The sequence below is a fragment of the Leguminivora glycinivorella genome, chromosome 5 (assembly GCF_023078275.1).
Source record: "Leguminivora glycinivorella isolate SPB_JAAS2020 chromosome 5, LegGlyc_1.1, whole genome shotgun sequence".
In the NCBI taxonomy this organism is placed as follows: domain Eukaryota; kingdom Metazoa; phylum Arthropoda; class Insecta; order Lepidoptera; family Tortricidae; genus Leguminivora; species Leguminivora glycinivorella.
This window is the reverse complement of record NC_062975.1, coordinates 434,930-579,108: the sequence shown is the minus strand read 5'-3', so window position 1 is coordinate 579,108 and position 144,179 is coordinate 434,930. Positions and strand designations below refer to the sequence as shown.

The window sequence follows — 144,179 nt, the reverse complement described above, 5'->3', positions numbered from 1 at the left end:
GTTAGTCACGTAAATTGTGACTTACTAAACTGTGGGGATTCTACATGAAACTGTTCCCACAAAAAACTGGACGTCAATGGAAATCCTAATGATTCAGAGCTATGGAAGCACGTCCCGAACTCTGGAATAAAACCATCAACCCATAAACATTTTGTTTCAAGTTGCCTTTGGTAAAAAAAAAATTTAGACACAAAACTTATGAAAAAAACTGCACTTCCGTTGTTAATTATTACTTGATTGGTAATGTTGTTAAAAGTCCCTCGGGTTTTATCTATTACATCATCTTAATTAATCATAATTTTGCAAAAACATCATCTAATCCACACTGATTATTCAAACTTTCAAAGTCATGCATGATGCTTGTAAAATACGAGTAATAATTTAATGTTAATAAAAATAATAAATAGTTTTTTAATTAGTTATGACATGGGTAACGTAATATCTTATAGGAACTTATACCTACAATACGATTGATGACTGAAGATGCCTCATAGTCATAGAATTATGCAAATATGAGTAAGCATGTCCGTTCGGGTCCCAGGCACCTTGAACTTTTCGTGACGACGCCGATACTATCGCTACGATACACCAAAGATATCTACAATAGTTCTCATAAACTTGATGCGTTACAAAAGTGGTATTTCCAATGCTGTTTGAACAGCTATCAAGCTTACCAGTATAAATTGGCCTCTGAATTCAGATTGTATTATGGTTTGACTTGCTTCACTTAGCTGGCGCGATAGCTCAAAATGAGTTTTGACCTCCAACACAAGAGCACGCCAATTTGCTCGGTCTTGAACGGTATCGCGCCAGCTTTCGCCGACGCCGAGCTCACGGAGGTCTACCTCCACTCTATCCGCCCAACGATATTTTGGGTGACTTCCATAAATTTAATTATGTAAAACCAAGATCGCAAGGCAAAGTTATCAATAATTTAAGACATGCGGAAGGTAATGTGATTAAAATTAACCTTTTAGAGTTCACCGGTCTTGACCGAGACCTATAGGAGAGGTTAGCTTACGTAAGAACCCTAATACGGCGATATTACAAATGTAAGAGACGATTTGTAATAATATACTTGTCTTATGGTACTTGGTATGGTGTTCATGTAGTTACGGTCAAAGTCAACTAATCATGCATTTTCAATATCCCAGTGTTTTTAACGGGACAAAGTAACACTCCCTGACTGACTATCGCTCGTAGTTATGGTTCAGCCAGATGTAGGTCATGTATTTCGATGGTATCGTGTCTCTGTCCTCGTTAAAAATAATCTGAATCGGTTTACACTGGTGTCTCATGGACGATAGCGTGCTGTGCGGCCGCAATACACTTACAAATTGCGAATTCCAGCTGGTAACACCGCTCTCTTTAACAAGAGCGTGCTAAAGATGGCCACTATCATTTATAATCGACTGCCGAATGACATCCTACAACTAAATGCTAAACTATTTAAGAGAGAACTAATTAAATTATTGCTACAAAAATGTTATTATTCGATTAAAGACTATATAAATGACCAAATGCTATAAATAATGAACTTGTATTTTTTTGTTTCTTTATTCATTTCTTATATTAATTGCACTTAAAGTCGACATCTGTAATTGAATTAAATTTTCAATAATTATTTGACTTTTTTTTTTGCAGTGAAAATACTAAGTGTAATACTTTGTGTGTAATAGTTTATTAATTTGTATAGTTATGAAAATTATGTGATTATTTGGTTTAATAATTTTATAATTATGTTATCAGCACTGTTAACTGAGTGTGATTTATGCTGTATATAAATTGCTACTCTATAGTTAAGCTGCACGCTGCATGCAATCAAAAAGTTTGTATACCTGCACTCGCGGGTAAAACATAGAGAAACAACATGTACTGTTACCACCTAAAAAATGTACCTATGTTTTCACAAATAAAGAGATTCTGATTCTGATTCTGTGGGAATCTACCAATTCTACCATACAACCAAATACTGCACTGTGCTACCAATGTTTAGTTTTTAAATCTGTGGCCAGAAAATGTATCGAGTGTGGACATCGATTTCCGTGAGGTTTTCTGGAGACTCGTTTTTGATTAAAGCGGCATTGGGAGTGATAACTCCCGCCCAGTACCGTAGCCGAATGGCACAAACGCTCACGAAACGAAACGCTCGTAGATATCTATCTCTATCGCTCTTGCGTATTGGCGCGAGAGAGCTAGACTACATTTCGCGGCGTTTCGTTTTCGTTTCGCGTCGCAGAAATGCAATTCGGCTACGGCTCCTGGCAAATTTGAATCACCGTATTACTAATACTAGTGCGCCTGAGCATATATAGATCAAGGCGTGCAAGCGTTGGGAACTGCGATCTAGCGCGGTATCAGTGATCGGTATCATAAGCCACAAAGCATGGCATAATATTAGCATCACTAAAATGGCCGTTTTTTTCGCTTGTAAGCGACGTTTTGACGTAGAACCTTATTGATACGCTTCTTTTTATGTGAAGCTGCGGGGCAGATGACGGATGTAGTTTTATTTCATTTTTCATTCCAATGTTTAAGTCTTAATGGGATTGCTTTTTTTGTAGGAAATCCTATCTTCTGAAGTTGTCATATTCCTTAAACATAACTGATAATACATAAGTATTTATTTCTGTTAACATTTTCAAATCTACCTCTAAATAAAATTTAAATCCTATAGATAAATCTTTGATACTTCATTAGGTGTACGTTTATAGTATATCCCTAAATGGGATAAGTTTGCCTTTTAACAAATGATGTGTGTGTTTTATTTTTTCGTGTCTTATGTGTTTTTTGTACAATAAAGTGTTTTACTTTTACTACTACTTACTATAGTTGTTTTTGTAAAATCGAATCATACTTGTTGTTAAGAGCATCTCAAGATGTTTACTTATTTTTTAACCATTACGTCAAAACTAATTTTAACCAGACCCTTCACGCCATAACTAATAGTTTCCATTAGAGCACGACCTGACATGACACCGTAATACGCGTTTAAGTTGATTGATGCCTCAGAATAAACAATTAATATTGTTAGATGTTACTGTTTTATCTTCCTGATTTGTATGATTCATTCGATTTTGCCAACTAGAAGCTTCTAAGTAGTAGTAAGTCTAGTCTTGACAATGAGGCGTGTTTCAATATTTGTGAGAGCTTTTGGCAGCTCCAGTCATGCGCGGATCCAGGGGGGGGGGCAGGGGGGAGTCATGACAAAAGCTAGTAACTGATATTATAAACAAACTGAATTTATTCGGATTATCTTTCAGTGAAACAAACCTACTAATCTGTCTACTTATTTCTGTGGAAACCACGCCCAAAACATATATTATACTTCATATAAGTAAAATGTGTCATCGAGGTCAAACACGTTTGATGCAGTAAAATATTTCTATGAAATTTGCTAACCATATAAGTTACCCCATATGAATTGATTTTTCAAGGCCAGGCAAGATTGTACCTGTTGTTCTCATCCTCCAACCTGCCGGCATAATATTATTCTTTCAATTTTATCATTTATCCACGTGGATAAGACATCTGTCACTCTCACACTGACATACTTGCCAAAGCGTGACGGATACTTTATCCACGTAGATAAGTGATAAAATTGGAAGCATGATACGCCGGCTGATCGCCACACATATCGTAACGCTAAAATAAACATGGTGTAATATTCGATAAGCACACAAGTGACTCATGAAAAGACGTTTGCTTATGTGTTACACATCATGTATATGTATCTTATACATAGGTTTATGACACGAGGGGTCTCATAGTGACCTTATTTTTAGCCCCCGACATAAAACGACGGGCCCGCGGGGTGTTATAAGTGTGACGTGTCTGTCTGTCTGTGTGTGTCTGTCTGTGGCATTGTAGCTCCCGAACGGATTAACCGATTTAGTTTATTTTGTTTGAAAGCTGAATTAGTAGGGAGTGTTCTTAGCCATATTTCATGGAAATCGGACCACTATGTCGGGGTTTTTTTCAAAATTTTAATTTTGTGGTTAGGTTATTTAATATAATAAGGTCAGTGCGGGCAAGACCGGCATAGTTTATTTGAATTAAAGTTTGAGTGGATAAAACTACAGAAAGACCGTCTGTTAGGTTCCTAGTATAACTCATCTATGGTACTTGTGTCTCACTAGTAATGTATCTGTGGTACGAACTTCTTCTATGCCAAGATGGCGTCTTAAACAGAGTTGTTGATTTTGCTCTCTTAGAAATATATTATAAAATATTTATAGTGTTTTATTCCCATCATCAAACATGGTGTCAGAAGTGATGGCAGAAGTTTAACAATGAGTGACGATGAAGAAACCAGAAAAAACGACCTGGACAAACAAAAAGTCTCCCGTGAAAAACGAAAACCGCAAGCGTCAGTAATGGCGGACAACAATGAAGAACTTGGAATCAAGTCGCAAGGGCTTGGTGCGTCTTTACCAAAGCTCATGATCTCGTCGGACACCACAAATAATAATGCTGAAGAATGGAAAAGGTGGTGGCAGCGGTTAGACATATATTTATTGGCAACGGGACTTGACAAGGCGGACGACAAAAGAAAAATAGCAATCATGCTACACTCCATGGGCACGAAAGGTTTGGAAATATTTAATTCTTTCAACCTAGACTATGATAAATGTACTTTATCTGAAATTAAAACCAAATTTGACAACCATTTTGAACCACAGAAAAATCTTACCATGACAAGGTACATGTTTTTCACAAGGAAACAGATGAAATCTGAGAACATCGATGATTTCCTAACAGATTTAGAGAACAAAAGCAAGGATTGTGAATTTAAAGACCTGAGGGAATCGCTTATAAGAGATATTTTTATTGCAAACATGAGTTCGGAATTGTCACATGTTCGTCAAAGACTATTACAAGAGCCAAATCTGTCATATTCCAGGATGCGAGAGCTTGCAAAAGCTGTCATTGCGGCTCAACAAGATTCAGATAGAATAGTGCAAGAAAGCACAGGCACGCAAAATGTTATGCAGCTGAGAAGCAGAAGCAATAACAGAAGTCAACAAAGTCATTATAGGTCAAACAGTCAGTCAAAGTCAAGATATCCAACGTCAGGAAGTCAGTCAATGTCAAGAAGTCAGTCAACGACAAGAAGTCAGTCAACGTCAGGAAGTCAGTCAATGTCAGGAAGTCAAGCAATGTCGGGACAGCAGTCATCAAGTCGTCCAAACTACACTCAGTCAGCTCAGTCAAGATCATGGCAGCGAAGTCAACAATCTACATGCACACGATGTGGCCAGGTGCATCGCTTCAAGTGTCCAGCAGCCAACATACAATGCAGGTCATGTAATTCTTTTGGTCATTATGCTAGATTCTGCTTCAAAAACAAAAATATTAGACAATTAGAGTGTGACAACCTCGATGATGATAATGCTTACTGCTCTGAGAGGTACTTTGTAGGGCAAATTGAGAGTGACAACCTCAATGATGATAATGCTTACTGCTCTGAGAGGTTCTTTGTAAGACAAATTGAGAGTGACAACCTCAATGATGATAATGCTTACTGCTCTGAGAGGTTCTTTGTAGGGCAAATTGAGAAAACTAATAATAAAAAGAAATCTTGGTACTTAAAAGTCAATGTCAATGGTAGAGATATAAATTGCCTTCTAGATACTGGAGCAGAAATTAACTTAATGTCTTTAGATACTTATAAAACTTTAGGACTTAAAAATATAGTCAAAACAGGTCTGTCAGTCAATGCCTATAAAACTGAGCTTCCAATTATTGGTGAAGCTGAACTTGAATGTCATTTTTTAAACAGGATTGAAAAAATTACTTTTGTCGTGACCACAGTCAGTGGTAAAACAATTTTAGGACTAGAAACATGTGATCGTATTGGAATTGTCAAAAGAGTTTACCAAATAGATAAACAAATAATAGAAAAAGTCATTGTAACCCGGATCTTACAAATTATAATGATGTATTTCAGGGACTGGGGTGTCTGCCTCCTGTCTGTCATCTGAAACTCCAGCCCGATGCTGTACCATGCATCGATCCGCCAAGGAAGGTGCCATTCGCGTTACTCAAGGACCTTCGTGAGGAGCTGGATCGCATGGAGAGCATGAAAGTCATTGAAAAAGTCACAAAGCCAACGGCATGGGTCAACTCAGTCGTAGTCACTGTCAAGTCATCAGGTCAGCTTAGAATATGTCTAGATCCGAGGAATTTAAATAAAAATATTATGAGAGAACATTATCCATTAAAAAATATTGATGAGATTAGGTCACAATTGAAAGGTGCTACTTGTTTTTCACACCTAGATGCATTTTCAGGTTTTTGGTCTTTGAAACTCGATGAGGAGAGTTCTGAACTTTGCACGTTTCAGACTCCTTTTGGTAGATACAAATATTTAAGATTACCATTTGGCATAAATGCTTCAACAGAGATTTTTTATAGAGTCATTAATGAGCTATTTGGAGACATAGAGGGTGTACTCATTTTTGTAGATGATTTTTTAGTGTATGGAGAGACACCTGAAATTCATGATCAACGACTTAAAAAAGTGCTAGATAGGGCTAGACAAGTCAATTTAAAGTTAAACAAGTCAAAATGCAAATTTGGAGTGTCGGAAGTAGAATTCTTAGGATATATTTTTAACCGAGACGGTGTCAAAGTCAGTCAAGAAAGAGTCGAAGCAATTCGTGAAATGCCAAATCCTAAAAATCTGAAAGACTTGCAAAGATTTCTAGGAATGGTTAACTTTGTAGGTTCTTTTATTGAAAATTTATCAGAAAAGACTAAACTAATGAGAACTTTGCTGAAAAAAGATGTTCCATGGCAATGGGACAGTAACTATGAAAGAGAATATTGTCAATTAAAAGAGATAATTTGTAATACACCAGTGTTAGCACATTATGATGTCGATTTACCTTTGATTTTGTCAGTAGATTCATCGAAGTCAGCGATTGGTGCAGTAATAATGCAAAATAATAAACCTATCGCATATAGTTCAAAAACGTTAACAAAGTCACAACAGAATTTTGCACAAATTGAAAAGGAATTATTTGCAATTCAGTTTGGATGTAGTAAATTTAATCAATATGTATATGGACATAAAGTCATAGTACACACTGATCATAAACCTTTGGTTTATCTGTTCAAAAAACCTTTGCATGAAGTACCGGCAAGACTGCAGCGTATGATGTTAACTTTACAAAAGTATGATTTGGATGTAATCCATATACCTGGCAAGGAAATGTATATATCTGATACTTTGTCTAGAGCAGCTATGAAAGATCATTTTATTCCAGAAAATGAATCTGATATGTCATACCATGTAAATTTGGTAGAGTCAAATTTAGCAATCAGTCAAGAATATAAAAATAAATTAAAACAGGCAACCTTTGATGACGAAACCCTTCAATTGTTAAGAAAATATTATTATGAAGGATGGCCCAGTAGTAAAGATCAAGTCGATTCATTAGTGAAACCATATTGGAACATGCAGGCTGAAATTCATGTTATAGGAGATTTATTGTTCAAAGGGTCAAATTTAATTGTTCCTAAGTCCATGCAAAAAGAAATATTAAATAAACTGCATGATGGTCATCAAGGAATAAATAAATGTTTGAGATTAGCCAGAGATTCATTATATTGGTCTAATATGTCTGCTGATATAAAAAATGTAGTGGAGCAATGTGACATCTGTGCCAAGTTCAAGCCATGTAATCAAAAAGAGCCTTTAAAAAACTATGAAATCAGTAAATATCCTTGGCAGAGAGTTGGCATTGATCTAATGCATTTTGATAATGATACATATATTGTAGTAACTGATTATTACTCTAAGTACATAGAAACAGCCTTATTAAAAAATAATAGTACAGCTCAGAATGTCATTATAAATTTGAAATCGATATTTGCCAGACATGGGATACCAATGACATTAGTGTCAGATGGTGGTCCTCCTTTTCAGTCATCAGAATTTAAATCATTTTTACATGAATGGGACATAGAACATATAGTGACAGCCCCTTATCATTCAAATTCGAACGGGCAAGTTGAAAGTTCAGTTAAAGTTTTGAAAAACATATTAAAGAAATGTAAAGAAGATGGGTCAGATCCGTATTTAGCTTTGTTACAGCACAGAAATACACCTAAAAACCACATGTTATCTCCAGCCCAATTGTTAATGTCCAGAAAGTTAAGAAGTAAGATACCGATAAATATGAACAAACTCAGACCCAAAACTGTACGTTTTCAAGATTATAAGCAATCAGCAGTCAAAAACAATTTAGAAATGTCAAAATACTATAATAGGAATGCAAAGTCTATGTCAATTTTGTATCCAGGGGATCAAGTTTATTATAAGAAAAAACCTAATAGTGACTGGGAGAAAGCGGTCATTTTGAAGAGATTAGATAACAATAGATCTTATGTCATTAAGACACATAAAGAACAAGCTACTTATGTTAGAAATAGAATACATCTTATACATAACTACAGTATTTTAAATAGTGACTTTTCTCCCATGCGATCTTGCTCACCACAGAAGGAGAGTAGAGAGGTAGTGGTGCAGGCGAGACAGGAGACAGATACTCCAGCAACATCGACAGATCATAGTGTGACCAGATCAGGTCGTGCTGTCGTACCTCCAAGACGATATATTATGGAAATTTGATTGTATAATTTGTGTAATTACTGAGATACTAAAATGTAAACATTAGAATGTAATAAAGTAAATAATATTATATGTAACTAGATGTCAACTTATTCCATTTAACTATAACTAATAGAAATGCTGTATTATTCTGGTTAGAAATTTGTTCTGATATAGTATCTCTGTCTACTTAATTAAAATGTAATTTTAAACTTAAGGAAAGGGATGTTAGGTTCCTAGTATAACTCATCTATGGTACTTGTGTCTCACTAGTAATGTATCTGTGGTACGAACTTCCTTCTATGCCAAGATGGCGTCTTAAACAGAGTTGTTGATTTTGCTCTCTTAGAAATATATTATAAAATATTTATAGTGTTTTATTCCCATCATCAAAACATCCAGATTGATTATTAATTTTGGAATCAGCACCCCCGAGAAGCTATTTAACCACACCCATGACCACTTTTATGTCAAAGTGACAGTCAGCAATGTCAGATTCCAAAGTGGTGTTAAATTTTGAAATCAGCACCCCCGGAAATCTATTGATGACTCCCATGACAACTTTCATGTCAAAGTGACAGTCAGCAATGTCAGATTTCCAATTGGTCATTAATTTTGAAGTCAGCACCCCCAAAAACCTATTTAACGACACCCATGACGACTTTTGTGTCAAGTGACAGTCAGCAATGTCAGATTTCTAATTGGTCATTAATTTTGAAGTCAGCACCCCCACAAACCTATTTGACCACACCTATGACCACTTTTATGTCAAAGTGACAGTCAGCAATGTCAATTAACGGTCGGGTAGCCGTAAAATACTCGGTCAAAACCGTTTTATACGGTCCCTGTTGGGTAATGCTGATCATAAAAATAATGACCAACTCGAAACCCTACTCTCTTTGGAAATATTTGTCGTCGCATGTTGCACAATCTACATAATTATACTTAAACAAAAATATTAAAAAACGGGTAGAACTTACGATAATTCTGCCAACTTAAATACGATGATGAATAATGCAGTGTAGGCTTACTTCTCTTCACCTCTTATCATTTTTCACAACTATGTCACATATATTTTTTTTTACTTAATACTTTCGAATGATTTTTGTAACTTACGAATCATTATCAAAACTGTATTTCGAAGTTAAAATCAAAAATGGTACAACTATCATAAGCCAAAAACGTACTTATATATTGATATTGTTTACACTCGACTTATTTCCAAAAAGCCTAAAAAAGGTTGGCAACTCCTTGTTTATCATATGCCGGTCTTGCCTTTCTCTTTTATGCCGGACTTTCTGAGTAGGCACAATTTCTAAATTACATATTTCAGAACATAAAACTAAAAATTGAGCGCGTTTTCAGTAGATTAATAGTACTAGTCGGAAAGAACGGTTATTAAATGACTACGTTACATACACAATATACAAATATTCCGACTGCTTCTATTTTATTTTAATTTTTTGCGGAACCATGTTGAACTCGATGTTCGAGTTCGAAACACGAATCAAGTTTTATGTTAACTAGTGTTCGTCCTAGAGATAGGTATTGAAGACCAATGGATTAAGCATGAAAAACTGGTATACCTCCGGAGGTGTGAGAGGCGTAGATATATAAACACAAAAGTTATAGTCAATAGACGGTCTTTCCGGGTAGACGGTCTTCTCCACACTGACCTTAAATAATTTTTAAGAAAAAAAACCGCCTTCCTTTGGGGTTCTGGTGATAAATACTTTCAAATGTTGGATTATGTTATCAATTCGTCTGTATATTTTTTAATGTTTGTTATTCGATATCTCCGTCATTTCTGAACCAATTTTGAAATCTGGATGATTCTGAAGTACTTACAGATGAGAATGATTATCAGAACGTAACTCTAACCAGGAGCGGCTCACTCTTCATCAGTAGTTCCACTGCACCAAATGTCACTGTTCTGGACGTAAGTGCATGCTGTTCTTATAAAAATACCAAAGTCACTATAAGTGTGCCGTTCAGATTTGAGGAGTTCCATTCTGACCATCATCAGGAGTTCCACTGCACCAAATGTCACTGTTCCGTACGTAAATGCATGCTGTTCCTTTAAAAACACAAAAATCACCATATGTACGAGTATGCCTTTCAGATTTGAGGAGTTCCCTCGATTTCTCCAGGATCCCATCATCAGAACTATTCAGAACTGGGTTCTGAGAAAAATGGGACCAATCTATATGCATATACATTCAATCAAAAAAAAAATTCAAAATCGGTCCAGTAACGACGGAGATATCGAGGAACAAACATTAAAAAAAAAATACAGACGAATTGAGAACCCCTTCCTTCGAGATTTGGAAGGCGGTTAATGATGACCAATTCCTACTGATTCTTACGTTATATCAGTCAAGATGCATCCAAACATATTGGGATCGGCGCATTGTAATATTTGTAATATGCCTACTTGAAAAATAAATATTTCATTTTCATTTTCATTTTTTCATTTTTTTACACTGTCCAAGGGAAATGCAAGCCATAACCGAATAACCTACATGTGCCTCTCTGAGGCAGGACATGGCCCTTGTACAGTCAACCAATTGGAACCCTAGGCCACTCTACAACCATGTCAAAATGACAAGCAGTAAGAGATTTCTTACAATCTGATTTATAACGTCACTAAAAAATATATATATATAATATAATAACATCTCTGTAACTCATGATCAACAATAAATATTTTGGTTGATTGATTGAATGCTTCCTCTTATTCCTAACAAGTCGTCATCATGAAAACGAGATTTTTCTTTGTATTTGAAATAAAAATCTGTATGATGAAAACTAAAATAAACAGAGCCCATGAACACAGATATTTTTTCTTGACCCTGAATCATTAATGTTTTCTATGTTTAAAAAGGTGTGTGGTGAGTATCTATTTATTATAATTATGTATATCGTCAGTTAGCACCCGTAGTACGTACTTTGGGCTCTGTTTAGTTTGGGGCTAGATTGATTTGTGTAATTATTTTTTTTGACAGCAGTGGTAGGTAATTTACGTACAAGATCAGTTTCATTCGATGTCCTTGGAACACACATTGTAGAGCTACTGATTTTGGTGATTCGTTGATGTCTTATCTTAAAGCTCTCCAACGAATTGTTATACATACAAAGACTGATTGCAGATTATACTTTTTCAAACTTGCTTTGTCAAATAAGGATGCCAATTACTACAAAATACAGTGGCCAGTGTTTTTGTTACAATCATTGTCTCGTACATTCTTACAATCCACCGGGAAGCCTAAATTAGGAAGCCTAAAATTAAAAGTTAATCGGAAAAATGTTGCCTCGTTAATATCGCTGAACATGAATAATTGAATAATGAATAATGACAACTATTTCATAAATATGCAGAAATGTAAAAAGTTTAGTAAAAAGATCCCGCGCATAAGGAGAATCATTTAATTGTTAGGATGTTGATACTTTAAGGAAAATGAATGGTAATAAATATGAATGCGAACGGGTCACTATCAAGTTTATCTTATCGCTAAACGACTATTTCGGCTAGATGTCAGAAAATGTAAATATACAGTCAGCATAAAGTCAATTCAGCTGGGATGACTTGAAAGTAGAATACTCAATCAGCAAAAAGTTAATTTAACTGGATGGCTAAGACTTAGAATGAATGAGTAGCCAAACGTCTGGAAATATACATAGTCCGTATGATTAGCATATCTAAAAAGTCAAAAGTGAAGTTAGTTAATTGACGTCAACACAGAACGATACAGTAGCAAAACGTCCGGAAATATAATGTGTCATGGACGTCATGGTTTATAATAAATATGTAACAGTTCTTATTAACAGTGCGAGAAGGTTTGAATTCTCAAGGCACTTAAGCATTTTAAAACCAGACGTTTTGCTAACGGGTCGTTTGGCGTTTATACTTTTTAGCAATAAAAACATTAAACAATCCAGACTTTTTGCTCCTCGACTGTTTAGCGTTCATGTCTGTTTTGTAATACAGACATTCGAAGATGAAGATGTTTTGCAGTTAGATCATTTTAAATTGTTACGTTTTAAGATCCAGACGTTTTGCTAAAGACGCATTTAGCATTCATGTCTACGTAGCCACAAAGACATAACACAATCCAGACATGTCAGCTATATAGTCTTTTAGCGATAAGGTAAATTTGATAGTGACCCATGCGAACAAATTGCCAAAAATATGTACACGACCTCATTCCCTAGTAGTATTTTTTTAATCTCTATTATTAAGAGGATACGATACAGGTACATTTACCTCCCTGGTTTTTGAAGATAGAGCAATGATTTTTTCAACACAGATTATTATTATTTTTATCTGTCTTGGACCGTTTTGATTTTTTTGCTATTTTCATTTTAAAAGACGTTAGAGCCAATCAAAAATTTCTAAACACGGCCTTTTTCAATATGGCTCAAATAAAGGTACTCAAGATCGATAACAATTAGCCAAAAAATCTAAACGGTCCGACACAGATTATTTGATTGTTATTCAGATTCTCAAATTTCGTTCCGTTTAAATAAGTTTTGAAGGAGGAAACAGTCGAGAGCGGAACCTCGATTTTAAAGATTTTTTCGCAATATTTTTAACTGAGTTGTTCTTAATGGACATTTTTTTAGTATATTTAACTAAAATTCCCAAATTGAAAGGGGGACTCCTTTCCATTTAAGCATTTTCGCTCCCGTAGCGTCTTAAATACATTGACGGTACGAGTTTCACAGGAGAGGAATTTAAATCTTGATAGCGAAGTTTAATTGGATCTACGGTCATTTACAGCTTTAAGAAATATTACTATACTAGTTACTATCGCACAGTAAGTGCGTTTTCACATTATCCGATCCGATATCGGATGTAGGATCGATATTCCATACATTTTAGCCGCCATCTTTGATTTTTACTATTGAAATCCTTCCGACAAACGATATCGGATCTAAAGATCTAAAAATATAGGAAGGATTTTGAACTGGTTTTGACAGACTGAAATACGATACGAATGGAGTTGATATTCCATTATATGATAACTTGATAACATACTTATGGTACTAAAGTACAGTACCTACAATATATTTCGAGAGAAACCGCTGGAATGGCCGAGGGTTTCGAGGTGTTAGCCCGGATTGACAAAGGACACCGCGTTCGGTTCGAATCCGGCCTTCGCAGGACTTAAGGTAACGGCGGCTATCAACGCGGGTATCGAAATCGACGTCCATTACCGCCGCATTTGCAAATACGCATTTTACAGGCAAACCGACCAATTTCTTAAAAAAAGTTACTCACACAAAGGAAGCCTGTTTAGTTGACTAACGCACATATAGGCGATAGAGAGTGTGAATGAAAGAAGACGCTCGCTATTTGACAGTTTTTGCCACGGGGCCGCGAGAAGAGGTTGTGTCATACTGACGTGTGACGCTAAACCTAAGTGAACTCCAATCTCATTTAGTAGTTTACGTAATAATTATGGCAAACAGGTGAAAGTTATGCATTTCAAATTATTGTTTATAGTTTTCTACATGACTTCTGAGTACTTTTTACGTATTGTTTAGCCTGGAAATGTGTTTAAAGTGGAAATTAAAAGACAGCGGTGAAAGGCGCCATTTCGTGAGTAGATTCTATTACTGTGGTATACCACGGTAATAGTTAAAGTAGTGATATTAGTTCTTTTTGCTTTATTTTAAGTATATGTGATCAGTTATATAATGTCTTACAGTTGTTTCAATCTTGATCTATTCACGCTATCAAAGAACTATTTACGCGGTATGAAAATTATTCAACAAAACCTTAATTTTTAGCAAAAACTTCATGACTGATTTCGTAGTTTCTATGAAAACCGTTAATTTGTCAATTTTTTTAAACATTGACATAAAGTCTGATGCTTACTTACCAGTTATGTAAACTTGGTTTTAATATAAGGTTGCAATATTTTATTTTGATTTGTAATGAAAATACATCTGTATGACTTTGTTTTTATGGGTCGGAATTAGATTTTATAATACTCCAATTTATGCCTATTACCGATGGTACGATCAGATAACCCTCGGTAATAGAATATATAAGAATCTATTACCGATCCATGCAATATTTGTTTGGGTCGGTAATGGGTTCCTATAGAAGTATCTATTACCGAGCGACATATTAGTCTTGTATCAAAATATGACATTTAGTGTACCGTAAGTACAGATTTCTTAGGTGAAACTGAGTCTTCTGTGGTTATTCATAAAGGAGGATAGTATAGGTATATGTATTTGTCATAATTTGTATATTCAACCATCGGTATTAAGCTCCGAATTTTGAGATGGGTTTCTATTTACCGATGGCAGAAAAACACTGTCATTCATACCCTCGGTAATGAAATCTCAATTCGCGTTAATAGAACTGCAACCTGTTCATTACCACGGTAATAGAAAATTTAGGTATGTTGGCTTCAATAATCATTTTATGACATATAATAAACTAAAATGATCCTAAAACTCTTCAAAACTAATAGTTCAATAAATACTCTTCCATAAAAAAAATATTTGTGGTCGTTAATGAGCTTTGATACCCTTAATTTTTTGGTATCTTTTGAAATCTGCCTTAAGTACCACGTTAATAGGCGCCATTACCTTAGTCACTTTTTCTTTAATAAATGTCAAAGTTGATTTTGATACTAGCCAATTCGATCATAATATATTAATTTAAAGATCGTTATCAGCGTGCTGTATTGGTGGCAGAGTATGGTTGAAAAAAAAAAACAAATACACAAGTATTTAAAACATTATATACTAGTCAAAAGCGATGTCTTTCGGACAATGCACCATAAATCGTCTGAAATAGACGCTAAGGCCATATACACCGTGTTTCACTTAACACTAAAAACCTGAAAACAGTTTGTTTAGAATCGAGAGTAGAATCGATTGAGCTATATCTTGATGGGGGTAATATTTTTATTTAAATTAGTATTATTAGTTATTTTTTACGTGCCCATTCTATTGTACTCGTAATACAACATTGTGTATATCGCATTGCTAGAGGTTGTTTACCTTTTTTCAGTATTTAGGGGTATTAATACTGGCTGGTTACTTGGACGATTATTTTTTCCGCTACTAGTTTGACGTTGTTTGTCAGTTTAATCTTAATGTTTATCATAAGTCATAACAAATTGAACTCGTACCTAATTACAACCTTGTCATTTTGAATATTGAGTTTATTTGCTTACTGCGATTACCTGTCCAATTTGAAGTTTACTGTGACAAGGATTTAAAGTGTTTTACAGTGACATCTTAGCTGTCTATTGGTAAACCTTATGTCGTTGCAGTAACGTACACAAATAAATAGTCTTATGGTTTATGATGGTAGTTAGCAATTATTTTATTGAGTGTAGAGCTAAAAGTCAAGTAGAGCTGTACAGAAAATTAAAAATTCAATTAAAAAAAAAGTAACGATCAGATTAAAAGATGAATACTCTAGATGAGTTTAAAAAAATAAAAATCAGTTGGGGTGTCTGAGGTTTTGAGTGATACCGGAAACACCGTGTATATATATATATATATATATATATATATATATATATATACTAGTTTAACAAATTATGAAATATATACATATTTATAATTATCCAAATTACAAATGGAATAAATAACTAAAATTTGTTCAACAGATTTGGCTGTCAGTCGTTCCATTGTCAAATCCATCCATACTGTGAATGAAGATACTGGGATTATTCGTGCACTTTATTACACTCCTCCGTGCTAGTCTTACTTCGTGCACTATAACAATTAGTCGTATCTTCGCGTAGGTAATGTATTTTTGTGACATTTGATTTGACGTATATTATTTTAAAAATATATACCCAGTTGGTCGGAAAAAGCTTTGTACCTTAGAATTGTAATCCTAAGAAGGTAAGTATTTATTTTGTAGTTAAGAACAAAGTGAATATTTAAATGTAGTTGTTTTTTTTTGCCAACCGTACCATTTGCCACGAAAAGTGCACCTTGATAACGATGTTTATATATTATTGACGATTGGTGTTATTCGTTTATTAATCCTTTCACAATTTCAAATATTATAAACTGGCCAGTGATTGACCTTAGTCGCACCTGATGGAAAGTGACGACAAGGCAGAGGTTGTGGCTGACTGGTTCAGTAATAGCCTATTCACTCTTGACTTGAATTCACCCAGATTGTATTCGCCCGGGAATAGAGATGAGGGGAGCATGTTCCATTCCTTGGCAGTTCGCATTAGGAAAGAAGAGGCAAACCTCTTCGTGCGAATGAAAGGTAGGTCGACAACGTAAGGGTGAAACCGCTCCCCGCGCCTGGTTGTCCGGTGATGGAACGGGGAAGGAGGAACCAGGTCATGCAGTTCCTGTGCACACTCTCCAGAATGTATCCGGTAGAAGACGGACAAGGACGCAACTCGACGGCGATGCTCGAGGCTATGTAATCCTGCCTTGCCTGCCGGAACGTCGCCAATGAGTCTTCGAGCTCGAAATAAATATTATTGTCCTTTAATTGAATCCCCTGTAGATACTTAATTAAATTGGCCTAATGTACGTCACAAGGCCAAAAAAATATACGCACACATCCTAAACTGCGTAATAGCTAATAAAAATAATCCATTACCTAAAAAATAGCAGGTCAGATGTTTGTCAGAGTGCCTAGTTCTCAGAACACAAATAAAGCTTCAACTTGTTCATAGTAAATCATTATTTATTTCAAGTTCTCAAATATTTAAAAGCATTTTCAAAATAAAACCTAGATTTAAATACCCCTATTTGAAAATACCCACTGTTACCTGAGAAGTAAACTGAATACAATAATTAAGTCCTAATTAAAGTAACAAATCATGTTTACGTAAAACAGTAGCTATTTGAGAATGTCGCGTTCATTGCTGGTTCAATAAATAACAGATTAATAAACTTCAGGACAGTTGTCAATGTACTGCGAAGTAAGGTCAAGTGTAAAGATGCGCAGAACTGGTTTGAGGCGCACAGCGCATACTACAGCGGTTACACTTTTATAAATAAACGCTCGTTGATTTGTATTTGCGTTCCGCATAAGTACAAAAAATTTAGTATCATCTTGGATAGGTCCATTTGTCTTTTCTCACGGATACTTTAACAGCACCAGTTTTACATTAACGTCACATATCTTCATTCCTCACTGTCTTCAATAGTCTTCGTCATATTTTGGCATTATGTTAGGTCTTAGGTTAACTTAGCAAACGTGGAAATATTTGAGATGGGGTCAAATTCTTACGTCACCGGAGGCTGCGGTAGTGCGGTATAGGTACTACTTGAAAGTTTTAATGACGCCTTCATGCGTCCTAGAACTCCCAGAACTTCGCTCGAAAAACTGCGCGCTTTCGAAATACCAACCGTCCGCACTGTGAACCGCTGAAGTCATTGACGCTGTGTTTTTTTTAACATCAAGAGAAAACCGCGCGTTTTATCTCCAACTAAGCGCGCTGTGTACCGCTGACGTCACGGAGGCTGTAGTGAGGTATATACGAGATGCGCACAGGTGGATCCTCAATCCTTGCCGCGGCTCGAGTGCGACCAGTGAGCGACCATGCTACGATTTGTGACACTTTGCACACTTGCGGTGAGTAGACATCTTTGAAATTTTTAATTTTTGAAGACTACTTTGTAGGTTCGTTTAAGTTCGTGAAAACACATGACTAGGTGATCATGTTATCAAACTTTAAAGTCACTTCTCTATTATATACATATATATAAAGTAGTGTTCAGATATTTTCAGCGTATAAATGTTCTTATCATAGTTTAAACACATGAACGTAATTGTTATACCTACTTGTTTTTACAATTTTTTTTATAAAATTTAAATAGGCATAAATAAAAAAACGAAATTAGTTAACACAATTTTAAAATACAAGCACTTAATTTTCATCATTATTGAATCAACAAAATTAATTATGAAGACAGGTTGTTGAAAGAGAAGACATCGGTATGTATAGGTACCTATAATATTTCAATACCAAAGGTTTTATTTAATATCAACAATAAAGCTAGGAAATACCTTACCACACAATCATATTCCCATTGGTATACTGAGAATTTATATTTATTTTACTATCAATAAAATATTCAACGTGAGGTTTAATCGTGCTACAAAGAAGCTGTGTCACATTTTATGACTCCATCTCAATAGGTTTCACGTCAAAGGGACAGAATTTTGTTTTATTCTTAGTATTCCTGAACATAGGTATAATAAAGTGAAAGTGAATCATTCCAGGTTCCGTAGCCGAATGACATTTCTGCGACGCGAAACGAAAACGAAACGCCGCGAAATTAAGGTAGTCTGGCTCTGTCACGCCAATACGCAAGAGCGATAGAGATAGATATCTACGAGCGTTCCGTTTCGTAAGCGTTTGTGCCATTCGGCTACGAATACAGGCATTTAGGCCAAAAGTATAACCAGGAAACTGAATATGTACTGTTAACAAAACTTGAGGGTAAAATTATGTGGACCAACGGCATAAGCAATAGATAGGTATCAGTTTAACGATTTTCTCTTGATTTCTATAGTTAATTTTATGTTAGTAGGTATATTTTAGGCACCTAGACACAACGTCAAATTACGCTCCTAACAACAAACTAACTAATTTTAAGATTGATCTGAAGCTACTTTAATCAAACATGGAATAGTAGGCTTAGCACATGATTGCCGCGAGAGTATGTCGCCGCAAGATAGATAACACATCTTCTTCTAACTGTATTAATGACATAAGGACAGGTAGTCTATCTCGCGGCGACATACTCTCGCGGCAATCATGTGCTAACCCTGCAGGCATATTTTCCTTTATTATAGCTTGAGGTAAGTTTCCTTAAAGGAACCCTAAAAGTACTTTCTGCTCAGCCAATTTGACGAAAATGATCTTATTTATATTCATCTTAAAGCAATCATTCAAATCAAAGGACCGCTCATTATTTATTCCGCACGCGTTGTATGGTATATGGTGTCAGAAAGCTCACGCAAGGTCTTTTAGCTTTAAAGCTTGTCGTGCAAAAAGGAAATGCGTGTTTGGCTTTCGTCGATACAAACATTATGCAGAATCTTAAATCAGTCCTAAGTTTCTAAAGGATATTCCATTTTTAGGGTATTTTTCCAAATTAATAGGGAACATTACCATTACTAGTTCAGGCTACTGAAAATAATCAATAAGTAGATCTAAAACAGTGTTTTCCAAACGGTTGGTTGCGGCCCCCTGCGAAGCCGCGAAGCTTTTACTAAGACAGCAACACAAGTCTAAGGGTGTCGCACAATGAAAAAATACGTATTAAAAGGGTCGCGCCAAGAAAAAGATTGAGAATTACTGTCCGAAAATATCTAACTATATCCATTTCTTTAATCTGAAGTTGGAAAAATAATCTTCGGGTCACTGAAGAAGACCCTAAAATGAATAATGTAAAAAACACTTACCTAATATAATTTCGGAAGGAACTCTCTCCTCAAAAAGTTATCCCGACAGTATTTAGTTATAGTTATAAAGCACAATGAATTTAAACATAAATATCGCATTTTCTAACTACTTAAAAAGTACAAAAAATTTACAAATGTCACTGATGACTTTATTGACAAAGTCCGACACAAACATGACAAAATGTAAAGAAGGTTTGACAGAAGATTATATCTTCAAATAAGGTAGAGTCTGTTCGGATTGCTCGGAATTTTACCACCCCCTTTCGTACCGTGGGCACAGTATAATAAAGAGTACTATCGTACAGTATGACCACTCCCGCTCCCCTCTGAAAGTGCCGCCCACCCCCTCTCGGTTACCTGACAGTTACCGCCTGTCAAAAACGCGAACAATCGAACTGCCATATCTCACTCATACAAGCATGGTACGCGTTCACCTACACGAGCTTAGAATGTGTGCTAGGAACGCGCCTCTTTCATATAATATATTTGATCGCCAGTGTCCGAGATGTGCCGTGGGTATCGTAGAAGTCAACTATGGGATACTAGCGTTAGGCCGCGGCTTCGCTCACGTTAAATCCTAAAATGGCGGAATGCTCCGTACTAACTTCCACTCCCTATTTTAGGGAAATGGGGGGTTAGACAGAGACAAAAGTAGCCTGATATCACTCTCCATCCCTTCAACTACCTCCACTTAAAAAATCACGTCAATATGTCGCTCCGTTTTGCCGTGAAAGACGGACAAATAAACAGACACATACACTTTCCCATTTATAATATTACCAGCTTTTTCACGCGGCTGCGCTCGCGTTAGAAAGAGACAAAAAGTAGCCTATATGACTCTCCATCCCTTCAACTATCTCCACTTAAAAATTCACGTCAATTCGCCGCTCCGTTTTGCTTTGAAAGACGGATAAACAAACAGACATACACACTTTCCTATTTATAATATAATTAGTAGTATGGATATAGTAAAGTATGGATTAGGTTAAATTGTGTACTTGACTTTTAGAAAAAATGGTGATAATTTGCAAATTGTGCACAGTAACGCCATCTTTTAGTGCTTGGTCGGCAGAACAGCCCGGGACATCCACCTTAAGCGAGAGGCTGGCATCCTGTCACTGCCATGGCACAATTTTTATTTTCTTGCAACCCCTTATTTGCCAAGAGTGGCACTAAAACTTGAGTAGTTTCATGTACTCTGCCTACCTCTTTATGGGATATATTATATGGAAATAAGAATATACGGTGCCTTCCAACTTCCAACATGTGAGATGAAACATGAGTAACATAAACCCAGGCCCTACAATATGCGGCAATTGTTTCAGTAAAGAGCAAGTAATTCATACGCGCACTTGGCACAGTCACACCTCGGACACTGGCGATTAAATATATGAAAGAGGCGCATTCCTAGCACACAGTCTAAGCTCGTGTAGGTGAACGCGTACTATGCTTGTGTGAGTGACATATGACAGGTCGACTGTTCGCGTTTTTGACAGACGGTAACTGTGAGGTAACCGAGAGGGGGTGGGTGGCACTTTCAGCGGGGAGCGGGAGTGGCCATACTGTATGATAATACTCTTTATTATACTGTGGCACAGTTAAGTCCTTTCACGTTTGCAAAGTTATCAGTGCTACCTCGGCAACTTTACCCCATTCGCATAAATGCTATTGTCACTTAAACAAAATGTCTGTAACGTGGTATTTAATGTGACAATACATCTTATAAAGTCAAAGCAAGGTATTTATATATCCTGAGAGGCGAGTTTTTGCCGACAAAAGCGCAGTCGTTAAAAGTAACGACTGGGTTTGCAAAAATGTTTTTTTTTTCTTTTTTATGCCCATTGTCTGTAAATAAACATGTCATAAATAACTTTGACAAGATTTTATAGGAAATAGGATAGATTTTACAGTAACACACATTTTAGTGATATTGATAATCACAAATTTTAATTTATTTGGGATTTATATTAATTTTTAAATTAATTTATTACATTACACATTACACTTTCCATATTTTACAAGCTTTTATTCAACTTGCCTTGTTAGTATGTAAAATTGTAAAGTATGTTAGTGTGCGTCAAAACATAGAAGCTAAATTTGACCCACTTCCCGGTTTCCGATTAAGCTGAAATTTTGCACAGATATCAATTTGCATATCATCGTGACAATGCAATATTACCTATGATATCATGGAGCTGATCTGATGATGGAGCAGAAAGGTGGTCATAGGAACTCTGTCAGGAAACGTCGTATCCCATCGAGTAAGGGGTTTTTAGAAACGTCTCGGAGAGCAGTAAGTAGATGACTGTTGAAAAAAAGGTACAGTCGACGATAAAAGTTTGTGCCAAAAACATTTTTTTTGCAAAAAAACTTATTTATTTTCATACCAGTGATACAGTGAGCTGCAAAATTGCATGGAGAAATTATGAATGAATTCATTGATAAATTTGCCATGCACTTTTGCAGTTGATAGTACATACTACTACTCAGAACCCAAAAATTCCATTACGTATACCTACAGTCTGACCAACAAGAGAAGAAATTAAAAAATGGCAACATCCTAGTGCCGTCCCGTTTTCTCACACATACTGCAAGGGATGACACTACGATGTTGCCACTTTTTAAGTTCTATTATTTTTGGTCGGACTGTAGTTGAACAGACAATACGTATATAATAATGAAATAAAAACCTACAATAACGGTATATTTCTTCGTACATACATAAGTACGGCTTCCGAAAGCTGGACTGTTCAAAATTCATAGTTCAGTAAAGGTACATCAATTACTTATAAGGACAATATTATAAAACTATTGTCTATATCCTTATATTCTCCATCGATCAGCCAAGGCAAGCTGGTAGTTTTTGCATTTTCTACCGGAACACGCCTGTAGTTAAATTGCTACCCGTCGGTGTATCTTCATCTTTATCGGAATGCGGAAGTGTGCATGCAGCTTAAATACCGCTCCTTATCGTGTTCTGATTGAAATCTTAATTGTCTATGGATCTGTCTGTCTAGGGCTCATCTAGGGTTGTGCTGCAGTTTGATATGTTCCTTTATAATCATTTTATAATGCTTGTTGTAACAAGCGCCTGGCATCCGTTGGCTGGTTGCGGGTCAAGACTGGATGAGATAAGCTCAGGACCGGGATTACTGGTGTACTAGAAGGGGGGCCGATGCTCAGCAGTGGGCAAGAAAGGGCTGATATGATGATGATGATGATAATGCTCGAAAGTTGGAAGGGTAATAGGAAGGTCTCTAAATGAAGGTACTATGCGATAGTAATGACGACATACAACGCGGTTAGTATAATGTGGATACATCGAATAAATAACATACATACAGGGTGTAAATCTAATACGGGCGAACCTCTTAACGGTGGTGAGTATAGGACATAAAAAATGGAATTAGATAACTTTTACTTAAAATTGAAATATTTTTTTATCCATACAAATTAATTCGGCCCGCAACGTAATGCAAACACACTCGCGTTAAACGCTCGTTGACAGTTGTCATTGATTGTCATCGCAACCACGTTTACAGTACATTGCTGCTGGGAAATTTTTCAAAAATTAATTATAGGCTGAAAATTAAGAGTAACTCAAAAACACCTCTTAATTAATGATAACAATATTGAATTATATGCCTGGTTTCATTTATCGCCCTTATTACGTTTACGCACTGTATAATCACGAATCATCGAATATGTTATGTGGTTGTAAGTAATTAGGTAGATATATTTAAATCTGAATATTTTATTCTAACTTTATACAGAGTGTAACAAAAATGGTGGTGATCCGTTTAAGGGCGTACTCAGTATCGTATTCTTATCAGGAAAAAGGAGAAGAAAATTTTTTTTCGCTAAAAAAATTTTCACTTTTGTATGAGCCGGGCCGCGCGAATCGGTCGAATCTCCATACAAAGATAAAAAAAAATTTTGCGAAAAAAAAATTTTATCCTACTTTTTCCTGATGAGAATACGATACTGAATACGCCCTTAAACGGATCACCACCATTTTTGTTACACCCTGTATATAAAATACAGTTCTTTATACACGTGGCTTGCATTTAGGCATGTGACGTACATAACACATGGAAACATTTAATAAATATGTGCAAAAAATTATACTCTGACGTACTTCCTTCATACTCGTATTAACCCAAACAAAGCAAGTCGCAGCCAATGATTGATGCCTCATTATAAGATCATTAATGATTCCGCTGTTTCGAGAGGATCGTGCCGAAACCATAAGCCACGTTGTTTTTATCATTTTTTTATATTTCCGATATGTTAATAATAGTGATGACCTGTTGGGTGCGCAGCCGATTTTGATAATGACGATGTTTTTTAGAATTAGATGGAAATCTTTATTGTTACTATTATTTTTTGTTTTATAGTCCGTTATGCATATTATATTGAGATTACAATTTACGTGATCATTAAAAATCATGGTTCTATAAAATTAGTTTTTAAAACCAAATAAAGCGTTTTTAATGTGTCTGAGAAATAAAACTGAGTCATCGTGACTGCTGAGTTTTGGACTATCTACAATGAAAATTGTTAACATAATAGGCCTCTGAATACAACTTCTAAAAAAACGTCTACTATATTATATGACGGGTTAAAACCCGCCCATACAACCATTTCAGTCGCAAAATCTTCAAATCAGTAACTAACTGTCAAATGTGACATAACGCGTGGTAACGGCGTGCAAACAATGCGACCGTATTGATACAATAACAAAATGTAGTCGTCGTGTGCACTCGTTACGGTAACAAAATGTGTACGAATTTGTGGCTGTCAATGTCACTGTCAGAATGACTTTTAACGACACTTTATTAGTCGACGTTTGCACACATAACGGTAACAACATGTGGACGAATTTGAGGCTGTCATTGTCACTGTCAGAACGGTTTCTGACAGTGACATTGACAGAATTTGTACACACATGTGTAGGTCTGATTACCGAACTGCTCCAAACCACTGTATCCGCAAATGACAATCTGAAATACGAAGGTTTCTCAAACTGTCTTGTGAAGTTGTGGACTGGTTGCTTTGAATCATTTAAATATGAGCGAATTAAATAATAATAAACGACGACGACCATTTAAGCACTCTTCGACATTTTATAGAAATGTGGGAAAGTTAAGAAAAGTGCAGAATGATAATACAAATAGATAAGCACTTTATAGTTACTTAATGTATTAAATATATAATTTTTAATTCTTATTGATAAAAATGAAGTGTAGTGTTGCTTTACACAATAAAAGTAGGAATCAAATGAAATAGAGTATTTACTGTGATATTAATAGAATTTCTGTTGCGCAATGATAGTTTTTTCAGTACAGATGCTGCTTTTTTTAACGCAGTAGTGCGAGCAAATCAAGCAATGATTCATTTCTTGTCTGGTCGAAACTCTTAGCTTAGATTTAGGTACTGAAAATCGTCGTACGATACACGTGCGAAAAGGACATTCACAACTCGTGTCGATTTAAAACACTCCCTTCGTTCGTGTATTAATTTATTGCTACTCGTATCGATTTTCCTCTTTTCCGCACTCGTATCTACAAGTATTTTGTTTGGGTTACAAAAAATAGTTATTTGTTATACAAGGGGGCAAAGTTGTATTTTAACGCCGAGTGTAGAATTGAAAAACGAGCAAGTGAAAGGATTCTATAGTTGAACCACGAGCGAAGCGAGTGGTTCGAGAATAGAATCCTGAACTTGCGAGTTTTTTAACACACGAGAAGTAAAATACATTTGCACCCGAGTGTAACACAAAACTTTTCCCCTCACTATAGCGAGGAAACTACAACGTAAGAAATGCGTTTATCACTGCTTCCAGTAGTTCCACAGTTGGTAAATCATCTTTATTACTAGATTCACCTACTTTCATCAATTTTAAAGCAGTTAATTTGACTTTATTCAAGGTTAAATTACTTTACCCACTAGTGGATAAAATGCGTTTTTACCCGCTGGTATTAAAGGACAAAACACGTGTTTCCGAGCTAGTGAGGGGAAAAACACATTATTTACTCTACTACGTTTTATTTATGTCTCTTTAACATTACAAATTTGTAGACACTTATCTATACAAAAATCTTGACAAAAGAAGTACAGTAGGCCTAGCACATGATGGCCGCGGGAGTATGTCGCCGCGAGATAGACTACCCGTCCTTATGTCATTAATACAGTTAGAAGAAGACGTGTGATCTATCTCGCGGCGACATACTCCCGCGGCAATCATGTGCTAGGCCTACAGATCGCTGAAATGAATGTTGATAGTAATATTAATGAAGACTACTTCAACAAGTGTCAATTGTGAAATGCCGCACAATACTAGTTGCTCTATAGAAGACCATAATAATATGATCCCCGATCCTTTACAACCCAGCAGCTCGGTACGCACGTTACAATTCTTTTTTAATCTTCTTTAGTGAGGGCAACTGAGTACGACGGCATATTATTTAATTGTTTATAAAGTTTGAGGATACCTGAAAAAAATGAATACAAGAAGCCATTCTGCTTTCGGTCACGCGTGTACGCTGCGACCATTTTGCGACCGTTTGTTGACCGTTTGGTGACCGTTTGGCGACTGTTTTTACATGGAATATTACCGTCTTAATCCATATTTTAACAACTTTATTGGTTTTCTAGGCATTATTTTTATTATTTCAGTATAGTATATGCACCAGAGCACTAAAACTTCACCAATCAATATACATAACACGCAAACACCGAGTAGTCAATAATATTATTACTGGTTAAACTGAGGTAAATTGATGGCGCGTTGATAAATTTAGACTTATTTTATGAAATCACTCGAGCAATTTAATTGGCCATGGTAATTAGCCCACATTATATTACAAATGCAAACAATATTTATCTTTAACAAATTCTTACGCCATTACATTTTAATGTCAAATGATTTTATTTATTTTTTACTTTGACGTCTCTGACAGTCGCCATTTGAAAAGAATGAAATGAACGAATGATTTTGGGAAAGTAGTCGCCAAACGGTAACAATGTGTGCACGCGTAGTGCACACTTCTGTCACTTCTGTGACCATTTGTGCCTGTTACCAATCGTCCCCATTTGGGTCGCCGCGACTAAACGTCGACCGTACTGCGACTAAGCATTGAGACCCGAAGACCTGTGTGTACACAAAATAGGAGGATTTGCGTAGGAACGGCGACCGATTATGGTTATATGGGCGTATAACAATGAATCTGCAAATGTTTCAAATTCTTGTGACTATAAATTAAAACATTTGAAACATGTGACACCCCTTGAGTTGCAGGCGTCCATAGGTTACGGTGACCGCTTACCATCAGGCGGACTGTATACCTGTTTGCCACCGACGTGGTATATAAAAAAAATCCCGTATTGAACACAAATCATCCTAACCGGGTCTATAGAAAATCTCTTTAGTTAGCCGCAACCACGACGAATATCTGTGTCAAAAGATCGAAAACAAATGCCCCCGATAACAATTAAACGACTGTCTTGTACTGGGATAAATATGTGATAATTTATGTACCTCTTCGTATTAACATCTTGTTTCAAACTTCTTTATGCCGGTGACTGTAATTCGTTTCCAAGCAGACCACAGGTGCCTATGGGCAAAAGCGCCCTTGGCAAAAAAGTTGGGATGATGCAAAAAGTAGCGAATGCATCAACATTATCAAGACATGGCGTGACCCGGATCAGGCGTGGCGTGCGTTAAAATCACCAATGTTTAAGGACCGGTATCACAAAAAAGTTGCCTTAACGATGAGGCTTTACGCTAAAAATAAACTTAAGATGACAAAATCAAAGATAGTTGTACCACAGTATAATAAAGAGTACTGTCGTACAGTATGGCCACTCCCGCTCCCCGCTGAAAGTGCCTCCCGCCCCCTCTCGGTTACCTCAAAGTTACCGCCTGTCAAAAACGCGAACAGTCGACCTGTCATATTTCACTCATACAAGCATAGTACGCGTTCACCTACACGAGCTTAGGCTGTGTGCTAGGAACGCGTCTCTTTCATAAATATTTGATCGCCAGTGTCCGAGGTGTGGTTGTACTTTTGAATTAAGTGAGTCATAGATTTGTTCAGATTCCGATGATAAAACTTGTTGCAAACATGTGTCTTCATTCAAACGTAAAAAAAAAACATGTTTTGTATTACGTTCATTGAAACATCTTGTAGGTATGTCGTAGCAAAATGAAGTGTGCAAAAATACAAGTATTTTGCCTCGATCAGGAAGTATTTTTTGCACTAGCCCATCGATAAACATCAAGCCGGAACAATTGTTTGCCCATTTAATGTTAAAATACTTTGTAATAATGACTTCAATTACGCACGGTCCGTCTTCATAGTATTTGTCATACATATTCATATTGGCTGACCGGTCAGTTTGTGTGAGCCTTTGGACCTTGGCCGTTATGGGTTCCTTATCTATAGTTTTGTGAAATGTTCAAATGTGTGATTTTTTTTTAACAAGCTGTCCTGATATGTTAAATAATTTAATTTATTTAATTTTAGCACAGATATTTGTTCCTGAGTCATGGATGTTTTCTATGTATTTATATGTATTTATCTATTTAAGTATGTATACCGTCGCTCAGCACCCATAGTACAAGCTTTGCTTAGTGTGGGGCTAAGTTGATCTGTGTAAGGTGTCCCCAATATTTATTTATTTATTTATTTATTTAATTAATTATTTATATGATAAATAATTTTCTAATACTTCAAAATTTCAGACATCTGCCTATTGATGTTCAGTCCAAAATTAGAACGTTAAACTTTTTCAAAACTACTACAATTATCGACTAAGATATACCCATCTTACAGTAAGATCTACAGTAAACTTACAGTAAGGTAAGCGGCACTAGTACCCCATTAACTAGTGACATCTTCATTGTAATATTTATTTGCTAATGTAAATTAAAGTAAACCGTAATTTTTACTTATATTTCAGTAAGTATCTACTTATTAACCCACACAGTTACCTTATTTATTATGCAATTATTTATTTATTTTACTTTCCATTCTTAATTATTTATAACATACCTAGCTCAGCAACTCAATTATGTACCTATTATATTGTGCCAAATAATTAGCTATTATTGTCTAAAATCATCGTGTCTGTAATTTTATTACAGATTATACTAGTAACCGTATTTTATAACTAGTAGTAATAAAATAATAAAATCTTTGCATTTGACACACTAACTTTATTCACATGTCCATTTTCAATAGTTACATCACACTCTAGCTCAAAAGTAATGTCAATTAAGATTACATTATTACACATTACACTAGGAAATTACTAATTAGAAGTGTGTCGAAAATTAATTTATTTCGGCACATTATTACGCAATACTAGATTAAACTTTATGCACGACTTCTGGTGTAATTCAGTTGTAAGAACATCTTACTTGTTTTGTTTCATAAGAAAATTAAAGTATTGAAACTAAGACTAAATTTTTAATAATCAAGTAATTAAGTTATTTGCTTTTGCACATAGGGTCTTATAAAGTAAAATATTCATACATGAGCCCTATAAACTTAATAATCGACTAGATTATATCTAAAACAGGCCCATGAGGTATTATTCCAGGGATGCTGGCAGCATTACCTTTCTGTATCGAATTGCTGATTTTTGAATTTATAAGAAAATATATTTGAAGAATTATTGTCCATCCTTTTTTGATTATACAAATATAAATAAATAAAACCACATCATTCGCATAAAATCGTATATAAATATTACACATTTGTAGTATTATACAACTTGAGATGACCACAAAGGTCGCGGCTAAGAATTTATTATTGTATTGTAATTATGTATTTGTGTCATTTTCAATCAAAAGGGTACTTCGTCAGTAATCAATAAGGCTCTACTTCCATAATAACTTCAATTAAAATTCAATCTTGTCGACAATTGACAATAAAACGTCACTTTTATAAGTGGATAGCATAATTATATGTAATTAAAATAATGATCAATAAGTAGGTACTTTAGCAATTAAAATAAAACGATTAAAAAGAATAGGTACAGGATGCGCATACCTATCCAAAAAAGGTTGTTAATAAAAGGTAGGATGCCTGTTGCTCAGTTGGCAGGTTGGCACAAAAAATCATTAAGAGCTTTATTTTATTCATAATTATCAAGTAAAGTTTATTTTAGACTACAGCACAGCAACTCATACAATAGTTTATAGTATGTATTTAAACTTGGGTTTCATAGTTAGGACTGTATTAGCAATAAATAACTACACGTGCAAAATTAAAACCAATAAAATGAATGTAAAAAAAAACATTCACAGACAATTTTCCAATTCCAATTTATAAACACCAATGACGCCATATTGTAAATGTTATTCAATAATTTTCCAATTTCTAGTCGAAACCCAATCTGAACCAATGATTAGGTATTATTTACCTACCTACTTCTTAACATGCAATGCAACAATCGAATTTAGATGATTCTATGCAAACTTCGTTTTTAGTCCATTCAAAAATAGTCCCAATATCTTTGCAGTAATAGAAAACTTAACAACTGCAAATATTTTTGTGAAGTCATTTAGATTCTTAAGAATATACTAGAATAGAATATTTAATTTTTGAGATAGACCTTGACTTTGACTTTTTGGTGGCCAGTATAATGAGTATGCAAATAATCCGAAGACGGTCCTACTTGTAGATGTCATCTATTTAATGGCCGCCGTTTCTTAGTCGAGTAGCCATTACTGCTAGTTCAATGTACACGGGAAATGAATTGCTCAAGAAAACTGGACACGGGATAAACGCCATCTATCCCACAGCAACCTTATTATTTTTATGTGTATGTTTTTTAGCCCCCGACGCAAAAACAACGGGGTATTATAAGTTTGACGTGAGTGACGTGACATCATAGCTTCCAAATGAACGGATGAACTGATTTAGATTTTTTTTTTGTTTGAAAGCTGAATTAGTACTTTTCTACTACTATGGAAATCAGTCCACTATGTCAGGGTTATCTTTTCAAAATTTAAATTTTGTGGTTAGATTATGTTTCGAGCATATAGATTAACAGTCTGTGGCCCGTTTCTCGAAAGGTACAAGCCTTGTATTACAAGTGTGTTTCCATGACAACCCATACGATTTGACAGTTCGCGCACTTGTAATACAAGGCTTGTACCATTCGAGAAACGGGCCCCAGGCCTTGTAGTCTTGCATGGGTGTCGATGGTCCTTGATTCAAATGCTGATACCTAAGGGCATTTATTTGTGTGCTGTGCTGAGCATGGTTGTTTTCTAACTATATACCTACTCGTGTTAAGTCACCATATCACCGCCTATTATCCATAGCAGAAGCAAGGATAGTTCAGGTTGTTCATGTTGACTTTATTACCTATCCATTTATATTTGCCTGCTTGTTTGCCTCTTAACCTCTTATACATGTTTGTATAAAAGCAGCATTTGAATTATTAATCATTAATTTGCAGGTGAGTGCAATAACTACGATTATTCACGTGTAAATTAATGAATAATACTAGTTCCTATTAATAAAGTGCTAGTACTACTAATTGACCATCAGCATAAAATAATGGATATAATCAAAACAGAATTGCAAATTGATTACACTGTGTGTTCTTTTTCATTTTCATTTAAAAACAAGGGTCTTTTTCTCTTTGGTACGGAACCCTAAAATAGTAGTTTATAAAGCTTTTCTTCGTATTTTAGCCAGTTCAAGGTCTTTGATATAATACGTATTTTAAATTCATTAAATAATATCCTTAATAGCAGGATGATTCATAGGATGGCATCACAATTGATTTATTTGATTTAGAATCCGGATTCGGACGCAGTCATGTTAATGACGAAATAGTAGTGCTCCAATAAGCTTATTTTTTTTAAATTTAGGCGTAGGTGCGCTTAACATTTCTTTTTTTAATTAATTCAGAAACAAACCCGTATTGTATAACATTGATATTTTACTAAATATTAGATAAACTCATTCATGACGAAGTTAGTTTTTAATCGTGTCCTATAGTAATCGTTAAAATACCTAAACAAGTGACTTTTTTTAATTCGTACATAAGAAATGATGGACTGCGTGAGATATGATATTATGGAACGCATGCAAGTCCAACATGCATAAAAATCTTCTGAAATATATTTATAATAGATATTTGCGTATTTTTTTTAATATGATGGTCTAGGTATCATTAATTACTTCCAATCTGTTCTTCCAATTAATTATTTCCAATTTTTACATCATTAAATTAATTAAATTACCATTGTGATGAAGATGAACAAACTTATACATAAATAGGGACATAAGAATGAAACTGAGATGGAGAGTAGTTAAATGTTATGTGCTGTCGATCCTAATGTATGGGTCGGAAGCATGGACTTTAAATAAATCCACAATCAAAAAAATTAAATGCCTTTGAGATGTTGGCTCTATAGGAGAATGTTGAAAATATCTTGGGTAGATAAAGTAACAAACAAGGAGGTTCTAGTTAAAATGGAAAAGGAAATGGAAGTAGTACTAACAATAAAAAGAAGGAAAACTGCTTACTTCGGCCACATACACAGAAATAACAAATATAACATATTAAAAAACATATTAGAAGGAAAAATAGAAGGAAAAAGAGGGAGAGGAAGACCAAGGACAGCATGGAGTACAAATATTAGGGATTGGACCGGCATTAAAGACACCGCCACTCTGTCTAGAACTGTACTATTATATATTCTGTGCTAGAACGGCAAAGAGTAGAGAAAACTTTCGCATGATGATCGCCGACATCCGATAGGATATGGCACTATAAGAAGAAGAAGACCATTGTGATTTCGCGCACGTGTATAATAATATGCAGTAGCACATGTACAGTAAAATGGGCATAACTTGTCGTTTATTAGCACTTAACTGTCAACTCGTCACAACCGTATCTAAAACTGAAGGTGACAAAGTAAATTGTGAGGTTTGTGGCCAAATGTGTCGTCTAGATTTTTAAAAGGGCTAACCAGGCCAGGGTCGCATTTTCGGCCAGGCCCACAAATCTCGGGTCTAGTATATAGGGTGCCAGGAAACTTAAAAATAGTTTTAAGACGAAAATCTCTGAATTCTAAATGTATAGTACCTAGAAGCCAAAAACATGAAGTTAGAGTACAGACTAGCTTGAAAATGACATGTACAGAGAGCTGCAAAAGTGCGTGGCGAATTTATCAATGAATTCATTAATAATTTCTCCATGCAAATTTTACAAATTTTCGAGTGTTTCATTATAGCGTTATTATTTAACGTTTTTATTTTACGTGCACTCTCAAGATACTTAAATCCAATAAATATAAAAACAAGCTAGCAAAATAAAGAAATAATTAGCCCAAACAGATTTAAGTTATATAATATGCACTTATATTATGTTAATGTTTGCAAAAAAAGTGGGCTGGATAACAGGGCATTCATAATGAACGGAATTCCTAATCTGATAACCGTAGCAAATTGTCTTAGATGATCATGCGCATCATTTGATCACCGTCATTCGTCTTCGCGACGGATGCAAAAACTACAAATGAATTCTTTGGGAATTTCAAGGTCAATGACCTGATTGATTTATCATATGCTAGTATAGTTTAACTATTTTTTTAGTTTACTTACAGTATCTACCTACTTATAATACACACAGAGGTGACCACAAATAACACAGAGAGGGGTGGGTTCGGGTCGTGCATTAATTTATAGAGGGTGATTTAAAAAGGAAGCGCTGGTGGCCTAGCGGTAAGAGCGTGCGACTTTCGATCCGGAGGTCGTGAGTTCGAACCCTGGCTCGTACCAATGAGTTTTTCGGAACATACGTGCGAAATGTCATTTGATATTTGCCAGTCGCTTTTCGGTGAAGGAAAACATCGTGAGAAAACCGGACTAATTCCAATAAGGCCTAGTTACCCTTCGGGTTGGAAGGTCAGATGGCAGTCACTTTCGTAAAACTAGTGGCTACGCCAAATCTTGGAATTAGTTGTCAGAGCGGACCCCAGACTCCCATGAGCCGTGGCAAATGCCGGGATAACGCAAGGAGGATGATGATTTAAAAAGGACCGTTCAAACTTTGTATGGTAGCTTTTGAGATCATAATGAACATATTATACTATGGGACCAATGCAGAAATCGCAAAAAAAATTTTGGCTGTTCCATAGAAATGTGCGGCATTGTGACAGTCGAAAATGTTGAATTGTACGAAACAAACAATTTAATTATTTTTTGCGATTTCAGGATTGGTCCTATAACAAAAGTTGTTCATTATAACTTCAAAAGTCACTATGCAAAGTGTACATTTTATAGTAATACTTCTAGAGTTTCAGACGTTCAAAGCACCACGGAGTCACCGTTACTTTGAGACAGGCCGTATGCTTATTCTTTTTCTAAAAAAAATCTGTTTGAAGGTCTGGATCAAGGTTTGCTTCATCATTGGCCACGACATCTTAGCAGATGATTGTTGCAGTGATTTTATTGTGTGGTGTGTGGTCGTCTTAGTAGTCCGATGGCAGCCCGACACCTTTTGCCACATCTGTCACAGGTTAAGCCATTTGCTCTTATTAGGAATCTCAGACTATAGTCTCCACGTCAAAGAAGCATTCCGTCATTTCAGTCTCCCAGTTGTCAAGCGCTTACCAACAATAGCAAAGTAGAACTCGCTTCAGTTCCCACAATAGTTTGCATGTGAATGGCAGATTTGTTTTGGGTGTCTTTTGGCGGCGGTTCAGAAACCTAGTTCAGGTTAGAACGGGGTGTGAATTTAAAGAATTGCTGCCTTTTGTTGTCTGGATACGCAGATTTGAGAATTGTGAGATGCAGTAGGAGAGTTTTTGAAAAATATTAAAACTTCTTAAAGCATAATATTTACAGTTTATAGATCATCACATGTTTATAGATGAATAGATAGATAAAGCAAAATGAAATAAAATTTAACGTTGGTCATGCATTTAACTTTGTGTGCCCATCTGCAAGTGATTGATTTTATTTATTTATTTAAACTTTATTGCACAATTGGAAAAAAAAAGTACTAATGGCGGACTTAATGATTTTGCTTTTTGTTGTTATATATTTTTATAACAATCAGTTCGATTTTAATATATATCAGCTGTATTATATTATTATTGTATATTTAGTTATTTACTCATCTCCACAACCGTCTACAACTCCACAAAGTAAATATTACCTGCGATACGCAAATACTCATATGTTAATAAGCCACTTACGGCCCGATTGGAACAACGCTTCTAAGATTTGACATCGATACTCTGATCTGTCCATGTCAAAAGTTACATAAAATGACTCAAATCTGTCCGCAGATTTCAAACTTCCTTGTAAAAAGAAACCCTTAAACAATGAAATTTTTAGGGACTTTTCACATGCTATAAGTATATTAAAACAACCCTAACTGAGACTGATGATACCTAGATTCAATAAAAATTTTTGTTCATTAGAAGTTCGATTTCTTAGTACTCGTAACTCCAGAGGAATTTTGAGTAACGCCAGAGACACTAAAAATGTGGGTCAAAAAGTTGATTTGCCCAGATATCGTATCGCAGTGTAATCGCTTGATTGTTTGAATGCGGTTGTCGTATACTAATCAGACATAGTACTTCACTAAGGTCGATACGTCATGAGAGCTAGCCGGTTCTCAGAAGAATAATTTCGTATCCACCATTTATTTTATTCGTCTCTGTGACATTCTCAAATAAAACGTACAGTCAGCATGAAAGTACCTGCTGAAACAACGCATCAAAAAGTATCTGCCATCCATCCTGCATGTATTTTATTACAAAAAATTGATAAATCTTTAAATTTTGCGGCCTTAAATGTGAAAGTTTAATCATATTTTTCTTTGCATAGAAACATAAGATCTATATTTACACAAATGGCGGTTACAAAATGTCTGGAGCCTGAAGCATTGTTAGCTACTTTTGATTCTGACCATTTCATATTGTCGCTTACTATAACACGAAAATATTCTCGTAAATTACATATAACCTGTTAGAGCGTCGTCAATCGTCATGCTTAAAAGTAACAATATGGTACCTTTAGAAGAACGCCACCTAATTCATTTGATTCATCTTTATTATTACTTTTTTTCGAAGGATCATCTATCAAGCTGTTTTTATTATTGGTCATTGTTATGGGTGTTTTATGCTGATTATGCTAACGAAAATCTCGTACGAATAGGATGTGGTTTTTATTGCGTCTGTTTCTTTTTATTTACGATATTCAGTCTGCTGTTGCACCATATTTATTATATTTCGTTTATATTTGAAATACAACTAAAAAAGAAATGATTATGAATTAAATTGGTAATGTCATAATTATGTTTCGCTATATTTTTTTTTAAATCATAGTTAACCCACTCCATTGAGGATTGAACATGATTCTGTTTGCTGTAGTGATTATGATGTAATACGAAATAAACGAATGATGCTAACTGACTAAACTGACGTAATGCTTGAACAATCTTTAGCATAATATGCGAATAAAATAAATCTTATTCTTCGAAACACATCCAAGACAGCCAGCCTATAAAAAGTGACCTATGTCTCAAAATAAATGCTCGGGCTGCAATTATGAGAGGGTGCTCCAACCACAGAGATTGTCAGACGGTTGTTGTTGTCGCCATTTTTTGTTAGGTGCACGACTGCCTTCTCTTAATAGAGTTTTCTAATTTAATCTTCCATTAGATTCCAAACCAAATCTACGGGAGTCCAGTGGATTCCAATGGCCGCCACTATCATTAATTTTGGACATGCTTATAAGAACGACTACTTGTGGTTATAACAATCAGCGCCACTCCTTCACACACTGCAAATAGCCTATTTAATAGAATTTTTTTTTCAGGTGGCGCTGTCATCAGCAGCCCCCAACCCAGTCTCCAATGTGTTCGAGATCGACATCTCGCCTGAAGAAGCAGCCAAATACTTGAACAGCCCTCCGTTCACAGAACCCCAACTATCTGGACGCACTGGCGTTCTGCCTCTGGTAAGTTTGAATATTAGGCACCCTAATCAATTAAAAGAACTTCAGAAGTTTTAATTTTAGTTTGAATAAAGTTTCCCATTACAACTTAAACCACATAGTGTCAAAAAGTTATGTTTAGAATACGACTCGAGTTGGGACTGCAATTAGTATTAAACTCTCTCACTCAAATAAATCGGGGTCTGAGAATTTTACTGGAAAGAAAGGGACCTATATTAATAGACTGAATGCTTACTTTAATGTGTCTACATTAAAATTAATTTAATTTGTGTAATTTCCAGGTGAGATGGAACGATCCTCGTTTCCGCTCGGCGGAGGCGGGGCCTACTCTAGGTCACTACTGGAAGAACGGCCACGAGATTGAGAACACCGACGATTATGTTGAAGAGGTATTTTACTTGATAATTCATATAAAAAAATAGTTTTATAATTTTGGTCCCTTATATGAAGAAAAAGCTTCTAATTCATCAGCATTGCGATACAGCGAGGAAATGTCGCCAGTATCCTTGGTACAATGCCTCAAGGGCCTATTTTAGATATTAGCTAGCTTTTAAGTTTAGTCTTAGTTTCTTATATAATTATGTAAATATGTTCATGTAAATAAAGAGTTTAAATATTCATGTTATTTTTAAGAAGCGTTATCTTTACCCCAACACAACGGCTCAATTTGGAAAATCTTACTTTGGGTGGAAGTTAATCTCAGCTTTCCGACATTCGCAAAAAATGTATTTTAAATGCTTCAGGCACCAGAGTCCTCCTTGGTCACTTTTTCTTTCATAGATTAAATATAAGAAGATCACACTACACCACACATAGATGGCGCCACAAAAAAATGCCTTGTTGCCATCGATTATTTGTAGATTGGCGTTAACTGTCACTTTCGAGCCATAAATCTATGTCAAAAGTGACACTTAACGCCATCTACAAGTATAATCGAAAGCTACAAGACTTTTTTTGTGGCGCAGTGGCATTTATGTGTGGTGCAGTGTATGCGCGTTCTTAGGCGATCGGATTTTAATTAATGTATGAGATGGTATGATCTTCTTATATTTAATCTGTGGTGTCATTTATTTCGGTTTTAATTTAAATACTTCCTTATAATCGTATTTGAGACCATTACTAAAACTTAATCGTCATCAACTTTCAGGTATATGACGCGTCCCAATTCCACGGACAAGACGGTCTAGGCGGCTACGCCTATGGCTACCAGGCTCCTGAGTCCTCGAAGGTGGAGAATCGGGCCAGGTCTGGTGACGTCACCGGTTCCTACACTTACAAGGATGGCAACAATGAACTCATCAAGGTAACTAGATATACTTGATCAGATTGAACAAGTGCAGGTCACTCAATCTTCACCTCTGACCGATTGACCGGTAAACCTGCCCTTTTATCATACTAATATCCCATCATCAGCATTTTTCCATCATTTTCATTGAGTACCGAATACATCCAAGTCGTCTCGTATTGTAAGACTTGGCATACCAGTATGATCGGAATATGTCAGAGATAATAAGTACTTAAGTACTAGTTTTAGTATAGTCACCGGCAATAATAATAACGTACAAAAAGAAGATCGCAAAAATATCTGACACGATCACGATCTTATAGGTACCTAAAGCCTCAAGAGAGTGTCAGATATTTATATAGCCTTCTCTTTGTACGATGTTATTACTTATTACCGGTAACTGTACAACCTTTAAACATTTTCATGCAGGTCCGCTACTGGGCTGACAGCGAAGGCTTCCACCAAGAAGACAACCTGCCGAAGGTCGAGCTGAAGCCTGTGGAAGAAGCCGCTGATGTCAGGGAGGCTCGTCTGGCTCACGAGAAGGCCTGGCAGGAGGCTGCCGCTGCTGCGGCTCAGAACCCTGACCCTCAGTAAGTTACCATTATTCTAGTAGACAAGTGTCCCACGACACGTGTGTTCGCTCTTGGGCTGACGGCGAAGGCTTCCACCAAGACGATAACCTGCCGAAGGTCGAACTGAAGCCTGTGGAAGAAGCGGCCGATGTCAGGGAGGCTCGTTTGGTTCACGAAAAGACCTGGCAGGAGGCTGCCACTGCTGCTGCACAGAACCCTGACCCTCAGTAAGCAAAATAAATTGTAGGGACATTAATTTAACGAAGTTTTCTAATCGACCGTAAATAAAATATAACCGTGTTAATAGTTATTTGTTATACAAGGGGGCAAAGTTGTATTTTAACGCCGAGTGTGGAATTGAAAAACGAGCAAGTGAAAGGATTCTATAGTTGAACCACGAGCGAAGCGAGTGGTTCGAGAATAGAATCCTGAACTTGCGAGTTTTTTAACACACGAGAAGTAAAATACATTTGCACCCGAGTGTAACACAAAACTTTTCCCCTCACTATAGGGAGGAAACTACAACGCAAAAAATGCGTTTATCACTGATTCCAGTAGTTCCACAGGTGGTAAATCATCTTTATTACTAGATTTACCTACTTTTATCAATTTTAAAACAGTTAATTTGACTATATTCAAGGTCAAATTACTTTACCCACTAGTGGATAAAATGCGTTTTTACCCGCTGCTATTAAAGGACAAAACACGTGTTTCCGAGCTAGGGAGGGGAAAAATATTTTGACTCTGGATATCAAAACACTCGTCGCATTATCAAAGAACCACATTCGGTTTGATGAATTTTATTTTGGTTGTGATCACTAACGAAGTGGCTAGTACCTACTTTCAACAACTATTGTGCGTGTAGTCAACTTCTCAATGAGTCTATAGTAAATTTGTGCCGCTATACACAACAATTGAAACAGACAATGGAAAACCAGTTTTAGAATACTCAACAATACAATGAACAATTAAATAAATGTTATTTTTATACAACACAGAAATATTTTGCTAGGAGTGGAACAGGCCCTAGCCCCAAGACCACTTAACAACACCAGCATTTCCCAACATCATTGCTATTATCTTTTCCACAGGGGCGAATACCACAGCAACTACGACTACAACCAAGCCGCCTCCGAGCAGCAGCAGAACGTGGTCGCCCCCGCGCGCGAAGGCAAAGCCTTTGCGCAGGCACAGAGCAGCTTCCAGTCCAATCAGTATAGCCAGCAGCAGCAGTACCAACAGCAGCCGCAGAAGCAGTATCAGCAGCCGCAGAAGCAGTACCAGCAGCCGCAGAAGCAACAGTACCAGCAGCCGCAGAAACAACAACAGTACCAACAACAACAGCAACATGGTCAACAGCAAGAGGAGCCTGAGCCTACTGTGAGTTTCACTTCAGTCTGCTCGCAATTCTTTTAAGTTTAAACGCAAGCAAAACTAGGAATTAATGCGAAATCGAAAAAAATACTCGCATTGTCTCTGATGGACGGCTAGTGACACTGAGCTCTTTATAACTAGTCAATCTTTTTGATGATAGTGATACTGTTTTTTATCAATTCTGAAACTCGGTAATACAAAAATGATCGATAGAAGGTCACATCAACACATATCTAGTACGTAGTTTTTCATATCAGGTCTCATAAAAGTCTATGAGGTTATGTGTTACTTATGTATGTATTTTCATGAATGTTTATATTATCAAGAATAAGTTCCTGTTTTTTTTATTACAGGGCCCGCCACGTGGTTTCTTCTACAGCTTCAACTACCCAGTGTCCATCATTGAGCCCAAGAGCGGCCAGCAGCCCGGCGCCGTCAACCCTGGACAGACCGTGGACCATGACACCGTTGGAGTCAGCGCCCATGCCCAGTACCACCAGGGCTAAACTATAGCTTAGTCCCTTTATTCACTGTTACTAAAATATTGGTTCGAATAATGAACCCTGAGGTACACCCGAAGAATATTTAGTAAAAGGTGTACTTGCAGTGAATAAGGACGTATTTTTGTAAGCAATTACAGGAAATTTAGATGTAATGTTCAATGTAAAATCACGCATTTGACATTTGAATAACATAAGGTCTCTAATTGGTCTGTGATATTTGAATAATTGTCACATGAACAAGTTTTTTCTGCCACAAGTTATATATTGCATCTCTGTCAATGTTTGAAATACAATAAGTACATTCAGTCTTTCACTTAAAATATCCATCAACGATATATCGTTACCTACTTTTTCTGGTATTACCTCTAGAATCGTATTGGATCATGTGCCTTCCGTGAACTGATTATAATCAGTCGATTTATATGTGCGTTTGTCCACGTACGTATCTTTAATCGATATAAATCGGTTGTCGTTGCCATTTTATTATTTAGGTTAATTTAGAAATTAGTATGATAATAGTCGGCGTTTGAAAGTGTAACTATGTATGAACAATAAAAAGTTTTACATTCAAGTGCTTGTGTTTATTAGGCTTTATAACTAATAAAAACAATAGGAGTTATTAATCAGTTAATGTGTTTATCTACTTAGTGAAGTCTATAGACAGAACCTGTATAATGGCAAATAAAAAAAAGTTACACTCTTGAACCCGAGCTAGAGTAAGATTTTCTGTTACCATGTATCAGTGATTCCCATACTAAATTGTACTTTAAAATGTATCTGCAAATAACAAATAAAGTACTTACTTTACATAATTTGTGTTTTGTTATGCTAAGATGAATTTTGGCACAAAATACCTTATAACTATTTTTTTGCTGACTGTATCACGAGTATCACAAATACAAAATGGCCTATAAATGTTTCCGGAAAAGACGAGCACTTTCCAACAATAATCTGAATGTTTCACGGACAAAAACAACTACCTTTACCAAATAGTAATAAATTATATTCTTCGTCATCTCACATTATAAATAAAAGTATATATATTAAAACACATAAATTTCTTTATTCATTGTATTGGAACAGTTTGCGTCACAGGCAACATTAATATTAGCATACCTACATTCGGCCTCCTGGACATTAACTTCTGCATCAGCATACTGGCCTCCTGAGTTGGTATCATCCCCGTTTCTAGAGCCATTACTGACTCTTGATCTGGTGCCATCGATTCTTGATTTTGCTGAACTGGACTTTCAGTTGTAGGTTTTGGTCTGAATGGTAACCTTTGACCTATTCCTCCAATAATACCAGCTATGCCATTGTAAATCCAGCCAATGGTGTCTGGTACATTTACTTCGAAAGGTAAGAAAGGGATAGCAGATATGATGCTACCTATTATTAATCGTTGACCATTTGGTAACACTACAACAGCTCTTTGGGGAGTTTTGCTTGTTTCGCGAATATTGTCTTCATTTTCAGCATTAATTACAACTGAGTCAGCATCTACAATGCCAAATTTTAAATCTGGTTCATTATTTTCATTATGGTTTTCGATTCGATTCGTAGTTTTCGCAATAGTACTAGGGATTAGTAGTAATAACGGTTGCTGAGGTACATTACTGAAAAAAAAACAGTTTATTTTGTGAGAAGCTTCAAATAAAAATAAAACTTAACCAAATTAAATACGGATATTGGAAGGGGCCTATTTGACTTGAAACGGGATTATTTACAACTTTCACTTGACTATAACTTAGATCCCAATCGTAATTTGTATTGTATTATTAGTAAAAGCTGCAATAATTACATTTAGGTTTTAAGAAATACGTCACAGCTAAACTATTTATTTATAGTGCTATTAAAATATCTATATTTTTTATATCTATTATATTTGTACACTAAAGAAAGATATTTTTTATAAAAATAAAAGAAAACACACAGAGTACGTCTTAGGTACTTACTATAATGATGGTACTGGCCTATGCGAAGAAACCTCAATATGTTGAGGTTTCTTCGCATGCAAGTGCTGCATAGCCATCATCTGCTGCATTGAATAATACTGATTCTGCAGAACCCATTGCTCCAACGACTGTTGCGCTATTTGGTTCAACGTGGATTGGTCCAACTGATTCGTCTGCTTCCAAGGCTCTTGCTTTATTATAAACGGTGCTGCTTTTACACTAATAATCAACGTCACTATCAGTAAATAACACTTCATTGTTTCCTTCAGCACAATCTCTTAATAAATTTTTCACTTCACTGTCACCAGCAACTGTTAATATCTCATTGTTAGATACAGGGTGTGTGTAGTTTGAAAGTGGCCTCCTGTCTGACGGGACGCATATCCGGCGGCCATTATTATGCGTCGTGGGCTCCGTGGCCTACTGACGTCGTCCTGACCTTGCTTCGGCTTTCTTTTTTATGTCCCGAGTTGAACGCACTGACTTTATAAACATTACAACTTTAATGAGTACCTTTAATTAGGTACAATAAATAAATAAATAAATAAATATTATAGGACATTCTTACACAATGGATTAAAGGATGCTTAGAATGTTGATTGGACACAAAGAATGTGCATGAAATTTTGTACGTATTTAAGACAATTTCGAAATTAATTACACACACAATGAACTGTAGAGTTGCACGCTTGTGGGTATTAAAAATACCTACAGTCACCAGCAATAATATATTTCATAATGAAGGCCGCAAAAATTTATGGCACCATCTTATTTGTAGAGTCGTAAGACCATGTCACTTTGAAGAATGTCATTGACTTATTGCAGGTAACTGTACAAACATGCATGGTCAGTGTATTTACCTTTTAATAGACTCCATAATACAATAAAAAGGTGTACAGTCACCGGCATAAATAAGTGATGATTTCTGTACTTTGTCACATTAAAATCTTGTTTGAAATGTCGTAGAAAGTTGTCAAATGATTAAAAGCGACAAGGTACAGAAATCATGACTTATTTTTGCCGGTGACTGTACCTACATTTATTTTTAGCTGCGAACGCTTTGCTCTTTGACCGGGCGCGACGAGGAGAAACAACAGTATTAATGAATAACAAGGGAAAGTAAAACCCCTTATTGTGTTGTAACGAAAGTGATAGCGATTTTATGAATTTCGGACGTTGCTGGATACGTGAGTGGATAATCAATTTCTTGGAACTTGGAACATGAGTAGACAATGTCAATGAGAATATTCTGAATCTTTTTATTCGCCAGGCGTCAATACTGAGACACCAGTGGCCTATTTTACCACAGTGACAATTGCCACAAGACAGTGACACTATACCGTTCAATGCCTTTTCAAGAGTAACAATGTTATTTATTGACAAAGAAATAGGTACAGAATTTTCAAGGTTACTGTGGTGAAATAGGCCCGTGATGCTCGGCGTTGAGAGTTGACTAGGAAGCCGGACTGATTCCAATAAGTATTAGTTTCTCCGCTGGGTCGGAACGTACTGGTTTTCTCACAATTCCTAGGACACCGGAGAAACATAATGCCAACGGATTATAATGCAATAGGAACTAAGACCAAAAGGAGCTCAACTTCCTATTTGAGAATTTTAGTTAAATGTACACAAGGTAATGACAGGATTTAAAGAAAAAAAAATGTGTGGCTATTATATAACCAAACTTAATTGTCTCGACTGTTTCATCCAAAAGTTTTGGACCAAAACTAAAATCCTTCTTCTGAAAGTAGTGGAATATTGACGGAAAATTTTAGTTTTTTTCGGCTAAACTCTTTAAGTTTTGAGTGAGGTTGGAAGAGCTCGAGCGTCTTTCAAAACAAAATACATACATTATGTTACCTGCTGTAAAAGCCAGAAGTACAGTAAAACCGAAGTTTTAAAGATACCGATTGGCAAAAATCCAAACTGAGAAAATTTTGTTGTATTTCGGGCTTTTATCGACAATAATTTGGTAAATAAAACCTAAGTGTTGCAGGCAGAAGTTGTGGGGAAGTTCTATGAAAAACCACTACAGAGACGTGGTTATTTATCATGGCAAATACTTGGGCGCATAAAAAAGAAATCAGTTAATATAAAACAAAATTTAATAATCTTATCAATATGGCAAGAACGAAACCTTATAAATGCAAACTTGGCAATTATTTCGCGACAAAAATCGACGAACATTTCTAAATAACCATTCACTAGATTCACTACCTACATTCTTGTTATAAATAATATCCACTAAGCAATAAATTATAAAAACAAACAATAAAGATCAATTCAACTCCTAAATTACGACGCGATCAACAAATGAGTCTTCCAAGGATTTGTCACTTTATACTACTTTGTGACATTGTTATCTTTTTTTTCTGGCTGCCCGTCGTCAACCACCACATCAATTTCTACTTCGTACGTGCCAGGCTTGGTCCTGGAAGGCCTGACAACCACTCCCGGCATCCTGGCTTCCTGAATTCCGTCAACCTCGTTCTCCGCAGCATCCGCTACCGGCAATTCTCCTTTAGTTCCCACCGAATCTTCCGGGGCGTCGACTTGATCGGAGAATTCAGGTTTTGGGGGTACCCGGACAGACATGAGACCTTGGACCCTTTGTACGAGGTACTCCAAAATGGGGCCGAATCTGGAGACTCCGTCCGTGGTCATGAGGAGGCGGTCGGGAGCGTCAGGGCGCGGGCGCAGCACGAACATGTTGAAGTTTAAGGTCCGACGGACGGGTCTGGGAGAGGCTTGGTGCAGGCAGGCGACGGCGGCCAGCAGCAGGAGCGCGCGAGGAGCCATCGTGCGAGAAGGTACTAGTCCGGCGTGCGCCTGCCACCGCGGGAGCTCCCACACTGCGCCGGCTGCGTTTTTGCCCCGCATCTAAGCTAAGATAACGGGGCTCCGGCAAAAAGATCATAATTGCCTCGAGTTACGGCCCGGGATAATTGCAGCTAGCTCGACTTCTCAACACCTTTCGTTTGGAAAGCTCCCATCTTAATTTGAGTGAGTCATCATTATCCGACGGCCAATTAAGAACGATATTTTCTTTATTTATTCTGCAATTCTGTTTTGTTCTATCTTCGGTTCATTGGCGATTCGTTTGAGAGCTCAAGTTGGGTTGGATTATAGTTTCGCTATTACAGCACTAACAAAAAAATCTGTAAAGATTGTAATCTAGCAGTGTTCGTTAAAATTGCTAGCGGTATCACCTTATTTTAAAGGCGATAAGATATATTGCAGTTGTTTAGAGCTACGGTGAGTTTTTGTGTATATTATTGCACATTAGCGTTATATTTATGTCTGTAGCCATTAATCATCTGAATGGACACGCGTGGCGAAGCTGTAATGATGCGTGGCCTTGATATCGTCGGATGCAGGTCAAAGAAAATAAACAAAATGCGGTTTGTAGGATTTGCATTCTTTAGGCTTCCATTTCAAATGCAACTGTACGCAGTTTATTTTGTCTATTTGGGCCATTTTTAACCGTCGCCTCATATCTCAAGAAGGACGGTTATCAAGTCGTCTGTATGTTTTTTTTTTTTTTTTTTTATGTTTGTTCCTCGATATCTCCGTCGTTCCTGGACCGATTTTGAAAATTTTTTTTTTGATTGAATGTATATACATACAGATTGGTCCCATTTTTCTCAGAACCCAGTTCTGATGATGGGATCCTGGAGAAATCGAGGGAACTCCTCAAATCTGAAAGGCATACATATGGTGATTTTTGTGTTAATAAAGGAACAACATGCATTTAGGTACGGAACAGTGACATTTGGTGCAGTGGAACTGCTGATGATGGCCAGAACGGAACTCTTCAAATCTGAACGGCACGCTTATAGTGACTTGGGTATTTTTATACGAACAGCATGCACTTTCGTCCAGAACAGTGACATTTGGTGCAGTGGAACTGCTGATGATGGCCAGAACCAAACTCCTCAAATCTGAACGGCACGCTTATAGTGACTTTGCCATTTTTATAAGAACAGCATGCACTTTCGTCCAGAACAGTGACATTTGGTGCAGTGGAATTTCTGATGATGGTCAGAACCGAACTCCTCAAATCTGAACGGCACGCTTATAGTGACTTTGCCATTTTTATAAGAACAGCATGCACTTTCATCCAGAACAGTGACATTTGGTGCAGTGGAATTTCTGATGATGGTCAGAACCGAACTCCTCAAATCTGAACGGCATACTTATAGTGACTTTGGTATTTTTATAAGAACAGCATGCACTTTCGTCCAGAACAGTGACATTTGGTGCAGTGGAACTGCTGATGATGGCCAGAACCAAACTCCTCAAACCTGAACGGCACACTCATAGTGACTTTGGTATTTTTGTAAGAAAAGCATGCATTTAAGTTCAGAACAGTGACATTTATTTAGTTATGTTTGTTAAGCATATGTTTTGAAGTCAAAGTTTGTCAAGCTTCGATTTCTTATAATATAATCGGATTCATGAGGAATTGAGGAAACTCCTCAAACCTTAACGTTATACGTATATTCATTTGTGTTTCCATCTAATAATTAAAGCATTAAAAGCAGTTTTAAAAAATACTTACACATTTCTACATAATCCAACATTCGCAAGTAGCTTTCACCAGAACCCGAAAGGCGACGGTTTTTTTTTTCTTAAAAATTATTTTTTTCAAAGTTGTCCACCCCACTTTTTTGTAACATGGGTACCTATATTTTACGCGATTCATACTCAATCACGAGGCCTTTCGATCCTAATAGGAGAAAAAAAAATGTCCCAAGTTTTCCATACATTTTTCAAAACTTCCATTCCATTACCGCCATACAAAATGTATGAAAAAATGGTGATGGAATTGAAAAAACCTTGGGACACTTTTTTTCTCCTATTAGGATTGAAAGAGCTCGCGATTCTGAGTGGAAACCACATAAAAAATTCCAAATCCAAAAAAAGTGGGGTGGAAACTTTGAAAAAAAATGTCCCATTTTAAAGAACTGTACACTTCGTTTTAGGACATTGTTGGCATTATTTGTGACGAGTCAAAAAACTGTATTTATAAATCTATATCTTAAATATTATGCTCTTATGTAAGTAATCCATACTATTATACTATAATATTATAAATGCGAAAGTAACTCTGTCTGTCTGTCTGTCTGTTACGCTTTCCCGCTTAAACCACGCAACCGATTTTGATGAAATTTGGAACAGACAATCTTTAGACCCTGAGACAGAATATAGGCTACTTTTTATTTCGAAAAAAAGGGATGAAGGAGTTGAAAAAGAGGTTGAAAGTTTGTATGGGATTTCTTAATTTTAAAAGATAAAACCATGAAACTTTATATTTTAGCACTTGATAAGAAATCATTGAACATCTTGATAAGGGATAGGGATAGGGATAGGGATAGGGATAGGGATAGGGATAGGGATAGGGATAGGGATAGGGATAGGGATAGGGATAGGGATAGGGATAGGGATAGGGATAGGGATAGCGATAGCGATAGCGATAGCGATAGCGATAGCGATAGCGATAGCGATAGCGATAGCGATAGCGATAGCGATAGCGATAGCGATAGCGATAGCGATAGCGATAGCGATAGCGATAGCGATAGCGATAGCGATAGCGATAGCGATAGCGATAGCGATAGCGATAGCGATAGCGATAGCGATAGCGATAGCGATAGCGATACGGATACGGATAATACGGGTATCGTTAGAGGGATACGAATAATCGGTCGGCGGTCTCTTGCAATCAATGTGCTCAAAGACGATCGTTGTTTGCTTGCTTGAAGATTACGTTTGCGATAAGTATTAAGCAAAATGTAAAATTTTTTAAGGGATAATAGAAAAAAGTACTTTTTACCCACCGATCATAGTGTCGAAATACGGGCTATGTGGGATGTTTATAAAGGTTTCCCCAGCGTATATAGAATTACCTACGCTGTGGTCGATGTGTAATATTTCTACAATCATTGCAAGCAAAAGTATTTTGTGCAATTGAAATGATCGCAGATAAATATACCTACAGAGAAACCTAAGGATGCAAAAGAAAATCTTAATGAATACTTTTATGACGCGGGCGAAGCCGCGGGTAAAAGCTAGTATAATCATAATTGGTGAACTGGCATTTAAATGAACTCAGAGAAATTGAGGACGTTAAATCTGTAACAGTTTACGTAAGTTCCAGTCAATCAGCTAATTAAAATGCATGTATCTTTACATAATTAGTTTCTCCAACCATAATATCATGTCCTATATGTAGCCAGGATAATAAAGTATAAGGTTTAAGTACGTCTAGTCTGCCTTTTGCTGCACCGTTGGTTTCATCAATGACTGGCGCATCTTCGTCTTTATGTGTAAGTGTGTAGGTGTGTGTATGGTTCTGGTTGTGTGTTTGTGTATGTTGGTTGTGTTATGGTTTATCGGGTTGGGTGCAGGAAGAGGCCCGTTAGTAGCTAGGCTGTGCATGGTAACGGTAGCCGGTAAAGATGGATCAGAGAACAGCCTCGTCGAATGGAATTTTACTTGATATGTCAAAAATTCAATTAATCTGTGTCTCTAGCTCTAGGGTAAACTCGCCTCATTCGGTGACACGCCTAATTCGGTGAAATAACCAAAAATCGTCTTTCGAAATAGTGCTTCAAAGCTGGTATCACCAAATTAGGCGTGTCATCGACTGAGGCGAGTTTACCCTACCTCTCTCTGAGTAAATACCTACTTAGTGAGTTTTTGACATTTCAAAACTCCTGCTCCTTGCGTTATCTCGGCATTTGCCATGGTTCATGGGAGCCTGGGGTCCGCTTTGACAACTAATCCCAAGATTTGGCGTAGGCACTAGTTTAGCATTTCAAAACTATAGGTAGGTTTATAAAAACGAATATCGGGTAGTTTGGTGTTGTTTACATCTCCATTGACATTTCGCTGGGATGTCAGTCTTCCGCGACTACGGCTAGTGCAATGCAACCTGGCCGAAACGTTGGGTAAAAGCAAGGGTAAAAGGTAAAAATGTTTTTTCGCGTTCGACCCGTGTGTGTCTTTAAAAATGACATTCATTGTATGGTGAAAGTGAATAGTGTCACCACACCAAAACCTTTTTCTGGCAAATTTATATGCTATTGAGTAACGTAAGGTATTCTAAAACGTTAATAAATATAACTTTTTTTATACCACGTCGGTGGCTATCAGGCATGTGGTCCGATGGAAAGTCACCGTAACCTATGGACGCCTGCAACTCATATCTAATAATATTATTATTGTATCACATTACCAATAATTTATTTGGAGATGATGCCGTATAACTGACCAAATTATATAACCTTTATTATTCTATTCGATAGTCAGATGCCTTATAATTGTATTTGCTATAAATTAGATTTGGATTGGATATGGATCTTATCTGTCAGTAACATTAATGACGGCTTTGATTTACGAAATATATTTAGGTTTAATATAGGTTAACAGGAAGAGGTCCCTGTGAGGGATAAATATCTTTTGTACTTCCTTCTTCTGTTTTGTATTGTTAATACAATAAAGTATTTACTACTACTATATTACCGGAATGCGATGTGTTTGCTAGCAGATGGGCGGAATTGTGTGAAGTGTGTATGAGGTTCTGTGAGGCGATGGATAAAAGGAAGTCCACTGTTGTATATTAAGTTTGTAATGTTTATATATTGTACATTTTGTACTCTGTTACTATTATATAAGTGTATAGTTGTAATGAATTCCACAGTGCTTTAGTTTACCTGTTATGCTGTGTAATTTTTGGATATTAAATAAAAAAAAATAAAAAAATTAAATTCCTACGTTGTTTTTAACTCATTTTAATAGTAAGATGAATTTAGCTCCTTACTTTATGTACCCCAGCCGTCTTTATGATCAATAATTAAAAACAATTGACTCCACCTCTTCCAAGTCTAAGAGAATTTCCTCAGTGCCCTCCATAACGAAGTATTAAACTTAACATGCGTGCGACATAATTCGATTAAAGTTAATTAGAGTGCACTAGACATGGGTTGCCAGGTCGAATGGCCCCAAAATCGGGACAAAAGGATATTATAACGGATTTTGGGATTCTTGCTGGGAAATGCATGCGATACTTTTTTGTTACTAAAATTCGTGGAATTCCACGCATTTTCGTAACAAAAATGGTAGGTATTTTCGTCCCTTATTATGATAAATTGATAATGACCAGCAATTTTAATGAATGTATTCATCTTAAGTTTGTGACTTTGTGACACATTTGTGACTTACATCTATGGAGTCTCAGTACTTTGAAATAAAGAATTATTATTATTATAAGTGTAACTTTTCTTGTGTGTACAGTGTCTTGTCTGGCATACAAATTTTTATGAAAGGGGGTCTACCTTTCTCTGCAGCTGACTGTACCTTCCAAGCGCCGTGGGAGCAACGTTTCGATTTTGTTTCATGTTATTGAAATTTCGGGAACTTTTCATTTTGTTGGGAGTCAGGACAACATGACAAAAATCGGGAGAATCCCGTCAAACCCCGACCATCTGGCAACCCTCACTAGAAAGCTGGGCCGGTGGGACAAGTCTGACCAGTGGCTAGTCTAGTCTGGGTCTTGTAGGGCTGGGTGCACTATCGCTCCATATCGAACGGGTTCTAAGTGGGAGCCCTGGGAAAAGGGGCTTCTGAGAAACTAGAGATTTTACTAATGAAAAATGATAAAATGAGGATAGATAGATAGAATAGTTTTTATTGGCACAGCAAAGGATTTAGCGGGAACAAAATAAATCTCTCTACGAGTAGACAACCGAGTATGTAGGTAGGATAATGATAAAATAAGGAGGATTGAAAGGTACCTATAAAACAGGGTGTAACAGAAAGAGAGATCCGTTTTAGGGATATTGAGGGTAGCAAAAGTATAACAGAGGTCACTGACGATCAGTCCGACGGACCGGACGGCAAAAGTTAGAAGGGCCTAAATAGTGACAACGCTAAAGTATTGACAGACCAATCGACAGATCTTATGACAAAAATAAATTACCGCTAAAAAAATCGGTAGGTGATCCAAAGTTATCCAATCCTCCTTATGTGAGGGATAGTTTCTGATTAAAATGAAAAAACTTGATTAATTTATTACTCTTTTTTATTTCGTTCAATGCTCTACAATAAGGTCAATCAGGTACTAAGATATTATAATATCATAATCGTTGATCCTATCAAAGTATTATCTCAAATTCATAATTAAATATTTTCATGATCATGAGCATGACCCAGTGCATAGAATTTATGCACAATAAAATTATAAGTCGAAAATACAATGAAATTGAGGTTAAGCAGTCAGCAATTTTAAAAGAGTTGGCATAATATTAAAAACGAATCTAGTTTATGATAAAACTGAAATAAAAATACAAATCGAAATATTTTCCATGAAAATACTTTCAGTTGTTCTTAGGATATATGGATATATGCCTAAAATATTAATTATTTAAGCTGACCTAATCACAGAATATTCACATTATCTATTATCACATTTCTAAACTGTATCTACACCTTATGAGTAGATACCTGGATTGTATTGATATATTTAATTTTTCAAATATTAACTCTAACTTTCAAAGTTTTGACAATATTTTTCGAAAATTGTGATCGATTGCTTGTTTTGCCGCTTCACTAATTTTTTAAAATCTGTAAAATGTCAACAATTCAGAAATCTCAATTCAAAAGATCGGCTAGGGAAGTATGTACGGGTGTCGGGTATATGGAACATATAAGTAAACTCTGTTAACACTTTCAAAGGTCACCAGCTATCAGTTATAAATAACAGTTCCCAATCTCTCAATGACGCTAATGCAACTGGGACGAGAAAATTAACTAAGCCTTAATAGACAAGGTGAAATCCGCGGTTAAGTTTTTTAAGTTCTCGCGCTTTGTGCACATGTTTAAACCCAGTGACAGGTTGCTGGGACGTCGTCGGTCTTCCGCGACCACGGCCAGTGCAACCTGGCCGAAACTTTGGAAAAAAAATGTTAATTAATCGCGTTCGACCTGCGTCTGACTTTAAATATTTGTCAGATAAAAATTTGACCCTGAACATTGACATTGTTACAGATTTGACTCAAAATCCTAAGAATGTTAACACAAGATCTACTATGCAGACATTTGGCTAGGTCTAAGGTTTGCGCGGCGGCTGCGCCTGCGCCGGTATCGCATTGCGCTTCGGTTCCTCCTTCAGCTCGCTACTCTCCGCTGATTGGCCGACGCGCTTCTGCTGGGCAGGTGCTGCTGATTCTGTGAAGCATTTCCCATAGTAAATTAACAACAAAACCTTATCTTAGTTGACAGACTAATGACAAAAAATTTATAGTTTAAAAAACTCTAGAAAAACACGCTTTTATAAATGCACGTGAAAGCCAAAAATAAATTATGGATCGTTCAAGTTGTCTCTATTGCTGGGATGAAGAGTAAACTATGTGCTTTTAATTATAATATTTGATTGTAAAAGCGTGGGGCGCTGCAGTCGTGCTGCAAGTCCAGTTAGCGCGCCAATCTGTGTAAACTGCTTCTCGTAATGTAGCTTAACTTGATTTCTCAGCAAGTTATACAAAAAGTTTTTCCTGTTACAGCGCTCCACGCTTTTACAATCAAATATTATAATTAAAAGCACATAGTTTACTCTTCATCCCAGCAATAGAGACAACTTGAACGATCCATAATTTATTTTTGGCTTTCACGTGCATTTATAAAAGCGTGTTTTTCTAGAGTTTTTTAAACTATAAATTTATTTTATACTTTTTAGTCGTTAATAATGAAATATATTTAAAATTTAAACAAAAATATTATTTTAAGTAGGCGAATTTCGCAAGCCATTTGTGGCTTAACACGTATTGCTACTTAATAAGAATTAATACCACCTGATATATAGGTACCAAGTTTATCGCAATAAAGTCATTCATTTAAAAAAAATTTCATAGTGCTGCGCTAATTTGAAGATTAATGCAATACAGAACTTAAGGATTTCATCTTACAGAGTAGGAAAAAGACAAAAGGTTGAATTTTCTCAGTCGCTCTCTAGTATATTTGCGTGGGGTTGAACCTGGATATGGAACGTGGACGCGACAGTTTGCTAAGCAACTAAAAGACTGATAGTGGCTCTGGGATCTGTAGACCTTCGCGACGTGCTTAGCAGTGGCGTGGCGTGAAATTTTTTGTTGATAAAGCCCTTACTTTTGCCCCCCTTACTTTTGCTCTTAAGGGTCACAAGAAAGCCCTAACCCAACTTATTTTAAATATTACATTGATCTTTCTTTTATGGGGGGGGCTTCGCTCCCCGAGCCCCCCTTACTTTTGCACTTAAGGGTCACAAGAAAACCCTAACCCAACTTATTTTACATACTACGATGATCCTTTTTTTTTGCGGGGGGGCTTCGCCCTCCGAGCCCCCCTTTCATTGCTCTTAAGGGTTACAAGAAAACCCTAACCCAACTTATTTTAAATATTACGTTGATCTTTCTTTTATGTGGGGGGCTTCGCTCCCCGAGCCCCCCTTACTTTTGCACTTAAGGGTCACAAGAAAACCCTAACCCAACTTATTTTACATACTACGATGATCCTTTTTTTTTGCGGGGGGGCTTCGCCCTCCGAGCCCCCCTTTCATTGCTCTTAAGGGTTACAAGAAAACCCTAACCCAACTTATTTTAAATATTACGTTGATCTTTCTTTTATGCGGCGGGCGAGCCCCCTTACTTTTGCTCTTAAGGGTCACAAGAAAACCCTAACCCAACTTATTTTAAATACTACGTTGATCTTTCTTTTATGCGGGGGGCTTCGCCCCCCGAGCCCCCCTTTTGTTTATTTACTCTTGAGGGTAACAAGAAAACCCTAAACCAACTTATTTTGAATACTACGTTGATTTTTTTTTGCGGGGGGCTACGCCCCCCGAACCCCCCTTACTTTTATTCTTAAGGGTCACAAGAAAACCCTAACCCAACTTATTTTACATACTACAATGATCCTTTTTTTTTGCGGGGGGCTTCGCCCCCCGAGCCCCCCTTTCTTTGCTCTTAAGGGTTATAAGAAAACCCTAACCCAACTTATTTTAAATATTACGTTGATCTTTCTTTTATGCGGGGGGCTTCGCCCCCCGAGCCCCCCTTTTGTTTATTTACTCTTGAGGGTCACAAGAAAACCCTAAACCAACTTATTTTGAATACTTCGTTGATTTTTTTTTGCGGGGGGCTTCGCCCTCCGAACCCCCCTTAGTTTTTTTCTTCAGGGTCACAAGAAAACCCTAACCCAACTTATTTTACATACTACGTTGATATTTTTTTTTTGCGGGGGACTTCGCCCCCCGAACCCCCCTTAGTTTTATTCTTAAGGGTCACAAGAAAACCCTAACCCAACTTATTTTACATACTACGATGATCCTTTTTTTGCGGGGGGCTTCGACCCCGAGCCCCCCGAGCCCCCCTTTATTCGCTCATAAGGGTCACAAGAAAACCCTAACCCAACTTATTTTAAATATTACGTTGATCTTTCTTTTATGCGGGGGGCTTCGCCCCCCGAGCCCCCTTACTTTTGCTCTTAAGGGTCACAAGAAAACCCTAACCCAACTTATTCTAAATACTACGTTGATCTTTCTTTTATGCAGGGGGCTTCGCCCCCCGAGCCCCCCTTTTGTTTATTTACTCTTGAGGGTCACAAGAAAACCCTAACCCATCTTATTTTAAATACTACGTTGATCTTTCTTTTATGCGGGGGCTTCGCCCCCCGAGCCCCCCTTTTGTTTATTTACTCTTGAGGGTCACAAGAAAACCCTAAACCAACTTATTTTGAATACTACGTTGATTTTTTTTTTGCGGGGGGCTTCGCCCCCCCAGCCCCCCTTAGTTTTGTTCTTCAGGGTCACAAGAAAACCCTAACCCAACTTATTTTACATACTATGTTGATATTTTTTTTTGCGGGGGGCTTCGCCCCCCGAACCACCCTTACTTTTGCACTTAAGGGTCACAAGAAAACCCTAACCCAACTTATTTTACATACTACGATGATCCTTTTTTTTTGCGGGGGGCTTCGCCCCCCGAGCCCCTCTTTCTTTGCTCTTAAGGGTTACAAGAAAACCCTAACCCAACTTATTTTAAATATTACGTTGATCTTTCTTTTATGCGGGGGGCTTCGCCCCCCGAGCCCCTCTTACTTTTGCTCTTAAGGGTCACAAGAAAACCCTAACCCAACTTATTTTAAATACTACGTTGATCTTTCTTTTATGCGGGGGCTTCGCCCCCCGAGCCCCCCTTTTGTTTATTTACTCTTGAGGGTCACAAGAAAACCCTAAACCAACTTATTTTAAATATTACGTTGATCTTTCTTTTATGCAGCCCCCCTTACTTTTGCTCTTAAGGGTCACAAGAAAACCCTAGCCCAACTTATTTTAAAAATTACATTGATCTTCCTTTTATGCCGGGGGCTTCGCCCCCCGAGGCCCCCTTTCTTTCCTCTTAAGGGTCACAAGAAAACCCTAACCCAACTTATTTTAAATATTACATTGATCATTTTTTATGCGAGGGGCTTCGCCCCCGAGCCCCCCTTTCTTTGCTCTTAAGGGTCACAAGAAAACCCTAACCCAACTTATTTTAAATACTACGTTGATTTTTCTTTTATGCGGGGATCTTCGCCCCCCGAACCCCCTTTAGTTTTGCTCTTAAGGGTCACAAGAAAACCCTAACCCAACTTATTTTACATACTTTGTTGATCCTTTTTTTTTGCCATGCCATGCCATGCCATCATGGAATGCCAGTGCCAATCTTCGGGCTTCATTATCAGACCTTGAAACCTAGTCGTCGTCAAAGTTCATTATAAGACTTTTCTAAGAAACCAGAAAATAGCTATGATACGAAGTTCCATCATGTAGTTCCAGTTCATTTCTTCCGGCTCCATCATCAGACATTGAAACCTAATCGTAGTCAAAGTTCATTACAATACTTTTCTAAGAAACCCAAAAACAGCTATGATACGATGTTCCATCATGTAGTTCCAAGTCATATCTTCCAGCTTCATCATCAGACCTTGAAACCTAATCGTAGTCAAAGTTTATTACAAGACTTTTCTAAGAAACCCAAAAACAGCTATGATACGATGTTCCATCATGTAGTTCCAGGTCATATCTTCCAGCTTCATCATCAGACCTTGAAACCTAATCGTAGTCAAAGTTCATTACAAGACTTTTCTAAGAAACCCAAAAACTGCTATGATACGATGTTCCATCATGTAGTTCCAGTTCATATCTTCCGGCTCCATCATCAGACCTTGAAACCTAATCGTAGTCAAAGTTTATTACAAGACTTTTCTAAGAAACCCAAAAACAGCTATGTTACGATGTTCCATCATGTAGTTCCAGTTCATATCTTCCGGCTCCATCATCAGACCTTGAAACCTAATCGTAGTCAAAGTTCATTACAAGACTTTTCTAAGAAACCCAAAAACAGCTATGATATGATGTTCCATCATGTAGTTCCAGTTCATATCTTCCGGCTCCATCATCAGATCAGTTCAACAGTATCATATTATTGTATTGTCATCAGAACTACATACAGCTGCCAATTTTCATTACGCTACGATCCTTGGAAGATGGTTAAATTAGCCTCCGCAGATTCCATTACATAGTTAGTTACATACACGACGACCTAATAAAAGCGTGTTAAAAATAAATTAGTTGTGGCGACAGTCAAAGACGTCCAAACGTCTAACCTGATTATCAGTTTGCACAGCGGAACGGCATGTCAGTTGGAAATAAAAAGTCAGGCTGTGGCTATCCGGAGAAGTAATATTCAGTGAGCACCAGATTTTTGTTCTCGAAGCGTGGGGTAAGAAAGGGCAAGTATGGATCTTCCATTATTTTTTCACAAAAAGGACCCTGGCCATCGTGACCGAATGACCGAGTGGTTCAGGTATCCGTTGCGAAAACGGAGGACACTGATTCGAATCCAGCTTTGGACATCTAGGTCTTTTATACTTTATGTATGACATATAAGTATGACATTTATTTAAGTTTATACTTAATTTTTGTCTACTTACGGTTTGCATTTGTAGCAGTATTCGCGGCGGGAGTCTGGCGGAATGGCACGGCTAGGCGGATCTGCTGACCCTCTGGGCCCGGTCCTTGAGGGCCAACTTGTCTGAAAATTTACAGATAAGATAAAGATTTATTTATTATTTGTACGTTTTCGAAATTCTTTCTACATTAGGCAGATATTTTGACATAACATTTTCAGATATTAAATACCTATTAAGATACGAGGAAGAAATTTCGCAATAAGGGAAACAATATGTTCCATAGGTACTTACTGGAAAGCAAGGATCTTGGTATGCCAAGTCGAAAGGTCGCTGCAAGCCAATAGGAGCCCCCATTAGGAGTCCAGGGTTGCCCTGCTGAGGTCCCAAGCCTGGTGTAATGGCATACTAGCCACTTTCCATGTCTAGCAGTAACACAATGGTTTACTGCGACGTAACGCATATTGCTTGGTAAACGACAACCCAAACATGTATATATAGGCATACCTTTATACAAGAAAGGGATTCATTACTTCACGCTTTACCTAAATACTACTCGTGTTTATCATTTGACTAACGTGCCGCTGCCCATCCTCATCAGTAATAACATATCTTGTTATTACACTGGTCTGTAGCACTTCATTGGAGACACCACTGCAGCTAGCCCAAAGATGTCGAGAAAGCTTGAATTTTGGTACCTTGCAGAGAAGAATAGGAATGGCTTTTTATTGGTACTCACTGGTACGCAAGATTAGGATCTTGGTACGCCAAGTCGAAAGGTCGCTGCAAGCCAATAGGCGCTCCCAACAGGAGTCCAGGATTGCCCTGCTGAGGTCCAAGGCCGGGTCTGTAGTAGCCATTCACTGGAGACAGCACTGCTTGGCCGGAAGGATCGAGGAGAATTGCGTTTTGGTATCCTGGAAAGATGAATTTTTAACTTCTGATAAGCAGAAAGATGCACATAGGCTTAGAATAAATTTAAAAGTGGAAAATGGTGGAGTGGAGTAGTTCCAGAGGCCGTGAGTTCAAGTCTTACCCAAGGCAGACATTTTCCACTTTCATTTGATTTATTTTGTTTAACTTTAGAGACTGTCTTTGGAGGGAAACTTGAACTAATGACTTCTGGAATTCAAATCTCGTCCAATGCAATAATAATCCGTCGTTTTGAAGTCGGTTCTCGGCATTGTACGAGCCGTACACCTTAGATGATATGATTCTTGATGGTTGATTGTAGTCTTGATAGAAACACTGATTTTGATACACTTATAAATTTATTGATAACCAAGGTATTTTGAGTACTAGCTAGGAGCACGTATAAACGTAAACTAATGCATAAATCGATGTATGGCGTAATCGCAAATACAGCAATTAAAATAAAGTCATAATTATATTAATTTTTATGCTGACGCGAGAAATGTGCAATGCTTGCATTGTACATATTCCCGGCCAGGAGATGAGAGATTGATAAAAGATGCTGATACATTATTCTTATATAAATCTGATCATTACAGTGAAATGTATTCAAATATTAGAATGAAACAAATGACAGAATAGAATTTAAGTTGCAAGGAATTATTTGATTGAAGTAAATCCCCTAAACATAGAAATGTTTGTAGAGTTAAGCGCAGTCGCCGCGACGCGATGATCTTGTCTCTCAGGGGGTTGTCCATTGTGGTGGTGCTCGGTCGCTGATGGGATAGAGCTGCGCGATGTGATGGACATCGAGGTTAGTCTGCGGCCGCTCTCCCGGGGGGCGGCGGCGGCGGCGGCGGCGAACGGAGGGGTGAGGCGCGCGACGAGTTGCCGTCGACGAATGTAGCGGCGCACGTACAGCACTGCTAACACTGCGACAATGCCCATGACCACGTAGATTACTGTGTAATGATGAATGTCGTGGTAGTTGATTCTGTCTGATAGGGCTCCCTCGTTCTTCATATGTTCAATTTGATCTCTGATAACCTTGAAATATTTGTCGTTGTTTTCAAGAGCTGTTGATTCGCCTTGCAAGACTGGTACTGTTAGGTTTATAACGTTGTTGATGGAAGGCACGTCGAACTTAACAACGTTTGATTGTGTTTTGATTTCGTTCGAGAGTTTCTTCTGGGGAAATATAGTAAAGGCGTCTCCATTCAACACGCACTCTGTTCGAAGGGTTATGATTCCTGCCTTGTTCAAATGCTCAGCCTTGACCTCCTGTCCGCATATGATTCTCGCAGTACATTCGTCACAACAAAAGTATAGGTATGTATTCATAGTGCTTAGTTCCGTCCATATGTTTCGACAAGTGTCAGAGTCAGCTGAACACTCGTTCGACATTTGATCGGCGATGCAGAGGTGTGAGTCAGACTTTAGTTGATAAATTGGACCTTGTAGCGTACAAATGAGAGTATATGAATCGTAGTGCGAGCATTTATTTACAGTTTCATCCAACATAGGTATATACGATTCTTTTTTGATGTTTATAGCCACTTGTTTTGCTATGGGTCGTATTTTGATCATATTTTTTCCAACTTGACGTGGGATTGATATTAATCCTTCATATACATCTTGAAAAACTAAGGGAATCTTGATTTCGAAGATAAGGTACTGACGGGTCATTCTTGTTCGCACTTTCATTAATTGATATAGTTTGGGTAGATCTGTGTTGATGTTCTCGCAGGGTAGAGTCAAATCCTTTGGCATCTGCCCGGCTATGATGTTCAGCTCATCTTTCAACTGTTGTGGTTAGAGTTTGCATTATCCGACGGATTTTTAATATTCGAATAATTCGGATAATACAATTTTTATTATTCGAATATTCGAATAATTCGGATAATTTCGGATAATTTATTAAATGGAACAAAATTAATGTTACAGGTGCGTATAAGCGTGGAATTGATAACGGCTGAGATAGATGAGCGCCATAATGCGAAATTTACCTACATTTTTATTTATTTTTTTCGTAAATCAGCAAACTGTAGAAATTAAAACACACCTAGCTCTCTATCTTTAGTTCTATGACTAGAATCTTGCAATCAGATAGTGAGCTGTCGATATAAGACAGTTAGTAGTAGTGATTAGTTAGGTGTGAGGTATAACGAGAAGTTTTTCTGACAACACCTTTACCTTGGAAATGAATGGTAGAGAGGATGGCTTGTGTAGAGTGGAACGTGAGACAACATCATTGGATATGATGATGGTTATAGGCGATACAGCGTTGTCATATTATCCGTTCCGATATCGGATATAGGAAGGATGTCAAAGGCAAAAATCAAAGATGGCGCCTTGAATGATTTCGAGAATGTATAGGAGTCGGTCCTTCGCTCGATCGGATCGGATACTCATCTTATCTTAAATCTGCGGGGCCCTTCCGGATACACTTCGACCCATCGGGATCTTTTGTGCAATTACCCCCTTAGATCTTAAGATCCTTCAGCTATTCAGGAGCTTCTCGACCATCTCCACGTATCGGATGATGAGGCTCATGGGTAGCTCTCTGATGTCCTTTGGTACTAGGTAGCCTGCTCCAAAGTTCTTCATTCTTTGTCTGGCGAGGGCGTGACATTCAGACATTAGATGTCTGACGGTCTTTTCCTCTTCGCCGCACATGCGACAATCTGTGTAGTCAGCGTGTCCCATCTTGGCCAACATTCCTTTGATCCCGTAATGGCCTGTGAACACCCCCGTTATAATTTGGAGTTGTCTTTTGCCTAGCTTTCCTAACTTTTTGTTCCATCCAGATTCTACCCTCCGCATAAAGAGCTTTGAATGCTTCAGACCTACCAGGGCATCCCACTCTTTTTGGTGATTAGCCTTTGTATGGTCCTTCATAGCCGTTTTAATAGTTCCTTGTGACGTTGTCTTCAGACCTGGCCTTGGCAAGTTCATCAGCATTTTCATTGCCAATGAAGCCTTCGTGCCCCGGTATCCATACCAGTTGCATCTTGTTTTGCCTTCCAAGCTTGTTAAGAGCTTGGATGCCGTTTAATACCAGTCAAGAGTCACCTCTGGGCGATGTGAAGGCTTTGAGTGCCGCCTGACTGTCGCTAAGTATATAGATATTCTTTCCTTGGGTTTATCTAACTATATTTTTATGTACACAGGTAATTATTGCGTATGTCTCGGCTTAAAAGACAGTGGCATAATTGCCCATGCTGATACTACCACTGTAGTCACTAGTCATTTGCATAAATGCCTACGCCCGTACCAGATGCCATCTTGGACCGGATCGGATACTATAATATAAAAAGTTTAAAACTCTTTTCGTAGCCTCTAAACAAAAGCGTCCTGGTTAGGGTCTTAGAACAGGAATGAGCAACTGAGCATAGGTACTCGTTCAAAACAGAATAACAAAAAAAAGAGAAGACCAATTAGTCGAAGACACTTCCTATCCAGGTGTGAATCATTTTAGACCTTACTTGCACAGTGGCTGGTACCAAAGTACCAATGGAAGGGCAATGGGGGGAATGGAAGGCGATAAATAAGTATTGTACCACCAACATAAAATATAAATATAAAATATACAAGACATAAAATTTAAAAAAAATAAGAAGGAGGAGGTACAAAGGCGAACTTATTTAAATATTCAAATCCAAAACGCCTCAAATTGCTCGGCAGCAATTTGATGGGTTTTAGTTTCCAAGTTGATCAGTAGATCGACTAAGATTTCAAAGTATAAGTAGTAATTAGACCGATTTTTGTGTATGAATGTAACTAAGGACTTAAAAGGAAAATGCCTTATATTTCTTAGTGAAGTGGAGGGAATTCTGGCGTACTAAATTGCCATGGAACTGATAACAGCTAAATTCGGAGTGAGGCGCTAAATTTCAATTTCAAAAAAACAAGGGACCAGGAAATCTAGGTATAAATCTCCCTTATTAAGTACGGTTTTACAGATAACTTCACGTTAGCTATTAGCAGTAATGAAAGTAGGTTGGGGTAACGTTTTCATATTAAAAAATAATACTTGAACGTTTTTCTGTTTTTTTAAATCATCCAATTAATCGAATATTTGATAAGAACTGAGTGCGTGGGGTGAGGCATTCTGCTTACTTCTTGTCCACGAATGCTTTCTTTGTTTTGTAAATATTAGTTTGATTTTGAAGATAGAAAATAGGTGTTAACTTGTTAGCAATAACATTGTCCGTATTAAGAATTGATCGAAATTGGTTTCAGTGACGTCTATCTATTAAATATATTACTTATAAATAAAAAATAATGTTTATAGAAATTATCCGTTTATCCGGATAATTTCACTTGGATTATTCGAATATTTTCGGATAAAAATATTGGCGGATATTCGAATAATTCGGATATTCGAATATCCGGATTGCAAACCCTAGTTGTGGTGTCAAGAGATGCACGTTAAATTTGCCATAAATAACGTTAGCAATGGTGTCCAATAAAGTGTCTTGTATGCTCTTCAGGTTCACGAGTATGTTGTTAGCGATGATTGATGATACGGTGATTTCATTTATGTGGGTTGATTCTTGCATTTCAGTTGCCTGCTTGTTAAGGCTCTTCTCGATGTCGTTTATGTGTTGATTGAACGTTTTGTGCTGATTTTGCATTGATGTTTCAACTCTTTTCAGTAAGTTAGCTTCCGCCTCGATAACCGAAGTTTGATTCCTCCATAATTGTGCTAAATGTTTCTCATTAGCTCTGGTCAGGTCGATGTCCTTCTGATATTGTTCGGCAAACTGTTCATCGAGCACGCCGAACAGGCTGTGAGCGACGTTACCGACGCCGTTGAAGAAGGCCCTTCTCTGTCGTGGGGACTCGACGCGTTGACCGAGTAGCATGCTGTCGTAGTATTTTAGTTCCGAAAAGGCGTGGCGCAGTTGAGTTAGGACGATGTTGCACTGTTGTTTATTTTCGAGGGCGTGACACATATTTTCCAAGTGTCTGATGTATTTGGAAAATAGTTCTGATCCTTCCCAGTACGGATTGATGTCATAATAAACTACAAGTTTCCACTCGTCTCGGGCCAGCTTCATGTTCGTTATTTTATCAAAATAAATGCCTTGTCCCTCTTTGAAATGTGACACGCTATGATTGCATTGTGCCGGTGATATAATTAACATAAACAGCATAAGCGCCATAGTGATGTAATTGATGAGTTTTGATCTTGTTTTCCTTTGTTTTGTTTGTTTTGCTGGGGGCGCGACCGACGAGGGCAACGTGTCTTCGTTTTGTACTTCTTTGGTTGATGATGATGATTCGTTTTCTGATACTGGCAGTTTAGACAGTTTGATAATGGGCCTTTTGATTATTGAATTTTTTGTCTTCACTGAGGCGACACGGACAAGTCCATCCTTTCCTTCGTGGACTTCTGATACCCTGCCAAGGGCCCACTTGCCAGCAGGTAAGTTTGCGTCGTGGATGATTACGACGTCGCCGATCTCAATGTTTGGCTTGAGTTGTGTCCATTTACAGCGTGATTGTAGCTGACACAGGTATTCAGTTTGCCATTTCTTCCATATATCTTGGAATATTTTCTGTGTTAGGCGCCACCGAGTGCGTTCGTCCCTTTCTGTTTCAACGATGTGGAGAGTCGGCCCGCTCGATAAAAAGTGTGCCGGCGTGATGTAATCCAAATCGTCAGGGTCTTCGGTCAATGCGCTCAGGGGACGTGCGTTTAAACAACCTTCTATCTGTGCCAATAGAGTCGAAAATTCTTCGAAGGTTAGATGTTGTTCTCCCAGCACTCGGTGAAGATGATGTTTGAGACTCTTCACCGCTGATTCCCACAGGCCTCCTGCGCTGGGCCAAGAAGGAGCGTTGAAGTGCCAGCTGATGTTCATATCGCTGATGGCGTTGAAGAATGATTCATCAAGCGAAGTAGTGATCTCTTCATATTCTCTTCTGATTGCTTTGTTGGCTTTAGTAAAATTTGTGCCATTGTCACTGAAGATGTGACGTGGTGCTCCACGTCGGGCGGACATCCTCCGTAAAGCGGCCAGAAATGATTCCGAGCTTAGGTCTGAAACTAGCTCTAAGTGCACTGCCTTTGTCGCCATGCAAACAAACACAGCAATGTAGCCTTTAGTCGTTTTGATGCCGCGACCTTTGCTTGCCTTCACTGATACGTATCCCGTATAGTCAACACCGGTGTTAAAAAACGGCCTTGATGGATTTGATCTCGACTCAGGTAAGTCTCCCATGAGTTGTGATTGCTTTGGGGGTTTCTGCTTGAGGCATGTTATGCAACGACGGAGGCGATTTTTTGTAGCTCTATTACCTCCTATGATCCAGACTGATTCTCTTAGCTTCGAGTGAGTGAGTTTGGCAGTTCCGTGCAAAGTAGCTTTATGTGCTTGATCTATAAGCAAATCGGTCAAACGACCTCTATGCGAAATGATAAGAGGATGCTTCATTTCCCAGCTGATGTGTGCGTTGTGAAGGCGTCCTCGAACGCGTAGCATTCCATTTTGATCCAGGAAAGGTCTTAATTTCACAATATTGCTTTTTAAATGCACTGATTGATTTGTTTTCAAATTTATTATTTCATTTGAAAACTCTCTTTCTTGCACGTACTTGATGATTCTATTTTTAGCTGTGTTTAACTCGTCAGCTGTTAGGTAACTCGAGCTTTGCTGACGCCGCGAAGCCACTCGTAGTATCCAGGCGAGTACGCGGGTGCAATGAGTCATGTTGCTATGCTTACATATTAATTCATTGATAATATCGCCGTCTGTTTGTTGACATGTTACCGCGTGGCTTTGTTTTGATATTTTAACCTCTTGATCCGTAGTGAACGTGGGCCTTTCTTGATTTTCACTGTATGATGACAGCCAGTTTGGTCCCTTCCACCAAAGAGGGTGTTTTAATAACTGCTGGGCCGTGATTCCGCGGCTAGCGCAGTCGGCCGGGTTTTCTTCGAACTTCACGTAGTTCCAACAAGTCGGTGGTATGATTTTTGTAATTTTCGTAACTCGGTTAGCTATAAATGGCTTCCACTTGCTAGGTTCGCCGTTTAGCCAGCCCAAAACTGCTGTACTGTCAGACCAGCAGACCATTTTGATTTGGTTTTCTGACAGAGATAGCTTGACCTTCTCCATGAGGGCTGATAGAAGTAGAGCTGAACACAGTTCTAGTCTCGGCAAGGACACAGCTTTTTTCGACGGTACAAGTCTTGATTTTGCTGCTATCAGTACCGGCGGCGGCGGCGTTGCTTTTTTGTCGTCGGTGGAGATAACACGGCAGTAGATTGCGCATGCGTATGCTTTAGTTGATGAGTCACAATAACCGTGTAGTTCGATTTCTTGATTCTTGCAGGTATTTAGCCAACGCGGGATTTTGATATCTTTGATAACTGGAAGGTCTTGTGAAATTGTGAACCATTCTTTCTTGATATTTTGGGGTATTTGATCGTTCCATCCGATGTCATTTGATATGACATTTTGAAACAGTAACTTCAGTTTCGTGGTTACTGGTGACAGCCATCCCAGAGGGTCAAATACTTGTGCTATATTCGACAGCAACTCTCTCTTCGTCATTGTGATTGATGTTTGAGTTGGGAGTGGTGCAATTTTTAGTTGGAAACTGAATACATCTTCCTGAGGATGCCAGCGTAGACCCAGCGTTTTCGTTGTTTCTTGATCTTTAAATTCGAACGTTTCTTGCTGATCTTGAGTCTTACTAGCTTCTTGCAGTAGTTCGGGCGTGTTTGATGACCATTTGCGAAGATTAAATCCTCCTGATTGTAATAAATTGATCAAATCTTGTTTCATTTTCTTCGCTGATTCGAGATCGTGACAGCCGTGTAGCAGGTCATCCATGTAAAAACTCTCTTCAACGACTTTAGCCGCTTGAGGATAGTTGTGGCGTTCGTCGTTGGCCAGCTGTCTTAAAGTCATCATAGCTAACCATGGAGCAGCCTTGGTGCCATATGTTGTTGTTGTTAGAGCGTATTCACGGAACCTTTGATGTTCATTGTCTCTCCATATGATTTTCTGATATTTTTGATCTTGAATGTTCATACCAATCATTCTAAACATTTTTTCAATGTCTGCCACGTACGCCACCTTATATTGTCTCCACTTGATGATGAGTGACAATAAGTCGTGTTGTAAATTGGGTCCGCTGTACATGATGTCGTTCAGACTTGTCCCATTTGACGTTTTGGCAGACGCATTGAAGACCACCCTATGAGATGTAGTTGCTGACTCAGGTCTTTTCACGCAATGATGTGGCAAAAAGCACTCCTGTGTCGAGTTGGGTGGCCCGTCGACTTCGTCTGTACATTCGCGCATGTGGCCTAAACTAATGTATTCTTGTATAAACTTCTTGTACTCCTTTTCGATATTGTGATCCTTTCGAAACTTCATCTCGAGTTGCCTGAACTGTGCTATGGCTATGTTCTTTGAGTATCCAAGCGCGTCTTCCTTCTCTGGCTTCAACGGCAACCGAACGACATATCTTCCGTCCTCTTGTCGAAAAGTAGTTTCGCGGTAGAAGTCTACACAATGTTGATCTTCTGATGACAAATTTGATGTTTCATTGATGTCTTCAATGGTCCAAAAGCGCGAGATATCACTCCTGTTGTTGACGATGGTGCAGCATTGTTGATACGATGGCAATGGGACCTTTCCGTTAATGATATACCCGAGTTTCGTTTTCTGGGCTACGGGGAGGTCATCGTCTTTTACTATGGTTCCATTTTGAACGAATTTGGCGTAGATTTCTGTTCCTAATATGATATCAATCTTTCGGCTGATGTTGTAATCCGGATCTGCCAGTGGTAGTCCTCTTAAATATGACAAATCGGGCTTGACGAAGGTTTGATTCGGCAGTGGCAGAGTGAGTTTATTCATGATATATAACTCGGCGTCAAATTGAAAGTCACAATGCAGTGATGACAAAGTGACGTTTATAACGCCGTTACAGGAGTTTCCATTAATTCCCAGGCCGTACATAGTATCATCACAGCTTTCCCGGGGTATTTGGAGAAGTTGAGCCGCAACCTCCGTGATCAATGACATCTGTGCTCCAGGATCAATAAACGCCCTCAAAGTGTGATACTTTCCATCTACTGCCCTTACTTTGATGAGGGCGGTAGGTAATAAAACTTCTATATTTTTTCTACATTCTTGCGTAATACTTGCAACAGTTTTGCGCTTATTAAGTGGATCGGAAGTCTCTTGTTTCTGACTGTAGGCATCATGCACGAGCGTGTTATGTCGTTCATGACACGTGCGGCATCGACTCGTTGAAAAACATTCCTTATCGTAATGATTATAAAGGCAATTTTTGCATAGATTCAATCTTGCAATAGTGCTTCGTTTGCTTTCTGGTCTTGCACTTTGAAATGTTTCGCAATTAAATATGCCATGATTTTTATTACAAACCGGGCAATGTTTTCTTTGATAATAACTTGATTTAACATCATTTGATTTATTTTGTGATAATGATGAATCTTTTATGCCCATAAATGATTTGTAATAAGGTTTTCTTGGTGCTTCTGATTGCTGAGATGTTTTTGGTGTGTCCAACTTGCGGCGGCTCGCTTCATATGATGTAAATTTCATTTCTAGAAAATCTAGGAAGTCCTTTAAGGTCGGCAAGTCACGTGGGTTCTTCAATGATTCAACGTACTCCGTATGACTTTCCGGGTCCAATTTTTGTGATAGAATATGGACGATAAGGGGATCCCATGACACGATGTCCACGCCTAGGTTCCTGATGGCGTTTAGGCACTCGTTGGTGGTGTCATGTAGGCGCTTGATTTGTTGATATGATTGTTGTTGCATTGTTGATAGCGAAAGCAGGTTGTTGAGGTGTGCGGTGAAAATTAGTTTCGTGTTGTTGTACCTGTGATTTAGGATATCCCAACAGGTTTCATAGTTTTCTGAGCTGATGTTCAGATGTTGAATGAGTTTTTCAGCTTCACCTTTAACCTTATTTTTCAAAAATTGCATCTTCTGTGCATTAGACATCGAGCGGTTATGATGTATGGCTTCATTAAATAAATCCTTGAATGAAGCCCACTGTTGATAATTTCCACTAAAGGGTGGGATGTCCATGACGGGGGTTGATTTTTCACGGTGGACCATGGACCATATTTTGGAATTGATAGATTTTTTCATATCTTGGAATTTCTTCTCATATTTGCAAAACGTTTGATTATAAGTTTCGTCGTTTTCGAAAAGTTCACTGTCGATGTCCCAGTGAAGAGTGTCAATAGTTGTCCAACGAGACTGTACTGATTTAAGTAAATCTTCCAATTCCCACTTTTCATTTACTGTGGAGAGGTCGATGTAATGTAGAGTACGTGCGAAGGCCTTGAAGTTGCTCTGTTGCTTTCTCATCTTTTCTGACAACTTGGCAGCATCGACGCTTGGTTTTTCGGTGATATTGAAAATAGGTGCAATTGCGAAAGCAGAATTGATTGTAGCCTGGGTGGCCGACCTTTCTTGATCTACAGATTGATGGGTAGGGACGGCGCGGCTTTGAAGATCCGATGGCCCAGGTTGATTTTCTTCATTTTTGGTTCTTTCTTCAGCCCAGTTGGGCATCTCTGACGAAGGGAGTGGTGAACGTTCTGTTGGTTTTGGTGAGATTGGTCTCGGTCTCGGTGATAAGGCAGCCTTTTGAACTGTATCCAAATGATCAAGCAATACAGACCGAGCTGATTCGTAGAAGGATTTGGTTTTGATGTATGTTTTTTCGGCAAAAGGAGTGCAGTCCTCGTTCTGGAATTCTAATAACCTTGCATGATTGCTTTGAAACTCTTGCCAGAACCCGTCGAGGCCGGCCAACTTGTTATTGATGTTAGACATAGTCCGACGGCTTGGACTATCTTTCTTGTAGTTCTCAAATAGCCTGTTCATATTGGCCATGAGCTGATTTTGATCACTGCAAATCGCTTCCATTTCCTTGTCTAAACTCATCTTGATTTATTGATATGTAGTAGAGTAGATTGATAATTTGATAGTGAGTATTAATCAAAATATTTGACAATACTGTGGCCACTGATGTATGATATTGATATTGATTACCTTGGTTAACTGATTAAAAATTGATGATAATTTGATAATAGCTGCAGCACTATAATGATGATTTTACAAGTTCGAGATTCCTCTTACTTGAATTGATAGTAGACGTCTTCTGTTGATCTTGATATCTTCGATGATGAACTGATTTTTCTATGACAATGAATATAGTCAGGCTTTGATGATTCACTACGCCTGTTTCATCCGCACGGTGAGACCCGCTTGTGGGAGGCCGATTGGACGAAATCACTGTCACAGTCACTGATGGCTTCGAAGGACCATTAAGATGTACGAGCCGTACACCTTAGATGATATGATTCTTGATGGTTGATTGTAGTCTTGATAGAAACACTGATTTTGATACACTTATAAATTTATTGATAACCAAGGTATTTTGAGTACTAGCTAGGAGCACGTATAAACGTAAACTAATGCATAAATCGATGTATGGCGTAATCGCAAATACAGCAATTAAAATAAAGTCATAATTATATTAATTTTTATGCTGACGCGAGAAATGTGCAATGCTTGCATTGTACAGGCATCATTTGCTTACAGTTTTACTTATTTTAAATTACTTCCATTCTTTTGAGACGTCTTTTTAGGGTTCCGTACCAAAAAGGTACAAAAAGAACCATTTAAACATGTTTTGGCACTCTATACCTGAAGAGAAAAAAACATTTGCCAACAACTATATTTAGGCATGCCATCTGATAGCAGTCTTTTTCTATATTCATTTTGTAGTTGGTAAAAGCAAAGCATCCGTACCGTTGGCTGCATACCCTCCAGCAGCGTTGCCTCCTTGAGGTGCTGCAGCTACAATGTATAGAGGCTGGTACCCGCCAACTGTGCCGGGCCTGAAATAAATGAAAATTTACGATTTTTTTTATACCACGTCAATGGCAAACAGGCATCACATGCGCGTTGCCGACCCATCAGAAAATTGTACTTTCTTTTTTTGAAGAACCCCATATTGTAGTTCATCGGAAATACCTCGGCAGGGAGTTCATTCCACAGCCGGAGCGTCCGCGGGAGGTAATTCCTCTGAAACCGCACGGCGCATGGATTTTGGAACGACAGAGTGCTAAATATATAAATATGGCTGAAAATTACGACATCACCGGGCTTCATGTGAAGTTTCGCTGATTTCGTGTCAATTTACTGGTAGAATCTACGTCTAGATATGAGTTGAGGTCAACGTCATCATCCTTGCGTTGTGATTTGGCGTTGACACTTGTTTTAAGTACAGATAGTTAAAAGCGACTGTTATCTGACCTTCCAACTCGAAGGGTAACTAGGCTTAATTGGGATTCGTCCGGGAAAGCGACTGGCAAATATCAAATCACATTTCGCACATGAGTTCCGAAAAACTCATTGGTACGAGCCGGGGTTCAACCTCCGGATTGAAAGCTGAGATGAGAGAAAAAAAATTGGGGCACAGTATTCATCACAGTAAGTAAATGTTAATGACTGCTGCTGGTGTACAGAACTACCCACCCTACTGCAATGACTGGCTGCTCCTATTGACTTACCTATATCCTGCGACTGGCATATGCACGATGAACACTCGCTGTCCAGGAACCAAGCCCGGTAAGTTGGGCGATACGGGGTTCTGAAAATAATAATTGTAGCGTTATACGCTTGACTTTGCTTGCGTCTTTCAAGCAGGCGCTAGATATTTTTTTTTTACTCTTAACACTTTAAGTTCTCGCGCTTTGTACACATATTTAAAGTCGCTTACAGGTCGAATGCGATTAATTAACATTATTTTACCTTTTCTCCCAACGTGCAACCTGGCCGAAACGTTGGGAAAAAAGGTAAAATAATGTTAATTAATCGCGTTCGACCTGTATGTGACTTTAAATATTTTTTCCCCTCACTAGCTCGGAAACACGTGTTTTGTCCTTTAATACCAGCGGGTAAAAACGCATTTTATCCACTAGTGGGTAAAGTAATTTGACCTTGAATAAAGTCAAATTAACTGCTTTAAAATTGATAAAAGTAGGTGAATGTAGTAATAAAGATGATTTACCACCTGTGGAACTACTGGAAGCAGTGATAAACGCATTTTTTGCGTTGTAATTTCCTCGCTGTAGTGAGGGGAAAAGTTTTGTGTTACACTCGGGTGCAAATGTATTTTACTTCTCGTGTGTTAAAAAACTCGCAAGTTCAGGATTCTATTCTTGAACCACTCTCTTCACTCGTGGTTCAACTATAGAATCCTTTCACTTGCTCGTTTTTCAATTCCACACTCGGCGTTAAAATACAACTTTGCCCCCTTGTATAACAAATAACTATTAATTGTGCTACGATTTTTTAAACACTGGTTACACGAATTTAATACCAAACTGTATAGGCGACTGTATATTCTTTATATTATGTCTGCCGAAGTGTCCATAGATGCCATAAAAATTATGCCTAGAGTGCTTGGGAATTCATTTTTCGAAAAAATTGTCTGAAAATTAGCTTGCCAGTAAAACCTCCACATAATTATTAACTTTAAGCGGTTACATTTTTAATTTTTCCGCCTTTTTCGAGAGACAAAGTCGCTGTACCAAATAACACATAGTTGGTTTGATGTATGATAATTATATTTTGATTGATTGATAGATTGAAATGTTATTATATCATATCATTAAGGACATACGGCTCTTAGAAGAATCTTCCACTTTTCACGATCCTGGGCGACTAATTCAAGATCCCAGCCTATTCCACTTGTGCCAGCCTCCTCCACTGACCGCCTCCACGTGGTACAAGACCGTCCCGACCGTCTACTGCCAGGTGATTGCCAGATGCCAGCAGAGACCCTGCTTGGGCAGGTGGTTTGTCTGCTCTGCGCACGTGTTTAGCAGTCTGGCATACGTATTTAGTGTTATACGGACCTGCTGAGGAGGCTGCTGCGGCTGCTGCACTCCTGGCACCAGCTCCACTTCGCTGTCAGGTTCCAGGTTCTCCAGCCGAGCTGGCGCGTTCGCGTTCACTTGACCTGGAACGGTCCAAGATTTTACATGCATGAGATATTCAGCAATACTTTAGGTTAATTGAGGGACCTTTCAATACACCTAGATTTATTTGGCGTTGAATACCTTTGATTACTTGACTGTTATAATACCAAGCCGATGGATACCAAGAGACAGACAGAATGAAAACGAGATGACATTCATTTCTGTACAATAATAAAAGTATGTAAATGATGCAAGTAACTGACTTCCTAAACTTACTTTACATTTTCAGCATAGTCAAAGTCAAAGTCAAAATATTCTTTATTCCAATAGGCTTACAATAAGCACTTTGAAATTTAACATACAGAATGTGAAACATGATCAATTTGGTCATGGTTCACATGAATTCAGAAAGTACTGATTTTAAGAGCTTGCAAACCTTTGCTGACAGAAGCCTAATTTTGTGTTGTCCTTGAGATGAAAACGAATGTCCAATTACTTGACATAATTTCATTAGGCATCCGGTTGTCGCCTATTTGCCGCGATTGTTCCAAAATTGAATCTCTAAGTAAAAACTAGACAATTTGCATTGTGTTGTCGTTACCTTGCTTCTGTTGCGCTTGGCTGTAATAATTCGCCACTTCCGCGTTGTCTAAGTAATATTGCTCCAGCCTAAAAAAAACAACACATACCGTCTTGAATACAGGGTACGTAGCCGAATGGCACAAATGCTCACGAAACGAAACGCTCGTAGATATCTATCTTTATCGTTCTTGCACATTGGCGCGACAGAGCCAGTCTACCTTTCGCGGCGTTTCGTTATCGTTTCGCGTCGCAGAAATGCCATTCGGCTACATCACGAGAAAGGTACTTGGAATGAATGTGGAAGGAAGTAACGGGAGAGGAAAACTGAGGAAGAGGTGGATGGACTGTGTGAGAGATGATATGAAAAGCAAGTTAATGGTGAGATGACGGGGGATAGAGATGTATGGAAGAGTGTCTGGGATCAGGGCAAGAGAATGATGATGATTGTTTTGAATATTATAACGGCATATTTTTACAAATAAAAGAAATTAATAATATCATTAGGCTTATATTATCCCGGCTCGTACCAATGAGTTTTTCTGAAGTTATGTGAAAAATGACATTTGATATTTGTCAGTTACTTTTCGGTGAAGGAAAACATCGTGAGGAAACCGGACAGATGGCAGTCGCTTTCGTAAAACTAGTGGCTACGCCAAATCTTGTGATTAGTTGTCAGAGCGAACCTTAGGCTCCCATGAGAGGCGAATTCCCGGATAACGCAAGGAGAATGATGACCTATGTGGTAGCAAGAACGATTTAATGCTGGATTGACAAAGCCTATACAAAAAAGCGTACCACTGAAATGTATGGGCCTTTTAGGCTTAAAACTAGATGGCGCTGTTCGCAGCCTGGAGATGGCCAAAGTCATATTTTCCCCAAATATTTTTGCGTGTTTTTATGTTTTATAAGAACAAATGACATATTATTTATTTATTTCAAAATCATGATATCACGTCAATAAACATTTAAAAAAAAATTTTAGGAATTATCAGTGTAGTTATGATAGTATTTAATAGGTGGCGCTAAAAAATCGAGGTATGATTCTTAGTATGAAGTATGTAAATCCTATATAAATAATCCTTGGCGGTAGTATGTACCTAAGAGTATAATAACTTACCCTGCCCTCAAGTAAAAAAAAAAACAACTTACCCGGGCTGAAAGTTAGGGTTTCCAGGCCCCTGGTAGAACCTTGGCGGGACGGGGGGCGCTGCTGCCGAGACAGCCACCAGCAACGCTGCAGTGATGCACTGGAAAATACACCGTATAATTATAACCAGTCGGACCACTTTTAGATAATGAGTTCTAGTTTAACGGGATCTAGTTGATTTTAGAAAATAATTGTAAATAATTATACTGTGAGATTTTATAAGCCCATTTTATAGATTGTTACCTGACTACTTACATCAAAATAAGATTATTTTAGTGGTTGTCGATGGTACCCTGTTGTATTTAAGTTATATTTATTGTGGTTATATCAAAAGAGACAAAGAATAAGATATATATTTAAGTACTCGTACTTAAATATATATCTTATTCTTTGTCTCTCTTTTGGTTTTGCTACCTCCTAAGGCAATTTACCACTCATTATACTCGTATAATGAGTGGTAAATTGCCTTAGGAGGTAGCAAAACCTGATGTGATTAGATCTTGGTGCTAAGATAAGGTTCTAATAACCTAACCACAAAATTAAAATGTTGAAAAAAACCCCCGACCGCGACATAGTAGACCGATTTTTATGAAACATGACTAAGAACACTCCCGACTAACTCAGCTTTCAGACAAAAAAACGAAATCTTAATCGGTTCATCCGTTCGGGGGCTACGATGCCACAGACAGACATACACACAGACAGACAAACAGACAGACAGACACGTCAAACTTATTACACCTCGTCGTTTTTGCGTCGGATTTAAAAAAAGGGTTGAAATCAGGAAAAAACACAAGAGAAACAATGCATCAAGAAGGAAGCAAATCCATCATCGGAAGTCTTGTAATAAATGTTATAATTGCAGTTTTATATCATATCTTCTTCATCTTAAGTCATTGTAATTATAGATAAAGTATTATGGCATCTAAGAACAATGCAAATAGGTTAAGTATTTTATTTAACCTTAGGTGCTAATTTCTATGGAACCTCTCATCATGTAACATATTTTTAACGACGACGACAAAAATAATATAAGTTTGACGTGTCTGTCTATCTGTCTGTATGTGTTTCTGTTTATGGCATCGTAGCTCCCGAACGGATGAACCGATTTAGATTTAGTTTTTTTCTTTGTTTGAAAGCTGAGTTAGTCGGAAATGTTCCTAGCTATGTTTTATGAAAATCGATCCACTATGTCGGGGTTACTTTTTCAAAATTTTAATTTAGTAACATGATTCGATCTGTAATACTTATCTTAAACTTAGCTCTATAAATTAGGTTTTGTATAGGTTCATTTTGTGCTAATAAAGAGCAGGTGGCACCTACAGTTTGTCAAGTCAAAACAACAACCTAGAGCCCAATTAAAAAAATTAAAAAAATCAGTCGAAATGAGCACCTCTTTCTCTCTTTGAATTCGGTTAAAAATAACTTTACATCGACTTGAAAAAACCATTTAAATTGAATTAGTGTCATTGTAATTTTTTTGGCATAAAGTATACGACGTTACCACTTTTCAATAAATTTTATCTACTCGTATCTATAACCTTAACCGTGACATTACGATGACAAGGAATATGGGTATCACGTTCATTAAGATTACCTGATTATCATGCAGCGGCGGTATGTGGCAATTTAACTTCATCCCAGCTCATTGCCAAGATCGATTTCAACTAGGCGGCGTATTCATCGCACATAGTCAATTTTATGGTGTTCCACCAGACATATATCTTATAGAAATAGAATTAATTTATTCGTAAACACGCACACAAGAGGAAAATGTTACAAATAAAACATAATAAGGATTAGGATCGACGAAATAGTCTAGTCTCAGCATATTGCTTATCAGGCTATGTACCTAAGGACAACAGTAAAGTTGTGTAGAAATTAGACTTATATTGACCGGGTTATAGACCGTGATTACCTTTTTGATTTATGTCGAGCTCCCGATACTTCGACGCAGAAAACTCTCAAGTTGGTGTTTTCATAGTTGCAAAAAATGTGGCAAAATGTTAAGAGGCAACAGGAGGGGTCAATTCTCCATACAAACGCTCTCGACTATTTCCTCCCCGGGTTTTGAAGCTAGAGCAATGTTTATTTTCAACATAGATTTTTTTTATCTGTGTCGGACTGATTTGTTTTTTTTTTTCAACGCTCTAGGGCTACACGGATCTTATTTTCACGGATTTCAATCGGATTCGGATCGTACTTAGTGCGAAACCGCTCATACAGTGTCAATCTTATAAATAGTGTCAAAGAATTTTTAATTTGTCATTTAAAGGTATCGACCCCTTTAATTGTAGGACTTACGAGTATAGAACACCACTAACAAATGTCAGCGCGAGATGTTTATAAAAATCTTTGACAGTTGTCAACCCCATTGTCGCGCCGGTCCGAGGGATCTAGTGAGACAGTTAGTCTGTGATTTTCTATGAAGATTCGCAACTTTCGAGGCCCGTTTTCCGGTGCCCGGCCTCCGAGGAAGGTGAGACATGCGTTTGAATTATAATGGACGTCGGGGACCGATGCGGTTTTATTAGAAAGGACGAATGGTTTGCTTCGATCGTAATATTCTATGTTATTAAAACCGAAATAAATTACACATATGAAAGAAAAAGTGACCAAGTCCTCCGGTGCCTGAGGCTGGAAACGAACCAGCGTACTTTCCAATCGCGGGAAATGCCTCTTAATCCGCGCAAGTTGAAATATTTTCAATAGATTATAATTTAACTTGTGTTCATTAGAATTCTATGTTATGTTTATGATTCCAATGACAATCAATGCCATCTCGGGTTATATTAAAAACATTAACCAAAAACGTGACTGGCTGCAAAATTTGTAAAAATTGTAACGAAAATTGTGGCACATTTAAATGTACTTACCTAATTAGGAAAAGTCATCGAAGATGGCCAACATAAATTGAGATGACGAAGCCAAACATATTTCGCGTCATAATCTTGTCGTACTGCTTTTTCCTAAAATAAAAACCGAATTATCGTTGTTTTTATAATTATTTTCTTAATGTTCTTAGATTTATAGATAGGTAAGTAGACTCTTAGGTTTATCTAGTTTATGCATCTTACTATTCAAATTTTACTATTACGTTTATTGTTTACATTACACTTTTACATAAGATATTGAATGCAGCATTTCAATACTTTGCATGATTCAATGTAACTCGTAATTTATAGCTTCTAGCTATTAATTATTATTTAATTTAGTTACGGATGGATAGGATACGTAACGAATGATGATTTACCCAATCATGTTGCATGCGGTTATGCGAATGTTATCGAACATGACGTAAAGATATAATTTTAATTGTTTTTACGTTCCAACGATATTTGATGACTGTTTATTGTAGGTGTAACTTCGAGTAGGGCAATAGAACACAAAACAAGTGTGAGACGGCCAAGAAATTACTAAATAAAATTCAAACGTAGATATTAAAGTAGGAAAAAGAAACCAACGTACAAAAAATCGTTTAAATATTTAAAATTGCAAACGGGACTTAAAATATGTGTAAAAATCGTGAAAGTTTACATTGTTTAAATATTGAAAACAATTTTTAAAGATTTTAAATACAGATAAATTCGATCACACGCCCGTTAAGTTTTTGACTATATGTACTGACAGATAAACAAATAGGGGCGCCATCACGTTGGTCCCTATCTCAGTCCACATCAAAATGTGTGCACTCAACAATCGTGGCTATCTTTTTTTGCCCTTTAAAGCGTAATCTGAAGCATCCGGAAGGTATCATCGCAGCCATAAATAAAATAAATTAACATTAATCGCTATTAATGTATTCTTAAGTCGCGTTCTAGGGTAAACTATGGTAATTAAAGCTACAATAACACGTAATACCTAAGCTTGTTGAATTACTCAGTAACCTTATTTTATTTAATCGTTTTTCCCTAGCTGAGTATCGACAACTAGTGTTGCTTGAACTTGTTTTTGATAGTAACTGGTTATAATAGTAGCTCACGTATAAACCAGTTGATGGAGTCTAGTCTAGACCATACGAGAGTTTAATAGTGTTGAATAAAATGAAAAAAACTAATAGATTCGTACACTGAGAGAAAATACAACCAGTTTTCATGTTCGTTCAACAAGTTTTTTGGTTAAAATAGCGCCTACGTGCTCTTTAGTTCAAACAACAAGCTACTTGTCATTTGAATCGGCAATATATTTGAATCAACAAGTCGATTTTATAAAAACAACCTGACACATATTGTTTTAAACATACGTTTGGCTGATTCAAACGGATAAACCGCAACAAGTCGAACTTGTTAAATTCACAATGCAAATTTCTCTCAGTGTAGAAGAGGCGCCTGGGATTGATATTATTCAGCAATGTGTCAACGTTGATAGCTCAATTACATGTTCGAAGGAAGATCAGCGCTCACTTTATGGTTAGCATTATGCTGAGGCCTGAGGGATCATTTCGTGGTAAGGTACAACGGGGCAAATCTTGACTGGGGGGCCAATTGTAACTTATCCATTTTTTTCCATTATTACACTATGATGTTGAGTTCTACATGTATCTACTGAACACGTGTACCGTATATAACCGGTGGACACTCTATTTAATAATGCAATTGTAAAACATGGAAAAAATGGACCAGTTACATTTGCCCCCCAATCGAGATTTGCCCCGCTGTACCTTACACTATTATTGATAGTTATTGTATTTTTAATTATTAAATGTGTTTGTCTTGTTTCGCGATTATTTCTACTTTTATTCATTTATTTATTTAAACTTTATTACACATAAATCAAAAAAATGTACAAATGGCGAGTCTTTTGACACTGGTAAATTAATATCCTATACAATGACCAGCGCGTGGCTACCTTGAGTTTTAAGAGGATACGGTAGCGAAAATGCTAAAATGGAAAGGAGCCCCCCTTTCAACTTGGGAATTTTAGTTAAATGTACAAGTGTTATTAACTATATTTATCGAAAAAAAAATTGTCCATTAAGAATAACTCAATCAAAAGATATTTCAAAAAAATCTTTAAAATCGAGGTTCCGCTCTCGACTCTTTCCTCCTTCAAAACTTAATCAATCGAAACGAAATTTGAGAATCTGAATAACAATGAAATAATCTATGTCGGACTGTTTAGCTTTTTTGGTTAATTGTTGACAATCTTGAGTATCACACCTTTTTTTGCGCAACAATGAAAAAGGCCGTTTTTGGAAATTTTTGATTGGCTCTAGAGTCTTTAAAAAGCAGAATATCAAAAAAATCAAAACGGTCCGACACAGATAAAAATAATAACAATCTGTGTTGAAAAAATCATTGCTCTATCTTCAAAAACGAGGGAGGAAACAGTCGAGAGCGTTTGTATGGAGAATTGACCCCTACCGTATCGTCTTAACACATTACTCGATAGCGTAGGTCAAACGTTATGGAAGATAGATAACATTGTAACATGGAGAAAGTGCTCAGTGCACTTCGAACCAAAATGTACACTCATTTTCCGCGACATGGACATGGTAACACTGCCAAAAAGTGCCACCAAATGGCTACTTCGAGACAAAAAATTATCTACGATCATGTCCCATGTCGTTTACGCCAAAGAGCATTGAATCACTACGTTTACGATATAGAGCAACGTAGCCATCGAACCGAATAGCTAGAATTGTAATAAGTGTCCCGTTGGGCAGTGATGTCACGCAACCTTTAACGATGGTGTGGCGATGTGGGTGAAGGCCCTACGAGAGGCACATACTAATACGAGAACAATCCCGCGGCTTCCTTCCGTCGTTATCAAATTACATTCATTACGTGAGCGTCCTAAGGATACGCTTGCTTGCCTACGAAGTGGGTGCCTACTATAAAATTTTAGTGATGGTAGAGATTATTCATTAAAAGTTTACTTTATTTACCCAGGGGACAAAAACGTCTTTATTACGCTAAGAACTGCAGAAACTAAAAAGGTGCAGCATTTTGTTGCACATTTACATTTCGAATCCATATTATAGTGTCATGCTAGCTTAAATTTAACTCTGTGAATTATATTCGGGGCTGTAAGCATGCTAAGTATTTGTGATATAAAATAAAATTAGTATCAAACTGAACGTTTTTACACGGCAGTGCGGCAAAGACAGAAGAATAAAGGAAATTCACAGTGACAGCACCCGCGTTAATGCTGCTGTATTAAGTCCGCCATTTGTACATAGTTGTGTACATATATTTTGTGTAATAAAGTTTTATCCTCTTATTCATAAACGTACACTATAGTTAGTTATAAGTTAATTGGTGTGATAGAAAGAACAAATGAACTTTATCCTATAACTATAGTGAACGTTTAAGAAATGAATAAGGGGGTAAATAATTAAACCTTTGGTATCATCTCTTCTAAGCTTTAAAGTGTGTCTCAGCCTCTCATAAATCACAATAGATCGGGGATAGTCGCAGTGCTACATACTAGAGGTATAGGCGCTAAGATAGCCTTACCTTACTATTAAGTCTTTAAATAAAACACAATTTAGTTAATTTTATGATTGCTTTTACTCCAGGCAATACAATGACAGTTCTTGGTAATGCGCTAGCACTGTGACAACCAGAGGGTTGCCAGTAGATATTAAATCCGATACATTACATTCGTCCCCCTTTTCAAAAGTTTAACTTAAAATCTAATAGTTACAAATTTAACCTATCCGGCGCTCTTCGCGGTCTAACAGACCTCCTTAATGTTGGGCTGGCCGGTGTTTCGATACTAACGTCCTTTTCCCTTTCCCCTTCTCCAGCAGCTGGATGCTCTGGCATTCCACTGCTAACGTTTTCACCCATGGAAACATTTCGATCTACTTCTAAAGGTGCCCCATTATTTTCAAAACCCACTTCGCTAAAAGGCTGAACTGGTGGCTCCTCAGACAACGTTTCAGGCCTAGTTTCTTGTTCTACAGATATGTCCGCTTGGTGTTCTAAGTCAGAGCTAAAACAAGGCCTTAGAGAGGATGCATGGTAATACTTATGAATACCCTCCACATTAACTACATACCTAACCACACTCAATTTTTTCACAATAGTTCCTTTGACCCAGCCCTTTCCTTTGCTCAACTCCTTGCACCAAACTCTATCCCTCTCCTTAAAATTTATTAATACTGTCTGTCTATTTGCTTTCTGATTTTTTCTCGAAATTACATTATATGGCTTCATTAAATCAAATCTGGTTCTAGGTTTTTGTTTGAACAGAAGTTCATTTGGTGACATTCCCGTTGCATTAGGTGAGTTCCGGTAAGTAAAAAGGAAATTCTGTAAACTTATTTCTCTAGATAATTTAGGGTGAAGATTTTCTAATCTAGATAAGAACTTTTTAACAGTAAATACGGTCCGTTCCGCTAATCCATTGGATTGAGGATGGTACGGAGGAGTCTTGAGTGCTTCACATCCATTAGCTTTCAAAAAAGTTACAAATTCACTAGAGTTAAAAGGTGGGCCATTATCACTAACTAACTGGGCTGGTATCCCTATAAAGGCAAAAGTCTTACATAATTTTTCAATAACTTGTGGGGCTGTAGTGCTCTGCATAATATGTACATCTAACCATTTAGATCTAGAATCCACAATTAATAGGTAGTTAGTAGAGTTTACATAAAAAAAATCAATGTGAACTCTTTCAAAATTACTCTCTGCGGTCTTCCAGGAATACAGTGAACATGTATTAGTAAAACTTCTAGAAGATTGGCAGATGTCGCAACCCAAAATTAAACTTTCAATATCCTGACCCATGTTTGGCCACCAGCAAAATTCTCTCATAAACATTTTAGATTGTACCACCCCTTGGTGTGATTCATGAAAATTGCTAAGTACTTTAGACCTTAATTTTAATGGAATTACTACTCTACTACCCCATAGTAAACATTTTTGTTCTACACATAACTCAGCTCTCTTTACAAAATAGGGCTTTAGCGAATCCTCATTTACACTTTTAGGCCATCCTGTAGTCACAAATTCACAAACTTTACTGAGTACTGGATCAGTCTTAGTACACAATGCAATCTCTTTATAATTCAATGGTGAATCTTCAGAAAAGTTTAAGTAGCTTATTTCTTCAGACTCCACTGTTACTTCAGGCAAGGGCAAGCGAGATAAGGCATCAGCATTCGCCAGTAATGTGCCTTTTCGATACCTAATCTCATAACTATAACCAGACAGTAAAAGAGCCCATCTCTGAAGCCTGGCATTAGCAGTTACTGGTATTCTCTTTAGAGGATCAAAAATGAATTTCAAAGGTTGATGATCAGTTACCAAAACAAACTTACGGCCATACAAAAACTTGTGAAATTTTTTAACAGCAAAAATGATGGCCAATGCCTCTTTCTCTACTTGTGAATAATTTTGTTGTGCACTATTCAAGGTACCAGATGCAAAACTAATTGGCTCACCATCAATTTTATGACTAAGTACCGCTCCTACTCCATATTTACTAGCATCTGATGTCAAAAATAACTCTTTACTACCATCATAATGTACTATTAACTGATTTTCTAATAATAATTTCTTACTATTTTCAAAAGCTCTTTTGCAACTCTCTGTCCAGTTAAAAGGAGTATCCTGTTTCAGTAAATTATAAATGGGTGTCAAGCATTCTGATAATCTAGGTAAAAATTTCCCATAATAGTTTAGTAGACCAAGATAAGCTTGCACCTGAGTAACTGTTTTGGGTTCCGGTGCTTTTAAAATAGCTTCCACTTTCTCCGGTAATGGTTTCACCCCATCTTTGCTAATAATATGGCCAAGAAATTTAATTTCCGTTGAGAAAAACTGACACTTTTCTAAATTTATTCTTACATTGTAGCAAAGTAAACGTTTCAAGACTTTTTCTAAATTCTGGTAACAATCCCAAATACTCTTGCCCTTTATTACTATATCATCAATAAAACACTTGACATTTCCTAATCCTTCTAAAATTTGGTCCATAACACACTGGAATACTGCCGGTCCACTTGAAACCCCAAATTGCAACCGGGTTGGTTGGAATAAGCCTAAATGGGTGTTAATTGTCATATACTCACGAGACGTCTCTTCTAATAATAACTGTTGATATGCACCCGATAAATCCAAAACACAGAAAACACTACCCCCTGACAATTCAGTAAAAATGTCCTCAGGTAATGGGAGAGGATAATGTTCACTATCCAGTACTTGATTTAGTGTTACTTTATAGTCCACACAAACACGTATTTTTTTATCAGCTCGTTGCGCCACCACAATTGGACTAGCCCATTTACTATGCCTCACTTTTTCTATGATTCCGGCCTTTTCTAAACTTAGTAATTCTTTTTCCACTTCCATTTTCTTTGAATAGGGTATAGTATAAGCTTTGTGAAAGATAGGTTCTGCTCCATGCTTCAGTTTTAGACTTGCTTTTAATTTCAAAATATGGGAGGACCTATCCTTCTCAAAAACCTTTGCATATTTCTTTTTAATGTCTTGAATTAATTTTTTCTTATCTATACCTTCAGATTCCAGCAGTTTAATCTGAAAATACCTCTGCCATTTAGGAAAAATAATTCTTAACCAGTTTCTACCAACTAATGGCTCAAAATATTTGTCACATTCAATCACTATTAAATATAATTCTTTTTTTATATTCTTTACCCATAATTTAACAGCTCCTAAAATTTTCAATGGCTCCCCTGACACAGATTTTAATTTAGTACTACATTTCCTTAAATCACTTTCACTAAAATACTTCTTAAAGTCCTTACTATGTATCACTGATTTACATGCTCCCGTGTCCACTTGCATCTTCAGAGAAATTCGATTTCCTAGTCACAAGGGTAACCATGCTGCTTCTTCCTCGTCCCTGTTGATATTTTGAATACTTCCTAGAATTACTTCTTCACCATCCTGTTCATCCTGGCCCTGATCTTCTTTGTCCTGCTCCACAAGCTGTTGCAGTAGCTTCCTTTCCCCTGCCGGCCGAAAGTGACACTTTGTGGCAATGTGCCCTTGTCTTTGGCAATTGTAACAGGTCCAAGACTTCTTAAAGCATCTGTCCGCAGTATGACTGCCTCCACAACGGCTACATTCTCTGGTATGCTGAGCATTATCTTCTTTTGAGTGTTGTTTCATTTGTTTTCTCTGGCCTGTGGATAGCTTCATTATTTCCGACTGACAGACAGACCCGACAGGTTGGATATTTTTAGTCTCCTTTTCTGCACTTTCCTAAGCCAAAGCAATTTTTACAGCCTCCTCGAAAGACAAACTGTCACCCACCGTTAACAGCTTTTTGACAAGATGCTCCCTCATGAGTCCACACACCAACCTGTCCCGCAGTGCCTCCTTCAAAAATGTACCAAACTTGCATAAAGCCGCTTTCCCTTTAATTTCCACCACAAAATCATTCACACTCTGTCCCTCCTTTTGTTTGCACATATAAAACTCGTATCTGCCCGCTACAGCAGACTTACTCGCCACATAATGATTAGTTAGGGCTTCTACCAGCTCCTTATAACTCTTCTCAGCCGGTTTATCTGGTGAAACAAGGTTTTTCAAGACGTTGTACGTTTCTGGTCCTATTAGGGTTATAAGCATCGGAACTTTCATTTTCTCTTCAATGGAATTTACTATAAAAAACTGCTCCATCCTTTCATTATAATCCGCGAAATCTTTTTGGGAATTATAATGCTCAATGTTTCCAACTAAAGCCATCTCGTCGCCAATATTAAGTCTTTAAATAAAACACAATTTAGTTAATTTTATGATTGCTTTTACTCCAGGCAATACAATGACAGTTCTTGGTAATGCGCTAGCACTGTGACAACCAGAGGGTTGCCAGTAGATATTAAATCCGATACATTACACTTACCTTACCTTACATAGCCCCCAACAAAGAAGAAGCATTTATGTGTCTTTTAGTTCTCTCAATTTAGGTGTTTAACGTTCCACTTACAATTGCTCGTTTACTTTGTGGATACCACGAATTTTTAAAGTCATTCAATAACGTCACAAAAAATACCTTCTTTGTATGGATAAACTGAACACAACCTTCAAACGGTTTCTTACTATCTACTAGCAAAGATATCATACATTATATTCCGTTACATTTCATTTTATTCTATCAAGTTTCATATTTTTAGAACGTAAAAAACTCACGGTAGTCTATAAACTAGCTCTATAAAGTAAATGCGAGACAGTATTTTTTTTACCATCCCGATTTAACTTGAAACCGCATAACTCACGCGATAGTCATCTAAATACATAATAAGTTCTCAAAGAACGGTAAGCACGTGGTCCGAAAACGGCCGTTTGCATGCGAATGGCTGCGCGGGCGTCGACCCGCGGGGACAGACGGACAAAAAGACTGGCTCACAAAAGCCTTGACAGTTTGTCAAGAGGACTCAACATTAGCGTAATGAATCATTATAGGGATATGACAATATAGGTATGTTTTTTATGATAAGAATATGGAAAGCAGTCATCGCCGTCCATAGATATAAGTAACATCAGTGTGCGTAGCCGAATTCACAAACGCTCACGATAATATCTCTGTCATAACTATCTATCTCTATCGCTCTTGCGTATTGGCGCGGCAGAGCTAGACTGCATTTCTCTCGGCGTCTGGCGTTGCAGAAATGCCATTCGGCTAGCAGGCCTGGGGAGCCACTTATGCGTTGCCGACCTTTGAGAACCCTAAATACTTGCTTCTTGAAGAACCCTGTCATAGCGCAAGGGAAACACCTCAGAAGGTAGCTCATGCCACAATTTGCAGGATCTGGGCAAAAACAGCGAGAGGCCACGTATGTACGTTAAAAAATCAAAAAGGTAATGACGGTTTACATATATCCCGGTCAATATAAGTCTAATATAGGTTACGTCGTTAACGCACCGGCGCAATAGGCCATTTCACGCGACCGACACGACGTATTCTATAATCAGCCATCCACGATCCTAAAATTAACAAATAACCTACTTACAACCAACAAAATTAAAATTTTGAAAAGACCCCCGACACTATGTGGACCGATTTTCATCAAACATGGTTAGATACACTCCCGACTAATTCTGCTGTCAAACAAAAAAAACGTAATCCAAATCGGTTCATCCGTTCGAAAGCTACGATGCCAGCAGACAGATAGACAAACAGACTCGTCAAACTTATTTGCGTCGGGGGTTAAAAACAGGTAGGTCTTCTCTAGGTACTTTTAGATTTCAAATTCACATTAGGTTGGATGTCCGCGAATCTTGAATTGGCCAAACTTGGATTTATTGTACTACTTACGTATTGATGGGTGCATAAACCTTTGAGGTTGATGTTTTCGGAGAGCCATGACACTCATGACTTACGCTGGACTTATTTGGAATGTGAGTATTTATTTAATGTATTTTATATGGGCATGTTTTAAACATTCAGTAGGTGTTTAGTACCGGAGCAAAAAATTTAATAAGTAACATGATATTTGCAGCAATTGCACAAAGATGCTGTAAGTGAGATTGATAACTAGCCTCACCTCAGTAGTTACCTACATCAGTAAATGCGGGTTATTTGTATAGGCATAATTAAGTGACATCTAGCGACAATCACGCGTCAAATAGCGTGAATTATCAGTACCACTACTCGATACTAGGTGGCCACAGTGTCTCGTCTGCCAAAAAATTAATATTATAACAGTTTACAACTTAAATTACAAGCAGAAGGAATTGAAAACAGAATACTGATTAATACTATTTTAATATTAGCTAAAAATTGGTAAGCATTAGACTCTTCGTTCGTCGTGATATCTATTGACAAGTAACAGTACTGACGAGTGACAGTGATTGTCGCTAGATGTCACTTAACTATGCCTATACAAATAACCCGCATTTACTGATGTATGGAGTTAAAACTCTTCCCTTACTTATTCCTCTATAAATAAACAATAAATAAATAAATAAATATTATAGGACATTGTTACACAGATTGACTGAGTCCCTCTATGCTCTCATGGAGTTTACCTAGGCGTGATCAAGAAATCGACATCAATGTGCATCGCGGGAGCGTGAATATTTATCACTTTGAGTTAGATTTTTAGTGTGATTCCATCATCAAATCATCATGCATGCATGCATGGTCGGCGCAACATGTCTTTTTCTGCCATATCTCTCTATAGTACGATTCATACGTAATTTCCCCATTCACTTGTAAGTAATAATTTCATATTATCTCTCACACAATCCATCAACTTTTTCTTCCGTTTTTTGTATTTTTAATAACCTCTTTATCGATCTGTCTCTGCCACGACTACACTACACTTTTAGGTTGATCCAAGTTGATCGGATAATGTGAAAACGCGCTTAGGTGTGAAATTGTTTTCTTGCACGTCCGCTGTCGCGAAGTCCATCCAGCGCTTTTTAATTTTTTTACCACGTTGATGGCAAACAGGTATACGGTCCGCCTGATGGAAAGCGATCACCGTAACCTATGGACGCCTGCAACTCAAGAGGTGTCACATGCGCGCTGCCGACCCATTAGAAACTTGTACACTCATTTTTGAAGAACCCGATACTGTAGTTCATCGGGAATCATTGATTCATCATTTATAACCTGATTCATCAATCATTCATAGAAAAATATCCACGCAAAATAGCCACAAATGTCCAGCGTTGTCTTAGACCGTTGCAGTCACATTGCACAAGCTGTCACGCGCATTTTAACATGCGGCATCGAAATCCCATCGTTTCCAAACCGCCTGTATTTGCAATCTGTCCCATAATTGCGGTGCGTAGGACCGAGGGATGCGCGTGGCTGCGTACGCGCTGCGACCTGGATTTGAATGTATATTTGTCATTACACAAGTGACTAAATATGCCTGAGAAGTTCTGAAATATAGTTAAAACTTCTCTTAGACCCTTCTTCTTCTTTTCGGCCCTTGACACCGTGACCGAATGGCGGAGTGGTTCAGACATTCGAGTCAAGTTTTGGACACTTGAAGGCATTGGACATTTTTTCTTTGTATATGACATTTATTTCAGTTTAAAGTTAAAACTTGTACTGAACTGACTTAACTTATAACTCGTAGTTTGTCAAAAACTAAATAAACATATTAAATAGTTATAAGGTCGCTGCGTTCGCGCACACGACTTATGGTTGTCATTACACACAAGTGACAAAATTTAATATACGTCTACTTGAGAACTAGTTACTGAAATATAACTGAGAACTCACGGCGCATTTGACGAGTACCTAATAGGAGGGGTCACTCTTTGAAAAACTTAAGAGGCCTTATTCCTAAAGACGAGCGTTTTTTGCAAAATAGAACCTTTTTCATTCAAAATTATAAAGAAACTATAAATGATTATTAAAAAAATGATAATGTTCCTAAAAGTACATATCTTAAGCTAGAAAGTCAATTGGTACTACTTTAAAATATGTCTTTTTATACTTCCGAAAAATCAGTTTTTTCGGAAGACGTTTTCAATTTTCATAGTGGGATAGCTCGTTTAGAATCGTGATTGTGCTGTTAAAAATGTTATTTGGGGTAATAAATGATCACAATCCTATTTGTTATATCCTGTACGAGTTAGCTAATACTTTGACATTTTAAGATTTACTTGAAATGGTGGATAAATAACCTTCCGTATCCTCCCCATTTTTTCGATAAAAAGAGGTTTACATTATGTATTTTTCCTGCGATTCCTGCATTTTTTGTAACTCTTAAATAATATTATCCTAAACTAGAACTTCTTATTGACCTATAAGAAAAAAATCATACATATAAGACATACCTTTCTGTCGATAGATATGTTTTTAAAACACCTAAAATTCGAATAAAAGACACTGTGCTAACGCGAGCCCGCTCAGTCTGCGCCGAGCGCTCGAAGACAACGGACCTGCGTTTGATCGTCCGGCGCACCTAGCTTTCGTAAGCAGCTCGATAGTTCCGAGAAGTGCCGTAAACTGCGACTAAACAAATCTTGATCCTTTTTACACCTTATGCAATTTTAGCATTCGACATGCTTTTCATATGATTTTGGATTTTAAGTTATACGTGAAGTTTGTTGAGAGTTTGAATTATTATTATATTTTGGGACCAGGATGAGGTTCTGGTTCTCATGATGATGGAGTCAGGCAGGAGATGTTCAACAGAACTGCTATTCTACTTATCATAACTCCACCATGTTTGGGCTCATTAGATTTGGGCTGATGAGCACCATCGATCTAGATGAGGTCCAAGGTCTCATGATGGAGTCAGGAGGTGGTCAACAGAACTGCTATTCTCCTCATCATAACCCCATCATGTTTGGGCTCATTAGATTTGGGCTGACGAGCACCATCGAACTAGATGAGGTCCAAGGTCTCATGACGGGGTCAGGAGGTGGCCAACAGAACTGCTATTCTCCTCATCATAACCCCATCATGTTCGGGCTCATTAGATTTGGGCTGACGAGCACCATCGAACTAGATGAGGTCCAAGGTCTCATGATGGAGTCAGGAGGTGGTCAACAGAACTGCTATTCTCCTCATCATAACCCCATCATGTTTGGGCTCATTAGATTTGGGCTGACGAGCACCATCGAACTAGATGAGGTCCAGGGTCTCATGATGGAGTCAGGAGGTGGTCAACAGAACTGCTATTCTCCTCATCATAACCCCATCATGTTTGGGCTCATTAGATTTGGGCTGACGAGCACCACCGAACTAGATGAGGTCCAAGGTCTTATGACGGGGTCAGGAGGTGGCCAACAGAACTGCTATTCTCCTCATCATAACCCCATCATGTTCGGGCTCATTAGATTTGGGCTGACGAGCACCATCGAACTAGATGAGGTCCAAGGTCTCATGATGGAGTCAGGAGGTGGTCAACAGAACTGCTATTCTCCTCATCATAACCCCATCATGTTTGGGCTCATTAGATTTGGGCTGACGAGCACCATCGAACTAGATGAGGTCCAGGGTCTCATGATGGAGTCAGGAGGTGGTCAACAGAACTGCTATTCTCCTCATCATAACCCCATCATGTTTGGGCTCATTAGATTTGGGCTGACGAGCACCACCGAACTAGATGAGGTCCAAGGTCTTATGACGGGGTCAGGAGGTGGCCAACAGAACTGCTATTCTCCTCATCATAACCCCATCATGTTCGGGCTCATTAGATTTGGGCTGACGAGCACCATCGAACTAGATGAGGTCCAAGGTCTCATGATGGAGTCAGGAGGTGGTCAACAGAACTGCTATTCTCCTCATCATAACCCCATCATGTTTGGGCTCATTAGATTTGGGCTGACGAGCACCATCGAACTAGATTAGGTCCAGGGTCTCATGATGGAGTCAGGAGGTGGCCAACAGAACTGCTATTCTCCTCATCATAATCCCATCATGTTCGGGCTCATTAGATTTGGGCTGACGAGCACCATCGAACTAGACGAGGTCCAAGTTCTCATGATGGAGTCAGGAGGTGGTCAACAGAACTGCTATTCTCCTCATCATAACCCCATCATGTTTGGGCTCATTATAAATATGTGGAAGGTCGTTAATAATAATAAATGTTTTATTAGGGTACCCCTACATGTAAAGAGGGGGCAGATATTTTTTTTCATTTCAACCCCAACGTGTGATATATTGTTAGATAGGTATTTAAAAATGAATTAGGTTTTACTAAGATCGATTTTTGATAATTTTCATATTTTCGGAAATAATCGCTATAACTTTTGAACCATATGTTTAAAAATATGAAAAAAATCACAAAAGTAGAACTTTACAAAGACTTTCTTTGAAAATTTGTTTTGAACTTTATAGGTTAGTTTTTGAGAAAAATACGGAAAACTACGGAACCCTACACTGAGCGTGGCCCGACACGCTTTTGGCCGGTTTTTATTTTATTTTAATACTTTTCTGTGCTATTCATACATAGCCACCCTAGGGGATTCAGTATTGACAGCTTCTTTTTTTTCTTTCTGCATATATTTGTTTCCGCTTTTAAGTTTATTGTAAATAAGACTGCTTGCACTTACATTGAGATTATAATTACATAATGCTATTAAATTAAATCTAATGAAGCGTTGTTTTATTTCCTAAATCTCAAAACCCTTTAAATCGAATATGTATAGTAATGAGCAAAAATTTTACCGCAGGCTTTCCAAACCGACGATGCTTGATCAGCTACTTTTAGAACGAACATGTACACCGTGTCCAATAAGTCCGAATACTCACATTTTACCTCAGTTCTAAAGATATAGGGATCACAGGCCATCAAATTCTTATTTAAACTGAAGAGTATATTCCTTTTAATAAAATACAAGCACAAAGTTCATGAAATTTCCGAAGTGTCTAAGAAAAACAAAGAGGTAAAGTGCCAACAAAATACTTGCTCGGCACGCAGGTGACGAGTTATTTTTTATAAGCAGAATCTGTATGTGATAAAACAGACGCCACGTGTCCAAAATAAACTATTATGGGTACCGAGGATAGATAACGTTCCGGGCAACTAGAAAAATGTGCCTAGGTTCCAGAGCTCACCATCGGCCCAGGTGTGGGATGCAGTATGTAAGCGAGGTAAACTACCTTCAGTACTTACAGATAAAAGCGTTAAAATCAACGTTTTTTTCTTTAAAACCAAGGTTTTGGAGAAAAAAATGCCTTAAAGTTAAAAAGGATGCTTGGGAATGAGTATCATGTGTCCCAACAAGACGCACCTCCAGCACATTCGGCAAATGGTATTCTAGCGTAGTTTCAGACTAATTTGGCAGTTTTTTATCCGAAACATGAGTGGCCACCCAGGCCTCCAGGTTTAGGCGTATTAGACTACTTTGTATGGTCATACATGCTTTGAAGACTAAATTTTTATAAAATCATAAACCTAGATCATTTCAAAAAGATTATTGAGAGTATTTGGGATGAAATGTGAAGAAAACGGTGCGTGCCGCGTGTGATCCGTTTGAGAAGCGTTTGAGGCTGGTAAACAAGTTAATGCTGGAGTTATTCCAAAACATTTGTTGTGAATGTAGTAAATAAGAGTGCCATTCATAAAATATAATAATAATGTAGTAACTATTTGTTCATTTTGTTTTATTGGCTATTTGTGCTGTATTCAAACTTATTGGACACGGTGTACATATTTTGATTTTCACCCTTTAAAATGTTTCTAAGACGCAACGTTTTGCAAATTTGGTCACGTCATGCACAGTTAAACTGTGGAATGAATTGTCGCCAGCGGTATTTCCGGACCAATGCGACCATCAAACCTTCAAGAAAAGAGCGTACATCCATCTTAAAGGCCGGCAACGCACCTCCAACACTTCTGGTGCTTCTGGTGTCCATGGGCGGCAGTGATCGCTTACCATCAGGCAGCCTATCTGCTCGTTTGCCTCCTATCCCATAAAAAAACGTTTAATATTTTTTAAGAAAAAAAAAACCGCCGCCTTTCGGGTTGTGGTGAAAGCTACTTGCGAATGTTGGATTATGTAGAAATGTGTAGGTATTTTTTAAAACTGCTTTTAATGCTTTAATTATTTGATGGCAACACAAATCAATATACGTATAACGCTAAGGTTTGAGGAGTTTCTCAATTCCTCATGAATCCGATTATAAGAAATCGAAGCTTGACAAACTTTGACTTGAAAACTCAATAATTATGCTTAACAAACATAACTAAATAAATGTCACTGTTCTGAACTTAAATGCATGCTTTTCTTACAAAAATACCAAAGTCACTATGAGTGTGCCGTTCAGATTTGAGGAGTTCGGTTCTGACCATCATCAGCAGTTCCACTGCACCAAATGTCACTGTTCCGGACGTAAGTGCATGCTGTTCTTATAAAAATACCAAAGTCACTATAAGCGTGCCGTTCAGATTTGAAGAGTTTGGTTCTGAGTGTTCTGACCATCATCAGCAGTTCCACTGCACCAAATATCACTGTTCTGGACTGGACGTAAGTGCATGATGTTCTTATAAGAATACCAAAGTCACTATAAGTGTTCCGTTCAGATTTGAGAAGATCGGTTCTGATCTGACCATCATCAGCAGTTCCACTGCACCAAATGTCACTGTTCTGGACGAAAGTGCATGCTGTTCTTATAAAAATACCAAAGTCACTATAAGCGTGCCGTTCAGATTTGAGAAGTTCCGTTCTGGCCATCATCAGCAGTTCCACTGCACCAAATGTCACTGTTCCGTACCTAAATGCATGCTGTTCCTTTAAAAACACAAAAATCACCATACGTATGCCTTGCTCCAGGATCCCATCATCAGAACTGGGTTCTGAGAAAAATGGGACCAATCTGTATTCATATACATTCAATATTTTTTTTTTAATCGGTCCAGTAACAACGGAGATATCGAGGAACAAACATAAAAAAATGAAAAAAATAAATAAACATACAGACGAATTGAGAACCTCGCCTCAAATCTCTCAGATTTGAGGCGACGGTTAAAAAGTGACACATCATGAGCAGTTCCAATGCACCAAATGTCACTGTTCTGGACGTAAGTGCATGCTGTTCTTATAAAAATATGAAAGTCAGTATAACTGTGATAATTTCCGAAAATATTAATATTATCAAAAAACGATCTTAGTAAACCCTTATTCATTTTTAAATACCTATCCAAAAATATATCACACGTTGGGGTTGGAATGAAAAAAAAATCAGCCCCCACTTTACACTTTACACTAATAAAACATTTTTTTCCATTTTTCATTTTTGCACTTTGTTGACGTGATTGATATACATATTGTTACTAAATTTCAGCTTTCTAGTGCTTACGGTTACTGAGATTATCCGGACGGACGGACGGACGGACGGACGGACGGACGGATGGACAGACAGACATGGCGAAACTATAAGAGTTCCTAGTTGACTACGGAACCCTAAAAAACAGAAATCACTATTAAACTATTCTCTAATTTCAAGTTCCTAACTAAAATTTTCCTAATAAAAAAAAAACAAATTGATCCCGCTACAAACTTTCACCCCCTTTTTCCCTCTACTAGGGGTGTAAATTTTCATAATCGATTCTTATCTCTTCGAAATTTTGTTAATGCAATCTATACAAATTTCGACTTTCTAGCTTTCGTAGTTTCGGCTCAGCGGTGTTGGTTGTTGAATCAATCAATTAGGAAACCTGAATTTATATATGTACATGTAGACTAATACTATACTTTTACTACATTCATATACCTTATTTACTACTACCATACCATGAATATGAAATTAAATAAAGAGTCCCCATATAAAATTGAAAATTATGTTATTAGCAATTTAATTCAAAACTATCAAGATTATTCGTGTCTGCGTTGAAACGCGCGTTGAGTTGCCGGTGCTCGCGTACCGAGCGCCAACGCCATCTATCGATGGCCGTTTCGTGAAATTGATGAGCGCTCTAAGGAGTAAGGGGTCTTAATTTGCCAGCGGCTTTGCTCGCGTTAGAAAGAGACAAAAAGTAGCCTATGTCACTCTCCATCTCTTCAACTATCTCCATTTATAAAATCTCGTCAATTCGTCGCTCCGTTTTGCCGTGAAAGACTGACAATCAAACAGACACACACACTTTCCCATTTATAATATTAGTATAATATCTATAGATGCATTGCTTGCTCATTTAAATTAAGAGTAGAATATGTAAATTATTTTAGTGGATATTAAGCATTTGTTGTATTACACTCTCAATTAATATTTCATGTATGTATGTATACAATGTGTCTAATATTTTATACATTATTGTTTTAAAAAAAAACACCATAACGCTAATGTAAATGTTCCTGAATTTATGATAAAGTTTGTATTTACCCTTCCTATAATTAACACAATACATATAATTTAAACCTATATTAAAACTTAGTAGGACCTTTATTGTTATACAGTAAACGCCTAGCTATTAATGTTGGTCACTTAGTCATAAATAGTACATTACGATACTAGTGCGAAAAAAAAGGAAGTTCGAAACGAGTGGCGATAAATTAAAACACGACCGAAGGGAGTGTTTGAAATCGACACGAGTTACAAATTTCCTTTTCGCGCGTGTATCGTACGAGGCTTTTCAGTACACATGGCCCTCCGAAGTTTCGACCTGACATATTATAATGAACCACTTCTCGCACTAGTACGTAAAAAAACACCATCTGTACTGAAAATTAAGGTTTTCTTGTAGGTGTCCATTTTAATTTGAGTCATCAAATATATTAAAAGTTATAAAATTAAGACTTTTGTTTACTTTAACAATAGTCTTGCTTAAATAATATTTGGTTTATATTAATTATAAGTAATATAAAAATACAACACACAAATTAATAAAAAAATATATTGTGTCGTGAAAATAAAAATAAATAGGTATTAGATAACTATCAATTAAACTTTTTTCCTGATTTACTGTAAATTTCAATTGCCAAATTACGTAACTTTCAACAACGATTGTTAACCTAAATAAAAAATAAACAAAATGCAACTCACAATAAAAACAGCCATGTTGTCTCCTTGCGCACGCGTGAAGAAATGCGCGCGAGTCCTGTGCGCGTCGCTTATATCGACTCCATACGATTGTTTACGTCGAGGCAACACGCATCGCAGGAATTTTAGCGTAAACTGTCTGAGTCATAGTTCATTGATATGTACCTAAATAAGTTTTTCGCAAAAATTTCATTTTTGCCACAAGCTTTTATCGCCGACTGTACTTTCCTTTCAACAATCATGTACTGCTCTCTGAGACGTTTCTTAAAACCCCTTACTCGATGGGGATACGATATTTCGTTACAGAGTTCCTATGGCCACCTTTCTGCTCCATCATCAAACCAGCTCCACGATACCATAATATTGCATTGTCGCGTGATTTACATATGTGTAATTTCAGTTCAATTGGAGACCGGGAAGTGGGTCAAATTTAACTTGAAAGATTTGATTACAGACAGACAAAGGGACAGGTGAAAATGTCACCTTTATCATGACTGCGGGAAACCTCTGGATGAGACTAGCCCACCGGGATAAGGGGCGTACCTACACGAAGGGAGGTTTGCTCAGCAGTGGGCGATTAACGGCTGAAATGATGATGATGTCACTTTGGTTGGTGCATCTTGCTAAAATTACGCTTTTGCCTTAAGCAGCAGTCCGAAAAAATATGCCCAGGGGCAAGGGCACTTTATTAAAAAAAAACTTAGAGACGTTACTTACTAAGAAGCAAAAGGGACGAAGATTCGATCCTTCATCAACATAATCATCCTCCTTGCGTTATCCCGGCATTTGCCACGGCTCATGGGAGCCTGGGGTTCGCTTTGACAACTAATCCCAAGATTGGCGTAGGCCCTAGTTTTTACGAAAGCGACTGCCATCGACCTTCCAACCCGAAGGATAAACTAGACCTTATTTCCTCACGATGTTTTCCTTCACCGAAAAGCGACTGGCAAATATCAAATGTCATTTCGCATATAAATTCCGAAAAATCATTGGTGTGAGGCGGGGTTCGAACCCGCGACCTCCGGAACGAAAGTCGCACGTACTTACCGCTAGGCTACCAGCGCTTCTACGAAGATTCTATCCTTACTTAATCGAAAGGGGCCCCTCTTTCGATTTGGGAAGTAAAGTCAAAGGCAATAAGGACAACTGTTTTACTAAGTAGACAAGTTCTTTAGAGGACTTCCTTGATACATAACTAGAACTCATTTGACTTTTCTTACCAAGCCCCAACCTCAAAGCTATGAAAAATGGCATCAGCGCAGCTGCCAACGTTACGTGGAGCAGTCCTAGAGTTGACTAGACGCCAACGCTCGGGACACGTCTGTGTGGGGTAGCCCTAAAGCTGGGTCCACACTTGTGACATGGCGACGGACCGGACTACGTGGCATCGAACAGGACATACGCTAAGTTGTGCTGACACGGTCACAATCCATGAGTACGACGAAATGTTATAAGTGTAGACGCATGGTGGCGAACTAGACTGCTGCGTGGCGTGGCACGCACCGACAGGACACGTCTTGACGTGATCCACTTCTATCCCGTGTCTGCCCCATGTCGTACATGGCGTACTTCGACACGTGTCAAAAATGCAAGTGTGGACGTGTCCTCGTCACGCCGACAATAGCGAACATCCTTTGAAAAAAACCGACTTTCGATGGATCGGCTCGAAACACGTAACTTTGATGCGTGACAGTACACAGATCAGCGTCCACATTGGGACTGGTTAGTAGGTCGTAACCTCATACATTGTCCGGACAGTTATCCTGTGTCCGTGAGTTTCTTCCAGTGTTCGGAATGGATTGTGCCGTACTGCAGCTTGTAACAAATTGTTCGCGAAACAAAAGACGTCCACATTAGCGGTACTGACACGTGTTCGTGATACGGTCACGAGATAATATTCGGTAAATTGTCACAAGTGTGGAGCCAGCTTTAAGTTAACTTTATTGTTCTACCACTAACTGCTTTAGAATAGTCGATTCCGGTAGTTTCAAGGTATTTATTGTTTATCGTTATGCTTTGGCGCAGATCCAATAGATAGTCACAGTCAAGGCTTAATCGTAGTAGATACATTTTCTAGACAAACAAAATTATGGATGGAGCAATTCACAGAAAGTGCGAGAGAGTGCGAGTGTGGTGGCGAGGTGGCCTAGGGGTCCATGGCGTTAGCTCGGATTGCTAAAGACGCCGGTTCGAATCCGGCCTTCACCACTGGTGGTGCTCGTAATTTTTTCTTTAATATATGACATCTTATTTCGATTTTCACAGAAAGTGACTAAACAATGCTAAATCTAAACTTTAGACAAACTAAACTTACTTTATAGTTAATATTGTCTTCGGTTACCCCGATAGTTAGGTACTCATGAAATAAAACTATGGAAACGGATGATATCGCGTATAATGATTTACAATTCATCCCGACGTTTCGAACACTTTACAGCATTCGGATCAACGGGTGACTGAGGAAAAATTACAATGTTCAAAAGCTACCCACATACAAGGAATATTAATGAACCATGAAAATAAATAATGCAGATTTTTAAGGCAGGTTCACACACTGTCAATAAATAAATATACAATATTCAAAAAAATACTTTTACTTTATGTTTGATAATTAAAACGAACCTCGGAAAACAAATCAGTGCAGTTCTAAAAATCTATTAAGTCACAGTTTATTTAGCGCCATCTATCGACACTGTATTATAACTTTAGAATTGCCACTTTACATACAGTAATATTACGAAAGTGTACCGTAGGTGTGCAAACGCCTGAGCCGATTATATACCTATGGCGACTTACGTATATCACAAAGGTAATTTCTTATATCTTGAAGGCGCTAGCCAACAACGGTAGTAGGGCCTAGGGTACAGAGTTTTATAAGTATAACAGTAGCATTGCCTGATTCAGGATCTTTCTGTATCTGATTTTCTTCAGTTTTAAGACCATTTCTTAAGATTTTTTATGCCTACTGGAATATAATAAATAACGATTTAAAACATACCGCTACATCATTGAAGATCAAGCGGGATAATAAGGCACGTATCGTTACTTGGTCCATCATCGTCCTTGCGTTATCCCGGCAGTTGCCGCGGCTCATGGGAGCCTGGGGTCCGCTGTGACAACTAATCCCAGGATTTGGCGTAGGCACTAGTTTTACGAAAGCGACTGCCATCCTTCCAACCCAAAGGGTAACTAGGCCTTATTGGAATTAGTCCGGTTTCCTCACGATGATTTCTTTCACCGAAAAGCGACTGGCAAATATCAAATGACATTCGAACCCGACCGAATTGAAAGTCGCACGCTCTTACCGTTAGGCCACCAGCGCTTCTTATCGTTACTTGGTAAACTTTTAAATGCGGCTTTAAATTTTAGAAACTCTGTCAGTATATGTACCGTATTTTTACACTTCCATAGACAATTATGCTTCATTTTAATAGATATTAAGCTAGATTAAGATAACACACAACTGGTAGTTCCCGTGACAAACACAATTGCAAGAATCCAACGCTTCCACGATATTTTTCTCGGAATGGCACCGCGGTTTCTTTCTTTCCTTGAACCTGTTTGGACATTACTCACTGTACCTATACCTATTTTACGGTTACAGTACACTGGTTTAGATTATTGTCTGAATGTATTTCGACATATAAATAATAGCCATCTAATGATATGCTCTAGTTAATCTTAAGCAGAAATATATCTATCCTCTTCGGTGCTTAAACTTTGGGGTGAAGATGAAGAATTCAAGCACTTTTCTGCCCCCTGCTGGAAAGCGTCAAATTTCAGGCCGCTGCGCTAAACGAAGTTACCGCTTTCCGACTAGAGGTGTGCGCCGACCGGCGTGGCGTACGCCGCCGGTCATTTTTGCCACGCCGACGCCGCCGATGATTTCACCGGCGTGAAATCGGCGTGAGATCGACGTGAAAATAATTCCTAATTTTTGGCTTGTTCTGTGTCATTAGACGTGTGTGCCGATTAAAAATTGATCAGCAACGGCGTTTGCCAAAAATCGGCGGTGGCGGCGTGTTTCCGGCGCGAATTTGGCGTGACCTTGAATTGAACCTCGTAAGTCCCAGGCCATTTTTTTCGATTTTGAATTTGGAACTTTCTTTCATATAAGAGTTCAAACTCGAATTTAATTTGTACCTACTTGTACAAGTACGCGGGGACTTAGGAGGTGTTTCTTATATAAAAATAGTATGCTTTGATATAAACAGTGAGTTAAATAACACACGTAAATGAACACGGGATAGGAAATAACACTGATTACCCTAATAATTATCCTTTGATAGCTCAAAATATTTTTTTATCATTGTTGGCTTCCATTAAATAATTTATTTTCTAAATTACCATGAATCTGCAAGGAGGATTCTTTATGAGGACCTTTGGAAATTGGTAAAGAGGCCTTAGAGAGACAAGACCTTACAGTCCAAAAAATCTGGAACTTCCTGGATTCAACGGGCATGAGTAAGGTTATTTAATCACAAACAGCAGTCACAATAGATCACTGCTGGTCGGCGTGACGCGGAAAGGCCCACCATACCCCCCAATAATAATCGGAGGAACACACATCATCAGCACAACCACAGGGATTCCATTGTGCGCACTCAATTGACGAGTGTCGAGAAAAAAAAAGAGGTTTACACACAACTATGGTGGAAACGAATGTCCGGCATATAGCTCTCGGAATACAAATTTGAGTTGGATCAGATAGTTAATCCAGAAAACTGATTTAGTTTTTTGCGTCGTGCAGCAATGTCAGCACTGATTAATTTTCCATCTGTTAATGCGATAAATACCCGGATCGGTAGTCCAAAGTAGCAACGAATGGTTACCGCGCTACCGCAGCCAGGCAGGGAAAGACCAAAAAAGAGATAAAAGACAAAAGGACGACCTCGATGCCTTTTCATAATGACTGGCGGGAGCGGGCAGCTGTAATGAGTGGGGATGAAAAGGACAGGCCTTTGCCCAGCAGTGGGCCACATATAAACAAGCTACATAAAAAACAAGATACCTACGATTAAATGAAGGTTGGCACTTGCCGATGGTTGTAACCACACAGAATTATAATGAAAAGCTTCAATTTCTGCAAAACCAGATCAGCAACGAAATCAAGATTACGCAAAGTGAAGCCAACCTGGGTAGTATACCTCTATGAGTAACTAGGACGAAAAAAACCATTGCGTCCCCTTCCAAACTATAGTTCTACACACAGATGGGCACATAGGTATTTTTCGAGGAGCCCTGAAATCTTGAATAATACGTGGTAGTCAATGTAGTTTTGGCTCTCCAGATCTGGTATTTTCGTAGGCGCTGTAACCATTTGGTTATAGTCAAGACGTAAGCCAAAGCAAAATCGCACACAGATCTCCCCGCATGCCCAGTTTTTTGCATGCCATTAAGAACTGAAGTCCCTCATCTGTCTTACTGCTGAATAACAGATATTTTATTCATAGTAAAGTTTATTGGGAAATTGTAACAAATATTGCATAAAAAAGTCCAAAAATATATCCAAATAGTGCAAATACAAATACCAAGTTTGAGCAGTTTAGTAACCATCAAGGTCACGCCGTTTAATAATCGGCGGCGGCGGCGTGGCAAAAATGTCCGGATGCGGTTCATATCATTATCAAGTTAGTGACAAATTTCGAGTCAAAAACGAAATAATTTGCTATTAATATTGCTAAAATCTTCATTAGAACATGAAATTGTGTCACAGGACTCATGATAAAAAGTTTATTACATGTACTTCGTAACGCCGGTTATAGAAGTGCCGTTTTTTTTTTAAATATTACATGTTTTTAATTATTACGCCGATCACGCCGATTACGCCGACGCCGCCGGTCATTTTAGGCCCGGACGCCGCCGCCGACGATTTAGCCACCGGCGCACACCTCTATTTCCGACTAAGACGAATTCGCACGAAGCGCTTTGCTTCTTCTTTTCTTTTGTGCACTGCCAAGGAGTGGAATTCCTTGCCGGCGGCTATATTTCCGAGCTCATATAACCTTCAAATCAAGAGTGAACAGGCATCTTCTGGGCGAGCTCACTCCATCGTAGGCCACGTCTTTGCCTTTGGCTAGTCTGTGGCCAAGAGTAAGCCAATTAAAAAAAAAACGAACAAAAGTAAACAATAATATATCTAGACACCTTGGCCAGTAAATAAGAAAGCCTCAAATCAGATCACATGCTTCTTAACCTAGGCTCAGTCGCTGCCGACAAACTAGAGGTAAGTACACATGATGATACATTGAGACGCTATATTAATGACAGACGAAATATCATATCCTACGACACGTCTCCTGTTTCTGTCATGAGCTCCTTCCGACTGCGCTTCCGACTTTTTAGCCATGTTGGAGCTCCCGGTGGCTATCCGTCCGATAATATTTGTAGGGCTAATATTTGTGTGCCTGACCACTAAACATGGCGCCCTCACGGATTACCTACACAAATGTTGCATTGCATCCTACATCGGATCAGACAATGTAAAAACCCTCTTACTCGTAAAACTGTTGGATTGTAATTGCTTGATAATATTATAATACCTACACAGTACTCTCATATTAGTGACTAGCTTTTGCCCGCGGCTTCGCTCGCGTTAAATTCGAAAATGGCGGAACGTTCCATACAAATGTCCACCCCCCATTGTAAGGAAAGGAGAGGTAGAAAGATATTTAAAAAAAAACCTCTACTTAAAAAATCACGTCAATTCGTCACGTGCTCCGTTTTGCCGTGAAAGACAAGCAAATAGACACACACACTCTCCCATTCATAATATTAAGTAGGTATGGATTAGCATAAAACTTATAGGTAAAAGTGAGTCATGATTTGCGCTTCATAGATGTTAATTTAGTAAGCACGTGGTATAAGTAAGTGATACAAATAAACTAGTTAATTTAATGTAAACAATTAAGATCTAGATCGCAATATTTATGTAAGTAATACGCATTTAGTCTAAGTACTTGTAGACACCTACGCGTTTCTGATAATAAACAAAATTAAGACGTAACAGGAGAGGTCAATTTTCCATACAAACGCTCTCCTGGTTTTTGAAGCTAGATCAATGATTTTCGTTCACTTAAATAACTTTTTTCGCTAATTTTATTTTTGAGCGCTAGAGCAATTAAATAAGTTCCAAAAAGTCCAAAATCTACCTAACTGATTATTATGCTGCAAAAAAGGTGTGATATCCAAAATTGATAACATTTCGTCAAAAAAGGGGGCTAATTTGCATTTTAGTTTCCCTCCTGTTGCCTCTTAAACGTTATTTTTCTAGTTCTAATTTACGTAAGCTTTTAAGTAAATAAATATACTTACCACAATAATTCATCTCCGTAAGGATGAGTTGACTATTAGTCACAGAGACAATAACTTCCTTGTGGTTTTAATAAGAGTGCATCAAGGTGGTTAGAATACTTTAAGCTAGTTCTTGCCAAGTCGATGCCAACAAAAAACTGACAGACAGACAGACGGACAAAGTCGCACTATAAGCACACCTCGGACACTGGCGATCAAATAATATTTGATTCATATATTATGTGAAAGAGGCGCGTTCCTAGTACAGACTCTAAGTACACCTACATACACGAGGTGAACGCGTACTATGCTGGTATGAGTGAAATATGACAGATCGACTGTTCGTGTTTTTGACAGGCGGTAACTGTGAGGTAACCGAGAGAGGGTGGGCGGCACTTTCAGCGGGGAGCGGGAGTGGCCATACTGTACGATAGTACTATTTATTATACTGTGCCATAAGGGTTCCTTTTGTGCCTTTTTGTTACGGAACCCTAAAAAGAAAGACAAAATGATTTGCAAGTAAAGTAATAATTTATTATAAATTATAAATGCACATTTGAAAGACTAAAAATAATCACATGACACGTTAAAATCATCACAAGTTTCTTAAATTAAATACTATCCTAACATTATGTGGCCACAGGCTACCTTGTAAGTATGAAGGGTAGAGGAAAGAAAAAATCTCTTGTTTGGTAAAGCAGTTGCTAAAGTGTCTAGCTGTTAGCTATGACAACAGTTCCATATCTCTCCTGAGCGCTAGACTACCTTCTAGGACTTGAAACAAACGTGGCCGCTCTTTACGAACTGACGTGCATTGTCGGAAATTTGAAAATTTTAGGAAGTATTGAGGGCTTCTGTCGCTATCTAATTTAATGTTTTGACGTGCACATTTTCATACAAAGAGAGTATTCTCCTTACGCCTGCCATCCGACCTTCTAAGGTCTAAAAATATATCAAAAGAATCTATGACTTGTTATCCTTATTATTGACTTGGAAGTCGATGCCGAGTTGCGCCGGGTTGACACCGGCGATGGCGGTGGCGACGGGGCGGGCGAGGGCAATGCCGGAAACAGCCACGGCGGTGGCTTGGGGCCGAGATGCTGCTAGACCGTTCTCGCCGATCACTGCTAAACCTGTAACACACGATCATCATCATTAGAAGTCATCACGTCATTAGAAACATCACGAACGCACGATCATACTACATAAAGAAAGATATAATAGTTTTCTGACTGATTGTCTGTTTGTGCATTGCGGTAGCTACCATTGAGTAGCTAACCTTACTTAAACTCGGATGAACCAAACTGTCAAACTTTAGGAAAAGTTATCAAGGTAGATATTTAGATTGAGTCGATTGATCCGAGAACTTGTTAAACGCTCATAAATTTATTCATGAAAAGGATCAAGCCCATTTAAAAGACATTTTGTACATTTTGCTTTGGCCTTCTTAATGGCTTTTAATAAGGCCTGATGCTTAAATCTCTCATGTGACTATATGCGTACCAACAGGTTTAGCTTCGGCAATAGTGATGCCAGATATGGGAAGCCCGATGTTGTCTTCACCATCATCGGGCGACTCGATGCCAACGCCCTCTTCGCCAACCTGAAAGAAACTCAGCTTTACTCGGAATCTTGCTGTCTTTGTCTCTTAAAATTAACTGCTAATGTTCAATTCAGATTTGAAATGCTTTCTAATTATGTCACTAAATTAAATCGATAAAACTTTACAAGAGTTGTTATACTTACATCTTCCTCATCATTCTCATACTGCCTCTTCGATCCACTCTTAAATAATACATCGACATTATCCCCAACTTCATCAATAAGCTTAATAGTGTTCGACGCGGCGTCTCCCAGGGAAGCCAACTGGGTCCGGAACCTTTCCTTGTCACTATTAGTCAAAGCACCAGTTTTCCTTCCAAGATTATGAAGTTTTATCAGACCACTAGAAAGCGACTGCAGATTTTCTAGATTCTTCGCTAATACTTTAGATAGAAGACTCTCGTCGACATTTTTGACGACGTTCTCGTTGCTTATCTTCTCTTCTGAAACTATGACTTCGCTGATGACGACTCCTCGGTTGTTGGTCTTTACTTCTAGGTATTGGCCCTTGCCGCCGCCGTAAAATGGTAGGTATTGGACTGTTGCCCTAAAAATAAAGGGATTTTTTGTTATTATACTCTGTTTAAAAGGTTTTGAAGTTAATATGATTTACACCTAAACAATAATATTTAAACACTTGATATGTACGTGAGTGATGAAATATTATTAGGGTTAATATTTATAAATAAATTGTACATTCCTGTTATATTGATTGAGTGACAGTAGTTTTTTTTTTCACCATCAATTGTCAAATTCCATTATATCGATTTATCCTTTATTTGGACACAAGGAATAAATATCCCATCCTATTTTGAATTTTATCGTTCTTTGACTGGTTTCAGTATTAACTAAATTTTGAAATCCTCATGTCAGAGAGTTAAACAAATTGCTCTGAATAACTGCTCTATTCGAAAGTCAAGTTTGATCTAGATATGATATGGATTGGATATGTCAGTGTCAAATATTCCGAATAATATAAAGATAAGCTAAAGCGCCTGCGTAATGTTTCAAGATGTTTCGTTTGAAGGCTGACTTTGCGTCGTCAAAAAACAACTCAGCCAGAGGCTGATGGCAACAACCGGAACAACAAGCGGCCCGGTTCTAATTTTAATAAACATGAAAAACTAGATCTGGATACGATATGGACTGAATATATTATAGTCAAACGTGATGTTGTTGCTTATAAAATGCCCATCTTAGTATGCTAAGAGTATTAATTACCAATTTATATAGATTCATAACGCACGCCAATTTCATTAAAAAAATTATTAAAATGAAAAAAAAACGTCAAATTAGCGTATGCATACAGATAAGTAAAATAAATTAGAATCAGGCCCCATGTCTCATCGAGTAAAATCGAAGCAAAGGTGATAACGCAAGCATTACAAACGTTTAGGGAATAAAACAAACATCGGATAGTTATCAAATAATTTATTGAAATTACATAAACAACATCTATATTAAAAAAATATTTAGTACAACATTCATTTCGTAACTAAATTTACTAAAATAACTATTTGTGAGTGTGTTTAGTAAAACGTCCAACTTTGTCGGTTATCATTAAAGCGAGATTTACTTGTATCTTTATATGAATACACTGCCAAAGCGGCTCAATAGCAATGGAAATGGACAACACTTTTAGACGTTTTCCAGTGCACACTCACATTTAATTCGATTCGAAAAACAATTTCAAGAGATCATTCGAATGTGCTTTTCGAAATCGGTAAATTCAGTCTATTAAAGCATCCTTGAGTTTTAGTTAAACAATATGATTTATGTTTACAATTATGTTATTAAACTACATTATTTTAGCCTCCATATGCCAATTTAATATTAAATGCATAATTTGATTCATATCAGATTGTGTTCATACAAGTAGAGATCGGACTGGGCATGAGCGATGCCTCCAGGGCCAACTACAGCCGACGCCTTCGGGTTAAACACTACTTTTCCCGTGTGCCCGGACCCTATGATCACGTGAGAAACTGGATTCGCAATCGCCGTACCCTTAGGGCCATTTACGGCATGCGCGACTGGTTTCAAAAACAAAGTGAAAGTACTGTCTCCGGCAGACGGCGACTGCACAAAGTTTATTCCGTCAAATTGATACTCTTCTGGTTGTTGGTTGTATCCGCTGTACGCGTCGTATCCAGAGTATTCTCTTCCTCCTCCGAATCTTCTCCAGACTCCCCAACTAACAAGAAAGAAAATTAAGTTTAATAAGAGGAAAGAAGAAAAGAAAAAGGTTAAGATGAAAGGTTAGGTAAGCAAGAAAAAGCGTTTAGTTTGATTCAGGATGGTAGTAAATTGTAGGCCCTATAGCAACAATTTTGCCCTCTGGAATCGCTTCTAATAATCTTGGAACCGAACCGTCGGTGGCGGCTTGCTGCTGCTGCAGGCGAGTCACGATAGTTGAGAGGTCGACGTCGGACGTGAGAGCCACGACTCGCGAGGACGGCCCGGCGACTGCGAGCCCTCCGGGCTGCGTGTAGGCCAGCCCGCCGGGGCCCACTATGGCTGCTCCTCCTTTTCCAGCAGTCGCTACTCCTCCCGGACCCGCGATAGCTACGCCTCCTCTCCTCACTTTAAGCTTATTTATGAAGAACCCAGGATTATAAGTAGGCACGGATGGGCGACCTCCGAATAGCGAAAATCCACCCATGTGAAATCTCAAATCGTCGTCTTTTGGCACAGTTTTTGTATCTTGTGCTGGTGCTTCGGGTTTGACAGGTTTCACAGCAGACACTAACGTAGCACCAGGTTTATTGAAAAACTTTTTCAATTTTTTTGAACTATCCGGAATTTTCATTTTTGGAGCTTCTGTAGAGACGTTCCTTTTTCTAATCGCCCTTGCTTCTCTAGCATTGGGTTTAGCCTCCGGTATGAGTAGATTTGCGTTTTCATTCGTATTCCCTTCTTCAACTTCAATCATTTCTTCAGTGCCATCTTCTATAGCTTTTTGTTTTCTGTTACACACGTCAGCGTTTTGGCCATATTCAAAGAAGTTATTCCAACCTCCGCCATGAAGGAATCCAAGTAGTGGATCTTTGACTAAAATAGGAAAAAATGGCGCTAATGGCCAATTTATATTAAAAGGGAGTGTGATCGGTGGTCTCTGTCGTGTCTGGAATTGAGAGTCAGATTCTATGGTATTAAACATGTTTTGTGCATATCGATCATGAACATTATTTGATGGTGATGGTGAAGGCAAAACAAGGACGGGTATACTTGTGATATACGGAACACTAGCCGTAGTGCTCTGTGCTTGGTTAATAGCTACTAAATCAGCTGGAAGCTGCCCATACTGCAATGCCCTAGAATTGTCATACCGAAACTCATTAATGTTATCATTTACAAGATAATTATTCTCATGCTTCTTTTGTACATCCGAGTAACCATTAAGTTTTCCATCGGCTATAATTTGCTGTATTTTTTGTAGAGTTGCTGCGTCCAGAACGTAATCTCCAAGACTATGTGTTTGCGAATTTTTGTTTCTCTTCCTATTTGGTTTTACTAGTCCTTTGTTAATAGCACTTATTTTGTTTAAAATTTCTTGCGTATTATTATTGTCTATTTCAGGGTATCTGATTTGTTCTCGTGGCAATTCTTCATCGTCGCTGATATCATCATCCGTTACTTCTTCAGGCATATTGAATCTCGGTGAAGCCGCTAACCTGAAATGTAAAAAATATTGAAGTAAGTACTTGTTTATTGATATAATTAAATTAAATGCCTTGCCCAAGCGTGTTATTAATTCAGCGTGAATCCTAATTGGAGTTAATTTCATACACATTATCTTTACAATTTCTTATGAAATCTTATTTATTTTAGGCATGGGAATCTACGTGAGTATTAATGTTTGCTATTTTACATTTGACTTTAGTAAGCGGAAGAAGCGTTAATAAATCACCAAAGATACTTGAACCATGGCGCCCGGTGAAGTACCTCCATCCACTAGTATTATTGTGTCGCATGGATAGTAAACGCAGAGGAGTGAGAAGTTAGTAGGAGTAAGAGGCACCACGAGGAATAACTTTAAATTGATGGATTATTGTTTGTACTAATCAAGGTAAGTAAAAGTATTTATTTAACGTCCTGTGAGCTCTAGGATTACTACGGCTCCTATTAAATGTGTAATAAATGGCCAGTATTATTTAATTAGTAGATAATTGAAAGATTTCATCTTTTTTTATATACTACATCGGTGGCAAACAAGCATACGGTCCACTTGATGGAAAGCGGTCACCGTAACATTCATCATTGTAAATATTCTAGGTAGTAAGTGTTCCAAAGCCATCTGAAGGCAAATCTCCATTGCGCGGGATTTACTTCTACCCTATCCAAAATTTACGTAACAATATTTTTTTATTAACTACTACAGCTTTAACACAAAACGATGAATTTAAATTAATATTCCTTCTTATGTTCCTCTATCCTTTACAGATATTCTCGATTTGTATTGGTTAGTTGTGCTTTTGATTTATAACATGTGCATTTTCCGATCTACCGATTAAATATAAACGCAACACCTTTTACACCTCATTCATATTTCTTTGTACAACATTTAAAATCTTTCAATTCGTTATATTAAAAAAATCGGACATTGTACAGGATCCAATATTTTTCTTGCTTTATAGTCTTTGAGTCTATAATTCATATTTTTAATTTTGTAGTCTTATTATTATTTTTAATATTAAATCGAATCAAATAGTCACCCCATAGCCCAAAAACTTCAATAAATGAGACGATTGATCGTTTACTACTTGGTTTTATATCTTATACTAAAACCATCAACAACTCTTTTGAATATTTATTTATGTGAATCATTAGAAAGTGGCGTGAATGTGCATATTCAAGACGATACTTACTCACTGTCAGAAGGCCGGGACGACGCCTCTAAAAGACAGCATGCCAGCATCACCTGGAATTATAATTAAAAAAAACTATTATTAGTTGAATCCAAAACTATTTCTTTAGTACTATATATTTTTATTTCTTATTATATCTTGATGACCGGTCTGGCTCAGTCGGTAGTGAACCTGCCTGCTAAGCCGCGGTCCTGGGTTCGAATCCCGGTAAGGGCATTTATTTGTGTGATGACCACAGATATTTGGTTATATTATCCTGAGTCATGGATGTTTTCTATCTATATAAGTGTGTATTTATCTATTTAAGTATGAAAATGAAAATGAAAATGAGATATTTATTTTTCAAGTAGGCATATTACAATGCGCATATGAACGTCAAATAAAGCTACGCCGGCTCTAACCCTACGCCTCAGCCTCGAGAAGATTTCAGCCCCCCCTCAGTTGAGAGGGGGGTATCCACTATGGGACCGGCAAGAAACTCGGCGGGCAACTTCTTTTCAAAACATTACATCTTATAATTAACATGCATTCAATAACAAGATACAATTTAACATGCAAAAGTATATGAACAGACTAGGTACTCTATGGAAATTAATTTCAATAAATTATATTATTGCTTAATAATACGTCGTTCTTCTTCAGAGAAAACATATCAAATTGTCACAGAAGAAAAAGATAATATGAATATGAATAAAAAGATAATATGAATATGAATACAAAGATAATATATATGTATATCGTCACAACTTAGCACCCATTACAAGCTTTGCTTAGTTTGAGGCTAAGTCGATCTGTGTAAGGTGTCGCCAATATTGATTTTTATTTATTTCTTTAATAATTCAAAAAACAAGTTTTAAGTTGTAATAGGACTATTTCAAGTATTTCATAACTTTATAAACTCAAACAAATAACTCATACAGGAAATCTGTATTGCCCTAACCCTAAACGAAACTCGGCTAAGTAGTTTGCAAAGTTTATATTTATTTAATCAAAGACGAATGACATGTTAAACGGTTTAATCAATCAATGGGATCAAGTTTCCACCAAGGCAGACATTTTCTTCTTTTAAATTTATTCTAAGCCTAATAATAGCATCGATTGCAGACGTTACTGCTTATCAAAAGTTAAATTGTAAGATTCGTAACTAATGTCTTTAAAAACTGCTCGTTTATTCTCACATTAATCATTTATGAATGAAAGTAATTCCCCAAAAGAACTACAAATGATGAATGTACAGATCTATGACCGCTATTACTTACACCGTTCTAGTTCACACAAACTATTGTTTCGGCAACAGCTGCGATTAATGCAAATTTGCCAAATTTTCACCTGGCCCCGTTGCCAAACAATGAAAAGAAAATCACCGATACGATAAGTATAAATGTGGGATATTAACCTAAATGTATGATGAATCTAAATACCTACATAGTCATTTCAAACAAAATCTTATACCTATGTACATACTTATATAGGCTACCCAAATTTCTTTAGGTGTTTGCTGGTGTACCTAACATCGATAGTAGGAGATTTAGTGTGTTAAATTATGAAGGTGACTCTAATTGATGAATAATTATGTACTTACACGTCATTCTTCATTTAAACCATGGTTCTTACAATATTTATAGTTGTGAAATAGAAAAAAAAATAAACAATGTTTTACAGTGAGCCTATAAGGGCACATACTACTCGTTATATTATATTCTACTCGTCTAACTTTAGTGGTTTGTGTCCCATTCAGTAATTTCAATTATTTTGCTGCATCTTAGATAATAAGAATGCTCTTCAAAAGTTCATCGACCTCGACAACAAAAAGTAACTTTTAAATCGTATCCTTAATTTAGAAAACCGGCTGCGATTTCTCTGCATTTGTTTATCAAGAACGGCAAGTTGTATCGCACTGCCCACATTCACATTAAATGTATTCAACTTAGTAACATTTCTTCGACAAAATAACATTTAAAGAGCTTTTTCCCTGACTAATCAGTTTATAACAACTTGGACGATATATACCGGGGCTGACAAAGCCCATACAAAAAAGCGTACCACTGAAATGTATGGGCCTTTTAGGAGTAAACGAGATGGCAGATTTATTTGGAAGTGGCAAATATCATAATTATTTTCCCCAAATAGTTTTGCGTGTTTCTATTTTTTATAAGAACAAATGACATACTTTTTTATCAATACACAATTTGAAAAAATAAATTTGTAGTCAAAGCGTAGTTACGATAGTATTTAATAGGAGGCGCTAAAAAACTGAGGTGTGATTATTAGTATGAAGATTGTCAATCCTATATAAATCATCCTTGATAGCAAGTAATAAAGACTGTAAAAATACTATTGTTAGTAAGTAATATCATTTGTAAATCTCATTACGTTCCTGTAAGGTATCCCAATCATGTTTGTTTTTTACACTTTTCTTTTTATGTGATCTATCATCAAAATCCAGATAAAATATTCGTTTATAATAAATTAAATTCAATATAATAACTTTTAAATTATACAACATCGTGATGTGAAAGTGCTACTCTGCATGATGTCGATGATGTGATTTAGTGATCGATTTTTTGTCTGTGAAACTTTTTGCAGCTCACGTCTGCACCAAACTAGATTTGAAAGGCGAAGAAAGTGAAACCCAGTCTAGTAGATATCCTAAATGTTTAGATACTATTTTGATGTTTAGTATAATATTATTAGTATCAATATATTTACATAATTTGACATGATAATCATTCATAATGAGGTATTCCCGATGAACTACACAGTATGGGGTTCTTCAAAAAAGGAGTGTACAAGTTTCTAATGGGTCGGCAACGCGCACGTGACACCCCTTGAGTTGCGGGCGTCCATTAGGTTACGGTGACCGCTTTCCATCAGGCGGGCCGTATACCTGTTTGCCACCGACGTGGTATTAAAAAAAAATACATGCAGTGCATATACATAATTAATATTCATATATGACTGAAGTTAATTATTTGACTGTCTTATGTTAACATGTTTGTGGATTCCTAACAGATAATGATTTAATATTATTATGCTCTATATAAACACGATCCAGTTTTACCTATAAGTAACAACATTTTATAATTAATAAAATGAGGAAGAGGAACAGAAATGCTTTCAATTCCAGTAAATTCTACAAACTGTGTCAAGCGTTGGTGGCGAGCCAAAACACATCACATAAATATTGACCATATAAACTACATGTAGGATGGAAAATTCCATTTTGGGGAAACCAGCAGGTTATAGTAATATTAGACGATTGAAACATGATCGCACGCTTTGAGCTTTTAAAAGCGAAGTCAAATTACTACATTAGTGAATACAATCAATAATTTCAAAATCGTTTGTAATGTTCATAATACATAATTATATTCATATTCATTTGTATTAATCATACATTGTCATGGTTTCATACATTCATAGTACTTAAGTATTAAACAATAATAATTAGTATAAGTAGGTATGTCAGAAATGTGTACAGTAAAATTTAAAAATAAAATTTAAGAATAAAATTTAAAAATAAAATTAGTTATCATTTTAAACATTGAACATTTCTTATTGTAGCTATATAGCTGAGCTATATTATGCCACATAGGTGACATAATGTGAATTATGTGATTGATGGGTATCTTCTCTTCCTACCCAGACACACTAAAGTAAACAAAAAGTACCACTTATATATTTACTTCAAAAAACACATCTAGCGAATTCATAGTCAGTTTTTGATTCGACGACTTAAAGCCAAGATCAATGACCGCTACTTGAAATCACTTAACGCTCAGACCGCTCTGGTTTACCCTGTAAGGGATTTAAGGTCAAGAATAATTAGGGTTATTTAAGATAATTTCAACAACTGAAGTGGAACAGGGCCTGGCCCAGTATTACAAAAGATAAAAAACGAGTTTGGTGTGACATTTAAAGTTTTTTTTTTTTTTTAGTTTATTTCAGAATTTTTTAAATTCCTTTTGAAGTTAACACTTTCCCAAAATATCTATGGTCTAAAGTATTCTGAGGTAAAAAATTTAATGCGTAAATATTTACGTAGGTATATAAAATATGATCACGTCTTTTAAGTCATAAAAATCATACACTAAAATAGTAAATATGAATATAATTTGTATCCTTAATTTAGTAGCAGTATTACCTAGGTATTCTAAGCTAGCTTTCTAGTACTTATAGTGCAACAAAATAATTCGAAGTGCACATACTCGTAGTATCAGTGCAACATCTCAAGTACCGTCAGCAACGGAAGGTAACGACTGTTTCCTTATCTGCAGTGTTTAGAGCGCGTGACACCACGGCGGGGAGAAACAGGACAGTTCATACACTGGCATCAGGATGGTATTTGATGCATTCGGTTATTTTATGTATTTGTGCGTCAATAGTACGGAAGTTGGAGAAATACCAGCAAAATTACTGAATGAAACGTTTTTGCTGTTTTGTTCGTCATTATTCTTATTAAAAGGAAATTATCTTTAAAAAAAAATAAGAGGATACGGTAGCGAAAATGCTAAAATGGAAAGGCCCCTTTCAACTTGGGAATTTTAGTTAAATATACAAGTGTTATTAACTAGATTTATCGAAAAAAAATAGTCCATTAAGAACAACTCAGTCAAAAGATATTTCAAAAAAATCTTTAAAATCGAGGTTCCGCTCTCAACTCTTTCCTCCTTCAAAACTTAATCAATCGGAACAAAATTTGAGAATCTGAATAACAATGAAATAATCTATGTCGGACCGTTTAGCTTTTTACTAGGTTTAGCTTTTTTTAGCTTTTTTGGTTAATTGTTACCAATCTTGAGTATCACACCTTTTTTGCGCCACAATGAAAACCGGCCAAGAGCGTGACGGGCCACGCTCAGTGTAGGGTTCCGTAGTTTTTCGTATTTTTCTCAAAAACTACTGAACCTATCAAGTTCAAAACAATTTTCCTAGAAAGTCTTTATAAAGTTCTACTTTTGTGATTTTTTTCATATTTTTTAAACATATGGTTCAAAAGTTAGAGGGGGGGGACGCACTTTTTTTTCCTTTAGGAGCGATTATTTCCGAAAATATTAATATTACCAAAAAACGATTTTAGTAAACCCTTATTCATTTTTAAATACCTATCCAACAATATATCACACGTTGGGGTTGGAATGAAAAAAAATATCAGCCCCCACTTAAACCATACCATACCATACCATGGGGTACCATAATAAAACATTTTTTTCCATTTTTTATTTTTGCACTTTGTTGGCGTGATTGATATACACATTGGTACCAAATTTCAGCTTTCTAGTGCTTACGGTTACTGAGATTATCCGCGGACGGACGGACGGATGGACGGACGGACGGACGGACAGACAGACATGGCGAAACTATAAGGGTTCCTAGTTGACCACGGAACCCTAAAAAGGCCGTTTTTGGACATTTTTGATTGGCTCTAGAGTCTATAAAAAGCAGAATATAAAAAAAAAACCGGCCAAGAGCGTGTCGGGCCACGCTCAGTGTAGGGTTCCGTAGTTTTCCGTATTTTTTTCAAAAACTACTGAACCTATCAAGTTCAAAACAATTTTCCTAGAAAGCTTTTATAAAGGTCTATTTTTGTGATTTTTTTCATATTTTTTAAACGTATGGTTCAAAAGTTAGAGGGGGGGGGACGCACTTTTTTTCCTTTAGGAGCGATTATTTCCGAAAATATTAATATTATCAAAAAACGATCTTAGTAAACCCTTATTCATTTTTAAATACCTATCCAACAATATATCACACGTTGGGGTTGGAATGAAAAAAAATATCAGCCCCCACTTTACATGTAGGGGGGGTACCCCAATAAAACATTTTTTTCCATTTTTTATTTTTGCACTTTGTTGGCGTGATTGATATACATATTGGTACCAAATTTCAGCTTTCTAGTGCTTACGGTTACTGAGATTATCCGCGGACGGACGGACGGACGGACGGACGGACGGACGGACAGACAGACATGGCGAAACTATAAGGGTTCCTAGTTGACTACGGAACCCTAAAAACGGTCCGACACGGATAAAAATAATAACAATCTGTGTTAAAAAAACCATTGCTCCATCTTCAAAAACCAGGGAGGAAATAGTCGAGAGCGTTTGTATGGAGAATAGACCCCTACCGTATCGTCTTAAGTTAATTTCTTATGAATTAAAAAATCATAGAAAAAAATAATAAATCAAAATGAGTAAATTTAATTGTTTTTTAAATTATATTGTCATGCTGTTAAGTCCAGTTTGCAATAAGTTTCCCTTCCAGCGTGAGTGCTTAATCGTTGAACTCATCTTCTTGACATTGCCTAGCAACATAGCTTGCCTACTTTAAAATGCATCACCAGCAAACTACAAGGTGTGATTTACTGAGAATAACTCGGTCAAGTGCGACATACATTCAAAAGTACCTTGACAAATGACCAATGACACTAGGGTTTTATAACCAAGGTACAGTCCCCGGCATAAATTAAGCTATACAAAGAAAGCCGCAAAGTTATCTGACAGCATCTTGTTTGTAGAGCTATTAGAGCGAGTCACATATTATTGCGACCTTTGAAGAGTCACATAAAAGGTAACTGGCGCCTAAGATGGTCCGGTTCTTAAGCTTTACCATTTTCAAAATGTTATAGTTTTGTAAGTATGAATGAGCTTAAATTAAGTGTCCACGTTCGTTAGTACTATAAACAAAATTATATTAAAAATTATAATATAAAAACTAAAATATATGATTTTGTCAATATTTTATTCATTTAGGTTATCCTGTTTTGACAACCATCAGATTGATTTATCACCTAACTTGAAAGTTTAAAAAAACTTGTAAACTCTCAGCTCAATCAAATATAAAACTAATTATCATGCAAAATTTGACCCGAGCAAACATAAACATTGCAGTCGTCATCAGAAACAATTTTTCTTAGCTTTAGCTCAGTGGGCAAAAAATAATAGAAAATAATAGTGGCGCCACCGTCTATCTATCCGCTTTGAATGTGGCAACTATTTTGACACTTCTGTATGAGAAAAGTAAGTGTTGCTATGATAAAAAAATCCCATTTCTATTCTCTTTTTGGAAAGCTATCTATATTTCTAAAGCATTTTGACATAAGTACATATTAGGCAACAAACATACAATTGGCTATCTTAGGCATTGGTACTAATTTAATGTAAGCGACTGTACATTTAAGAATAGTGACATACAGGTTAACGATAGCGTAAACTTTCAAAACTTGTCGGAGTAAAAGTTCTGGTTGAAATGAACTGGAAAAGTTTATTGTCTTAGACAAATATCTGTCACTTTCTGACGTGTTATGTGCGTAAGTTATGGAGCAGTGGATTGATAATTTTAAACGATGAATATAAGTATGTATACTTGATAGTCTTTAGATTAAGATCTGTTTGGCCTAGTCGGTACGCCTGCTACGCCGCGGTCCCGGGTTCGAATCCCGGTAAGGGCATTTATTTGTCAATCTGTGTAAGAATGTCCTACAATATTTATTTATTTAAGATCTTATATGAGCATGACTAAACCGTGTTTTCTGCTTTATTATGTTACTTTTACTAAGTAATTGACCTTTTGCTTTATGTTAATTGATCATGTCCTCGACATATGTAAAGGGTACCTCTAAAAAAATAGAATTACATACTTATATTAGTTATTTGTACCTGTAACTTTTATTATATCTTTAATCACTTCTCTTTAAATAAATTATGAGTATGGCTTAATATAATGTTGTATAATGTTTTTTTTTTTTTGTTTTAAAATTCCGAATATATAGTTTATTAAGTTTATTTAGTTGATTATGTTTTAGAGCTACTAACCATATTATGGAACCTGTTTTCTGCAATTTTTTTTTTTTAATTAACATAGTGGCAATAAACTGAACGACACTTTGCACTAGTGTGTCAATAGAAAGATAGAAGATTTTTTTTTAATTAGTGTTTAAAATCATAAACAGCCTCCTTTAGCACCAATAATATATATTGCCGGTACAGTTATATTTTTAAGGCAATGAACTCTGAGTTTTCCCTCACTGCCAGTTGAGAGGTTATTCGCACGACATTTTTTGTTGCGTAATGTATGCCAAAGTCATTAAACAAAGTGGTATACAAACAATACTTGACAAGAAAACTTTTTTTTATGATGAATGCATTTTGAATGCTAAATTAGTTTTTTATTTAATTGAGCTGAAAGTTGACATACGTTTTTTTTTAAATTTCAAGTAAATTGGGTGATAACTTAGTATTGGAGGTTTCCAAAACAAGATATTGACAAAATACTTTTTTATATTTGAAGTCTTAACTGAAAATCCGATTGAGGTTTTATAATGCTCGATAAGAATAAATTAATGGGGACTTATCGTAGAGACTCAGAGACGCCACCGGAGACCGAAGAGCTGGCAACTTCCTCGCTCAGCGTATTAGCTTGATAATCCAGCGAGGAAATGCTGCCTGCGTCTTCGGTACTATGCCACAGGGGCCATTTTTAGAATTATATTAGTTTAATTTTAGATTTATTTAGTATAATTTTTATTTTATGTTTTATTTTAGATTTAGTTAGTTTAATTTATTTTAAGGCAATATTATGTACCTATAATTAATTACCTATGAAATAAACATGTATATTATATACCGGGTGGAATAGAACGACGATCTTTTACTTAAACAGGACATTGTTCACCCTAGGAGCATTATATTTTCCCAATAAACTATGTTAATATTCTTTTCCGTTTACGAGATAAAGCTTGTTAAAATTTAGTGCATAAATCCACCTGTTTCAACCCTAGAACGTTGATCGGGCGATGACCTGATGTATTTAAGTTCAATGACCTTTTGTACCAAACATAAATAAAATGACAATTACGTGTCACTGCTAAATAAAATATGTATGATTAGACAGGTCTAGATTGCCGATCATAAATAATAATCAAAAAGGTTATGCCAACCAAAGTTTGGCAAGGAAGTTACTCTTTTTAACTACAGGCAAAGAAAATAATACTGTCTCTTTTTTTTCTAATAACACTGTTAAATATCCATCGGTAAGTTAATCTAATGTTTTAATAGTGAAATATCTTTGCTAAGAATATTTAACCGGAGTAGGTAACGCAACTATCGTGTAGCAACGAAACTTTTTACATAAACATTGTTTTAAGGCAATGATACTGGCCAGTTTTGTGCTTGACGATTGATTGAATACAATTTGACATTGTCATTGGCAAAAATTTCATATCGTGCTAAAAATTATTTCAAAATGCCTCAATTAAATGGTAGAGGTTATTTAAATTTGCTTTTCGTTATACAGGACACCAGTATCGTTGGTCAGTGAACGTTTGGGCGGCAATTCACGGAGACACCATTATAGGGCCTGTGTTTTTACCACCAACCCTCAACAGAGCGGGATACATGAACCTTTTAGATACGGAACTTTACGACTATCTCGAAGATTTGCCATTGGCCGAAAGACGACTTATCTGGTACCAACAAGATGGAGCACCAGCCCATTCCACACATGAAGTTCGATTGAAACTTACTGAGCTTTTCGGAAATCAGTGGATTGGGCGATTTGGACCACGCCGTTGGCCACCTAGATCTCCGGACCTGACGCCACTCGATTTCTTTCTGTGGGGTACTGTAAAAGATATGGTATACAAAGAAGAGTGTAACACCGCAGAAGAGATGAGGCATAGGCTTACGGTTGCCTTTGAAACCCTTCGTAGGAGAAACATCCACACCCAAATGTTGTCGCAGGTACACCGACATACGCGAGCACGGGCAGCAGCGTGCATAATCAGACATGGTGGTACTTTCGAACATCGCATGTAAATAGTGTAATATTTTAGGTAAGTGAAGTGAAGTGACATGTGTCATACTGTGCAAATGTAAATAGTAACTTTATAGCGGCAGTTAGGGTTGTCACCTACAATAAAATTATAAAATTTTAATGCTTTTTTGTTTTGTTTAACCTAGCTTTAAAATGATAACAAATTGATTTAAAATTAATTAAATAACAATATACTTTCAGGATAAATCATAGTAAAGCACCACCCTGTATATTATAAATGGGCTTACTCTTGGCCACAGACTAGCCAAAGGCAAAGACGCGGCCTACGATGGAGTGAGCTCGCCCAGAAGATGCCTGTTCACTCTTGATTTGAAGGTTGCCGGGTTATATGAGCTCGGAAATATAGCCGCCGTATATGTATATTTAATGGGGATTAGGTACATTGATTAGAACAACATAATAAAATACTGCTTTTGACTTAGCCCAGCTGGCAATTATAGGCAAGCAATTTATTTACATACACTACTCATTTTTTTTTTACGGAAAACATCAAGTGATGTCAAGGGTCAGTTTTGGTTTATTATAAAATATAAACCTTGTAACGTAATGTATTTCTAATTATATGTTCATCTCAGGTCATTGACCTGCTGACCAATTCTCTTAAAGACTTAAGTTTATTTTTAATACACGGCTATGAATTCGACATGGATGAGTCATGGATATGATCTGTCAGTGTCAAAAGTGACGTTTCTGGTTGAATCTTGACCTGACCAAAGTGTTAAAATCTGAATTGGCTCTGAATATTACGTTTATGTATTTCCAAATTTTTAATTCTGAATTGATAAAATTGTCTGATATCTAAGTATATTACGAATAAATAAACAAGAAGCAAAAAATTTTCATTATAATTTGAAAACGAAACATAACTTACCGAAAATATAATCCATGAATACGCCATTGTAAACAATTAATAAAATATTTTCTAATGAAAATGTGTAATAAATACGTCGGCGTGTAAACTCTAGCGCAGACCACTTGCGAATGTGGATCTGGGAGGCTTCGCGGCAGCTTTAGCTGCGCTGCGCGGGCGCCCGTACCACGGACACGGGTCACTTGAGAAAGTGCGCGTGAGTTTGTTTGCTGGACTTTTTGTGAGGCGTTTTATGAGTACACTGCGCCATGTCTGTGCAAATATGATGTTTAATTAGAGTTTTGAATGATTCACGGTTATTTTCATTAGACTTATACTGAACGTCTATATAATCACGGTCTATATCCCAGTCAGTATAAGTCTAATAATGTGAGAAGTTGCATTCTTATATTACTTTTTTATGTTTAGGGCAACAAATTGTTGTGCAAAAAAATAAAGGTGAGTAAATAATAAATATAGAGGTGAGTTTGTACTTTTTATTACCATGAATAATAATATATCACCAGACTTATAGGTAGGTACATAATGACCGAGTAAACCAGTTTTCCTGTGATCATTACGCATGTCTCCAACTGCGTCGAAATATCGGGTGCTCAATAACAGTCAAAAAGGTAATCAGCAGTTTTTACTACAGTCAATACATTCATAACAATCATAACTCTGTCGTGCAAAAATGTGTGATAATATACATTTACTTCGTGTTAATTGTAAAATTATACTCTCCAATTTTACCTTATGATTGATTAATGTACCTATGTAACAAATATTTTTCTGAATAAATTTCGCTATAATTCATTTGTCTGAAAAAAAAGGCTTTTGGTTCAGTATCGTCATTCAAGTGAAAAGCCTTCGTGATCATAGATATATAAAAGTGATCATAGTAAGGGAAGGGTTAATAATGTGAAAGTTGGACCATCCTGTCAATTAATAGCTTTTACAACTCATTCTGCTCGACTCGCTCGATATTTTTATACTTTTGTGAAAAGTTGCCAAAATACACGACCCAGTTTTAATGTCACAATATTATCAATTATTTTTTAATGTTTAATTTTGTGAGAGCGCATTATGTAGAACATATTATGGTATCTGGCTTGTAATCATTATATGTAATAACAAATACAAGTTAAATTAAGTAGCATAAGATATTGTTTTTATATCTTGGCTTATTTTATTCTTACAGATTGTTTCACCGACAGTCTAAATTTATCGAAAATTGCTAGTCTATGTAGAATGTAAATTGTAGTGTTACATAATTATGTCAAAATATAAAATATACCTTATTGGAATAGGTCCCAGGTATTATTATTCCAATTTTATCACTTATCCACGTGGATAAGACATCTGTCACTCTCACACTGTCATACTTGCCAAAGTGTGACGGATGCTTTATCCACATAGATAAGTGATAAAATTGGAAGCATGATGCACCTGCTGGACTGATCCTGATAGCAGCCATATAAATGCACAAAATACTGATTTTTAGCTGAATATATAATAGAACCGTTTTTCCCCCGAAGGGTAAAAAACGGATATTTAGGTTCCTGCCGAAGCTTGAACCACTAATGAGATTAACACCTTCATAACTCGGCCCTAATCGAGTGAATTCCTCGACTAGTAGCGCCATCTGGCGCGCCAGTCAAGTACTAGTGTCGCCCGGTTACCAGCGCTCGGCTGCTTTTTCCTCAGTACCTTTAGCCGGCAAGGCCCTTAAGGGTGGTTCAAGCTTCGGCAGGAACCTAAATATCCGTTTTTTACCCTTCGGGGGAAAAACGGTTCTATTTAGGTGTCCGTGCCTTCGCTTGAACCACTAATGAGACGTGTTTAAACCTCTGCCGGCGCTGGTTAGGGCGTACTGTGACTGATATACTTTATTTATACAGAAATGTCATAATAAGAAATAGGAAGGTATACAAAGGGATGTTTCAAAATTTAGCCACTAAGGTTTCATGAGTTGAAACTGACTCCACACAGCACAGCACAGTTATCCATTATGACTCTATGATGGTGGTGAATCACTTAATGTATGTATAACATAAAACCGACAGGAAGCCAGTAGTTAATAGATCGGTATTACAATATTTACGGAAATAAAACCTGTTATTTCAATAACATTTTTGTGAGAAAATATCTGTAGCAACCCAAACTCTGAAGAGCTTCCCCTTCATCAATGGGTGTTACATCAACGTCGGCTAAATTTGTCTCGCGTTTCCCTTACAACAGTCCCTAGTCAGAACAAGATCATATACATGTTTTTTGTCTTATAAATTCACCAAGATACTAGTCTTCTTCTGCTTAAGATAACTATAATTATATCATGTAACTATAATACACAAATTATATCATAGCACTGCCATGAGCATTATGACATTATGTTTAAATTTTTATTTTTCATGTAAATTGATTACTGTACCATAAGTAATGCGCCTATATGTATCTCCGAATATGCACATATTATTGTTTGTATACTGAGTAATAAGCAATATTGACATAGCTTAAACATTGTCTTACATAGCCCACTGCCAAATGACAACATTTCCCATAGCATAATGTGTTATGAATTCTGTATATGAAATATACATTTGCCAAAACAATTGAAATGAACGTTTGAGTTGGAAGAAATTGCACGCTATCATATGTTAATTTGTAATTTATACCCACATCACGATAATGTATGCGTTACTGCTGGACTGGTAGCAAAATTGCAAATAAGATGATAATACATTTTCGGCTTCTGACTGAATTGACAATACCATGGCCATGGTTAGCTAAGGATCCATATAATAAAAGGTAAGCTCCTACTCAAAGTCTTTACGAGAACGGAAACTATGCAAATTTTTCCTATTAAATTAAAATGGGTCAACTGAGCAAAAAGCTTTCTGATACAAGCGATTGAAACGAATCAATGATTTAATGAGTCACACATACTTAGGCGAAGATCAAATGAAGGCAATTATTTCTAATTGAATTGATTTTGATACTTCCATGAATATACATGAATGTTAATGCGGGAATCCTCTCTACACTGTACGCGTCAACATTATTTAGTCTTTTACTATGTCTAGCTAGTATGCTTTTTTCGATATTTGAAATATTTAATTTGTGTTTGAATAATTATGAATATGTGATGCATATATTTTTAGGCTTATCATTTTTATGACTTATGTGCTGACTAGCCGAATTAATAAAGGCAAAATTGTACGATTCGTGAGCTAGTAATTCTAAAACATTACGACTTATGGCTCTTTAGTCCATTTCGATATTCTAATAAGACTGTAAGACGACAGATAACTCTTCAAATAAGGGTTAATGATGTACGATTACCCATTTATAATAAAAATTCAGTCATCAGCTTAAGATAGTAAATAGTTTTCTTTTCAGAACTTTCGTAATTTATCACCAAATTGCAAAGCAATATATTATATATTGCTCTTTTGTGCGAATAATATAAATGTCTCACGTTTTTTATAAACTGATGTATACATATAAACATACGGGTTAATATTTACTGTATTCTGGCTTATTTCCCAAAATCCATATGCAGCGGGACTTCCCACAAACAAGATGCAACTGTTATGTAGGGTAATACCTGATTCTACAATTATATCGAGATGACAATTATTTATTTATCGTATGGCATATAATTAGAATTTTCTTAAAAGTCGTACGTGCACACGGATGTAGCATGTAGCGCCACGGACGATGACAATGGTATTTACACTTGCCTGTCATCCGAGACCAATAGGTCAAAATATCGTAGCTATAAGTACTGCGTACCTTAAGCGCTGAGCTTTTATTTTTCATTTAGGTTTCAAGACCTTACTTCTGATAAATATAGTTCATCAATATCTGTTTAAACGGCAATAATTTTAAGTTTTCTGTTACCACTAGAAACCCATTTTGCCTAGAATCTGCGCTCCCTTTTATGAGTGTCCTAACAAATTCTTGTATGTCGGGTATATTAGGAGTCCGAAGTCTTCTAAATTAAGTCATAAGCACAGTAATGTTATAAACATCATATTTCTAGTTCCTTACACTAAATTCAATTGGGACCGGGACTCGTCCTCTGACCTTATGAACCGTTTTTGAATAAGTTGTGGCGTCTCCTCTGTTACTGACAAATAGTCGACCCGCAAAATTCTAATAAATGGCGCTTAGTAAGCAACTGCGGAAATGTGTATCGATCCTACAACGCGCTAATGGAGTTCCAAAAGTTAATTGTATATATACAACTTCTGTTAATCTCTCTAGGCCCCAGAAACCTATTCAGAGAACATTTGTCAAATGAAATAAACGGGAACTTTCTGTTAGTAATACCGCAGTAGCGGGCGATAATTTTAGGATGCGAGCGCCTCTTTATTTGTAAGAGGAAACTGTGTTCTAAAATCGAAAGAGATTCATCCTTCATTCCGTTTAATTTATTATTTCAGAAACAGGCCTCCACATTCAGTGACTACCTTTCAACATGTTATCCATAAGAGTGCCTTAGCAAATTGTGAAAATCGGCTTCTCTCGGAAAATGTATTGCCCTATTGGTTTTAATGAGCTTAAAGTGTTTTCGATATATCATACTCATACAACAAAATATAAGCACTTTGAATACAATTTACCTACACGGTTTATTACTTTGTTTTGTGTAGTTGTTTAAGTTTAGGACCAACTTCATTTACTTCGGTCAAGAGATGTAAGCCATAGTTCTTCGCTGTAAATAGTTTGAGAATATTGTTCGGTCGTCTCTTTAATCTAATTCGTTAGTTATTTATAGAAACATAGGATTCGTAACATTGCGCCATCGAACTGGGCAACCGGTAAATCCTTTTACGGCGAGAGTCCGTCCTGAGTAACAATGCAACAAGGCATACTAAAATGCTATTGTACTAAAGAACATATCCTTTAAGTCATTTTGCCAAACTATCCACAAAATATCGTATATATTTGGGAGTCAGATTTCCGGTACGAGTTTGTTGTCTTTGTAATTAACCTCTTCAAGGATTGTCTGTAACCTTGGTCTAGCTAACGTTAGTAATAATGCATGATTGAGTATTCTAACCGTTGGTCGATTAACGGCAGTTTGAGGTCAATTTGTAGTACATATATGTATATATCGTACTTAGAAAACTTTCCGAGCTGTAGCTTTTTATTTCTAAATTAATTGGTTCAGAAGTCTCTACTGGGTCGATTGTTACAGAAGTAATACTTTTGTCAGTTCGGTATACTGAACAACATATACTGGAACATTATCCGCCATTAGTCCGACTGGATGTTTCAGCCGGACAGCTATAAGTTTGCTGAAATACAGACGAATATCCAGGTTTCACAGAGTAATGAGCCTAGTACAAGAATTTTCCTTTGCGGTAAGTTATTTTGTAGCTAATAGTCAACATTTGCTAAGTACCTGAGTGGTTCTTCTGCATTTCTAAAGTCCGTATCAAGACCCAAGACCATGCGTCAATTATTGACGCCCGTGAGTTGATGAGACTAGAGCTCTAATCATTTATTTAAAAGAATTTGCACTCTAGGAATAGCGTAAAACAGTGGCATAAATTAATGGATTTTCTTTTTTTCCATTGGTATCTTCGCCGCCCCCTCTCCCTTTCTGATTGGGCAAGAAGGGCTTTGTAATATAAAGTGGCTTTTCAGTCTGTTTAGCATTACTATTATGTATATTTCTTAATTCGCTTAGTATCTGGCAACAAAGTACTAGTTAATTGCTACCGAAGCTCCACCCACACGTTTTTAGATGTGGAAGTGGATTTTCACAACGTCAAACCTGCTAATAAACCTCTATCATGACGAGCATTCTAAAAGTTGACATGACAAATTAGGTTGGCAATAACGGCGTTGCTTTACAGTAATTGGATCACACATTCGTCATCATTATGGCCGTTCAGATATTCACGAGTGAGATAAATTTGGACATTCCTCACAATCATTCATCTGTTGGTCAGGTGACCACGCTGATTATGTATTAGCTAATTAGGCAATTAAGACGACGCCGTTGTCGTTCACTTTACCTGTCTAAAACGACCCCACTTATGGGAACCCATCACGTGATGATTTTTGTCTAATAAGACAATGACTAAACTGTGTAATTGTGTATGTCTCAGGTTAACACGTACGCTGTGGTTCTGATTCAAAAGACCTTCTACGAAGTACATATGGTTAGAAATACCTTATACAAAGTATGTTTAGCTAAGAGTTGTGCTAATTACCGCAAAGTAGATGTTAAAGCGACATAATCTCATTGAGATTCGAGTACAAATACAACATTTTGCCTCGTGATCATAACGCTCGTCTCATGACACGAAAGGTGAATTAGTGCATAGCATGTAATAACCCAATGGGTTCTCACAGGATGTCGTAAATCATCGCATAGGGCAACGAAATCCAAATTCCAAGTCGCTGCAAAGTTTAATCTTTTACGGGGCGACGCTTGTCAATTTCTATGACAGTGTACTTTTTCGCACAGCACAACTTTACTCATGTTGTCTCTAATGACGAATCATGTCTGCACAATGAATGATCTCCTTTGTCATATCACGAGGCGATGCCCTATCGGATCGTGGGCCCTATCTTTTCATAGGCCAGGTTATCTAATGGGACCTCATCTGTCGTTTCAAAACATCTCTTGTGTCCTGTCACCTCACGAGGCGAAGCTATGACTTTTCAAGGGACGAACCTATGTCGTCTCACGGGACGTCGCTCTGTCTCGTCTTACGTGAGCGTGGCATTTGTCCCTTATATTCTTTATGACGGTGCATAGAATTACACTGCGTCCCATCGCTGTCAATTTTCTTCATCGTCTCCATGCCACCACACAGGAACACACCCTGTCGTCTCGCGGGACAATGCAATGTCGTCTCATTGGACGACGCCTGTCGTGTCACAGCACGACGCCATGTCGTCTAACGGGACGACACCTGTCGTCTCACGGGACGATGCTTGTTGTCTCACGGGACTACGCCATGTCATCTCACTGGACGACGTCATGTCGTCTCACGGGACGACGTCTTTCGTCTCACGGGGCGACGTCTGTTGTCTCACGGGACGACATCTGTCGTCTCACAGGACGACGTCTGTCGTCTCACAGGACAACGTCTATCGTCTTACGGGACGACATCTTTCGTCTCACGGGACGACGTCTGTCGTCTCACAGGACGACGTCTGTCGTCTCATGGGCCGACGTCTGTCGTTTCACGGGACGACGTCTGTCGTCTCACGGGACGACGTCTGTCGTCTCACGGGACGACGCCATGTCAGTCTCACGTGAGTGAGGCATATGTATCCGCGTATTTATGACGGTGCCTACAGGAGGTCACTGCGTCTCGTCGCTGGGCCAAAGGCACCGAGCGGAATATCACGAAGTTAGAAGTAATCATAATCTTTTCGATGTTTTAAATTTCTCGAACTTTTTAAGACTTGCTTTTGTAAACGTGTTGCTCGGCCGAGTTACAAAAGCGTACTGAGGAAAAAGCAGCCGAGCGCTGGTAACCGGGCGACACTAGTACTTGACTGGCGCGCCAGATGGCGCTACTAGTCGAGGAATTCACTCGATTAGGGCCGAGTTATGAAGGTGTTAATCTCATTAGTGGTTCAAGCGAAGGCACGGACACCTAAATATTATCATTTATGCATAAGTTTAAAGTTGATGATAATTGTGAGTTATAGTAGTGTACCTTAACTTCTATGAATTATTCATTTTATATCTGAACGCATCATCAGTAGGCCTAGCACATGATGGCCGCGAGAGTATGTCGCCGCGAGATAGATGACACGTCTTCCTCTAACTGTATTAATGACATAAGGACGGGTAGTCTATCTCGCGGCGACATACTCCCGCGGCCATCATGTGCTAGGCCTACTGAGGGCTGATTATACGTGAGGGCTACAAACCTCCTTCAAGGAAGTTGATTGCATTGTTACACTCCTCTAAACCGAAAAGTGACAAGAATAAAATGAACTTCATACGAGTACTACATTTTGTTTATAAGTTATTTTAATTTGCTGAACTCGGAATCTTAAATAATGTTTAAAATTCAGGAGACGAGCTGCAATAATTACATTGTTTATTTGTCAGACCAGCTTCACTTTAGTCTCTTTTGAAGTAGGTAATTTATATTAACGATTAAAATAATTCAATTTTTTTACTTTTAACCCAGAATTTTCAACCTGCTTATAGTATTTTTTTTAATAAATCTTTGCAAAAAAGGGAATTATTAATTTACAATAGCTTTTCTATTACAGTCACGCCACAATTAATTATTATTTTAATGACTTCTTGTGTTGGAAAATCTTGTGTTAGATTTATATTAATGAAAAGCTTAATATTGTCGGAATCTAATTTTATTGTACTTTTTACAAACGATAACCGAACAAAGTGTTCTAATGAAATATAAATCAAAATGAATGTTAATAACTCCAGTAAGTAATTTTTAAGAAATCAATATCATCAATTCGTCAATAACTTTTTTTTTGCCAATAAAGTTAGTTTTTTAGAATTCTATAAATGTCTAGGTTCAACATTATTAAAAATAAAAAAAACTGTTGTTGAACGTTGAACGAGTTTTTGTCTCGTATCTGCATTAAACTAATTACGAAGAACACTAATATCTTAATTATAGCAATAGTAAACTCCTTTTGTGTAAGCTGTTTAAATGGGCCCGCTTGAGTGGTCTCTGTAAAAAATCTATCATATTTTATAGACGTCTCGACAAATTATCGCCTAAAGGCTAGGAAGACGTGCCGTTAGGTTTTTTATGGTACAATACCGTTAGTTAAAAATATAGGCTCTTCTAATAAGGTCTTAGTACCTATGAGCTTTTAAGGTTTTAGGATACGTTACTTGATGCAGATAATATCCTTCAGAGTCCTGGAAGCATTAAATGCTTGAACAAATTTTGTTCTGTTTATGAATTTGGAACCTTTTGTTACTCAATAACAATCACTAAATACATTTTATAATTTGTAAAAAAAAAATGTTATGGGCTAATGTTGAATTATGGGCATTTTCAGAAGTTCGGCTGTCCAAAATCAAAGCCTAGCAAGTGCATTTACCGAAACTTTACAGGAGAGGCAAACAAAGATTTTGTTAAAAAAAATTAGTACCAAAGACCTTTTTCTCACAAGACTTGGTTTTATATAAAGAAGTATAACTTGCTTTACAAGACAAACTGTTGAAACTAAATGTATGTGTCTATTTAGAACTTTTATGTGCCTTACTAACAATTAATTACAAAAAAATAGTAGTATTGTTTCGTCAATTACAAAACAAAAAGCTAGCAAGTGGTCTTACTAAGTATTTTAAATGGTTAATTTTCGCATTATCCCGGCATTTGCCACGGAATTTGCCACGGTTCATGAGAGCCTGGGGTCCACTTTGACAACTAATCGCAAGATTTGGCGTAGGAACTAGTTTTTACAAATGCGGCTGCCATCTTACCTTCCAACCCGAAGGGTAAGTAGGCCTTATTGGACTTGGTCCGGTTTCCTCACGTTTTTTCCTTCACCGAAAAGGGACTAGCAAATATCAAAATGTCGTTTCGTGTCCTGGGGACCGATTTTTGAGTCTCACGCGTTTGAGTTCAGAAAATTGTCACTAAAAATAATAAGCAAGTCACCGTTTTCAACCGGTATTTTAGTGACAATTCCCGTGTGTGAGATTCAAAAATCGCCCCCCTGATCACATTATAATATTTGTTTGATGGGATCATAATAACAAAAGGCAACATTATTAGACAATTAATTAAATTTTATGCATAAAACAAAAATCAGTCATCGGGTAAACAAACTACTTGACCCTTTTTATAGTTTGTCTTATAGCATTACTTACTATCCAATTAACGGAAAAAAATATCACTATATTTTATTATGGCTTATAAACCGCAAAAAATATTTTTAAAGAATACGTTTACGTAATATTTCAGGCAAAAACAACATCAGCCATGTCATCTATAAATTTTCTGTGAATGAAGTCATTCAGTGCGAAAACAACACTTTCTGACAATTTAAGTACGAGGCATAAAGGTATTATGTAATGTCAGCGATTGATATGACATGAATTCTATGAGGTCACTACACGGCCGACAGAGTTTTCGGTGGCCAAAAAAAAAATTATTCACATTTTTGAATTAAAATTACGTAGACATCGTACACATTTAATAGGTACCCAAAATATTACAGAAGACAATTATTTATTGTGCCAAATTAGATATGAGTCTAGTAGCCTATTCGCCTCCAGTTTAAAGATCATCCGAAATTGGCAAGTCATTAATTGGCAAGCGACTCCAAAAATCACGCCTTGTTTCTGGCATTAAAGGCACTAATTTTGCAACTAGTGTCTTTTTTTAACACGATAGTTTCATATGTAACACACGCCATATACTGCTCATCAACAACCTGTTACAAGCACTAGGTACTACTGGCAGTTATTCCTTTAGGTAGATTGGAAAGGCATAATTGTTAGAACTATTTTAAGTTGCTCCCATCGTCAAATATATATAAGTAGGTTAAGTAGGTACCTACGTAAAATAGATCGCAAAAATAATGTTAAAAAGCATTCCGAATGTTAATACCTCGATTCAAGCCCCATTAAAACATCACAAATAAAAAACCACAATTCAGCACCACAAACACTTTTGCGATCGCCACACACAATATTAAATAAATATAATATCACGGGCTAAAACAACGAACATAATGAGAATGACTATCTAGAAGCAGCTGCTAAAATTCGTCTCCATCGATCACTTTTATTCATCATGCGTCCGCGCAGCAGCGCAAAGTACGACAAACTAGAAACTTCAGGTTGAAACTCATTCCCTAAATTCGGATCCCGAACGGAACAAAAGGCGGGCGGGGGCGCGGGAACGGCGACCGTTTGAATTCAAACTTCACTCATTACTGACTTGCTATGTTTTATTTATTGTTATATTTGAATTCCTTGTTCAACCCTTCGGCCATTTTTAAAATTTAAAACCTAGTATGGAACAATTCCATATTCAAAAACTTAGTATGTTCCGTTTACAAACTCAGAAACCTAGTATAGCATGCACTTACTAGGTTTTTGGACTTGAAAATGTTACTTACTAGGATTTTGATTTTGATATTTGCATGTAAGTTATGCACTTGCTAGGTTTAGAGGGTTCCGTAACTTTGATTCTAATTGAGATAGAAATACAGGTGTTTTTGCATTTGCTACGGTTGACGGCGAGATAGAATGGAACAAACGAGTTAAAATAAAGAACTGGTTTATTCTCGCCGTAACTCCGCGTGAGCACACGAACAAAGGTCGTTAGGTGTGGGTTCGTAAGGCCGATACTGATTTTGCTCCGAGGTCAGGTCCACCACGCAAGTACTCCCCTGAAGCTGCTGGTGTCGTTGCGGGCTGAAGACGGAACGCGCCGAGGGACGTCAGCCGCTCCGCTCCGGATCTGCCGGAACTTGTGTAGAGGTTCCGGAACCGTCGTAACCCGGCCTGGGCTGTAGTTCCAGCCGTAATATGGCTCCCTGGAATTTATTTCCAGAAAATGAGAATAATGTTCCTCACATCTCTCCGCTGACTGTACCCGGCAAGACAAAAGCAAAGCAGGAAGAAAGTACTGCGTGATAAAGAAGGTAAAAGTCTGGTGAAGTGCGGGTTGGTACAATCAGACGGAGTTTACATTTGTAAAAACCATTGTTTTAAAAAAACAAGCTACAATGCAAAAGTGAGAGTTGAATCTAACGGCCAAATTTTGAATTTAAAAAGTTAACGGAAATTAACTGCCATTATAAATTTAAAAGATTTACAATTTACGTTAAAACAAAATGCAACAAGAATGCAATGCACATTCTAAAAGTTAAATTAAATACAAGCCAATTAAATTAAGTGGCACACAAAATCGAACAAAGAAAAATCATAACGGAAAGAACCGTTAGGAATGACATTTGAATTTACTTGCTAAAGAAAGCAATTTACGTTAGAACAAAATGCAACAGGAGTGCAATGCACATTCTAAAAGTTTAATTAAATACAAGCCAATTAAATTGAGTGGCACGCAAAATCGAACAAAGAAAAATCATAACGGAAAGAACCGTTAGGAATGACATTTGAATTTACTTGCTAAAGAAAGCGTATTAATTGTTCAACACTTACCCAATTGGGGATTTAAACACTAAATACAAACGTTACTTGGTACTAAACGAGCACTAAGACGTATTAGGAATTAAATAAATTTAAAATCACGCCGGCTACATGTATAGTCGCGAGCTTTGAGCAAAGCGAACGTGCGCCGGCGCCGATGTCTCAATCTGTCTGCCCCGAGCTGTGAAGCCGCGCGGGAGCGGTGGAGTAAGGCGCGGGGCGGGGAGCGCCACCGGCCGGTTTTACAACGAAGGAATGTCGCGCAAGGTAAAGTGCGCAATGCATAGGTCAGGATCAGGATGCAATTATAACTTAAATATTACGATTTGAATGTATCGCTTTTAATTATTCGTATCTAGTATAAGCAGGTAAGTGTTTCTTATGAATTAATTACGTTTATATTGGAATGTAAGTTAGCTATGAATCAATAAAACTTCTTAATATATATGTAACCTAGGTTACGTAACGTATTTACGTTACAATACCCCGGCGCGTGGTCAAGGATTTTAGGTCATCTTAATGAAATAAAATCCGCAGAGCTAAGCACTTGTCGATACGCTTTCGTAAATAATCTTTCATACATCACGCTTCCATGAATACATTAGTAACTATTTGGGAAAATGAAATAAAATTACTAACGCTCAATAGCAAAAAAAAATACTGAGGTAACCTGTTACAAGAACTTGAGACCCTACACGTGCTTTTGCCTAAAGATGGTAACACGCATATTTTGAAATTAAATTAATACACAACAAGCAAACATACATCATGACTTACGCAGGTACTTCCCAAAATGGGTAGGGAGAGCAACTTGAAAATACTAAGGACCTAATGCCGCCCTTGGCAATCAAAAATTGGGAAGGGGAAAAAAAAAATGTGATACCGTAAGCAGGCAAAATGCCTCCAACCAGTAGCTATAATCACAATTGAGTCAATATCCCTTAGTCGACTTCTACGACATCCACGGGAGGAAAAGGAGTGGGGAAATTCTTAACCCGTCACCACACGGGGACACGTGACACTAATAATAACCTCACGAGAAAACAAAAAAAAAAAAACTATTTATGAACACCAACTAATTTGAGATCTTTTATATGCCAGGTGCCTAAATCCTTACCTGACAAATCTTGCAACATATACACTAGAGGTGATTTCTTAGCAACTACCCGAGCCTTAATAAATTTCGGGGCTAGTTTTTTGGTAAATTGTTTACCCTTATCGCTCAAGAAATAGGTACGCTTCATGACAATGTCACCGACTTGAAATTCAGCAGGCTTACGTCTAATATTGTAATGAGACGTGTTCTTGACATGGGCATGCCACAACCTTCGCTGCACATCGTCAAATAAAGCTGACATGACACCCAGATTTTCTGCGTATATGTCACGTGGTAGGAACAACACTTCTTCGCCGAGATCGTTATCCGTATAGTGTGTACCGCACGGCACCAACTCGCGACCGAATACTAGAAATGCAGGTGTTTTATTGGTCACTTCATTAACCGAGCTATTAATGGCAAACTGAACCCGCGGAATAAATACGTCCCAAGACCTATGGTCATCCTCTACAAACGTAGAAATACACGTAATAATCGTGCGGTTGTAACGCTCCACGAGATTCACTTGAGGCGTGTATCTAGGGCTATAAAAAACGTTAGGAACACTATACAACTTGAAGAAATTTTCCATTACTCTCCCAGTGAATTGAGTGCCATTGTCCATCAACACCGTCTGCGGTACACCATGCACAAGGAACACTGACTCCTCTAAAATCCTTACGATTATATCCGCAGTTGCCTGTTTAATCGGAAAAATCAAACAATACTTGGAGAAGCAACATGTAACGACCAATATATGGTTGTTCCTTCTCCTAGTAGTTGGCAATGGACCCATCAAATCGATCGAAATCATTTGAAACGGGCGTGAGCACTGTTTCGGTCGCCCCATCTCCCCAAGGTTTGATGGTTCTGAGCCTTATACGCCAGACACTTGTCACACGATCCGACAAACTTAACGACATCCTGGTACATTCCTGGCCAGTAAAAACGCAAAGCAAGTCTACGGTAAGTCTTAAATATACCCATATGCCCTGCAGTAGGCTCCGCGTGGTTCTCAAGAATTGCCTTTTCACGTAACTCCGCAGGAACGACCAATTTCAAGAAAACTCCGAAGTAAGTTCATGCTTGTTCTTTGTTAAACGGTACAAAGAGTCATTTTTAATGAGATAATTGGGAAAATCTATAGGGTTGTGCAAACACCCATTATATATATTTGTGTACCAATTATCTGTGGATCCTAAATGAACGTTTGTGGTATTAATAGCACTAACCGGAATACGAGATAAGGCATCAGGGATGACATTATCAACCCCACGGCGGTGTTTAATAACAAAATCAAACCCAGATAAACGTACACCCCAGCGAGCCAAACGACCGGTTGGGTTACTTATGGACAAAAACCACTTGAGGGCGCTGTGATCCGTGTATACGGTGAAAGTCTTACCATTTTCTATATAGCAACGCCAATACTCTAATGCTGTCACGACGGCAAGCGCCTCACGTTCTGTGATGCTATAGTTCTTCTCCGCTGGTGACAAGCTCTTTGACATATACGCGATCGGGTGTTCCTTTCCATCGATGGTCTGTGTAAGCATACCCCCTATCCCGTAATTGCTAGCATCGGTATGAACCTCGAATGGTTTCGAATAATCGGGACAACAAAGAACCGGAGAAGAAACGAGACATTCTTTGAGTTCCCTGAACGCAGACTCAGCCTCCGCAGTCCACTTAAATGGAGGAGAGCCCTTCCTAGTGGAAGTCAACTTATTCAAGGGCCCAGCTATGGTACTAAACCCAGGAACAAAACGTCGGTACCAAGTAGCTGTTCCAAGGAACCTCTTGAGATCCTTACTGCAAGTAGGCGTCGGGAAATTTAAAATGGCCTCGACCTTGGCGGGATCTGTATGCAAACCCGAACCATCGACTACGTAACCAAGGTATTTGAGCTGGCTTCTAAAGAAACAGCACTTATCGAGATTAACAGTCAGGTTGGCCTGCTTTAATTTATCCAAGACTTTCAAGAGTAAGGAAACATGGCTGTTAAAATCTTGCGAGACGATTATAATGTCGTCGAGATACGCGAAAACCTTGGGCCCAAACTCGGAAAACAACATGTCTACCAACCTCTGCTGAGTCGCCGGAGCGTTGGTTAAACCAAAAGGAGTCCGTTTAAAGTGGAAAGTGCCCCTGCCAGGAACGTAAAATGCCGTCTTGTTCCTATCTTCCTCAGCAATTTTAATTTGCCAGAAGGCCTTGGACAAGTCGATGCTGGAAAGGTAGTGAGCATCTCTAAGGTTGTCCAAAATCTCGGCGATATAGGGTATATTGTACGCATCACGCTTTGTTACCGAATTCAGCTTACGGCTGTCTAAACAAAAACGAGGCTTACCATCCTTTTTATTAACAATTAAGACCGGTGACGACCATGCGCTCTCGCAGGGCTCGATTACGTCAAGAGAAAGCATCTCGTCTACCTGTTCCACCAATATACGCTGCTTCTCAGGAGAAAGACGGTAATATCGTTGCCTAACGGGACCCGAGTCCCCGGTATCTATTCGATGTGTAATTACGTCCGTGACGCCGAGACCCTTACGTTGGAATGAAATATCCTCAAACTGCCTAACTACGTCATCGGCCACCTGCTTTTGGGAATCGTCCAACCTATCATAGCCCTGAATAAAAGAACTCTGCTCCGATGGAGTAATAGAAAAATCAGTCTTGGACTCGTCCAAAACAATGCTGCTAAGGTATTTAGGCAAAATCTCAAAAGCACGCCAGAAATCGCCCCCTAAGATGAGATTGTTCTGAACACTCGGTACGACATAAGCCTTTAGAATGTGAAACTTATTTTCAAAATGCACCGGAATCATTATATACCCCTCGCTGCGCAAAAGGTGACCACCCGCTGTAGTGACAGGACTGATTGGTTCCTGCAAAATCCTCAACCCGCTGTCAACCAACAGCTTATGAGCCCCGTTGCCTAAAATCGTCATCGCAGCGCCGGAATCCAATAATCCAGAAATAGTTACGTCGTTAATCCGAACCTGAACGTACGGTCTACTATCATCCCCCTCAAATTTATCTCTCAGAATTGCGTCAACCCTGTACGCTTTAAAAAATAATTTGACTGTACGTAGCCAATCCTGCCAGTCATCCTTATCAAAATTGGCTATGTTAGTATTCTTGACACAATTCTGAGCTACTAGTTTTTTTGAGAAGGCTTCCTATTCTTGTTACAATTCGGACAGTCGGGAGCCTTGACATTGTCACGACCACAACCAAAACATACAATCTTGTCCTTGCTTGCCGTGCATTGTCTCAGGGAGTGTGTGTCTACCCGACATCTAACACAAAAATGTGACTTAGATGTAGAAGGAGCAATAGCGTCCACATAGTTAGGTTTGCCTTTAGAATTAGCACTACTAGGATTACCATTATGAGTAAAAGTCCTACTGTCCTGTTGGTTTTGGGAAAACCTGTTGTAGCCAAACTTACTATTAGCATAGCCCGAGTTGTTGCTAAAATTCGTTTTAGGTTTAGTCGAACCACCAGAATATGCAAACTCCGGAGCCAGTGTATCCGCATTTGCCCTTGGAGGTTCCTTGAAGTGAGAGAGACGCGACTGTATACTCTCATAATTACGGCAAAGCGCCTTTAACTGCTCAATAGACTTGATCTCTGCAACCGAAGATAAGGTGCTCGTATAACAAGGACGGATATTATGGAGTAAAATCTCAAGCCTCTCCTCCTCAGGCAGGGGTCTTGTCAAACGAGAAAACAGACCTGACATAACCGACAAGTAAATTACTATGTTTTCAGTCTCCCCCTGCGTACGTGATTTTATTTCATTAGTCAGCCTATAATCGTAATCGGCCTGACCAAAATCCTGCTTTAAGAGAACTACGAGATCATCCCAATTCGCAACCTGACCCTTGACGCTACGGAACCAATGAAGCGCGCCGCCTGTAAATATCTCAGCACCATTATGAAGAACCTTACTACTCGAGATATTCTTCGCGAGGCAGAACTCAGACACGCGTTCAATGAACGCCCGCACACAGGACGTGCCGTCATACTTCAATTTAGATAATTTGTTGGCTTCGCTACCCTCGCACGTGACCGTGACGCTAACCGGAGATGAAGAAGTAGACAAAACAGTAGGCGCATCGGTACTACTCGAAAATAACGGATCCAAAATGTTGGCCTCTTTAAGAGAGTTAAGCCGGTCCGAGCAATTTTTGTACAAAACTACGCACTGATCATAAGCTTCCTTCTGATCTTTGTTGTCGCAAGCGATACGGTTCAACCGATGATATAAATGGTGCACTAAATTTTGTGCACGAAGCAACGTACTTTTAATTAGTGGTTTGGAGTCCAAAAAAGAATTTATTTTTACTAATACGTCCGCAACGCCATCTATGTCGTCTTGCAAATCAAAAGGACTGACAAGAATATCCTCGGAGGGAAAAAACGGACCACACTTTGCAATTTGTTTACGTAATTCCTGAACCGTGGAACCAGGGGTCTCACCCCGTATCGCTACCTCGTACTCAAGCTCAGATTTCTGAAGGGACATGAATTTTATTGGATAAGCCATGGTATCCTATTTTTTAATAAACCGTTTGAAATAAAATAATGAAATTGGATAAATGTTGAACACAAACACAAAAATTACTCCGTCTGTTACAAAATGAAATAAAAAACTACGAACGTTCTTGGTTGTTATTTCCCTTAGTTGAAAAGAATTAAAGGAAAGCAGATAGAAAGAAAGAAAATAGAACAACACAAAAATAAAAACAGAAAAAGCGTTTAAATGCAACTAATGCATACAGAGCGAAAAACAAATTTTAAACAATAACAAGTTATGCAGTACACTTAATATGGCCGACTGTAGTAACAAATTTAAGAACAAGTTTAAACAATTTACTAAAATGCAACCAAAAAAATAACAATAAAAAAAATTACCAGAAATGCGGCAGACTATACCACAGAAGTATTGAAAAAAAAATAAACGTTAATAAAATTCACTCCGTACACAGTAGTTGCGGCAACCAAAAAATAAAACAAAAAGGAAAGAAACGTTTCACAATAAAAACAAAAAAAAAAAAACACCACACAACACACAAACCGCAGTTACCCACTCAGAGCAAAATCAGATCCTACGAAAAAACCACGTTATGGGCGCCAGTGCTACGGTTGACGGCGAGATAGAATGAAACAAACGAGTTAAAATAAAGAACTGGTTTATTCTCGCCGTAACTCCGCGTGAGCACACGAACAAAGGTCGTTAGGTGTGGGTTCGTAAGGCCGATACTGATTTTGCTCCGAGGTCAGGTCCACCACGCAAGTACTCCCCTGAAGCTGCTGGTGTCGTTGCGGGCTGAAGACGGAACGCGCCGAGGGACGTCAGCCGCTCCGCTCCGGATCTGCCGGAACTTGTGTAGAGGTTCCGGAACCGTCGTAACCCGGCCTGGGCTGTAGTTCCAGCCGTAATATGGCTCCCTGGAATTTATTTCCAGAAAATGAGAATAATGTTCCTCACATCTCTCCGCTGACTGTACCCGGCAAGACAAAAGCAAAGCAGGAAGAAAGTACTGCGTGATAAAGAAGGTAAAAGTCTGGTGAAGTGCGGGTTGGTACAATCAGACGGAGTTTACATTTGTAAAAACCATTGTTTTAAAAAACAAGCTACAATGCAAAAGTGAGAGTTGAATCTAACGGCCAAATTTTGAATTTAAAAAGTTAACGGAAATTAACTGCCATTATAAATTTAAAAGATTTACAATTTACGTTAAAACAAAATGCAACAAGAATGCAATGCACATTCTAAAAGTTAAATTAAATACAAGCCAATTAAATTAAGTGGCACACAAAATCGAACAAAGAAAAATCATAACGGAAAGAACCGTTAGGAATGACATTTGAATTTACTTGCTAAAGAAAGCAATTTACGTTAGAACAAAATGCAACAGGAGTGCAATGCACATTCTAAAAGTTTAATTAAATACAAGCCAATTAAATTGAGTGGCACGCAAAATCGAACAAAGAAAAATCATAACGGAAAGAACCGTTAGGAATGACATTTGAATTTACTTGCTAAAGAAAGCGTATTAATTGTTCAACACTTACCCAATTGGGGATTTAAACACTAAATACAAACGTTACTTGGTACTAAACGAGCACTAAGACGTATTAGGAATTAAATAAATTTAAAATCACGCCGGCTACATGTATAGTCGCGAGCTTTGAGCAAAGCGAACGTGCGCCGGCGCCGATGTCTCAATCTGTCTGCCCCGAGCTGTGAAGCCGCGCGGGAGCGGTGGAGTAAGGCGCGGGGCGGGGAGCGCCACCGGCCGGTTTTACAACGAAGGAATGTCGCGCAAGGTAAAGTGCGCAATGCATAGGTCAGGATCAGGATGCAATTATAACTTAAATATTACGATTTGAATGTATCGCTTTTAATTATTCGTATCTAGTATAAGCAGGTAAGTGTTTCTTATGAATTAATTACGTTTATATTGGAATGTAAGTTAGCTATGAATCAATAAAACTTCTTAATATATATGTAACCTAGGTTACGTAACGTATTTACGTTACACGCAAGGCGCGGGGCGGGGAGCGCCACCGGCCGGTTTTACAACGAAGGAATGTCGCGCAAGGTAAAGTGCGCAATGCATAGGTCAGGATCAGGATGCAATTATAACTTAAATATTACGATTTGAATGTATCGCTTTTAATTATTCGTATCTAGTATAAGCAGGTAAGTGTTTCTTATGAATTAATTACGTTTATATTGGAATGTAAGTTAGCTATGAATCAATAAAACTTCTTAATATATATGTAACCTAGGTTACGTAACGTATTTACGTTACAATACCCCGGCGCGTGGTCAAGGATTTTAGGTCATCTTAATGAAATAAAATCCGCAGAGCTAAGCACTTGTCGATACGCTTTCGTAAATAATCTTTCATACATCACGCTTCCATGAATACATTAGTAACTATTTGGGAAAATGAAATAAAATTACTAACGCTCAATAGCAAAAAAAAATACTGAGGTAACCTGTTACAAGAACTTGAGACCCTACACGTGCTTTTGCCTAAAGATGGTAACACGCATATTTTGAAATTAAATTAATACACAACAAGCAAACATACATCATGACTTACGCAGGTACTTCCCAAAATGGGTAGGGAGAGCAACTTGAAAATACTAAGGACCTAATGCCGCCCTTGGCAATCAAAAATTGGGAAGGGGAAAAAAAAAAAAAATGTGATACCGTAAGCAGGCAAAATGCCTCCAACCAGTAGCTATAATCACAATTGAGTCAATATCCCTTAGTCGACTTCTACGACATCCACGGGAGGAAAAGGAGTGGGGAAATTCTTAACCCGTCACCACACGGGGACACGTGACACTAATAATAACCTCACGAGAAAACAAAAAAAAAACTATTTATGAACACCAACTAATTTGAGATCTTTTATATGCCAGGTGCCTAAATCCTTACCTGACAAATCTTGCAACATATACACTAGAGGTGATTTCTTAGCAACTACCCGAGCCTTAATAAATTTCGGGGCTAGTTTTTTGGTAAATTGTTTACCCTTATCGCTCAAGAAATAGGTACGCTTCATGACAATGTCACCGACTTGAAATTCAGCAGGCTTACGTCTAATATTGTAATGAGACGTGTTCTTGACATGGGCATGCCACAACCTTCGCTGCACATCGTCAAATAAAGCTGACATGACACCCAGATTTTCTGCGTATATGTCACGTGGTAGGAACAACACTTCTTCGCCGAGATCGTTATCCGTATAGTGTGTACCGCACGGCACCAACTCGCGACCGAATACTAGAAATGCAGGTGTTTTATTGGTCACTTCATTAACCGAGCTATTAATGGCAAACTGAACCCGCGGAATAAATACGTCCCAAGACCTATGGTCATCCTCTACAAACGTAGAAATACACGTAATAATCGTGCGGTTGTAACGCTCCACGAGATTCACTTGAGGCGTGTATCTAGGGCTATAAAAAACGTTAGGAACACTATACAACTTGAAGAAATTTTCCATTACTCTCCCAGTGAATTGAGTGCCATTGTCCATCAACACCGTCTGCGGTACACCATGCACAAGGAACACTGACTCCTCTAAAATCCTTACGATTATATCCGCAGTTGCCTGTTTAATCGGAAAAATCAAACAATACTTGGAGAAGCAACATGTAACGACCAATATATGGTTGTTCCTTCTCCTAGTAGTTGGCAATGGACCCATCAAATCGATCGAAATCATTTGAAACGGGCGTGAGCACTGTTTCGGTCGCCCCATCTCCCCCAAGGTTTGATGGTTCTGAGCCTTATACGCCAGACACTTGTCACACGATCCGACAAACTTAACGACATCCTGGTACATTCCTGGCCAGTAAAAACGCAAAGCAAGTCTACGGTAAGTCTTAAATATACCCATATGCCCTGCAGTAGGCTCCGCGTGGTTCTCAAGAATTGCCTTTTCACGTAACTCCGCAGGAACGACCAATTTCAAGAAAACTCCGAAGTAAGTTCATGCTTGTTCTTTGTTAAACGGTACAAAGAGTCATTTTTAATGAGATAATTGGGAAAATCTATAGGGTTGTGCAAACACCCATTATATATATTTGTGTACCAATTATCTGTGGATCCTAAATGAACGTTTGTGGTATTAATAGCACTAACCGGAATACGAGATAAGGCATCAGGGATGACATTATCAACCCCACGGCGGTGTTTAATAACAAAATCAAACCCAGATAAACGTACACCCCAGCGAGCCAAACGACCGGTTGGGTTACTTATGGACAAAAACCACTTGAGGGCGCTGTGATCCGTGTATACGGTGAAAGTCTTACCATTTTCTATATAGCAACGCCAATACTCTAATGCTGTCACGACGGCAAGCGCCTCACAAGACGCAGCTCAAAATTTGAGGCTGATTGATTAAAAAAACGTATTTTGACAAAAAATGTCCCTTGCTAGGTTTTGATTTTGGACAGCCGAGTTGTGTTCCCCCAATTAGCGTAAGTTGTTAACAAAAATTAACTCGCTGTCAGTTTTGTGACGATAATTAAGCATAAAATCTGTCTAATAATTTAGTTTTTTTCACATTCTGAATGTAGATTATCGCTTAAAGTTTATTGTAATTAACACAAATACAATATTTTTATTGAAATTTCATGCTTAATTTTATTATCGTCACAAAACTGACAGTGAGTTAATTTTTGTTAACAACTTACGCTAAATGGGGGGTCTCAAACTCTGAAAATGCCCTTATAAAATACGAGTATACATACACGACAGGTGTAGTATGAGGAAACCGATTTTTTTGTTCTTTTGTTTACATAAAAAGAAAAATTTCTACGTACTTACATAAACTTGGCAATTGAAATTACTTTTATTTTTTAAACCTGCTTTGCAAAGTGTAAAATGTATGCGTGTTAAGGCATCGTTAATTTAAACAATCTATCTTATTCATATTTCAGATTAATATTCATTTTATTGGTAGTGTTCAATTACATGTCAACATTATAAATTAGAATCGATTTAGATACATAATTTTAAGACTACGTATATTCAGTGAAATAACACTTTTATTATTTAATTGTCCTACAAACTAATAGAGAATAGCTCCCTATGATCGTAGAACGCCTGTTCGCGAAGCCATCTTTTGAGCTTTATCTTAAAAATAGGTGCACTTGGTGCTCCTGTAATATCAGCTGGAAGGTGGTTTAGTACTTTACGGCCCATGACGTTATAAGATAAGTTTATTAGATTTTTCCAGTTTGTGGGGCACAAGGGGCAGTTTCCCAGAGCAGGCGCTACGGGTTGCATACCTGCGCGGGGCCACATTCGCGATCTCGGGTGTTGCAGTGACCTCTTCTCGCGTAGTCACTGCCATTTGTAGTATTAAAAGTGACGGTAAGGTTAAAATGCCTAGCGATTTAAAGTGGAGTTTTGCAGAGTCCGTTTGGTGTACGCGCGCTATAGTCCTCACTGTGCGTTCTTATCTTAGTCCATTCCTATTCGTGTTTGCTAAAAGTTATTTTCACCCAATGAACTCCATTTAAGATACACTTGCCTCAATTGTTCATGCTTAAAAAGCAAATCCCCCCTTATTTGAAAGAGGATTAGAGTGTAGGCCCAGTGGGACAATAACGGAATCAAAGTTAATGCGGAATCAGTAGGTGGACGGGACACGCTTTTTAAGGTGTTATGAGTTCATTAATGCCATATTGCATTAAGTTAAGTATAACTGGGTTAAATTAGGGTTGTTGCTGATGAGCACACAACTCGCATATTTATAGATGCGAAATGTTTTTTTCTTCGTATTTTCTCGGAAACTTTCGTATTTGTCATGCGAGCTCAGTCAATGTCAATTCTTCTTGTACATACTGAGACTAACTGAAATCGCATGACATGTTATGTTTCCGTGCGAAGGTCATTTTTTAATTTCGCACTACCCCTGCGACTTGTCTCCAGCTGCTCCCATAAATTGATAAATACACAGTTGCACAGTGCATTCGACGACTGGTCTGGCCTAGCGCGTAGTGACCCTGCCTGCTACGCCGCGGTCCCGGGTTCGAATCCTGGTAAGGGCATTTATTTGTGTGATGAGCACAGATATTTGTTCCTGAGTCATGGATACTTTCTATGTACCTATATAAGTATTTGTACATTATATATACCGTTGTCTGAGTACCCATAACCCTAGCCTTCTTGAGCTTACCGTGGGACTCAGTCAATCTGTGTAACAATG

At 37.6% G+C, this 144,179-nt stretch overlaps 4 protein-coding genes and 1 long non-coding RNA gene across 5 annotated transcripts; 1 reads left to right on the top strand and 4 right to left on the bottom strand.

The window, feature by feature from the left end:
• Nucleotides 1–18,101: 18,101 nt before the first annotated feature.
• LOC125226526 (dual specificity tyrosine-phosphorylation-regulated kinase mbk-1-like) lies at nt 18,102–41,591 on the top strand. The gene is made up of 7 exons (XM_048130511.1): nt 18,102–18,203; nt 36,905–37,045; nt 37,324–37,431; nt 38,190–38,345; nt 38,757–38,920; nt 39,994–40,282; nt 40,630–41,591. Exons 1-7 carry the CDS (start codon nt 18,171–18,173, stop codon nt 40,780–40,782), a joined length of 1,044 nt encoding a protein of 347 aa, XP_047986468.1. The 5' UTR covers nt 18,102–18,170; the 3' UTR covers nt 40,783–41,591.
• LOC125226527 lies at nt 41,245–43,232 on the bottom strand. Its single transcript, XM_048130513.1, has 2 exons — nt 42,735–43,232; nt 41,245–42,395 (listed from the first exon to the last, which is right to left on the bottom strand). Exons 1-2 carry the CDS (start codon nt 42,989–42,991, stop codon nt 41,846–41,848), a joined length of 807 nt encoding a protein of 268 aa, XP_047986470.1. The 5' UTR covers nt 42,992–43,232; the 3' UTR covers nt 41,245–41,845.
• An 8,566-nt stretch (nt 43,233–51,798) lies between these two features.
• LOC125226111 lies at nt 51,799–95,783 on the bottom strand. The gene is made up of 9 exons (XM_048129974.1): nt 95,741–95,783; nt 74,368–74,465; nt 73,238–73,305; nt 72,574–72,677; nt 71,224–71,303; nt 70,460–70,548; nt 58,459–58,636; nt 57,744–57,844; nt 51,799–52,961 (listed from the first exon to the last, which is right to left on the bottom strand). The coding sequence occupies exons 1-9, from the start codon at nt 95,753–95,755 to the stop codon at nt 52,843–52,845; spliced, it is 852 nt and encodes a 283-aa protein (XP_047985931.1). The 5' UTR covers nt 95,756–95,783; the 3' UTR covers nt 51,799–52,842.
• Nucleotides 95,784–103,541: 7,758 nt separating this feature from the next.
• Nucleotides 103,542–120,354, bottom strand: LOC125226569. The gene is made up of 7 exons (XM_048130570.1): nt 120,206–120,354; nt 109,501–109,553; nt 107,003–108,306; nt 106,521–106,800; nt 104,777–105,179; nt 104,534–104,633; nt 103,542–104,163 (listed from the first exon to the last, which is right to left on the bottom strand). Exons 1-7 carry the CDS (start codon nt 120,230–120,232, stop codon nt 103,994–103,996), a joined length of 2,337 nt encoding a protein of 778 aa, XP_047986527.1. The 5' UTR covers nt 120,233–120,354; the 3' UTR covers nt 103,542–103,993.
• An 11,077-nt stretch (nt 120,355–131,431) lies between these two features.
• LOC125226149 lies at nt 131,432–133,088 on the bottom strand. The gene is made up of 2 exons (XR_007177049.1): nt 132,336–133,088; nt 131,432–131,707 (listed from the first exon to the last, which is right to left on the bottom strand). It is a non-coding gene; the product is annotated as an uncharacterized LOC125226149 (long non-coding RNA).
• Nucleotides 133,089–144,179: the final 11,091 nt, after the last annotated feature.

Excerpts from the sequence above, each read along its gene's own strand:
- LOC125226526 (XM_048130511.1), top strand. The coding sequence starts at position 18,171 with ATGCTACGATTTGTGACACTTTGCACACTTGCG. Across the intron at positions 38,346-38,756 it reads GCAACAATGAACTCATCAAG|GTCCGCTACTGGGCTGACAG; the intron begins GTAACTAGATAT and ends ATTTTCATGCAG. Across the intron at positions 40,283-40,629 it reads AAGAGGAGCCTGAGCCTACT|GGCCCGCCACGTGGTTTCTT; the intron begins GTGAGTTTCACT and ends TTTTTATTACAG.
- LOC125226527 (XM_048130513.1), bottom strand. The coding sequence starts at position 42,991 with ATGAAGTGTTATTTACTGATAGTGACGTTGATTATTAGTGTAAAAGCA. Across the intron at positions 42,396-42,734 it reads AGGCCAGTACCATCATTATA|TAATGTACCTCAGCAACCGT; the intron begins GTAAGTACCTAA and ends TTTTTTTTTCAG.
- LOC125226111 (XM_048129974.1), bottom strand. Across the intron at positions 71,304-72,573 it reads CGCAGCAGCCTCCTCAGCAG|AACCCCGTATCGCCCAACTT; the intron begins GTCCGTATAACA and ends TATTATTTTCAG. Across the intron at positions 57,845-58,458 it reads GATCCTAATCTTGCGTACCA|ACAAGTTGGCCCTCAAGGAC; the intron begins GTGAGTACCAAT and ends GTAAATTTTCAG.
- LOC125226569 (XM_048130570.1), bottom strand. The coding sequence starts at position 120,232 with ATGGCGTATTCATGGATTATATTTTCG. Across the intron at positions 105,180-106,520 it reads GGAGGCATCGCTCATGCCCA|GGCAACAGTCCAATACCTAC; the intron begins GTCCGATCTCTA and ends CTTTATTTTTAG. Across the intron at positions 104,164-104,533 it reads TGCCGAAGCTAAACCTGTTG|GTTTAGCAGTGATCGGCGAG; the intron begins GTACGCATATAG and ends CGTGTGTTACAG.